The sequence below is a fragment of the Ipomoea nil genome, unplaced genomic scaffold, assembly GCF_001879475.1.
Source record: "Ipomoea nil cultivar Tokyo-kokei standard unplaced genomic scaffold, Asagao_1.1 scaffold1421, whole genome shotgun sequence".
NCBI lineage: Eukaryota > Viridiplantae > Streptophyta > Magnoliopsida > Solanales > Convolvulaceae > Ipomoea > Ipomoea nil.
This window is the reverse complement of record NW_017617849.1, coordinates 3,563,707-3,670,353: the sequence shown is the minus strand read 5'-3', so window position 1 is coordinate 3,670,353 and position 106,647 is coordinate 3,563,707. Positions and strand designations below refer to the sequence as shown.

Here is a 106,647-nt window from a genome sequence, read left to right as displayed (position 1 = left end):
TGATGTGGAGGTTATCACTTTAAAATAATTTTTTTTTTAATTTTATTATAAAATTTAAAATAACAAAAACTAAAAAAAAAAAAAAAAAAAAAAAAAAAAAAAAAAAAAAAAAAAAAAACAGGTTTGCCGCCGGAGACGAAGATTGGATCTTCGTCTCCGGCAGCCTGGTCTTCGTCCCCGGTCGGAGACGAAGAAGGTTCTTCGTCTCCAGGCTGCCGGAGACGAAACTGAAAATCTTTTTTTTTTTTTTTTAATTTTTGATTTAGTTTTGTTATTTTAAATTATTAAAATAAAATTAAAAAATATTATTTTAATATGGTAATCTACTCATTAGGTAAACAAGTCATTTTTGACTTAATTGCAACATTTTGTGTTGTTGAGGGACCCAATTGCACTTTTTTTGAGTTCAATGGCCTGATTGCATTTTCGAGTGTAGTTCGATGGCCTATTTGATCCTTATTCCTAAAAATAATACATGAGACAGTGTCAATTTAGATACACTATAGTGTATGTCATTTTGGACCATGGTCCACAGTATAATTGTTGCAGCTTTAACATTGCAATGTTTTTGTTAAGTAGTTTTCTGGGCTTAATGGGCATGAAAAATGATACATGATATTTTATTATATTACATAATTTAGATATTAATAATTTGCTAAATAGTTATTTAAAAATTAATAAATAGTTATTTAGAAATTACTAAATAGTTAATTAATTTTTTAAAAAGTTAATTACTAAATATAAATTACTTAGTCTTCGAAATTAGTTTAAGTTGATTGATTATTTAGAAACTACTAAATAATTATTCTTAGTTTAGGAACCTTTGTAATCAACCCTATAAATGGGAATGTTATTTGGAATAATAAAAGAAGATAAATTCCAAAAAAGTCTCAAGCAAATCCAGTATTTTCTTCTTTTCCTTTCTTTTTTTCTTTATGTGTTCTTGCCATGATGGGAGCACATAAAAGAACACTTTGAGCTGGTTATGGTTTGAGCCAAAGAAGTTAGAGAAGAGACTCAGACAACAGGGTTTCAATGGAAACTCTTACGGCCCGCCATTCGGGGACCTTAAAGAGGCTGCCATGTTGATTGCAGAAGCCAATTCCAAGCCTAGCTATCAGTTTCACCAATGAAATATTTCCTAGAGTTTTGCCATCCCTTCACAAAACTATCAAGAATTATGGTAAGAACTAACATTTTCCACTCCACTCATGTATGTCTAGTTATGTTGATGTTGAAGAATACTATGTAGTATAGATATGGGGTTTGACTGTTTGAGGATATGATTTTAAGGTAGTTTCTTCTTATTGGCAGGTAAAAATGCTTTTATGTGGAACCAGAGGTCCTCATCATGGACCCTGAACTTATAAGGGAGGTGTTCGCCAAATACACCATCTTTCAAAAGCCTCCAAGAATCCTTTTATGTGGACTGGCAACTTATGAGAAAGATAAATGGGTTAAGCACAGAAGACTTCTTAATCCAGCTTTTCACGCAGAAAAATTGAAGGTGATTTCATATTCTATCAAATTCATGATTAATTGTTCTAAACAGATAATTAATGGTGTGTTGTTGAATTGGTAGCTCTGGTACTGATAATAAAGATTATGTTTTTGCTGCTCACATATATATATATATATATATATATATATATATATATATATATATATATATATATATATATATATATATATAGCATATGGTTCCTGCATTCTATTTGTGCTGTTCAGAGATGCTAAGCAAATGGGAAAAGCTTGTGGACGGAAGGATCAAAGTTGGATGTTTGGCCTTATCTCAAAAGACTAACAGCTGATGGGATTTCAAGAACAGCCGTTGGCAGTAACTATATGAAGAAGGAAGAAAGATGTTTGAACTTCAACAAGAAGAAGCAGAGCTTGCTATTCAAGTAGCACGCTCCTTGTACATTCCAGGTTTGAGGTGCAATGGGCAAAAAGTACATTTTTAATATATTAAATGTACATTATCTGTGTATTAAATATACATTATATAATATAATGTACAATCCGTATAAAAATTAATATATAATTTCTTAATACAATGTACATTATTTTTGTATGATCCACACAACTTATATGGACCATGGTCCATACAATAATGACCAATTTTGAGTTGGACTTTCTTTCTATGAGGTAAATAGTTCAGTTTGGATCAAACTTTTTTTTGTATTCGCTATATATTTTTGTTGAATATCTTATCATCTTGAGTCCTAATTATTATTATTATATAATAATTAGGGAATATATGTTTACGGAGAATAGAAAATCAATTTTCATTTTCTTATCATTAATAATGAAGGTGAGGCGGCAGCAGGAATAAGGAAACAAATTTCCTTCCTATTTGTTTCATTCTCAAATTATATATATGTTGGCGGAGAGGAGAAGCATAAGTGACAAAACCTCTCTTTTCTTTCTTGATTCATTATTTCGCACGGCAGCAGGCAGTGTTCGGCGAAACCAAGTTTTTCGTACGGAAAAGAACTGTCAATTTGCGGCCAGGCCTGTGGAATTGAAATTTTGTTTTCAAGATTTATTATAGTGGAATAATTGTAGGTGGTTGTCTTGGTATTTTTGTGTTGCCTCTTAACGGTCTGTTTTGCCTCAGATCTGACTCAAAACCTTAGATGGTGTATTGGTATCTACTGAGCAATCTGAGTACCGTAACTGAATGTGCTATCTAATCCATAATCATGTATCCCATCAATTCAGGTTTATATTAGGCACAGAGTTTGGTTGACTAACAACTACTAGTTATTAAGTCCAACCAGACCACTTAATAAGCCTAGTCAACTTGCACCACTTAATTAAGGCCCTAATATATAATATATAATATATATTATTAGGGAAAATCTTACATTCTCCCACTTGGTGCAAGTACTAGCACAACCTTCACCAAAGAACAAAACACACGAATCATAGTGACATGTCATCTATTTAATCAGAGTAATATCCATTATGGTCACATGCATTTTAATTCTCAAACTTAGGTCCTTAATAAACAAACCCTATGTTTATTCTCGATACCTTAAGGGATGTTTCTCAAAATACATTATGTGCACAACTGAAGGAGAAAACGCATCCAAATTGTACAAAAGAGTACACTGTATGATCTCTAAAACTTTATAAGCCTGCCTTAAGTAGAGATCTCTTAATATTAGCATAATGCTAACAATATTCTATGACTTCTTTATAAGTTAACTTTAAGTACTATCTCTAACGGCTAAGAGCTTGGAGTTAACACTTCTGTTACTCCCACTCATCAAAAATAGCCAAAAGATAGTCAAGTCATAGAAGCATTCCAATAACTTAGACAATAAGCCAAATATCTAAGTCCATAAATTTGGAATCTTAAACATACACCTAACTTTTCAAATAAATTCAATGTCCATTTTAAATGAACTGAACATAATGAGTCTTACTTATATGTCCCACAAAATTGTCTAGTGCCTTACAAACCAAAATGGCCCAGGATAAATTTTGAAGAAACTAAAGACTCTATTAATTTCTGAAGAATTTATTAAATGACTGTGCACCACAAGTTAAATGCTTTTGTTCTAATAAATTCTTTAATATTGTTGCAACATCTTCATAAATATGTTGCACAACCGAATGTTCAATAATTTGAACTTATGAATTTATATGAACAAATACAAGATTGATACTTGTGGAATCTTTTGGACTTATTGTTTAACATACAACCCAATTTGGAATGTATGAATACAATAATTAAATCCAAAATCTTTAGTGGAGTAACTTAATGATCTTTTTCTAAATGATCACTCCCATTGATTAAGATATTCTTCAGCGACATTAATAAAGTGAACTTAATAATATACATACTCATAATTGATTTATTGACCAACTAACAAATGAAGACATAATTCCCCACCATTAGTTGGACATACTAAATAATCAATTTTTAATTGGTTCCAATTAAAGTCCAACTAAATAATGAGGATATAATTCCCAACCATAGTTGGACATACTAAAAAAAAAAACAAAATACACCTTCCAAAACCAAGTTAAAATTTGGCTCAAAAGATACATTTTATTATTATTGGAATCCAAAAGATGTATGTCAAATCACGTAACTTACTACAGTTAGTCTGAATTACCGAGCAAGACCCGTGGATGAATTAATAAAAGTTGCTAAATTTTGGAAAGTGACTGAAGACATGATTTGACAATGCAAACTATGAAACTTAGAATTATAATTGAGCTAAATATATAAATTCTAAGAAATTGTGATAAAATTATCATTTAATGGGTTGAGGAATTTATTGACATAAAACTTGCATGTGGGCTAAAGTTTTAATTCTATTAAATCCAATTAAGAAACCCTTATGAATATTTTTCACAATTACTAAAGAGCCAGAAGAATCTAGTGACATAAAACTTCCCTGTGGGCTAAAGTTTTACTCAATTAGATCCAACTGAAAAATTTATTTATGATGAAACATTATCAAATGAGTTGAAGAATCAAATGACATAAAACTTGCCTGTAGGCTAAAGTTTTAATCAATAAGATTCATTGCTATCATTATGATAAAAAACATAAGAGATCATGTTCATTTTCTTAATCCCTGTGGGCAAATTAAGAAATATGACCAAAATTTACGTCATAAAATTAAACTTCATGATAGAATTGGAAATTATTTACAAATAACCATAAAGTAAATAAATTGATTTATTTCTATCGTCACTGATAAAACTACTAAACTACATTCAGATACATAATTGCCTGTGGGCTAAATTATGACGTAGTCCAGTATTTCATCCTGATTAATTATACAAATATAACAAAATTACCTGTGGGCTAAATTTCATCATATTACATACAATTAATTACAAATGATATGTCCAAAACTTTATGTGATCAAAATAAACCGCTTAATATATAATTTTAACAGATTAAGGATGTTGTGGCTACTCCAAGCCAAAATAAAAATTATAAGATCACTAGAAAATTATCAATTCATTGCCTAAACTTTATGTGGTTGAAACTTAACAATCTTAGGTAGTTGAATATGCTGTAGCATTTCATTAATCAACCAAGATTGAAAAACTCAAGATATTTCAGTAAAGATGCTTTGGCTATTCTTTAATGAACCGAAATCAAATCACATTGGCAATGAATACTTAAAATTTTGGCAAACAGATTATACCAGATTGTGATGAGAAAATCTAAATATACTCTCAGGAAAGGTGGTTAGAGACAAAGTCTCACTGAAAACCAATTCCTTAAATAGAGTATCAATTTAAGGATACTAGTGGCTCAAGATGTCCTTAACTCATGGCCATTAAAACTAGTATGTCTCCCCGATTCATGTATACTTAATGTATAACTGTTTGGGGGTATGAACCTAAAATTGTAGGGTATACACCAGTAAACTGTATGGTTCACCTATGATTAAAGCTTAAATGGTGAACTAAATTAGCGGGATAAACGTGCTTAACTTCAGGCACTACCGCAACTGAAGTTTATGCATAAGTCCAACTTAAATAGGAACTAATTTAATTCCATCTCAAAGTATGCATTGCTAAAGGCATAATAAAACTGCATAATTTAAAAAACATAATATTATACTTAAGACAAATATGCATAAAATTAAACATTAAACTCATATATTCCAAATAAATTACATAACTTAAAGCAATTTACAATATGAGATTTTAAAGTATAAACTTAATATTCAAACACCGATGGGCCCAAACCAAAAGAGACCCAACATTTTGAATAATAATGTACTAAATAATTTTTTTTTAAACTGTAAGCCCATGGGAAAAAGTTTTAATGCATAAAGATCAAATTTATGAGAAATAACTGAATTTACAAATTCAAACAATATCAAACCAAATGGATATGCTAGCATTTGTAAATTAAAATCTCATAAACCCTAATTACATAATTAAACTTAATATTATGCACTTAATGTGATCGAATGCATAAAACAATCTAAAGAGTATGAACCAACTAAAAAATATGAATTTACACCAAATATTCATTTATTCATACTTAACCAAATATGGGTAATCATATCTAAAATCATAATTCAAAGAGCTAAATGAATTATGAAATTAATGGCAAAAGTCAATTGCCTAGAAAATATGTTTTTCCAAAATTACTAAATTGATTCAAAATCGTTCTCCATAATCCAGTTGATAATATTATTATTATTAATGGCAAAATGCAAATAACCAAAACAACATTAAATAGCCATAATAATATTATCATATTAAGTAGGAGACTAAATATGGAAAAATAAAAGTTAAAATCGCTAACATTTATAAACGTTTTCGGATAAAATTTTGAAAACTTAATAAAATTTGAAATCCGAAAAACATTACAATAGTAATGTCACATAAATTTATTTGAAAACAGTTTAAGGTACATATCTGAATACCATAACAATACGAATGTTATCATTAATTAATTATTAATAGCAATAAGTAACATTATAATCACTATTAACATTAATAATAACGACAAACTAAAGTATGGTAATACACCTTTAAATGTTTCCATTTTTCTAAAGATAAAACATGTGACTAGTCCAAATTAGCGGTTAACTGTAACTGTAGCACTAATTATCAATAATAAGCATAAAAGATAATTAATGGCTAACCTTAATGGTGCAAACCGCATCTCCCCATTGCGCTAACAATGATGACGATCCATAAGAGAAGAAAAGACTCCAGAATTCTCCCAATCTTCACTATCGGTGTCAATAAACTCGATGCAGCGTCCAATGGTACATTTAAAAATTTATTGGTAGGACTTAATTACCAACATTAATAGTCATGTAAAATGAAGTGGTAATCATGCCAATGTACCAAATATAGCATATTACCATGAAATAATTATTATGAATAGGTAATAAACGGGATTAGCCCCTAAACTTAATAACAGTAACTAATGATGCCGAATTTAACTTGATTAATGGCAAAACTGTCATTAAGGGATGTCAAGTACTAATCTCAATTTTACCACATAATAATTAACCATGACTATTATGATACTTAAGGAGACTGAAGTTAAGGTAATAACCAAATTACCACTATACAACCTATATTAATTTTGTCATAAAATTAAAGACTCAATATTATTATTAAAGCTCTGAAAAACTATTGATAGATTAAAAGTTTAATCAACTTAAATAATAGTTTGTAACTCTTAATGGCCAAAATAACAATTAAATCCTTAATGTCTCTAAAAAACTATTGATAGATTAAAAATTTAATCAACTTAAATAATAGTTTGTAACTCTTAATGGCCAAAATAACAATTAAATCCTTAATGTCTCTAAACAGGCCAAGACAATAATTATAGCACTTAATCACTCAAATTAGGCTCATAAACCTCAATAGACCAAGTGAATTATAACATGAATGATAAATGGTCTAGTACTGTAATAGACCCAAAACTTAATATTATTACCAACAATAAATACCAAAATATGGTAGTTAGTAATAATTAGAACTGAATAAACATGTTATAATCAAAAGGAGCTATAATTATTATTTAAAATGTCAATCAAAATGGTGGGATCCATACTTTAATGACCCAAGATAGATCCCAAATAGCTTGTTCAAAATAGATTCTAAAGTCCCAGAGACACATAAAACTAAAATGTGCTCAAAATTAAGGGGAAACCAAAACAATCTACATTAATAGGCCAAATAGGCCCAAAATCAAACAATTAACTAGAAGAAGTCTAAATATGATGGTGGATAAACTAAAGCAAACCCAAAATCACAAACCAAATAGGCCCAAGATGTTTTTTTTAATAGTATTGGACCAGGTCTGTCCCAATGGGCCTGACCCGGCCCAAATATTATCCATCACCATCTTCTTCTTGTTTTAACCCTAGCTGCCGACTGAAGAAACCAGTGAGTCGCCGGAACTACGAGGAGCCGGCGCCGCCTGGAGGAGGAGGGGGAGCAATGATGTCGGCGGAAACCCAGCTTCACCACCGCCGTTTCTCCTCTTCGCCGCGCTAACGTCCGCCGCCCATTCTCACTGCAAAGCCACCGGATCACTCTCGTCGTTGACTGGAGCTTGAGGAACAGCGACAACCCGTCGCCAGCGTCGCCTGAAAGAGGAGGAAACAGGACATCGCCGGGGATCGCAGCCTCGTTGTCGCCGTCTCTCCTGGTCGCAACGTAAGCATCGCCGCCGCTGCCGTCTCCATGTCGCGATGGCACCTCCGCCAACGCTGTCCACTACCGTCAACAGAGGCCGGCGGCGCATCGATGACAGCAAAAAATCACCGGTGAACTCGATCCGGCCGTTACTCCAGCCATCTACAGTGGCCGCCGGCGTGGACAACAACCGGAGTTCCAAGTTTACCGGCGAATCGTAAATAATGACAGAACTGGTTTTTTTTTTTTTTTTTTTTTTTTTTTTTTTTAATCTGCAGCCGTCGTTCTCTCTCATTGCCGGAAAACGCAAATCGGAGACGAAATCACACTCCAACAATCACGATAGATAATTTCATAATTCAAAATAAAATTAAAATCGTGCGTATGCATGTTGTAAAACAAAGCATATACAAAAAAATATATATCAAATTAATTAATGTTGATTCTTAGGCAATAACAATCAACCAGGCAGAGATTATGAAGGCCCTGATACCAAATGTTAGATCTAAATAGTCTAACTATAATAAACCATAGTATACGAGAAACCTGACCTCGTATGATAGCGGAAGCGTAGCCGTATTGATCTCCAGCCATAGTTGATGTTCCTGTTGTGTTGCCTTTTAACGGTAGACCGTTAGCTCTGTTTTGCCTCAGACCTGACTCAGAACCCTAGATGGTGTATTGGTATCTACTGAGCATTCTGAGTACCGTAACTGAATGTGTGCTATCTAATCCATAATCTGTATCCCATCAAATTTATATTAGGCACAGAGTTTGCCTAGTTAACTTGCACCACTTAATTAAAGCCCTAATATATAATATATAATATATAATTTATATTATTTGGGAAAATCTTACACTTTAATCTTGCTAGCTTCGATCTCCTGTGATTAAGCAATAATGGCTTCTTCTTCATCATCATGTACCATAGTTTTTGTAGTAGCTCTCGTCCTAGCTATCCTCTGCCTCTTTGGTTTCCAAATAATCCCACACAGGGGTACGGATATGCAGAATGATTTGTACTTGGATTACCGGCGTCTAGTTTGGTCAGCTAACCGGAAACATCCTGTCACAGTTAATCCAACGGTGGAACTCAGGCGAGATGGAGGGTTGTTTTTTGGAAATTATTATTCAAAAGTGTCCTGTTTATTTCTAAATGAAGTTCTCTCCCGTGTGAGCTTGGAAAATCGGCACAGTCATCCAACGACTCTGAATGTCAAAAAGCTTTTACTGGCGATTATTGGTGCTTCCATGGCTGTGGTTTTAACAATCGCCATTTATTTTATAATGCTTAGAAACAAAACAGTTGAGCCGGAAGAGGAGGATGAAGAACTTTTGGATGGTTTGTTGGGGTTCTCTTTTCAAGACTTGAGTGCTATGACAGAAAATTTCAGTAGGAAGCTAGGGGAAGGAGGCTTTAGTTCTGTATTTGAAGGTGTATTGCCGGATGGCACGAAAATTGCAGTAAAGTGTCTCAGAGGATCAGATGAAATCAATAATTCATTTCTGGCTGAAATGGAGACAATAGGAAGTATCCACCATGTGACGAATCTGGTGAAATTAATTGGATTCTGTGATGAAAAGTCACATAGGCTTCTGGTGTATGAACACATGGCAAATGGTTCTTTAGATAGATGGATTTTTAATGAGAACCAAGAATATGGTCTGACTTGGCATGCCAAAAAGAGAATCATGTTAGACATTGCCAAAGGGTTAGCATATCTTCACGAAGATTGCGACCGCAAGATCATTCACTTGGACATCAAACCTCAGAACATCCTCTTAGATCAAAATTTCAATGCAAAAGTTGCAGACTTTGGATTGTCAAAGCTGGTAGAAAAAGACCAGAGCAAAGTTGTCACAAAAATTAGAGGAACTCCGGGTTACATAGCCCCGGAGTGGGCGAGCTTGGTTATAACAGAGAAAGTAGATGTTTACAGTTTCGGGATCGTGATGTTAGAAATCATTTGCGAGCGAAAGAATTTGGACTGGGATGAGGCCGAGGAAGAAGTGCCCTTGCTGAGTGTGTTCAAGAGAAAAATAGATGAAGATAAAGTTGGTGAGATGTTTGATATGTACTGTAAAGATTTGGAAGTTGAGAAAGAAGAAGCAATTGAAATGATGAGGATTGCTGGTTGGTGCTTACAGAGTGATTTCACAAAAAGGCCATCCATGTCAATGGTGGTTAAGGCATTACAAGGTTTTGCAGCTGTTGAAACCAAGTTAGACTACAACTTCAGTTATATACCCATTCCAAGAAACACCATTATCAGCAGCGCAATATTAATGCCATCAGTTTATATACCCATTCCAAGAAACACCATCATCAGCAGCGCAGTATTATTTCCATCAATTTTATATACCCATTCCAAGAAACACCATATCAGCAGCGTAGTATTATTTCCATCAGTTTTATCCGGGCCGAGATAAAAGCACCAATATACGATGTCTCTGTTAATTTTTATGCTACAATGTAACTTGCACTCTTATCTTGTTTATAAGTGGCAACTTTCATTTTTTTTCTAGGATGGACTAGTCTCAAATTGATACAATTGTATTGAAAATTTTGGTTAAAATAAAGCTACTTTTATCTGATACAATTGTGTTCTAATAATATACTCCATATTTCACATTTTCTAAAAAGTTAACTACACACAAAAATATATTATTAAAATATTACTCAATGTGTCTTCAATTATTTATTTACATACACACAAATTTTAAATACAGGTACATAATATGTCAACTCCAACATATAATCTATAAAGGTTATTTTGGATCAGGATTCACAATGTAATATAGATCATGGTCTATTTTATACTTTGTCATACCTACTCAAAAATTAAGTAATTATGTTTAGATATACTAGGATGCCCAAATATAATAACGAATCAAGTTAATGATGATTTACATAACATTTGGCATGTACAATCCTTTGACTTTTCTGGCAAAGATAACTTTCTTCCCCCCGGCGGCGGAAAACAAGAAAAATCTGATAAGGGAAACAAGAGAGAAACTTCTGCTTTATTGCTTTCTTTTTTATCCATCACCTACAGTCGTACATATACAGTTTGTCTAGTATCCAATGAGCAATTTTAGTATGAATATGGTGAGCAGCTTTAGCATTGCAATGTTTTGTTTAGTAGTTTTCTGGGCTTATTGGGCCTGGAAAACCTTGAGCTGGTTATGGTTTGAGCCAAAGAAGTTGGAGAAGAGACTCAGACAACAGGGTTTCAATGGAAACTCTTACCGCCTGCCGTTCGGGGACCTTAAAGAGACTGCCATGTTGATGGCAGAAGCCAATTCCAAGCCTATGAGTTTCACCAATGAAATTTTTCCTAGAGTTTTGCCATCCCTTGACAAAACTATCAGGAATTATGGTAAGAACTAACATTTTCCTCTCCTCTCATGTTTATGGGGTTTGAGAATTTTGATTAATTTAAGGTAGTTTGTTAATTCTTGGTGTTGTGTTTTTATTGGCAGGCAAGAATGCTTTTACGTGGAAGGGGCCACAACCAGAGGTCCTCATCATGGACCCTGAACTTATAAGGGAGATATTCTCCAAATACACTGTGTTTCAGAGGCCTCCAAGAATCCTTTTGAGTGGACTGGCAACTTATGAGAAAGATAAATGGGTTAAGCATAGAAGACTTCTTAATCCAGGTTTTCACGCAGAAAGATTGAAGGTACGTCATTTCTTATTCTATCAAATTTATGATTAACTGTGCTAAACAGATCGATAATTAATGAATGGTGTGTTGTTGAATTGGTAGCTCTGGTACTGATAATAAAGATTATGTTTTTGCTGCACACATATATATAGCATATGGTACCAGCATTCTATTTGAGCTGTTCAGAGATGCTAAGCAAATGGGAAAAACTTGTGGGCGCAGAAGGATCAGAGTTGGATGTTTGGCCTTTTCTCAGAACACTAACAGCTGATGGGATTTCAAGAACAGCCTTTGGCAGTAACTATGAACAAGGAAGAAAGATATTTGAACTTCAACAAGAACAAGCAGAGCTTGCTATTCAAGTAGCACGGTCCTTGTACAATATTCCAGGTTTGAGGTACAATCACACCATGCAGCATCAATCCCTGCAATTTTCAACAATAATAGATTCTTGCTTGGATTATTGAATCTTGATTTTGTAGTTCTTTCTCTGGATATATAGATATTTGCCAACCAAAAGGAACAGGAGGATGAAGCAAATCTTTAACCAAGTGAGATCATCAATACTAGGAATGATTGATAAAAGAATAAAGGCAATTGAGGCAGGGGAATCTAGAAATTATGACTTATTGGGCATAATGCTGGAATCAAACCTCACCGAAATCCAACAGCTTGGAAGTAAGAGTTATGGAATGAGTATGGATGAAATAATTGAGGAATGCAAGCTATTCTACTTTGCCGGGCAAGAGACAACCTCCACTTTACTTGTCTGGACAATGATCTTACTAGGTAAGCATTTGGAGTGGCAAGAACGAGCTAGAGAAGAGATTTTACAAGTCATTGGCACAACAGAGGAACCAGATTCCGACAAGCTAAACCAACTCAAAATTGTTAGTATTCTTTCTCATCTCCATAAACTTTATCAGAGCCATGACTAACCTTGTTAATTTGTGTACATGCATGCAGGTAACTATGATCTTGAACGAGGTTTTGAGGTTATATCCGCCTGGGGTTCCATTTGGCCGAGTGATTGAACAAGACACCAAACTAGGAAACATAACCTTACCGGCCGGAATTCAGATCCTCATCCCACTCATTCTGCTGCAACAAGACGAAGAAATGTGGGGCAAAGATGCAAAGGAGTTCAACCCAGAGAGGTTCAGGGAAGGGATCAGCAAAGCAACCAAAGGGCAATTCTCCTTCTTCCCGTTCGGCTGGGGACCTCGGATTTGCATCGGACAGAACTTCGCCATGTTAGAGGCCAAGATGGCATTGGCTATAATCCTACGCCGCTATGCTTTCGAGCTGTCCCCTTCTTATGCGCATGCTCCTCAAGCTGGAACAGCTCTTGTACCTCAGTATGGCGTTCAGTTAATTCTGAGAAAAGTAGATTGAGGTTTGTGTGGATACTAAATAATGTTACTCTGAACACATTGTTTAGCTTCTTCAATCTTGAGTGGGTGTTATATCTCAGAGTACCATATACAAACAAAAATAATGTACCCTATACATTGTTCACACAGCTCTACCTAATAAGCATTGCACACATGACACAACAGTGAAAATCTAGGAACATGTAAAAGCTAAAGGAGCAAATTGTGGAATAAAAATTAACAGAAATTCATAAGCATAAAACATATATTGTAATTTGGTTTATGACGCCACAGAATATTGGGTTGATCAGCTAGCTAGCCCTTTACCTCGGCCCAGATAAAATTGATGGAATTAATACTATGCTGCTGGTTGCAACAACTGATATGGTGTTTCTTTGAATGGGTGGATAACTGAAGTTGTAGTCCAAATTGGTTTCAACAGCTGCAGAACCTTGTAATGCCTTAACCAGCATTGACATGGATGGCCTTTTTGTGAAATCACTCTGTAAGCACCAACCAGCAAGCCTCATCATTTCTATTGCTTCTTCTTTCTCAGCTCCCAAATCTTTGCTGTACATATCAAACATCTCACCAACTTTATCTTCTTCTATTTTTCTCTTGAACACACTCAACAAATGCACTTCTTCTTCGTCCTCCTGATTCCAGTCCACATTCTTCCGCCCACACACAATTTCTAGCATCACAATCCCGAAACTGTACACATCTACTTTCTCTGTTATAACCAAGCTCATCCACTCCGGGGCTATGTAACCCGGAGTTCCTTTCATTTTTGTGACAACTTTGCTCTGGTCTTTTTCCACCAGCTTTGACAATCCAAAGTCTGCAATTTTCGCGTTGAAATTTTGATCTAAGAGGATGTTCTGAGGTTTGATGTCCAAGTGAATGATCTTATGGTTGCAATCTTCATGAAGATATGCTAACCCTTTGGCAACGTCTAACATAATTTTCTTTTTGGTATGCCACGAGAGACCATGTTCCTTCCCATAAAAAATCCACCTATCCAAAGAGCCATTCGACATGTGTTCGTAGACCAGAAACCTTTGTGGCTTTGCAGCACAAAATCCTATTAATTTTATGAGATTGGCGTGATCGATGCTTCCTATTGCTGCCACTTCCGTCCAAAATGAACACTTGACTTCTAATCTCCGGAGGCGCTTTACTGCAACTTTAGTTCCATCTGGCAATGCACCTTCAAATACAGAACCAAATCCCCCCTCCCCTAGTTTCAGGCTGAAATTTTGTGTCATGGCAATGAGATTCTGATATGAAAATCGAGTTGGCAATCCAGGCACCCCATCCGGGAACTCCTCCTCCTCATCTTCTACTTGAATTCTCTTAATCATGTGGGCAATCCAGACGAAGAAAAAAGCTGCGATTAAGAGCACCCCTGCAGATCCAGCAATAGGCAGCAATACCAATTTGAGGTTCGTCCTTGGGTTGTTTTCTGGAGAAGAGAGTGATACTGATGATGGAGGAGGACTGTGGAGCCGCTGCATATAAGAATTGGCAATAGTAGTCTTGGTAAGTTGCCCGCTGCATATAACGACAGATTGGTGTGAGCAAAGGATAAGTAAGAGAGCTGCAAGCAAAATTGTGGTACATGATGATGATGATGATGATGGAGTGAAATGAGAAGCCATTATTCTTTAATCAAAGGAGAAGCTCGGTTAACCTCTCAACAACTAAAACCAAGATCAAAATATTGTAACATACTCAATTTTGTTTCTTCTACTATCTCCCCTCTCCACCTCACCAAAAAAAATACCCTGATGGGAACCATTTATTTCAGTTGTTTGGTAGACATGAATTGTATTACAATTCTTTGGTCATTCCAATTACAATGTTTTGTTCGATGGAATTGTAATTCCCTCTTTTGTGAATTGTAATTCGGGGTACATCATGAATTGTGATTGTGAGAAAAAAAAAAAAAATGGGTGCAATAGCACTAGTATCCTTTATTATTATTATTAGGGAAAATGGTCAAATAGCCCTAATGATCTGTGATGGCAGGTCATTAACTTGTTTTTGGGCTTCATTGCACCTAAATGAATTATTGATAGGTGTAATTGCACCTTTAAAAAATTTAGGGGCCTAATTGACTCTTAAGTTAAAGTTCAAGGGCTTATTTAACCTTTTTTCTTATTTTTATATCAATAATTTTTATTTTAATCCCAATAATTCTATTTTAGATACCAAACAACGTAATTAAAATTTCTATTTATTCTTAAATTATTTTTTCCACTAAATTACAATTCTTTTCTATTAAAGGCTCTGTTATTGTTTTCAATTAAAAAAAAAAAAGAAAAAAAACTCTGTTATTTGTCAACGACCGTGTTTTTTGGTTATCATTACGGTCTACGTGTGGGGACGAGTATAGTGTATACCAATTACGTAGTACATTCCAAGATTTATTCCACTCGCAAGGCTAACAGTGGACCCCATCTCTAACGAATTTCAGTAAACTTACCCATGCCTAATTGGTGTATGATAAGTCTACCAACTTGTCTTCGGCCAATTATGGCAAATTATGCTCTGCATCCGTGTATGGTGCACACGAATGTAAAAACAGTGTCATTTTATTTAAATAAGAAAAATTATTTTCGATTGACGTTAGTTACATAAACAGCTATTCATAATTTTATAATTTCATATTCTAGATTTATAATTATGAAATTATGAATGTGTACTTATGCAATTTTGGATTTTTAGTTATGAAGTTATGGATGTGTAATTATGCATGCAATTCTGAATGTATAGTTATGAAGTTATAATTTCACATTCTGAATGTATAGTTATGAAGTTATAGATGTGTAGTTATGGAATTCTGAATGTATAGTTATAAAGTTATGGATGTGTAGTTATATAATTCTGGATGTGTAGTTATGAAGTTATGAATGTGTAGTTATGCAATTTTAATTTTTTTTTTAAGTCGGACATCAAAACGGCATCGTTTTCCGTGTGCACCATGCATGGTGCACACAGTTGCACAGCATAATGCTCCGTCAATTATTGTGTGGACCATGAATATTAGGTACATTTTTAATATATTAAAAGTATATTATTTTTGTATTGAAGACACATTATTTTTGTACTGAAGGCACATTATATAAAATAATGTACCCTTAGTATATTAAAAAAATACTTTAAAAAAATATATCTTACGTATATAAATAATGTACCTTTAATATATTAAAAATATACTTTTTATTTATGATACACACAATTGTGTGGACCATGTTCCATGCAATAATGATTGGTCTTCTTTGGTAGATGTACATTTCTGCACTGATTAGACAACGGGATTGCTTTATCTATTGTTAGAATTGACAAGCAAATTTGTAAATTTGACAACTTGGATTTAACAAAATTGCTAATATAGCAATTAAGTATACATTAGCCTCCACTAAGGTTCAATCTCATGACCTCTCATATGAAAGAGGTCACTACATACCATCTAAGCATGTAATGATGTGTTAGTTCATCTTTATTAAAACGAGACGAGTCATGTATATTGTATAGTAATAGGTATAACATTTTTATACTCTTCTTATTCTAAAATGAATACACGTAATTATATATGGTATGGTTTTTTTAAAAAATAAATACAAAAAATTTAATGTCATTTTTCTATCAAATTAAAATCACTACATAATATTCATCCCTTAATCGGGTATCCCTATTGCTTGTAAAGAGAGATTAAAGACTTGTAGAAAGTGAGTACACATGTGAAGATGTCAAGTAATCCAATTTTTTCCCCTTACTTTCTTATGTATTTTTTGATGTATCTTAAAGGAATAAAGATCAAATAAGCCATCGAACTGCACACAATAATGCAATTAGGCCACTAAACTCAAAAAAGCTACAATTGAGTCCCTAAACTAATCTATTTCAAACAATTTGTCCAATTTGAAAGTTTTTCCCATTTCCAACAGGTCACCCAATTTAAAATATATTTTAAAAATATTTTTTTTTTAAAAATAAATAAAATAAACTAAAATTATAAATAAAAAAATTTAAAAAAAAAAAAAACAGAAAACCTCTCGTCTCCGAGGAGACTCTTCGTCTCCGGCTATGGAGGCGGAGGTATCTTTGTCTCCAGCCAGAGACGAAGATCCCGGATCTTCGTCTCCGGCCATGGAAACGAAGATCCCATCTTCGTCTCCAGCCATGGAGACGAAGGTCCCTTTGTCTCCATGGCCCATGGCCGAAGATGAAGCTTTTTTTGTTTTTTTTTTTTTTTTTGTTTTTTTTAAAAAAATTATAATTTTAGTTTATTTTAATTAATTTTTTTTAAAAAATATTTTAAAAAATATTTTAAATTAGGTGACCTATTAGAAAGGGGGAAAACTTGTAAATTAGACAAATTGTTTGAAATTTGTTAGTTTAGGTACTTAATTGTAATTTTTTTGAGTTCAGTTGCCTAATTGCATCATTGTGTGTGGTTCGATGACCTATTTGACCTTTATTCCTATCTTAAAAATATTGTAGAATACAAGCAATTTTTTCCAACATTATTTAGGGTTAATATATTGTTGCACGCATGTATAGCTTAGTTAGTTTTGGATAAAAATACATAATCGAGTTTTAATAGTCGCAGTGTGATATAATCAAAAACTCGACTATTAGTTTTTTTACAAATCACATTTTTTTTTTTATAAAAACGTTTTAATTTGACTCGACAAGATAATGGAAGAATAAATTAATTAGTGTCGGGTGTATCTATCAAGAGGTCATTTAACCATTGTTTACAAAGAGTCCATCACATTAGATGTAACTATCACATTTTATAATGGCATTTAACCATTGTTTACATTATATACAAAAAAAAAAAAAAAAAAAAAAAAAAAAAAAAAAACTAGATAAGAGTATGGTAGAGTGGTAATGAGTGTATTTTCTATGTAAGATAAGAGGTTGTGGGTTCAAATCTTAATATAAGCATGTATGTGTGTCTTTGTTTTGGACATATTAATGTAATATATTGATGGTAAAAATAATTAATTTTAAATATTTATAAAATAATATATAAATTGACATGTAAGTTTGATGATGTGGCAGAGATAATATCAGCACATTCGCTATTGTCCTTAATTGTTTCAAAATTAAGGTAGGTTGGTGGTAAAAAATTAAATAATTAGCTTTAACTATTATCACTCACTATAGTACATGACCTCATAGGTACCCTTTGACCCCAATTTTTTTTAATAATAATATCATTTTTTCCTAAATTCGCGAATAGTAAAAATTAATTCAAATTTCAAATTTTAGCATGTTCCAAAGAAACATGTTTAGTTATTGGCGAATCCGCCAACTTTGACGTTTTGACCGGTCAAAACGCTGAAGTGCAGTGGACTACTCCAAACCGCTGAAGTTCAACACACTACATTTAGCAGCTTGTTGAGTTGGCATTTTGGGAAAGGAATCTTCCTTCCCCAAAAGACCCTCCAATTATTAAAAATAAAATTAAAAAAATATTTACATCGTTTTAACTTTTAACTTTTAACTTTTAATGAAGCCGGAGGATTCTTTATTTAAAGAAGCCTCAGGCTTCTATACTCTTTTCCTAAAGGGGCGTTGAGCTCCCTTTTATAAGGGAGCCAACACCCTTTTTTTTTTTTTATTAAACTTTCGATTAATCCCACATCTTTTCTGTTTTTTGTTATTATTATTATTATTATTATTATTATTATTATTATTATTATTATTATATCTTTTTGGTCATTTTACATGTTAACCGCTAATTTTACTAAATATCTTTTTTATAAACCGCTGATACAATCTGCTGGTCAAATCCGCTAACACAATACGTTAATTGTTAATCGCTAATACAATCTGCTACCGCTAACTGCTAATTGCCAAATAAGCCCTTACTCATTGACTTGGTGCATGTACGATAGTCAAGTCTACAAAGTCTTTTTCTTCCTTGCTTGCTAGTGTGATGCATAGATTACTTTATTGAATTAAAAAATTCAGTATATCATAGTACACAAGTTTGAATATTATTGTATAATTAACTGCATGTATACAATTAATTAAACAAAGATTGCATTCAATTTCGATTGACAATATTCTCAACACTTATTGTTAGTTGTAAAAAAAAAATGTGATATAACATCAACAAATGATGTGTCAAGACAAATTTTATGTTGTGTCTCCTACTAAAGTATTACTCATTTAATATTTACTTTCGAACATGCAATTATTGTATTAATATTTTTTATTTAATTATTTTGTTTATTAATTTATAGTATGGTCAACTAATTTATTAAGTAGTCAAAAAACAAATAGTTTTAAAAAAAGCCATAGATAATGTGCCATATTGTGACTTGTGAGTAACATTACAGGTGATTTTAATAGGGAAAAATATATTATTTATCAAAAATTATAAATATTTTACTTTGAGAAAAAATTTGACAAGATAAAAACTGTAATTAATTACATGAATATTGAGTTGCATGATTCTTGAAGGCGAGGCATACATTTTATCCCGGAGGGGATGATCGAGTGGGTTAAGCCTTTGATTTGTAATTAATGAGTTTAATTATTGTCATTACTCTCTCAGTCAAACTCAACGCACATGATCTTTCTAGTTCTTTTGTGGTTTGTGGCTATTATATAGAATTGGAAGTTAACCCAATGCCCTAACGTGGTTTACTCATCTTTTGTAGTTTGTGAGCTATTATATAAAAGTGAGTTTTACTCATAGCATACCCTCAAAATAGTGACTACGACTATGTTTTGCAAACTTAGCTGAAAGCTGAAAAGTAGGTGAAACCTGAAAAACTGTTAAACTAGTTGATTATGCTTAAAAGTGTTTGGTAAAATTAGTTTTTTGATAAGTTGATAAATGTAAAAAGGTTAAAAAGGACATCTTCATAAAATTTAAATATTTTTAAATTTAAATAGGTTTGTTTACCTATTAAAATTTAACATTTTTGAAATAAAACTATTAACATAATCATGATCTAGCATCACACTTATTCTTTAAACTTTTATATGCAATTTTTCGTTTTGCAGTAGCTTCAAACTCTTCTTTAATCTCTTTACATTTCATTAACCTATGTTCATGCTTTCGAATATATTTGATACAAATCTCACAAAAAAAAAAACACCACGTATTCGTTGGTCCACTTAAAATTATCTTCATCCATATTATCATTTGTTGGAGCAATAGTAATAGTAATAGTAATAGTATGTTGGAGCCATATTGGGAGGAGGAGGAGGCTAACACATGGGCGTGGAGTGGGTTAAAAAAAATGAAAAGAAAAAGAAAAACCACACCAGAGATCTGAAGACTTGTTTGAAGATTAAGGAGTTACTAGGTGGTGAATGCATACAAATATAAGAGAATGAGAAAAAGTTGGGTTTTAATTGCGATGGTAAATTATGTCATTTATTTAAAATAATAACGATAAAAATGAGAAAAATGTTAGGAAGCTACTAATTTATTTTTGAAATGCAGCATATGCATTAATACATATAACTAGTTTTTTGCAAAATTGCATCAGTTTGAATTAGGTCCATCATACACAATTAAAATTATACAAGCTAAAGCCTAAAGGTGTAAACTGAAACAAAAAGATTAACAGGAAATTGATATGCACTATCTAATTTGCTTTATGTTGTGACAGAACAATGGATTAAGCACGTACCTACTTCACCTTGGCCCAGATAAAATTGATGGAATTAATACTGTATTGCTGGTAGCATCAGGAGCTACTTCCCCCTCCTCATTACTGAAGTTGTAATCCAAGTTTAAGTTATTATCAACACTTGCCAAACCTTGTAATGCCTTCGCCACCTGTGACATGGACGGCCTCTTTGTATAATCACTGTGTAAGCACCAACCAGCAATCCTCATCATTTCTATTCCTTCTTCTTTCTGCACTTCCAAATCCTTGTTGTACATATCAAACATCTCACCAACTTCATCTTCTTCTATTTTTCTCTTGAACACACTCAGCAAATGCACTTCTTCTTCCTCGGCCTGATCCCAGTCCACATTCTTCCGCCCGCAAACAATTTCTAACATCACGATCCCAAAGCTGTACACATCTACTTTCTCCGTTATAATCAAGCTCGTGCATTCTGGGGCTATGTAGCCTGGAGTTCCTCTCATTGTTGTCACCACTTTGCTCTGGTCTTTTGCTACCAGCTTTGACAAACCAAAGTCTGCAACTTTTGCGTTGAAATTTTGGTCCAAGAGGATGTTCTGAGGTTTGATGTCCAAGTGAATGATCTTATGGTTGCAATCTTCGTGAAGATATGCTAACCCTTTGGCAACGTCTAGCATGATTTTCTTTTTGGTTTGCCAATTGAGACCATGTTCCTTCTTCCCATTAAAAATCCATCTGTCCAAAGAGACATTCACCATGTATTCATAGACTAGAAGCCTCTGTGATTTTGTAGCACAAAATCCTAATAATTTTACCAGATTGGCGTGATGAATGCTTCCAATTGTTACAACTTCTGTCATAAATGAATTCTTGATTTGATCAGCTCCCTTGAGGCACTTTACTGCAATCTTAGTGCCTCCGCACAGTGCACCTTCAAAAACAGAACCAAACCCTCCTTCTCCAAGTTTTGTACTGAAATTTTGGGTCATAGCACTCAAGTCTTGATAAGAGAATCGAGTAGGAAACCCTGGCAGACCATCCAAAAACTCTTCCTCATCTTCAGGTTGGACTGTTTTCTTTCTAACCAACAAAAAATAAATGGTGATTATTACAAGCACAGCCATGGAAGCACCAATAGTCCCCAATATAATTTTGGCATGCCTCTGTTGAACCCATGGATGAGTAGTTTTTGGAATTGATAGCTGAGTCGAGGAATTTTGCACCTTCAGATAAATAGATTTGTTGCTTCCCACGTAGTCCATGGTCACAAGGGAGAGAACTTGATTCAGCAATAAACAGTACCCTTTTGAATAACCACCATAAAAATGAAGTGCTTTGCATGAGCAGTCCCTCAAACATCTGTTTTTACAACTTTGTAAATCAGTGTAGTCACCAAATTCGTCTCTCACATTGTGGCCAATGAAACTCGTATTCTTCATCTCCAGAAGAGTGTGGAGTTGGGAATGCTCACACGAAATGGGAGTATTTAAAGAACATCCTTGGGTTGCTTGACTTCGGTTAACTGGCGTGAAAAAGCCCAGTTCATGATCAGGAGGACAATTACAGTTTTGATTATACCCATCACAAACACCGTATTTTCCGCAAGCCAATGGGTATCCACAAAAACCAGTAGGAGGTGTAAAAACATCAGCAGTTTCCGCCCAGTCAGAAGACTCAATTCCATACGTTCTCAAATGTCCATCAGGCTCAAACTTGATGAATGCATTGTTTGGAAAATAATTGGACATATCTTCTATATTAGCATATTGATACCAATACGCATTAGAGGAGCGTATATAAGCATAAGCCGAATAGTCATAATCAATGTAGAGTGAATATAAACCTTCTCCAAAAATTGATTTTGATATACTGGCTTTGAGAATCGTCTGTCCCCTAAGACCGGACGACATTACTTTCCAAGCAGCAGGTAGTATAGTGTCTGTAGGATGATCAAAAGACTGCCAAATGGTTTCATAATTTTTGCCAAAAATGACAAGGTTTCCATTCTCGGTCAAATTCAATCCCAAGACAGGAGTCCCATTAGTGTGTGTGGACCAAACCACTGTTCCATTAGAGTCCATCAAAACCAAGCCTCCATCTCGCCTCAGTTCCACGGTTGCATTAACTGTGACAGGATGGTTCCGGTTAGCAGACCAAACTAGACTCTGGTAATCCAAGTTTAATTCATTGGGTATATCAATATCCTGGAGTAAGAGGACACCGAAGAGGCAGGTAGTGCCGAAGTCATCACAGATTAAGCCACACGTAAACATCCCATCATAATGAATGCTGCCATGACGGAACAGGAGAACTACAGATAATGGAACCCCATCTGAAGAATTTTCCACACAAAAGCTGCTGCTTATCATTAAAGTGTGCGAGTATAATTAAAGTGATTATAGATGTACACAAAAATTAGAAGATCTTTATATATTTATATATTCAAAGATTCCATTGAATTAAGACTTAATTTCATCTTAGCTTTCTTGTCTTTGATAGCAATTTCAAATTTTATTTAGACTATTATTTTTGTCATTTAACAACCTAGACTGTTATATTTTGGTTAGTCTTTTTCATATTTTTAGTAAGGGTATTTTGGTGTCTTCATATTTTCCCAATTTAATTAATTTTGAATTTTAGGTAACCTTTTGATTTTTAATAACCACATTTTCAACTAATTTTTATTTTTTAGTTAAGTTCTAAACTAATTAAACTAGTTGAAACTGAAAAACTAATAAAAAATATGAAAATACAAAAATGTCTTTACTAAAATTAGAAAAAAAAAGTCATGAAAATAACTAAAATTATCTAAAAATAATACGGAGTAATAGTCTAATGTTAAATGATAAAAACAATAATCTGAGATTAAAGTCATGAGGCTTCTAGTGGAATTAACTTTTTGAATCAATTTCAAATAAAAATATATTTATAGTCACAATATAATGAAAAGCTACAAAAAAGAATGAACAGTAGCTAGCTAGCTAACCTTCTCCATAGTTTGAAGTTGATATGCTGCCTCTGATAAGCTCCATTGCCCTACCATTTTTTACTTGCCCTTGACGAGGTTGTATAACGTCCACTGGATAATCAAAAGACTGCCAAATGGTTTCATTATTTTGTCCAAAAATGGCAAGATTTCCCTTATCCGTCAATTTCAAACCGGAGACATTGGTATTGGTGTGCGTGGACCAAACCAGGGATCCGTCAGACTCCATCAGAAACAACCCTCCATCTCGCCTCAGTTCCAAGCTTGCATTTACTGTCACAGTTCGCTTCTGGATAGCAGACCAAATTAGATACTGGTGGTTGTGAGGCGAGTTGTAATAAAAATATTGGGAAACAAGGACACCGAAGAGGCAGGTAGTGCCAAAGTAATCACAGATTAGGCCACATGCGAAGCTGGTAGAAGAATTGATTTGTCTGAACAGGATAACCCTGGATAATCCAACTCCATAATTTGCGTCATAGGAGTAGTTACTATTACTGTCGGTCCAGGAAATAATAGAGGAGGAGTTGCCAATATTATACTCCGCAAGCGGTTGCGGTTGGCCACAGATAAGCAGGCTGGATTGCGAACAAAGGATAACTACTACTAGTACTAGGAGAACTTGCGCTGCTGCAAGGATACGTAATGATGACTGGGTTTGGGTGTAGTAAATGTAATGCCAAGTCGCCATCATTGTGTGTGTGTATGTGTAATCAAAGGATCGGAGGAGCAACAATATAATAATGGGTAGGAAACCAAACCAAACCAAGCTCACAAGTCACACATCATAACGCGTAAGCTATTAATTAAGTCAAGTCTACCAATCTAGTCTTCCTCTGCCCTGCCCTACCGTCAAGTCTACTGCCACACATCTCAACCTTTTTTTTTTGAAAATAAATCTGAACTTTTACTCCTAACGGGGCATTTGGTTGGAAGGAAAAAATTATGAGAAAATGAATTATAATTCGGTGAAAAAAGAATAGGGTGGGAATAAAGTAGGAATTCAAATTACATTGTTTGGTGGAGAGAAATAAAATTATTGAAATTGAAAAAGAAATAAGTGGTATAAAGACTAAAATATCCTTATGTAATAATAATAGTAATATCAACCAATAGTAGTAATGTCATTTCATATGTTTTTCCTTTCTCAAATTCATTGAATTGCAATTCATGAGGATACGGGATACCCCATGAATTACAATTCAACAAAAAGAGGGAATTGCAATTCTGTTCCTCTAACTAAACAATGTAATTGAGACATCAACTGAATTGCAATTCAACTACAGTTAAATTGATCCAAGATGAACTTAATGATGCAACCCATCTACACAAGGCCAATGCTACACTTTTTTTTTTCCTGAATCCGAGGATAATAATAATTAATTTAAATTTCAAACATTAGCATGTTCTAAGGAAACTTGCCCATTAAGTGGTGCACGTACGATAGTCAAGTCTACCAAGTCTTTTTCTGGCTTCCTAGTAGGGCTGACCACTTCGGTTAGGATTATTCGAACTGAGGTTCGGTCCTAAACCATCGGTTTAGGTAACCCGATCGGTTTGGTTCGGGTTTTACTCGAAAATTGAAGAACTGATCGTTTTCTTTTTAATTTTTTTATATAATAAATATATACAATATATTTAAATATCTTAAGTGATATTTGAACCCTTAATTACCAAATTTGAAATCAAGAAACTTACCCATTAAACTATAGGCACATTTGTGTCAATGTTTACATTTGTATGTTAATAAAGGTATACATTTTTTATTAACTGTTGTACACTTCAATTGTAATGGATAAAATTGTCCCTACTACTTTCTTGTTAGATTAAAATACCCTTATACCGTTATAACATTGTTACTATTTAATTCTAAAACTTTCATAATTCTATCATTATTATCATACACCTATATTTAATTATCTATGATATCTTTTTCCTATTCTTTAATTATCATTTTATTAAAATCATTGTATAATTACTTTAATTGTTGATTATATTTTAATTAAATTTTTATGAATAGTAAATCATATATGTGTGTATATATATAGGCACGCATACACACCAATATATGTGACCAGTTACTAGATTAGTAGTATAGATATTTTATTTATTTATTGTAAAAATAAAGTATAAATTATATCAAAATTGTTTACATTATTAATGAACAAAATATCAATTTTGTTCATCTCTATAGTTTCCAAATACGGTGATTAAAATTTACTAAATTAAGGTATTGCGAAATATAATTTGAACTATAATTATTTGTAATTATTTGCATTTATCAATTTTCAATGTTGGGCATAAATTTCGCGCATCACGCGTGCAAAATGCTAGTATTATATATACATATTACAATAATTAATAATAACAACTCTTCAAGTCCTCAGATCTCAACTCTAAGTCATAAGTCCCAACATTTGATATTTTAATAATTCTTATTTTTCAAATTAAATATTAACTATAGATGGATGATTCTTCATATTGTCATCAACAAAACACTTCAAGTGACACTCCAAGTGAGCCAACTGAACAATCGGTCAGGCAAAAAAAGAAATGTTCAAATAGTGGACTTCCACCAAAATTGAACCGAATCGAAACCGAACTTTTCAAACCGAAACTGAATTCTATTTTAAACCGAATGGTTTAATTTTTTTAAAATTGAAACCTGAGTGCCCAGCCCTACTTGCTAGTGTGATGCATAGATTATTGTACTTTATTGTATTTAAAAACTCAATATATCATAATACATATGTTTGAATATTAATGTATAATTAACTACATGTATACAATTAATTAAACAAAGATTGCATTCAATTTTGATTCAACACTTTATTGTTGTAAAAAATAAAAATAAAAATGTATGATATAACATCAACAAATGATGTGTCAATTTGTACCAAAAAAAAAAAGAGGGAAAATTGCACTTTTGGTCCCTCAATTGTTGCTCGATCTGCAATGTGGTCCCCCACTGTCAATTTCATCTAATCGAGTCCCTATTACCTTTAAATCGTAGTCAATTTGACCCTCCGGTCAAATTTTTCTCAAACTAAAGTTGATACATGGACAGAAATGTAATTTCACAATGCCCTCCCTTTACCCCCTAAATTCTTACACGCCATTTTAATCCCAAAGATGTGAAATTTACAAAGATGGTGTACTGTTAGAGTAAGGTAGTATCTCCGGCTTCCATTCAATCATTTGCAGAGGTTTGACCGTCGTCCGTCGTTAAACCCAGTTGACTAGCTGGAAAAAACAGAAGAAAACCGGCACAGAGCTTTGACTACCACAAAAATCCAGTTCACTAGCCGGAAATACCAGATGAAGAAGACGGTGGACTGTTGACCACCGAAGTTCCTTCAATAGAACTGTTACCGGCTGGAAAAACCAGACGAAACAGGAAGACGGTGTACTGTTGACTACCGGAAAAATTCTAAGCAAGCAGCCGGTGAAAACCTCCGTTGACCACCCAAGAAACCATGGATAAACTCGAACACCCAAGGGAGAATACGCCGGAAAACGGAAAAATTACTACTACTACTCTCGTTAAAAAAAAAAACCTAAAATTACAGTTTAAAGGATAAGTCTAACTTATTCAACTCAGCTTGATTGTTATAATCTTGATATGATAAGCACCACCACCTCTGTCGACGCTACCCCATCGGATTCCGCCGTATTAAATATAGCGGCGGCGCTGTTCGACGACGACCCTAAACACTCCCTGGCCAGGCATCCGACGACCGGCTGTTGATCGAGCGGCCTTTTTGGCCACCCATTGTAGCCGTAGATGGGATGCGGCCCAGCGCGGGTGGCCAGAGCACCAAAATAGCTATCGGCGGGCTTGTGGATCATGGAGTGGGCTTGAATGCCGAGGGAGCGATTATACGAGCCATGCAACGGGAGAGAAGCCATGCTGGGGTACCTGTGAATCGGTGCGTCATACCCAAACGCCGCTACCCCTGCCAACATTTTCTGCCCCCAATTCGCCATGGTCCGCTCCCGCTTGTGCGCATTTTGGTGGCTGCCCAACGCCTGGAAACTGTAGAACTTACTCCGGCAATAGTTACACAAGAAAACCCTCGGCTCCGTCGTTTCACTACTCCCCAGACCACGAAACTCCTCTGCCGGCGTATAAGAATTTAGGGTTGAAATGAAATGGCGTGTAAGAATTTAGGGGTAAAGGGAGGGCATTGTGAAATTACATTTCTGTCCATGGTATTAAGTATAGTTTAAGAGAAATATGACCGGAGGGCCAAATTGACTACGATTTAAAGATAATAGGGACTCAATTGGATGAAATTGACAGTGGGAGACCACATTGCAGATCGAGCAACAATTGACTAATTGAGGGACCAAAAGTGCAATTTTCCAAAAAAAAAAACAAATGATGTGTCAAGACAAATTTTATGTTGTGTCTCCTACTAAAGTATTACTCATTTAATATTTACTTTCAAACATGCTATTATTGTATTACATTAAATTTTGGTACTTAATTATTTTGTTTATTAATTTATAGTATGGTAAACTAATTTATAAGTAATCAAAAAATAAATAGTTTTTTAAAAAATGCTATGGATAATGTGCCATGTTGTGAGTAACATTACAGGTGATTTTAATAGGGGAAATATATTATTTATCAAAAATTTTAAATATTTTACTTTGAGAAAAAATTTGACAAGATAAAAAGTGTAACTAATTACATTCTTCCCAAAGTGTAATTAATTTACATAAATATTGACGTACATGATTCTTGAAGGCGAGAGGCATAAATTTTATCCCGAAGGGAATCATCGAGTGGGTTAAGCCCTTGATTTGTAATTAATGAGTTTGATTATTCCCATTACTCTCTCAGTCAAGCTTAATGTACATGGTCTTTCACGTTCTTGTGTGGTTTGTGATGTTAACCCGACCAATGCCCTAATGTAGTAACGTGATTTATTCATCTTGTGTGGTTTGTGAGCTATTATATAACGGGGCGTTTGATTGGAATGAGGGAATTACATGGGAAAGGAATTCCAATTCCATGGGAGATGAATTACTGGGAATAAAGTGGGAATTTAAATTCCAGTGTTTGGTTTACAGGAATAAAATTACGGGGAATTTCAATTCCAATGTTTGGTATACATGGGAATAAGTAGGAGGAAATTTCAATTTTGGTCATATGACTATAAGGGTCTTGTTCATTTCAGTCCTTGACTTTTAAAAAAGTGTCAATTTAGTACCTTAACTATGCAATTTTTGTCAATTTTAGTCACTTTGGCCAAATTGCGCCGGAAAAATTTTAATAGTTAAAATAATGAGGGTATTTTGATCGTTTCACGCCTCTTTTCTTCTTCTCCAACGAGTCCATCTCTTTCTCTCCCGTTTCCGGCGTTCTTTCTCCCTCTAAACTCTATCTTTAATATCATCAAGTCTCCTTTCCCCATCATCTTAGTTCATTGCATTCACCGGAAACGGGAGAGGAAGTGATGGACTCGTTTGAGAAGAAGAAAAGAGACGTGAAATGATCAAAATACCCTCATTATTTTAACAATTAAAATTTTCCCGCGAAATTTGGCCGGAGTGACCAAAATTGACAAAAATTGCATAGTTAAGGTAATAAATTGACACTTTTAAAAGTCAAGGACTGAAATTAACAAGACCCCTATAGTCATATGACCAAAATTGAAATTTCCTCGAATAAGTACTATAAAGTCCAAAATGGTCATTGTTGTTGTTAGACATCAATTTAGGTTAAAAATGGATGGTAAATTTGTCTCATTATTATTTTCTTTTCTTCCCAAGATCCATGGAATTAAAATCCCAAGGGGGCATGAGATTTTAATTCCATTAAAACGAGGGAATTGCAATTCCATTGAATTGCAATTCGTTCCGACCAAACTAATGAATTTAGTGGCCTTTGGAATTAGGTGGAAATTAAGTAAGAATGTAATTTAAATTCTCTCCAACCAAACGCCATGTAAAAGTGAATTTTACTCAGTGCATACCCTAAGAATAGTGACTACGAGTTCCTTTCATCAACCTTCTAACTTAATTTTGTTGACATTTTTGCTAAATTTTGTGTGCCTCCTAAAACGTACCATGAACTGATACACATCAGTATACGCAATACATAACTAGTTTCCTGCAAAATTGCATCAGTTTGAATTAGGTCCATCATACACACAAGTAGAATTATACAAAGTAAAAGTGTAAATTGTAGCAAATTAAAAACATTAACAGGAAATTGATACCCAGCATCTAATTTGCTTTATTATGTTGTGACAGGATAATGGATTAAGCAGGCAGTTCACCTTGGCCCAGATAAAATTGATGGAATTAATACTGTATTGCTGGTAGCATCAGAAGCTGCTCCCCCCTCCTCATTACTGAAGTTGTAATCCAAGTTTAAGTTATTATTATCAACAGTTGCCAAACCTTGTAATGCCTTCACTCCACTGACATGGATGGCCTCTTGCTAAAATCACTCTGTAAGCACCAAGCAGCAACCCTCATCATTTCTATTGCTTCTTCTCTCTGCACTTCCAAATCTCTGTTGTACATATCCAACATGTCTCCCAGTTTATCTTCTTCTATTTTTCTCTTGAGCACACTCAGCAAATGCACTTCTTCTTCCTCGGCCTGATCCCAGTCCACATTCTTCCGCCCGCAAACAGTTTCTAACATCACGATCCCAAAGCTGTACACATCTACTTTCTCTGTTATAATCAAGCTCATGCATTCTGGGGCTATGTAGCCTGGAGTTCCTCTCATTGTTGTCACAACTTTGCTCTGGTCTTTTGCTACCAGCTTTGACAAACCAAAGTCTGCAACTTTTGCGTTGAAATTTTGGTCCAAGAGGATGTTCTGAGGTTTGATGTCCAAGTGAATGATCTTATGGTTGCAATCTTCGTGAAGATATGCTAACCCTTTGGCAACGTCTAACATGATTTTCTTTTTGGTTTGCCAATTCAGACCATGTTCCTTGTTCCCATTAAAAATCCATCTGTCCAAAGAGACATTCACCATGTATTCATAGACCAAAAGCCTCTGTGATTTTGTAGCACAAAATCCTAATAATTTTACCAGATTGGCATGATCAATGATTCCAATTGTTGCCACTTCCGCCATAAATGAATTCTTGATTTGATCAATTCCCTTGAGGCACTTTACTGCAATCTTAGTGCCTCCACACAATGCACCTTCGAAAACAGAACCAAACCCTCCTTCCCCAAGTTTTGTACTGAAATTTTGGGTCATAGCACTCAAGTCTTGATAAGAGAATCGAGTAGGGAGCCCTGGCAGACCATCCAAAAACTCTTCCTCATCTTCGGGTTGGACTGTTTTCCTAACCAAGACAAAATAAATGGTGATCATTACAAGCACAGCCATGGAAGCACCAATAGTCCCCAATATCATTTTGGCATGCCTCTGTTGAACCCATGGATGACTAATTTTTGGAATTGATATTATCGGCTGAGTCGAGGAATTTTGCACCTTCAGATAAATAGATTTGATGTTTCCCACGTCCATTGTCACAAGGGAGAGAACTTCATTCAGCAATAAACAGTACCCTTTTGAATAACCACCATAAAAATGAAGTGCTTTGCATGAGCAGTTCCTCAAACATCTGTTTTTACAACTTTGTAAATCAGTGTAGTCACCAAATCCGTCTCTCAAATTTTGGCCAATGAAAGTCGTATCCTTCATCTCCAGAAGAGAATGGAGTTGGGAATGCTCACACGAAATGGGAGTATTTAAAGAACATCCTTGGGTTGCTCGACTTCGGTTAACTGGCGTGAAAAAGCCCAGTTCATTATCAGGAGGAGGACAACTACAGTATTGATTATTGCGATCACAAACACCATATCTCCCGCAAGCCAATGGGTATCCACAAAGACCAGTAGAAGGTGTGAACACATCAGCAGTTTCCACCCACTCAGAAGATTCAATTCCATGCGTTCTCAAATGTCCATCAGGCTCAAACTTGATGAATGCATTATTTGGAAAATAATTGGACATATTATTTTCTATATTAGCATATTGATAACAATACGCATTAGAGGAGCATATATAAGCATAAGCCAAATCATTATCAATGTAGAGTGAATAGAAACCTTCTCCAAAATTTGATTTTGATATACTGGCTTTGAGCATCCTCTGTCCGCTAAGCCTAGAAGACATTGCTTTCCAAGCAGCAGGTAGTATAGTGTCTGTAGGATGATCAAAAGACTGCCAAATGGTTTCATAATTTTGGCCAAAAATTACAAGGTTTCCATCCTCCGTCAAATTCAAACTCAAGGCAGGATTCCCATTAGTGGGTGTGGACCAAACCAGTGTTCCATTAGAGTCCATCAACAACAACCCTCCATCTGGCCTCAGTTCCACGCTTGCATTTACTGTGACAGGATGGTTCCGGTTAGCAGACCAAACTAGACTCTGGTAATCCAAGTATAACCCATTTCGTCTTTCCATATCATCCAGAAAGTTAAGGATGTTATTACGGAATAAGAGGACACCGAAGAGGCAGGTAGTGCCAGCAAAGTCTTCACAGATTAAGCCACACGCAAAGATGGTATCAGTGCTTCTCTGGCGCAACAGGATAGATAATAATGGAACCCCATCTGAAGAATTTACCACAGAAGAGCTGATGGTTGGTTATCATTCAAGTATAACCACATTAGTAGATTTTAAGTGGTTTTTTGTAAGGCCAAATGTGTGGTAGAAGAGGAAGAAAGAGGAGAAAGAAAGTTTGAGGTGCGTTTACTAATTGGAATTTTTTTTCAATTTTTTAGAAAACTGGAGAATGTTTACTAGCACATACATACAGTTTTTCATTTTAAAACTGAAAATAATTTTCTAGTGGAACACTTTTAAAAAATTATTTTTTTAAATGGAAAACAAAATCATCTATCTTCTATTTGGTTATATGTGGTTATAATCATATTATTATGATTAATTATATTCATAATTTAGTCCCTCCGGCCGTCTTTCGTCGATGGCCGGAGGAACTAAATTAACTAAAAATAATTATTTTCTGTGACTAAATCGATGATTAAGCAATTAGGGGACTATATGGACAGTTTGGTAATAATTGAAGGACCAAATCTTTTATTAACTCTTATTAATTTGTATTTTGGAATTAGATAAAAATAATTGCTCCGAGGGAGCTGGTCTAACGCTTAAGGGCGGTATATATGTTGGCATCAATGGTTAGGGAGTCATCGCTTGGGCCTTTGGGCCGTTGAAGCCCTCTGTGATAAAATGCAGAGCTCTGTACGTACGAGGGTGGCCTGGGTTCCAAGGGTGGGTGGAGGTGAGAACCATTGCTCATGTGGCGGACTATTCACGGTCCCCCCGGATAAAAATGCAGAGATCTGTACCGGAGGGGATCTGTCCAACGCATGAGGGGCAAATTATGCCCTGGAAACGTGTTCACCTTGAATGGTGAACACAAGGCCAAACGACGTCGTTTTTAGGCAAAAAAAAAAAAAAAAAAAAATCACGGATGTGGAGTTAACGGCGCGCGTTGATCAAATTATGAATTTTCTGTTATGAGATTATGAATTTTCATAAAATTCATATTCTCATAACAGAAAATTCATAATCGCATAACAGAAAATTCATAATCTCATAACAGAAAATTCATAATCGCATAACAGAAAATTCATAATCTCATAACAGAAAATTCATAATCTCATAACAGAAAATTCATAATCTTATAACAGAAAATTCATAATCTCATGGTTCCAAAGTGAATGTGTAGGCATGGTTCCAAAGTGAATGTGCAGGCATGGATTCATAATTTATGAATGTCCGTGATTTCGGACGAGAATGTGTAGGCATGGTTCCAAAGTGAATGTGCAGGCATGAATTCATAATTTATGAATGTCCGAAATCATTGTTCACCTCAAATTAAAGTGAAACCGCAAAATGTGAAAATGAAGAAAAAAGTCACGCAATTAATTAAGAAAAGAAAAAAAAAAAAAAAAAGATAACGGTGTACTAACACCGTTGGAACTGTGTTCACCATTCATGGTGAACACGGTTCCATGGCATAACGCTCCCGAATGAGGGTGGTAGGGTTTTGGGAGGCTGGTTTCATTGCTTCTGTGGATGGTCACATAGGTCCCCTCGGATAAAAATGTAGAGCTCTGTACTGCGGGGGATCGACCTGACGCTTGAGGGTGAAACTAGTCCTTCTTTGGCTTCGGAGCACCGTTCCCACCCTTTCTGTAGGGCTTGACGCCCAGGAATTGTCCAGTTTTGCATGTGATACAGGTGGTTTGTAGAATGGGTGTTGGGCCCACTTGGTGGTTTAGAATTTATTTCATTTATTAGTTAGCATTAGGCCTCTTTGCTTTATTCTTTTATCTCTTTGTAGCCTTGGTCACTTTTTGGGCCTTGACAAGACGTTGTTTTGGTTTTTAATAAGAGTTCCTTCTTTAAAAAAAAATATGTAAAAACAAAAAAATATGTAGAAACAGATTGAATAGTAGCTTATTCTAACCTTGTCCAATGTTTGGTGTGGATATGCTTCTGAGCTCCTCTGAACTGCGTATTACTTGCGGAGGTAGTATAGGGTGTGCATGATTATGAAAAGACTGCCAAATGGTTTCATTTTTTTGGCCAAAAATGACAAGGTTTCCATCCTCCCTCAAATTCAAACCATAGACGATGAGAGGATTATTAGAATTAGTTTGATGGGTGGACCAAACCAGGGATCCATTAGCGTCCATCAACGACAACCCTCTTCCATCTCGATTGAGTTCCACTGTTGCATTTGCTGTGACTGGATGGTTCCAGTTACCCGACCAAACTAAAACCAAGAAATCCGAGGGATAATAGCGTATGCAGACACCGAAGAAGCAGGTAGTGCCCAAGTCATCACAGATTACGCCACATGCAACGTCCCATTCACTGCTTTGTCTGTACAGGATAACCGTCGGTATTTGAACTCCATTTCTAAAATTGAAGGCATCGTTATTAGTCCAGGAAACAGTAGAAGAGTTGGCAATATAATACTCGTCATCCGGCAGCGGCGGCGGTTGCCCCAAGATAAGGCCGGGTTGCGAACAAAGGAATAGCATGCTACATAATAATAATAATAATAATAATAATAATAATAATAATAATAAAGATGATTGGGTGTCATGCGAAGCCATTATTGTGTTTATGTTTGTGTTTGTGTGTAATCAAATTAAAGGATCGATGAGCAACGTAACAATGGGTAGGAAAGCAAACCAAACGAAGGTCACAAGTGAAGTCAAGATAACAACACATCATATCGATCAACGCGTAATTAGTAATTAAGTCAAGTCTTCTTCTGCCCTGCTAACCATACATTTTCTGCACTCATTCAATTTCGAATAGACAGACAACAACAATCCTTGCTTCTTTAATTTGGAAAAGACTCAACTACATCTACTTCTAAATTCTATTCCCTTATGTGACAAATAATGAGATGATATTTTCATTATGTGGGTCACAAGGAAAAGTGTCTACATCAAAGATTTATGAGAGAAAGTAGAAGTTAGGAGCAAGAAGAGGGACTACATGCATGTAGAAAAAGAAAAATACTACTTTGCAATCTCAAATTCTACTCACAAATTTAAATTCTACTACATGGCTCCCAAATTTTACTCCTTGAAGTGGCGGCCATTGATAAGCTACTTTTTTCATGGGTGTCCCGATACAAGTGTCTACATCAAGATTTGATGTATTAAAGTAAAAATTGAGAATAAAAAATATACAGTACATATATTATATTCGTTTTTGGAATGAACATGGACTCTAAAATCCTATTCCAAATTTTTACTCACACTTGTATTCAAATTTAATGGGAGAAAGAAAAAGAATGAATAAAAATTATGATCCTTATTAAATTAAGCAATCAAACCATGTAACATTATAGGCGGTAAAAAATGAAAGTATACATAAAATTACTCTTGGAATTAACAAGCTAAACAATTAAAAAGTTCTCTTTCCAAACAACTCTACTATAATGCACCAATTCAATTCATGTAAGCATGAATGTCAAGTCTGTCTCTGTGTGGTGATTTATTTATTATTTTAAATATTATACCATTCCTCCATTTGCTGCATCTACTCTGCTCTTCTCTTGGAAGAGGGAAAACAAATTGATGAGAAATTTCATTTAGGTGTGTTTAAAAACCCAGAAAATAATTTCACTTTCTATGTTTGAAAAAAAAAAATGAAAATTTGAAATCAACTAAAAATGAGACATTAGTCAATAGAAAATGAGCCTATTTTTTTGAAAAACAACTTCCCTTTTTTTAAAGGGAAGTCATTTTCTCTTTTTTTTTTTTTTTTTTTTTTAAAGGAGAAATCATTTTCCGGATGTTGACTTCTCCATTTCTTCACGACAAGAGAAGGTAACTTTCTTCATCTTCATTGGCTTCTTTATCTTCACGAAAATCAGTGCTCAGGTTTCCGATGCGGAAACCAATGAATATTCTTTAAAAAAATTTGCTTATTCTAAATTGAAAAGTATTTTATTATTATTATTATTATTATAAATAAATATTTTTATATTTTAAATAAAATTATTAAAATATTTATTTATATAATTCTACTCATTTTTCAGAAAATGAACAAAACACACCAGTACAGTTTTTCAAAATTTATCAAACACCGGAAAGAAAAATATTTTTCAAAAAATGACTCATTTTCTAAAAAACATTTTTCAGAAATCATTTTTTTACTTTCCAAACAATCTTTTATTTAACAACTCCGCCCTTACATTGATCCAAGATGAACTTATGATGCAACCCAATCTAGACAAGCCCAATGCAACACTTATTTTTGCTTATTTCTTTATAAATTCAGGGGTACAAAGTAATATCCTCCATCCAACATCAACAGTATAACAAAGTTATGTGTTTTTCCTTCCTATAAGCATCATCAATTTTAGCAAGAATTTGTATATGAATCAGAAAAGAGGTAAAATTGTGAGTGAGGGTAATTTGATTCAGAATGCAGATAGATATACAGCCAATTGAATATGTATATGTAGTGTATGTGATGATATGTCACACAAAAATGGACTATTCACTTCATACACATAAAACTATCCTCCACTTTCAAAGGCAAGCAGATCATGAGAACTATCTATGCAAGCAGCGGACGAGAATTTAGCTTCCCTCCCACTCCCAGGTAGGATTGTCCCGGAATATGCATGCACCAATCTATCTACTAATACATCAAGCAGAGACTGGTCAGTTTTGTTAGTCACCAACACTGCACTAAAAAGACAAAGGATCAAATAACAAAAATAATGACATTTAAACAATCAAACAAGATAAGAACTCACTCGAGTTCACCAATCAAAATGGTTTTTACTTCATCAACAAGGAGGAAAGAATAACAAGTTCACAGCTAGCTTCCTCTAATATCAATGTCTTGTTACTTGTACCAGTTAAACAAGCTGACACCAACCCTTTCAACCAGGTAAATTCATCATGAAAGTAAAATACAGCAACCTGGAGATGCCAGAGAGTTAATTGTTGGTCAGTTTCATACAAAAAGTCAGTAAGTATGAAGGCATTGGATGTTGATGTCTCTGATGTAAACAAAAAGAGGATAAAAAGATGTTGATGTCCCTTACCATAGATTTCTTTCATTTTACGCCAGTTTTACATCAGCATACACCAGTGGATGGACAATACATGTAATTTTACATTATTAACATTCATGCACCTAGATGCAACTACTTATAACTATCCGTGCGTCTAGTTATAACGTTATGTGCACTTAATTTTGATGCTTAGTGTAAATTTTACTTGCACCTGTATTACATGTTACCTGCACTTGTAATACATTTTACATGCACTGAGATGTGCACTATATGAAATTGTTACTTTACACTTGTAATACATTTTACTTATAACTATCAACACAATATAGTTATAACAATCAACACAATGTAGTTATAACTAAAAAACTAATTCAGATCACATATCAATTCCTATTATTATGAAGTATTGAGTAACAAAGAAAGTTGTCATTTTGCAGGAGATACAAGGTGAGCATTCCCATTGGTCATTGCCTTCTTTGAAGTGTAGAAGAACTGAAGCAGCCCCCAAGAAGGCAGATTAACATGGCACTTTGAAAATCAATTGATGCTTATGAACTGAAATATTACCATATAAATTCATTAAAGCCAGTGCAGTTCGAAATAGCATTATATATTACTCGATTCCCTTTAAACAAAAGCACATCTCATACTCTAAGAACTACAAGTCATTAAGAGCTAAAGGGTTGCATAGTAACTAATTTGTATATCTTGTTTAACACTGCAAATATTCAATGTGAAATCACATAATTCACTTCCCATGAAAAGAAATTAACTCTTCTGGCAAGCAATGGAGTTAAATGGCAGTTCTCCTTCTTCCTGTTCGGCTGGGGACCTCGGATTTGCATCGGACAGAACTTCGCCATGTTAGAGGCTGAGATGGCATTGACTATGATCCTACGCCGCTATGCTTTCGAGTTGTCCCTGTCTTATGCGCATGCTCCTTAAGCTGGAACAGCTCTCGTACCTCAGTATGGCGCTCAGTTAATTTTGAGAAAAGTATAGCACAATTAGATACTAAATAATGTTACTTTGAACACATTGTTTAGCTTCTTGAATCTTGAGTGCGTGTTATATCTCAGAGTACTTGCCTATCAGTTTATGTATCGACTGGTCTCTTGTAAAACCGTCTCATGGGTCTCCATCCCATCTTTGAAATGAGTTAGATCTTATAAAAATGAATCATAATAGAATTGCAGAGAATTGAAAATATAATCAATACTTTAAATATACTCTGTAATACTTTATATTATAAATGTAATTTATGTATTTTATAACAAAAGTGTAATAGATAATTTTGTAAAATTGCATCAGTCGGAATTAGGTACATCATACACAAATAGAATTATACAAAGCTAAAGGTGTAAATTGTAGCAAATTAAAAAGATTAACAGGAAATTGATACCCAGGCCACTATCTAATAATTTGCTTTATTATGTTGTGACAGAATAATGGATTAAGCAGGCAGTTCACCTTGGCCCAGATAAAATTGATGGAATTAATACTGTATTGCTGGTAGCATCAAGAGCTGCTTCCCCCTCCTCATTACTGAAGTTGTAATCCAAGTTTAAGTTATTATCAACCGTTGCCAAACCTTGTAATGCCTTCACCACCACTGACATGGATGGCCTCTTGCTAAAATCATTCTGTAAACACCAAGCAGCAACCCTCATCATCTCTATTGCTTCTTCTTTCGGCACTTCCAAATCTCTGTTGTACATATCCAACATGTCTCCCAGTTGATCTTCTTCTATTTTTCTCTTGAACACACTCAGCAAATGCACTTCTTCTTCCTCAGCCTGATCCCAGTCCACATTCTTCCGCCCGCAAACAATTTCTAACATCACGATCCCAAAGCTGTACACATCTACTTTCTCCGTTATAATCAAGCTCGAGCATTCTGGGGCTATGTAGCCTGGAGTTCCTCTCATTGTTGTGACCACTTTGCTCTGGTCTTTTGCTACCAGCTTTGACAAACCAAAGTCTGCAACTTTTGCGTTGAAATTTTGGTCCAAGAGGATGTTCTGAGGTTTGATGTCCAAGTGAATGATCTTATGGTTGCAATCTTCGTGAAGATATGCTAACCCTTTGGCAATGTCTAACATGATTTTCTTTTTGGTTTGCCAAGTGAGACCATGTTCCAGCTGCTGCTTCCAATTAAAAATCCATTTATCCAAAGAGCCATTGGCCATGTGTTCATACACCAGAAGTCTCTGTGATTTTGCAGCACAAAACCCTATTAGTTTCACTAGATTGGCGTGATCCATGCTTCCTATTGATGCAACTTCCGCCAGAAATGAACTCTTTATTTGATCAACTTCCTTGAGGCACTTAACTGCAATTTTAGTGTCTTGGCGCAGTGCACCTTCAAAGACAGAACCAAATCCTCCTTCCCCTAGTTTCCTAGAGAAATTTTGGGTCATAGCACTCAAGTCTTGATAAGAAAATCGCATGGGCAAACCCGGCACACCATCCAAAAACGCCTCCTCATCATCTTCTTCGAGCTGAACTTTTTTCTTTCTAGCCAAGGATAAATAAATGGCGATGATTATTGTTAATACAACAGCGATGGAAGCACCAATAGTCCCCAAAATCTTTTTGGCATGCCTCTGCAGAATCCATGGATTACGACTCTGTAGGGTTGTGACGGTTGTAGACGAATTTTGCACCTTTAGATAAACAGCCATGGCGCTTCCGTTCATGGTCACAAGGGAGAAAACTTCATTCAGCAATAAACAGTATCCTTTTGAATAACCATTAAAATGAGCTGCTTTGCAGGAGCAGTTCCTTAAGCATGCCTGTTTACAACTTTCTAAATCCGTGTAGTCACCTAACTCGTCACTCAACAAATAGTCACCAATATAAGTAGTATCCTTCATCTCCAGAAGAATATGAAGTTGGGAATGTTCACACGAAATGGGAGTACTTAAAGAACATCCTTGGTTTGGATGACCAGTGTTTATTTGCGTGAAAAAGTTGTGTTCAGGAGGACAATTACAGTATTGATCACCCTCACAAACACTGTATCTTCCGCAAGCCAATGGGTATCCACAAAAACCAATTGAAGGTGCAAAAACATCATCAGCATTATTCCACGATTCAGTAGCATCATTCCACGAATGAGTATACGCTCTCAAATGCCCATCAGGCTCAAACTTGAGGGATGTATTGGTTTGCAAATAATATTCTGAAAGATTTACTCTTATACCATACCCATACCAGTAGGCATTAGAGGAGCGTAAATAAGCACGAGTCAAATAGTCATCACCAATGTTGAGCGAATACAAACCTTCTTCAAAGTTTGATGTAGATAAGCTGGCTTTGAGCGTCTGTCCCCTGCGTACTTGCCCAGGTAGTAGGGTGTCTGTAGGATGATCAAAAGACTGCCAAATGGTTTCATTACTTTTGCCAAAAATGACAAGGTTTCCATTCTCCGTCAAATTCAAACCCAAGGCCTCAGGACTCCCAATCCCATTAGTGTGTGTGTGTGTGGACCAAACCACTGTTCCATTAGAGTCCATCAAAACCAAGCCTCCATCTGGCCTGAGTTCCACGGTTGCATTAACTGTAACAGGATGGTTCCGGTTAGCAGACCAAACTAGACTCTGGTAATCCAAGTTTAATTCATCGGGTATATACGTTTGATGGAATAAGAGGACACCGAAGAGGCAGGTAGTGCCTAAGTCATCACAGATTAAGCCACACGCATACATTGTCGCACCATCATAATGAATGCTGCCATGACGGAACAGGAGAACTACAGATAATGGAACCCCATCTGAAGAATTTACCACACAAAAGCTACCGCTTATCATTAAAGTATTCGAGTATAATTAAAGTGATGATAGATGTACACATAAAAATTAGAAGATCATTTCCTTACTTTTACCGGAAGTCTTACCGAGGACAAATCTTGGTATCATTAATTGGATAGTCAAATCAAGAAATATTACTCGAAAATTAATTTTGGTATTAGGCAATATTTGAAAGCCGGTTAATTTCCGGTATTAACTTTTTATATTATTATATAATTATTAATGGTGAATAAAATTCAAATATTTATACTTACATATGTATGTTTAGAACGTAGCATTAAATTTTGGTACTTTGTAACCTAACTTTGCTAAATTGGCAGACAAATTAATTTTAAAAATTAAACTATAAAATCTTTTTTCAAAATATACATTAATTGAAGTGTAATTTTCATGATAATGTTTAATTTGTGTGATATACTGATATGGTATCCTCACACTGGATAGCAATATTAATTGTTCCTAAATGAAAATAGCTAGAGCCTTATTAATGAGTGAACCAAAAGAGATGTTAAATAGAGTGCAAGTTAATTAAGCACACCACATACCAAGCAATTGTAAATTAGTTATTACAATTTGGCATAGGAAAATCATAATGGAAACAATCAAACAGAGAGTAAGCAAATAATAATGAAAATAACAATCAAAAGTAAATGGGGCACTTGCATAGATGCTATAAGATGTCTATACTTGCATATTTGTTCTTTTGCCAATGGAATTGCACATGTCAGCCTAAAAATGTTTTGGTATCATATTTAAAGCAGAATTAATTTCACTTTTGGTCCCACGACTTTAGAGGATCTATCACTTTTGGTGCACAACTTTAAAAATTTTCAATTGGTGCCTAACTTTGTTGTTTTTATCAATTTTGGTCCTTTCAACCAAATTGACGACGAAATATTGCCGGATTTTATATTTTTAGGGGTAAAATCGTCATCCCAAGGAAACATCTTCAATATCTAAACAAAATCACTCTAAAATCATATCTATAGGTGTTTGATCGATGAGAATAATTGGGAAGATGGACAGAAACTAGATACAGATCTATGAGATTTATAGCATCGACGATTGCCAAACTCTTATATTTCTCTTAACATGATTTTTCTTTTGTTTAGATATTGAATATCTTTCCTTGGGATGACGATTTTGCCACTAAAATGTAAAATCCGGCAATATTTCGCAGTCAATTTGGTCGAAAGGACCAAAATTGATAAAAATAACAAAGTTAGACACCAAAATTGAAAAAATTTAAAATTGTGCACCAAAAATGATAGAACCTCTAAAATCGTAGGACCAAAAGTGAAATTAGTTCTTTAAAGTATATAAACATACATTTATATAAGTTCATATACTACCAGGACTATGTGGTCTAATGGTATCCGGGTTGGACTTCCATTTGGAAGGTTATAAGTTCGAGCCTCAGTGGAGGCGTTATTAGCTCTCTGTGTTTCAGTAGGTTGAGAAAGTATATGAACAGATACTACAATGTAATAGAGCTAGTAGCATTCAAAAAAAAAAATATAAGTTCATGTACTACAATACAAGTCGGAGAGAATATATATATATATTTTCAAAGATTAGATTGAATTAATTTTTACTTTCTATCCTTGAATTATAAATAAAAATATATTTGTAGTCAGAATATAATGAAAAGCTACAAAAAAGAATGAACACTAGCTAGCTAGCTAACCTTGTCCATAGTTTGAAGTTGATATGCTGCCGTAGATAAGCTCCATTGCCCTGCGATTTTTTACTTGCCCAGCTCGCTGAGGTGGTATAACGTCCACTGGATAATCAAAAGACTGCCAAATGGTTTCATTATTTTGTCCAAAAATGACAAGATTTCCTTCCTCCGTCAAATTCAAACCGGAGACGACACGACTCCCATTGGTATTGGTGTGCGTGGACCAAACTAGGGATCCATCAGAGTCCATGAGAAACAACCCTCCATCTCGCCTCAGTTCCACGCTTGCATTTACTGTCACAATTCGCTTCTGGATAGCAGACCAAATTGGATACTGGTACTGTTCAGTCGAGTTGTAAAAAAAGACACCGAAGAGGCATGAAGTGCCCACGTCATCACAGATTAGGCCACATGTGAGGCTGGTAGAAGAAGTGATTTGTCTGAACAGGATAAGCCTGGATAATCCAACTCCATCCGAATGATTTGCGACATAGGAGTAGTTACTATTACTGTTGGTCCAGGAAATAGAGGAGGAGGAGTTGCCGATGTTATACTCCGCAAGCGGTTGCCCCCGGGTGGATTGCGAACAAAGGATAAGTAGTAGTAGTAGTAGGAGAGCTTGAGCTGCTGCAAGGATACCAAGTAATGATGATTGGGTTTGGGAAGCCATTATTGTGTGTGTGTATGTGTAATCAAAGGATAAGTAGTAGGAGAGCTTGCGCTGCTGCAAGGATACCAAGTAATGATGATTGGGTTTGGGAAGCCATTATTGTGTGTGTGTATGTGTAATCAAAGGATCGGAGTGAGGAGCAACAATATAATAATGGGTAGGAAACCAAACCAGCTCACAAGTCACAAGTCAACGCGTAAGCTACTAATTATGTCAAGTCTACCAACCCAGTCTTCTTCTGCCCTACTGTCATAAATTTTCTGCACATTCAATTTTGGAATCAAATAAAAAATATTACTTTTTTTTTTTTTGGAAAGGAATCAAAAATATTACTTGGACTGAAAAAATCTAATCTCAACTTTGATTCCTACTAAGAGCATCCACAATAGTGAAGTTATTTCATGTAAGCAAGATTGTCTGCCTGTGTGGTGTTTTATTTATTATTTTAAATATTATATCATTCCTCCATCTGCTCTGCTCTTCTCTTCTCTTGATAAGGAGAAATTCCATTTATTAACAGAATAGTAGTAACTAGTAAGCTGCTTTCTAAAAAAAAAAAAAAAAAAAAAGGAATAGTAAGCTCCGCCCTTACATTGATCCAAGATGAAATTAATGATGCACCCCAATCTATGCAAGCCCAATGCTATACATTAATTTATTATTATAAATGTCATTTTCCCGCCTAAATGAAATGGCATCATTCCATGGTATAATCTTAATTGCTAGATTAATTGTAGATTAATTATGGACAACTGAATTATTAATCACAATGAGTTTTAAATGTCTTGGGAAAAAATAAAGAATCATTTATTTACTATATATAGTTCAATTTATTAATTTTAAATTATATATATATATATATATATATATATATATATATATATATATATATATATATATATATATATATTTATTTATTTATTTATTTATTTAAAAATGTAAAATTTTAAAATATCATGTGATATCTAATAACACAATGCCTAATAATATATGTTAATAGTATGTTGTGATGTTTTAATATAACAACCAATTTAGTATTATTAAAAAAAAAAATAACATTTCATAATTAATTTTAATGATTGATGTTTGAATTTTATCAACAATAAAAAATATTTAAATTTTATACCGTGCATCAACAAATACTAGTATTATATATAGTAGTAAAACAATCAGAAACTAAAGTTATAATGGTAGAAGTGTAGAACAAACTTATGTTTTTTCTCTTCCTATAAGCATCATCAATTTTAGCAAGAATTTGTATATGAATCAGAAAAAAGGTAAATTCGTGAGCGAGGGTGATTTGATTCAGAATGCAGATAGATATACAGCCAATTGAATATGTATAGTATATGTGATGATATGTCACACAAAAATGGGCTATTCACTTCATACACATAAAACTATCCTCCACTTTCAAAGGCAGGCAAACCATGAGAACTATCTATGCAGAGCAGCAGACGAGAATTTAGCTTCCCTCCCAGGTAGGATTGTCCCGGAATATGCATGCACCAATCTATCTACTAATACATCAAGCAGAGCAGAATGGTCAGTTTTGTCTGTCACCAACACTGCACTAAAAAGACAAAAGGATCAAATAACAAAAATAATGACATTAAAACAATCAAACAAGGTAAGAACTCACTTGAGTTCACCAATCAAAATAGTTTTTACTTCATCAATGAGGGAAGAATAACAAGTTCAAAGCTTCCTCTAATATCAATGTCTTGTTACTTACTTGTACCAGTTAAACAAGCTGACACCAACCATAATTTGTTGAGATTAACAATAACAAGAAACAATAATAATGACAGAAAGTAAATAAGACAAGATTTACGTGGTTCGGCAATATGCCTACATCCACAGGAGTGAAACAATTCTTATATTCATAGTGATGGTAATGGTGGTGACACGACCCCTTAGAGATACAACCAATATATTTATAAGTATCTAATCCCTGTACAAAGGGTCTACCCGTTTCACTCCTACTCCTAGTATGAGACAAACTCATATTCCTAATCCGAGACAAACTCAACATAATTGTTCCAAGACCAACCCCCCTTTCAACCAAGTAAATTCATCATGGAAGTAAATACAGCAACCTGAAGATGCCAGAGAGTTAATTGCTGGTCAGTTTCATACAAAAAGCAATGAACTTCAACAAAGGAGAAAATTACTGTTTATAATCAGTATCTCAGTTCATACCAAAATAGTAACAGCCTCCTCCCACTATTGTCACCTTAACTGCACTTGTGACAGATACAAGAATAAATTCTGTCAACACCTGCAACAAATCTGTTCATATAAGGAAAAAAGAAATGCATATATGGAAAAAAAAAAAAAAATTGTAAGAGTTGATTGTTGTGCTCTGCATAACATCTGTTTGGGAAGACTTTAGTAACAAATGAATAATATTACATTAAGGGGGCGTTTGGTTCAGGTTATATAACATAACCAAAGGAATGTAACATTCCAAAGTTCACATAACAGTGTTTGGTTCATATTATCTTAGGGAATGTGACATTCCCAAAGAATGTCACATTCCTTCCACATAGGATTTTGAAGGGAATGTGATTCCCTTCAAAATCTTAGGTAATGTAAGATAACCTTGGTTATGTTAGTTTATTATATATATATATATATATATATATATATATATATATATATATATATATATATATATGTAATTATATATTTTTTAATTTTTATTATGTTATGTTAGCATATAAAATAATTTTGTTTCTCAAGTTCAAAATTTTAGAGTTAATATTTTAAAATCATGTAATTATATATGATACCGTTATCTTATTTATTTATTTTAATTTTAAAATTTATTAAAATATATGAAAATATGTTAAGGATATTATAGTGTGTATAAAAGATAACCCTAAACCAAACATGATTATATTACATACCCCAATTTTAACCAAACACAGGAATCTAACATTCCCAGTAATCTAACATTCCCAGCAATCTAACATTCCCTAAGGTAATCTGACATTCCGTGAACCAAACGGCCCCTAAATATTTTATTTTGACAGGTCCTATCTTCTTTTAGATATAAAAGGAGGCCACCATTAAAATATTGGAACTTTAGAGGATCATCAACAAACTAAATTCAAATATCCAAGTCCAGAATTCATACCATAAAGAAAGCCAGAACTCCACTAAAAAGCATCAGTAAACAACTTCTGGCGATATGCCATGGGCTATTGAAGTGATTGCTCTTACTGAAGTCATGCCATGGATCCAAAAAAAGCAAGAGCAGTGCCGTTGAAAGAGCCATCACTGGAGTAACGTAGCTCATTAGGGTAAGCGGATTTTTCAGACCTGGAATTAATCAATGTAAACAGTTCAGCTTTTCTTCAATTAATGGTGAATAACTAACTCCTAATCCGGTAAATAACATGAAGTAAAACTATATACAACTGTACAAATAAATACGGAATAAATAACTGGATTAGACCAAGAAATAACAATCTGTATCTGCATAGACATGCTCACATGCACAAAAAGTCAGTAAGTATGAAGTCATTGGATGTTGATGTCTCTGATGTAAACAAAAAGATGATAAAAAGATGTTGATGTCCCTTACCATAGGTTTCTTTCTTTTTACGCCAGTTTTACATCAGCATACACCAGTGGGATGGACAATACAAGTGCGTGTAATTTTACATTGTTAACATTCATGCACCTAGGTGCAACTACTTATAACTATAGATGCATCTAGTTATAACGTTATGTGCACTTAAATTAGTTTTGATGCTCACTGTAAATTTTACTTGCACCTGTATTACATGTTATCTGCACTTGCAATACATTTTACATGCACTATATGAAATTGTTACTTACACTTGTAATACATTTTACTTATAACTATCAACACAATATACTTATAACAATCAACACAATATAGTTATAACTAAAAAACTAATTCAGATCACATATCAATTCCTATTATTATGAAGTATTGAGTAACAAAGAAAGTTGTCATTTTTCAGGAGATGCAAGGTGAGCATTCCCATTGCCTTCTTTGAAGGCACCAGTAGTCCCCAAAATGGTCTTGGCATGCCTCTGCTGAATCCATGGATGAGTATGTAGGGTGGACGAATTTTGCACCTTTAGATAAACAACGTTGTTGCTTGTCCCGGTCACAAGGGAGAGAACTTCATTCAGCAATAAACAGTATCCTTCTGAAGAACCATTAAAATGAGCTGCTTTGCAGGAGCAGTTCCTTAAGCATGCCTCTTCACAACTTTCTAAATCCGTGTAGTCATCAAACTGGCCACTCAACCACTGTTCCATTAGAGTCCATCAACAACAACCCTCCATCTGGCCTCAGTTCCACGCTTGCATTTACTGTGACAGGATGGTTCCGGTTAGCAGACCAAACTAGACTCTGGTAATCCAAGTTTAATTCATTGGGTATATCCGGATCCATATTATCCTGGAGATCAAGGCGTTGATGGAGTAAGAGGACACCGAAGAGGCAGGTAGTGCCTAAGTTATAACAGATTAAGCCACACGCATACATCCCACCATAATCATTAATGTTGATTTCACGGAACAGGAGAACTACAGATAATGGAACCCAATCTGAAGAATTTACCACACAAAAACTGCTGCTTATCATTAAAGTATGCGAGTATAATTAAAGTGATGATAGATGTACACATAAAAATTAGAATTAAAATTCAAACAAAATTTCTAATTCCCAACTCTTAAACAACAATAGGATATAATTAGAAATTTAGGATTCCTAAACAACAATACAACAATTAATCCAATTTATTTTAATATATACTAACTATTATATATATATATATATATATATATATATATATATATATATATATATATATATATCTTATGGCTTATGGGTCTCCTCTAGAGGCGGGCCCTGAGCAGGTGCCCAGCCTGCCTACTCCTCTAGGACGGCTCTATATATATAGAATTATGTTCAAATGCGGTTGGTGCACTCATGTACAGTTGTGCGATTAAATCTGAGCCATTGATCTTGCTTAAATCAACGTTTAGAATTATTATAAAAAAAATCGGTGGCAATTTGGTAATTTTGCATCTAGGTCAAAATTAAGGTGCGTGAGTTTTGTGTTTAAGATACGCGGGTTGTGTGCTTAATGTGAGTAGTTGTTGAAACTTAAGGTGCGTGAATTTGTGCTTAATATGAGTAGTTGTTGAAATTTAAAGTGCGTTATTTGTATGTTTAAGATGCGTCAGTTGTATGAAACTTAAGGTGAGCCATTTTAAAATCTTAGGTGCATGATTTGTATTTTAAGATGCTTTGTTTGTATGCTTAAGGTACGTGGTTTGTGTACTTAAAGTGCGTCATTTTAATGTTCAATATGCGTCAATCGCACAACAGCACGGAAAGCCTATATATATATATATATGGTAGGGTCCAGTGAGAACATGTACTTAGGTGAGAATATGAGAACACATCATGTGCATCAATCTAATATTTTTTTAATGAAATAGATTAGATTAAGTGTGTGCGAACGCGCATTAAATGTGTGCAAGCACACTTAATCGCGTTTGCACACATTTAATGCGCATTCGCACACACTTAATCTAATTAGACCATTAAAAAATATTAAATGGATACTTCTCACCTAAGCAGGTGTTCTCATATGATCTTTTATATATATATATATTCAAAGATTAGATTGAATTCATTTTGACTTTCAGTCCTTCAAAAGCTACAAAAAAGAATGAACACTAGCTAACTAGCTAACCTTGTCCATAGTTTGAAGTTGATATGCTGCCTCTGATAAGCTCCATTGGCCTCAGATTTTTTATTTGCCCTTGCCAAGGTGGTATAATGTCCAGTGGATAATCAAAAGACTGCCAAATGGTTTGATTATTATTTTGTCCAAAAATGACAAGATTTCCATTCTCCGTCAATTTCAAACCGGAGACATTGGTATTGGTGTGCGTGGACCAAACCAGGGATCCATCAGACTCCATCAGAAACAACCCTCCATCTCGCCTCAGTTCCACGCTTGCATTTACTGTCACAGTTCGCTTCTGGATAGCAGACCAAATTAGATACTCGTACTGTTCAGTCGAGTTGTAAAAAAGGACACCGAAGAGGCATGTAGTGTCCAAGTCATCACAGATTAGGCCACATGCGAGGCTCGTAGAAGAAGTGATTTGTCTGAACAGGATAACCCTGGATAATCTAACTCCATCTAAATAATTTGCGACATAGGAGTAGTTACTATTACTGTTGGTCCAGGAAATAATAGAGGACGAGTTGCCAATATTATACTCCGCAAGCGGTTGCCCCCGGGTAGATTGCGAACAAAGGATAAGTACTACTGTACTAGTAGTAGTAGGAGAGCTTGCGCTGCTGCAAGGATACGTAGTAATGATGATTGGGTTGGGGAAACCATTATTGTGTGTGTGTATGTGTAATCAAAGGATTGGAGGAGCAACAATATAATAAATAATACTCCGTAATGGGTAGGAAACCAAACCAAGCTCACAAGTCTCACATGTCTTCCTCTGCGGCTAGTTATTAAGTCAAGTCTACCAATCTAGTCTTCCTTTGCGGCTCATTCAATTTTGGAATCAAATCAAAAATATTACTTAGCATGAGTAAAAGTTGGGATTGAGACTAGATTTTGTAATCTAGTCTCAAGTGTTTAAATTTTATTAGAAGAAAATAAATAAATAAAAATCATGACCCCTATTATATTAAACAATCAAAGGTACATATAAAATTACTTTTTTCGAATACACAACAGGAGACTGGATTGCTTGTTTAGTTTTTGGAATTAACATGCAATTCATTCTCTAATTAAAAGCGTAACTTCTCTTTTCAAACAAACCTGCGATAATGCACCAAATCATGTAACCAAGATTGTCTGTCTGTGTGGTGTTTTATTTATTATTTTAAATATTATATCATTCCTCCATCTGCTCTGCTCTTCTCTTGATAAGGAGAAATTCCATTTATTTAACAACAGAATAGTAGTAAGCTCCGCCCTTACATTCATCCAACATGAATTAATGATGCAACCTAATCTATGCAAGCCCAATGCTATACATTAATTATTTTAGTGTTTTTTTTTTTTTTGGTAATATCACCCATTCGTATATAGTAGTAAAACAATGAGAAACTCAAGTTATAATGGTAGAACAAACTTATGTTTTTTCCTTCCTATACGCATCATCCATTTTAGCAAGAATTTGTATATGAATCAGAAAAGAGGTAAAATTGTGAGGGTGATTTGATTCAGAATGCAGAGATATACAGCCAATTGAATATATGTAGTATATGTGATGATATGTCACACAAAACTGGGGCTATTCACTTCATACACATAAAACTATCCTCCACTTTCAAAGGCAGGCAGAGATCACGAGAACTATCTATGCAGAGCAGCGGCCCACTCCCAGGTAGGATTGTCCCGGAATATGCATGCACCAATCTATCTACTAATACATCAAGCAGAGCAGACTGGTCAGTTTTGTCAGTCACCAACACTGCACTAAAAAGACAAAGGATCAATCAAATAACAAAAATAATGACATTAAAACAATCAAACAAGGTAAGAACTCACTCGAGTTCACCAATCAAAATAAAAGTGGTACAGAGAAGTCAAGGCCCATCATCTTCTTGATCATCCATTTCTTCAAGAATGACATACTTGGTGGCATTTTTAGTAACCGACCCTTCTATTTCATCTTCTTCACTCGAGTGACCCTTTTGTAATTTCTTGTACCTGATAAATACAAGCCATCCAGCAATTCATAATCATCTCAATCGTGACTTGAGAAGCCATAAGAACAATCAAGAATGACAAAGTGAAGACTAGACTTCCTCTACAAATGAAACCAATAAGGTTTCCTTTGCAAACAGTGAATCTATATCTTCTACTAAATAGATAAGAAACAAATGGTTTTTACTTCATCAACAAGGAGGGAAGAATAACAAGTTCACAGCTTCCTCTAATATCAATGTCTTGTTACTTACTTGTACCAGTTAAACAAGCTGACACCAACCATAATTGTTCCAAGACCAAGCCCTTTCAACCAGGTAAATTCATCATGAAAGTAAAATACAGCAACCTGAAGATGCCAGAGAGTTAATTGCTGGTCAGTTTCATACAAAAAGCAATGAACTTCAACAAAGGAGAATATTACTGTATATAATCAGTATCTCAGTTCATACCAAAATAGTAACAGCCTCCTTGACAACTCCCGCTATTGTCACCGTAACTGCACTTGTAACAGATACAAGAATAAATTCTGTCAACACCTGCAACAAATCTGTTCATATAAGGAAAAAAGAAATACATATATGAAAAAATAAAAATAAAAAATTCTAAGAGTTGATTGTTGAGCTCTGCATAATATCATAATATCTGTTTGGGAAGACTTTAGTAACAAATGAATAATATTACATTAAATATTTTATTTTGACAGGCCCTATCTTTTTTTAGATATAAAAGGAGGCCACCATTAAAATATTGGAACTTTGGAGGATCAACAAACTAAATTCAAATCTCCGAATCCAGAATTCATACCATAAAGAAAGCCAGAGTTCCACCAAAAAGCATCAGTAAACAACTTCTGGTGATATGCCATGAGCTATTGAAGTGATGGCTCTTACTGAATTCATGCCATGGATCCAAAAAAAGCGAGAGCAGTGCAGTTGAAAGAGCCATCACTGGAGTAACATAGCTCATTAGGGTAAGCGGATTTTTCAGACCTGGAATAAATCAATGTAAGCAGTTCAGCTTTTCTTCAAAAAATGGTGAATAACTAACTCCTAATCCGGTAAATAACATGAAGTAAAACTATATACAACTGTACAAATAAATACAGAGTAAATAACTGGGTGAACCCAAGAAATAACAATCTCTATCCTCATAGACATGCTCACATGCACAAAAAATCAGTAAGTATGAAGGGGCATTGGATGCTGATGTCTCTGATGTAAACAAAAGGAGGATAAAAAGATGTTGATGTCCCTTACCATAGGTTTCTTTCTTTTTACGCCAGTTTTACATCAGCATACACCAGTGGGATGGAAAATAGGAGCCAGGAAAACAAATAGACAATGTAAGTCACCTATTTGTTTTGGATATTAAATAAATTCTCCAGACCTGCAAATAAGATTAGAAGTACCATACCTGCAGAAGTATCTGCGTCATTGTCCATCGAAACCCAGACATAAAAGCAGCAAGCATAACTAAGATGAAACCCCAAAACTGAAACTCCGTTTCCTTTGCAACTGCAAGAATGAAGGATACAAGTTAGAGATAACCATAAACCACAAACAGAAAGAGGCAGCAAAATTGTTAAGTGCTAAACTAAATTATCTCATTACTTACTGAAATATAAGACATGTATCAAATGTGTAAAGAATTGGTTATATTTCAATGCACCTTTTAGCATTTGATAGTTAAGTCTCTGGGAATTTCATAGCCTATAAATACTAGACTTTTGCCAGATTTCAATCAAGTTAATCTAGTAATTACGTAATGTATCTTGTCCCATGCAAAAGTGTGTGTATCTTCCCCCATTATTCTACTAGCTTAACAGATGTAGCTTCCACCTTACCAACAGGTGGTGGTCCACTGGTCCATTGCCACCCAAGAGACCTTCCAACTTAGTATTCTTAACAACATTGATATTACAAGATGGACACAAAATATAGATAGTTCAAAGTGTACTAATGTACTATGCCATGGAAAAGGAAGAGAGAAAAGAAGCATGGATTTTTTATACAAAACTATGCCAGATGTGTCAGAATGTTAGATGGGCATGGGATATTTGAAATAACACATACAGAAATCAATACAATCTATAATTGATACACGGGTTGCATAGAAGAAAGGCCATATACGCATCAAAAGATTAGAAGTCACAAGATAATCATGAAATGAGAAAAAAGAAAGATGATCCAACCTTCACTTTTTAAAGAAGTTAGCATAAGCTCAGCATTGTTTCTACACCCAATGCAATAAGGGTGTCATTCATAAAACAGTAATAAACCATCAAGAGAACTTCACTCATCCTATAGGTGAGCAGCTTAACTGCTTAAGCTTGTCCACTTCTTGAAAACTGGAGTGTTAATTATTTTAAATGCTTAAGAGTAACTTGTTACTTATTTAAGCCCCCCACAAGGCCACAATCCACACACACACAGAGAAGGAAAAAAAGGAAGAACAAAACAAAGAAAACCTGTGGAAGTTAAAGTAGATTGTAATTACTTTATTATCCATTTAACTTGATCAAAAAAAAAATTGAATTGATTAAGATTAATAGATAAAAATACATAATAACTTCCGGATGACCATGACATTAATCAGATAGCATTGGAAATTTGGAAGTAATAATTGGAACTTATTTTGTTGGCAATACATAAGGAAACAAATGTTCAGTAATAAGAATGTCAAATCCTAATAAAATATGCTTATAATAAATTGATGAAGGAGAAGCTGCATACCCGTCAACAATATTCCAACTGAGATAATTAAGATGATTCCGAACAGTTTAAAACTTGGAGACTCCAACCTTCCATAGAGAGTTTTAGGTTAGGTAGACTATCATAGGAAATATAAAATGCAAACTTAAGAAAAAGTTCATTCTAATCATATTACAATCGCATGCTTTCAATCAGTGTGGACTGAATCACAAGGTCATTTGAAAAATATATTTAAAAATGAGGAAAGAATCAGCATCACTTGTCATATAAAATATGAGAGTGATATGTGTGGATTTGGTGACATTTATTAGATACATACTCTCTCAGTGGTGCACTAATTGGACTTGCTTCAGAGAGAATATAATAATCATATATATATATATATATATATATATATATATATATATATATATATATATATATATATATATATATATATATATAAATCCTTTGTATATAAGCAACGCCTCTTCTTTCACAAAACAAATGCTCTTCCATGGGAAGGGAGGGAGGGGGGTAAATCTTGCTAAACTTACAACATAAAATGCAGAAAGAGTAACTTTTAGATTAACATACTGTTTCGCATATTTTATGACAAATATAAAATCAGTTACTTACACTAGTATAATGACAAATGAAGTTTAAATATACATAGTTCTTTAATAACATGGGTAAGAAATTACCTGAAAGCAAAGGCAAAAAACAGCAGGAATATTGGTGCTGCTGATTTACACTGCAACAGAAGCATAACAGATTTCCATTAATGAGTTTAATCATTTATAGATGACTAAGATCATATAATAAAGACCCAAATAAAATGCAGAAATACAATTTTATCATAATGTTATTGTTTTTATAGTTATGCTGCCACCCTGATCCATTTTTTACTTCCATCCACTGTACTTTCAGCATCCTTTTACCAGGCTAGAGAGAGAAACATCACTCTAGTCAAATCCACAATCTCTTTTCTACCCCTCTATAACCAATAAGGGAAATAAACAACTAAAGTAATGTTTGGTTGAAGTTATATCATATAAGCCCTGTAATGTTTGCCTTTTTGGTTCAACGGAATAAGATTTCAAACTTGGTTTTTAGTTTTTTTTTTTTTTTTTTTTTCTGTCACATTCATAGGAATCTCATTCCCAATATAAATGTTTAGATTATGTGAGATTTCTAGGAATGTTATATTACCTGAAAAACTCTTTCAAATATACGCCCCCTAAACAATAGAAAAACAGAAGTTTTAAATTTTTTTCTTTCAAGGGGTTGTATATGGATGTCAATAAGTCTCTTCACTATTCCTCTCTATTTGCTATTAAATGGAATGTCCAATGAAGAGTTCAAATGTAGCAGAAATGCTTGCTTCAGATAAACTCCTTTTTACATCTTCAGTACATTTGCTATAAATTGGAATGTCCAAAGAACATTGCACATAAAGATAGTTACTCGCATGTCCTTGATGGGAAAAGGTGCAGTCAAAATTTAGTACATAATTGCAGTATGACAATTCCAAGTAAATACCATCAGTAAATATATATAAAGAGGAAATAATGACCAACCATGGTGGCAAATGTAACCGTGATGAAAACAAGAGATTCATTGCTCAAGTTAACATCTAATGCAGTGGCAAGAGCTGTTGGTACAACTGTGAAAAGAGATGTCCGTGTGTAGCATTAGTTATTAGAAAATTATTAAAATAATTATCAGAAGTGGAAAAAAAAAATGCAAGGGAAATGGAAGGTCAAGATTCAGAGGAGAATAAATCCTGAGCACAGTATTAGCAAAAACAAATAAAGGAGAAAAGTTACCTCTCAAGAAATAGTCTCTCCATGACATTGGTATAGTTGGCTTATATCTTTCAGACCAAATCCAAGTTATTGCATTAGCCAAAATAGCTTGCATTGTAAAATGGACAGTATTCATAAGTAGGGGAGCAGGGAACTTCCCTAAATGATCCCCTAGAAGTGTTTTATTATACCTGTCCCATGCAAAGAGAGAATAAGACGAAAAATAAATGATTTTCAGAGTTTCAATACACCAGGCAAGAAGAAACACTTAAAACGTTGTCATTATCCAGGCAAGGGAGAAACTTACAATGTCAAAATTGTACTGAAAGTATACCAAACAAGTATAAAGAACAGTGTCTTCAGCACATCAGCAACCGAAATAGGACTTCTGGAAAACGGCCTTGATGTGTTGTGATAGTTTACAAATTTCTCGTCCGGTGATGAATCCGAACTCCGACCATCTTTAGAACCATGCTCTACATCAAATGGCACATAACTCTCTTTCCCATGTCTTGCAGACACATCACCAAAGTCAACACCACGTGTCATTCTTTCCCAAAATGTACCTCTTACCTGGTGTCTCTCTGCCTCTAAAGATCCATTTCCTATCTCACTTTCACTATGATGAAGGTGAGGCAATTCAAAATCCGAATCCTCAGCACCACTATTCACATCCCCCAGTTGAGGTGAATGGAACGCTCCATTCTCATCGAACCAGCCGGAGAAGGAAGGATCCCTACGGAAAACCGACACGGGATGCTCACTAAAGCTGCCCTCACTCTGACCAACCTCAAGCTTCTGTAAAGGAAGCTCACTTTCTACCATCTCAGAGCCATATATCCATCGGCTCGATCAACATTCCCAGTCCCCAATCAACCCCTCGCAGCTCGAATCTCACTGAAATAAAACCCCACGAGCAGCCCTAAATAGTAATCCAAACTATCCGGGATCTGGCAACTCAGAAATTCCTCACCTCTCCACCTAATTCAATAAAGTCAAGTTCATTTCCGAAGAACCAAATGAAACAATATCCAAAAAACTAAAAATAAAAAACATAAAAAGGGATCTTGCGATTCCAATACATCACATGATTAGGAGAATGCGAAGCATAAGAATTGAACTCACCAGAGTCTGGGTGGAGCCAAAGAGCTGAAGAAGAAGATGAAGGAATTATATGACAGATTCGAGGGTTTTTTCCTGGTGGGAGATCAGGTTTGGGAATTCAGATCTGTTATGGGGAAGAATACGGAGGGAAGGAATTGGTTTGACGTCGGGGGTGAAGTCGCTGTCTTCTGTTACGAGTTCGGAAGCCGGAAGCTTTCCGAGCTAAAGTATTTGTTGACTTGTCTAATGTTTTTGATTAAATTCCAAGATTTCAGCTGCCACGCACCAAATAATAATAACACCTCAAAACTTATGCACCCAAAAATGGGTAAAGAAATTCAATGTGAAATTGTGAAGCATGTTTCCTGAAAAAAAAATAAAAATAAAAAAGAAGGTTCTCGTTCAAAAAATATTGGAACCATTTCTTTCCTTTTTCTATGACGTCAAAAATCTATATCTATATCCATGTTGCAAAAATCGGCCTAGGCAGTCGTCTATGCATTAGGTGCCCCTAGACTGTGGCGATTTCTTCTCTAGACGAACGTCTAGGCGTTCGGCTCTAACTCGCCGAGTTGACAGCGAACTGGACCGAGTTAACTCGTTCAATTCGGCCGAGTTGACATACAATCACACATGTGCACTGTTTTTTCTTGCTTTTAGTTAGTCGCCTAGGCGCTAGGCTCTATCGCTTTATTAGCACTTAGCGCCTACTGCAACCATGTCTATATCTAATAACATTTAAAAAAAAAAAAACTTAATCGTTAAGTTCATTAATTAACCATATACTTTTTTTTTTTTATCATTTTTCATGTCTCCATTAGAGCATCTACATATGTCCAAGACTTTTTGTGATTTTTTATGTGCCACTAGAAGAGAGAACAAGGGAAAAAAAAAATACAAAAGTCTGTAAAACTTTAAAAAAAAAAAAAATCAAAAGACCTTTCTTCTTCAGAGTGGCCGCCAGCTGGCAAGCGTGAAAAACACGCGCCCGCAGGAGCGACAATGGTTTTTTTTTTTTTTTAATTGCTGACAAAATCTTGTGTTTTGCCTAAAAATCATCTTCCACATCAATAAACAAACCAAACCCTAGTTTTTTGGGCCGACAAAAACCAATAAGAATGCATTAGTATGGATACTCTTATGTTATCTTTATCCATGCAATACTCTCTCACTCTAAAAAATGAGTCTCAATTCCACATCATCAAATTTGCAATTCTTTTACTATTTACTCTACATCCCTACAATAGTGTTTCACTTCCCAGAGCGAGCTCACTTTCATATTATATTATAAATGTACTAATAATAAAATAATATTAAAAAATAGTCAAAAAGTTGCCCTGCGTGGTCCCATTTTCATGTGAAAAGTGCAACGCCAATAATAACTTAGGAATGAAAAGTGAGCATGACCAAACTCATAAATGAATTCCACGATTACCCAATAACTTATGAACGAAAAGGTGCAATTTTCCCTTAAAATGAAAAGTAATTAATATGATTATTAACCTTCTTTGTTTTGTGTAATTGTTTACTATAATATTGTTCTATAATTTTTATTTTTGAAAACGAGTAAGAATGTTTAAATCATTGCACAAAATTGAAACTAAAACCTTATTACATAGAAGTGTGGAAAAGATTTTGGTACCTCCCATTTCAATGTTGATATTTGAATAATTTATAAATAATTCATATTTTTCTTATTTTTCTTCAACGACTTCATATAATCCTATGAGTAAAATATTATGTAACTTTTTATTTTTGGCATGACAAATTGAGGTGGGAGGTTAACAAAATTTTCAATAGAAGTATAGAACTAAGGACATTCCTATTATAGTAAGTTTTTGAAAGAGAAAAAAATCGCTAATTTTGATTCGTGCATGATGTTTGAAGAAATTCTTTTAGAACCACTACACGTTGCACTTGGTGCACAAACAATACCCAATGAACACGTGACAACTGTTGCACAATTGTTTTTTATTTTTCTTTATCTTATTAGCCCGACAAAAAACTCATTTTTACATTTTACTCATGTAGTTGCTTTAAAAGCTTGAAATGAGCATATGTTTTAAAAAGAATTGAATTAATCTAAACCAACTTAAGACAAGACCAAAACCAATGACTTGGACTTTACAATTGTGGAAAATAATAAGTATATTTTCTCATCACATGTCTGTTTTATTTTCAAATAAATAAAAACTATGATGTAGATCAATCACATATTACACTATCATGTCAACATGTACATACACTATAAAAACATAGAAGGTTAGTGTATCGATCAAGAATTTGAAGATTTGAAGGAAATACTCAAATAGCCGCCGCATCGATCAGTTTCCAGTTGCTGGAGTGAAATGCCCCATTTGTTCTGCAAAAACAATCATACATTCTCTACCATTTCTGATCCCAATCTCTCTTCTCTCCGACTCAACTTCCTCCGTCAGGAACTGTTGCCAGAACACATCGTTCCCTCCGACGACGGGCACAGCCGCCGTAGAGCTCCTTCCCTCTAACCGATCTTTCAATCTATCAACATCTACGGCGGCACAATTCCAAGCAGCTTTAGCGTTTCCATCGGCGCCGGGATGCTTGGTATGCAAAGACGAAATTTCAGGGGTATCAGTTTGAGTGGAAGGTGATGAGAAACGGGAATCTCCGGAGGGGGCTTGTGGAAGCGTCTCGAAATTTCCATAAGCTTCTTCTCCGTTAGAAATTCCGTTGAGGATTTTCTGGCAAACAGTTATGGAGGAATCCAGGTTGTTAACCAGCTCCAAATGGCCATTAGAAACGGAGGGTTTCCGCTTCTTGTTATGAACTTCAAGGTGGTGCAGAAGATCAGGTTTCAGAGATAGCTGCGCTACGAGGGCCAGAACTTGGCGCTGCCGCTCATCAATGCTCTGTAATCTCGAATCCAATGACTGAAACTCAAATCTGCATTCGCGATTCTCCTGCTCGCGCCGGTCTAACTCCACCCGGAGCGAGCTGTTCTCCTGCTTCAACCTCTCTATCTCCTCTTCGAATTCCCGTCTCTCCGGTTCACTCAACGGAACGCCGGAATTTGGTTGAGCAGAGTGGCTGTGGATTGGCTTGCGGCGATGAATGTTCTTCAGGAGATGCGTCTGCCCCCTTATAAACTCATCGTTCGCGAACTCCCACTGCTCAGCATCAATCTTTCTGAAGCCCTGCCATAGCCCACACAAAATTCTAAGATTATCATTAATTTTTACAGGTTACAATAAAATCACAAGTCAATACAAACTAATCAACACTAAGTCTCAAGGAGGTAGAAGAAAAAGTGAAGAGTGAGTGCATGCTTACATAAGTATTAAGCTGTCGGATGAAGCTGGAAAAATTGTTGTGCTTAAAGTACTTGGGCAGCAAGTCCCGGGCAAATTCCGGCGGATTCCAAACCACAAAACTCCGGCCGCCGCGGCTCCATGAAACAACGGCGCTGTTTGCACGGTCATCCACCAGCTCATATGTCTTTGCCAGAAACGGCGCAGGTGAAGCAGAACCCCCCTGAGTTCCATCCATTTCACACCAAATCTACTTTATATATGTACCTTTCTGTTTTCATCCAATTCAGGGAAAAAACAAGCACTGACAAAATACCCCTTTATTATGAGATTGCTGTTTAAAGATTGAAAGTTGAAACTTTTTCAAATTTAAACCGAAACCCAGATGATAAAACTGAAATTGGCCAAACCCCAGTAGATTCTTTGACAGAAAATCCTAGAGTACTAGTACTAGAGATTCATAAACTGGAACTAGAAAATGAGATTGTTGAGTGGAAGAAAGCACAAGAGAGTGTGTATATATAAACTAATAAAAGCGAGAGGAGGAAGGGGAGTTTGATTGACGGCCTCACAGTTCACCTTGACCGAGAAAAAAAAAAAAGGAAGAAAGAGTAAGGATTTGAGTATTTGACTTGGAACAGGATGAACGTTTGTTCGTTGTATTTGACCCACTTTTTGCTATGTTGTCGGCGGTCCAAGTTTGAAGAGAAGTTGCAAGTGGACGTATAATTTTGCCTCTAGTGACTGGAACTAGTGGGGATAGCCGCCTAATAAATTTCCAGGAATTTTAATAAGTTATTATAAGTTGTAAAAAATAAAAAAAAATTAAACATTTACTATAGCATGCATATATGTTTTTTTTTTTTTGTTTTTAAATTAATACTCTGTACAATCTAACTTATCTATAGTATAACCTCTAACCTTTCATTTGGAAAGGTAATAGTAGGCTACAAAGTACTTGGCTCTAGTACAGATATATTAAAAAGAAAAGAAAAAAAAAGCAAATAAATTAGGCTCTTCATATTTACAAGGAAATAGCATGGAAGTGGTTTACTTTAGCAAAGTAAGACAAATTGTCGGGTAATGGTTGAGAGAGTCGAGTCAAGCATTTTTCTATCAAAACGTGACACTAACTACTACGTAAGTATATATATGAAAATAAAGTTAGACCTTCACTACTAACTATAGCTTTTAACATAATGATAAATACTCGATCCTGACACAAATATTTCATAGGCAATTCCGCTTATTAAAAACTTTTCAACTACTTTGCCTAGTTAATCCCTTAAAAGTACATTTTTAATCACAAAACAGATTTAGCATTTTAGTAACATCCATTTGCTAATTTGGTAAATAATTTGGCTTTTATGCATTTAAACATCATATTTGAGAATTCATGTATCACCGTGACGGTAAATATGTTACCGAAAATAGAATATTATAAGAGTAACGAATGATGTGACAAGGTAACAATAGATGTAACAATAGTTGTATTACTTCTTGTCTCAGTATAGAAAGTACAGTGTCCCCTGCTCAGCTGAGGGAAGTTCTATTTATGCTAGGTCCTAACGGTAACAACATGAAGAGTCATCATTGGGGAGCTGAGCTAACGGCAAGAATATGAAGAGTCATGAATGAGGCGTTGAGGCTTTAACTCTCTCTCATCAAAGGTGGCATCAATGGTGGCTTCAAAGACAATAAAGGTGACACCTGTTGGAATTCCTAACCGTTGGAGTTCTGCCCGTTGGGTTCCCATGTGATGCTGAGTCAATGCCCATTTGTGATCCGGGTCGGGTGCCAGCCCTATTATCCTGTCACACCGATTGGCCAAACACATTGTGCTCGGATGGCATGTAGTGATCTCTCTCATGTGGAAGGTCATGAGATCAAGTCTGATATTACAATCATAGACGGAGCCAAAGGGGGGCAGGAAGGTCAGCTGCCCCCCCCCCCCCCTCACCCCCACCCCCACCCCATATATAATCTTTGAATGTATATATGTATATATAGTACATGTTTGAGTATTAGTATATAAAAACTGTTAATTATTAATAGGAAATGAGTTAGTCTAGTTGGTAGAGTATGTGTTTGGTATAATAATGAAGGTTAGGGGTTCAAATTCTTTGGTTGTCAATATAGTTTTACAGTTTTTTTGGGCTCCTTCCCTATGACTTCGCCCATATCCAATAATATTTACACCTATATTTCTTAGGTAATTTATTTATTTATTTTTTAAAATCTCTTTTATTTTAATGTTTCGTCTTTACTAGAACAAATTTCTGAATCCATCCGTATTTCGGCCCCCCTCAACATAATTTCTGGCTCCGTCCCTGATTATAATGTAATAGAGTCACTAGCATTATATATATATATATATATATATATATATATATATATATATATATATATATATATATATATATATATATCACCGAGTGAAAAATAGCATAAAATGACACTATGGGGTTCACTTCTCATTTGAAAATTTATTCATAATTTGGCCGCCTACATTAAATGATTGGTTGGCCTCCGTAGTGCAGATCAGAATGGGATACGATATGATGTTGATGTTGAGTGAGTGCTGCCATGTAACTTCCGTGATCTAAGCTCTCTTTCCTTGACGGATTTAATTTGTTTGTAACAGGATGGAGGACTTAGCTTGCTATATTCGATCGTGACTTTGCGAAGAGAGACGTGGAAGAAATTAAAGAACAATTTCGAAATGCATGCATGGAGTATTTTTTTTTACAAAAAATTTGCAATACTATACATGAAATCGAGTGTAGTTGGTATATATTTTAGATTTAGACTTCTGCAGTTTAGAAAGTGAAGAGATTGTTATTGTAGATTTGTAGTGTTATAATAAGGTAATGTTGAGTTTGAAGCAGAGTTTTTAATCACTCCTAGTCTCCTACTATTTCTTCGACTACCGTTTATTTAAATGGCATTTCGAAGAGTGATTATAGTAGTCTCAAATGGAGCTAATAAAATTAATTGTACACACTATTTTTTTTTTTTTTTATTATAGCAAAATATACACCACAACATCTTGGTGCTTAATTTGGAACTTTGTAAAGCAACTAACCCAACTTAGCTTAGTAGAATTATATGTTAACCAGCTGAGTCAAATGATTACTAACTGAGGTAATCTAGCATTGAGCTTATTGTATCAGCTTGATCAACTAAGCTAGTATATCAACTTATTTACTCATCAACTTGATGAGCTAGTATATTAGCACATTTCATTAACCACCGAGCTAATTTTTTGTACATCAGCTCATCTAACTGAGCTAAATTTTAGTACGTAAGCTCATCTTAAGTTTTAACGTAATCGAGCTAAATTTTAGTACGTTAGCTCATCTTAAGTCTTAATTAACCGAGCTGAATTTTAGTCCATCAGCATATCTAATCGAACTGATTTTTCTTATGCATTAGCAGATCAACTTCAAACTTTTTCTTTCCCAATCAAATAACTTCTTACCAAACTTTAAATAATATTTATAACACTACAACACCCAAATATTATTTATGCTTTTTCTGGTAGAACATTTGAAATTTAATCACCATTACTATATAAATTTTTAACATTATTAAGTAGGAAAGCAATAATTGATGTAAGAATAAACTATTCTTGACTTCTTGCCACTCAAAATAATGGTCGAGAACAGTGTTATGTTTCACTAAATGCAACCTAAATGATGGAGGTTACATTTATACCAATTTGCATTGTAAGATAAACTAGAGCTAATTGATGTAATAGAAATACTTCAAGTGTACAAATTAAAATAATTAATTTGTTAGGAAAGTATTTACTAGTTTCTTTTGTCATTTTAAAAAAAATAAAAAAGTCTCATAATTATCTCATTTGTCTTTTAGTAAGTTTCATAATCGGAACATCTTAGTGACCCTAAAATTATTATTTTTTAAAAAAATATTTAAATTTAAACTAGAAGTATTTATTTTGTAATAAATTAATAATCCTTGAATTAAATAGATTAGGATGAGATAGATGTGCATTATTGAGAAGTGATTGAGTGGGGGTGGGGCATTGATGAAGCTTGCGCAGCCAAAACCTACCCTACCAACCACAACATGTTTGCAGTTAAATAGCCAAAATTTTCAAAGATGGATTGCGGAGAAAATAAGCACACTTCATGCATGCATCATCAATAACAGTCTAACCCCAGATATTTTTAGATTACAGGGATACACACTACTTCACTAAAACATCCTCATAGAATTTAAAAAAAAATAAAAATAGATTACATTAATATTAAGGTGGCAACCTACCTTATCTCTTAAAGCATCCTCAATAGTATGTAAATAATGTGAGTTTGACCTTTTTCTTTTTTCTTTTTTCTTTTACATACTGAAGCTCAACGAGTCAATACCGCATCCACTGATGAGGCTCAAACCCATGACCTCCCACTTGGTGACAGATTATTGTGTGGATGGTCCAAAATAATGTATTTTATGAGTTAGAATAATGTACTTTATATGTTAAAATGATTTTTTTTTTGGATAAAATAATGTACTTTATGAGTTAAAATAATGTAATTTATATGTTAGAATAATATATTTTATGAGTTAGAATAATATGTTTTATGTGTTTTTGGACCGTGGTCCATACAATAATGTTTGGTAGCTGGTGCCCTAGTTTCAAATAACCCATCCTAATTCATTTTTGAATTTGTGTGCAGATTAACCTAATAAATCTTTAATAATAACTTCAACAAATATAATCACATATTTAATATTTTGTTTGAAACAACCAGCATATATAAACATGTGTACGTTTATAAGTATAAAATTCAACATATTTGAAAAGATCATGCTACAGTTTTTACTAAAATTATTTTTTTTTAATAATTACTGATTCGTGTGTCATCATTTTATTAATTATTTTTATATCTAATTATGATGTTGACTCTTTATTATACAAACCAAAATGAGGGAAAAAAAAGAAGCAATCTAATCCAATTCAATAAAAGAAAAAGGTACAAAATAAAAAGAAAAGGTAGTTTAAAAAAGACAAGGAAGAAAGCTCCAACCATAGCCAACATCTTCTGACTTCGGCAACTAAAATAGATTGGACATTTTGTTTTTGGATGAAAGATTATGCACCTTTTATTAATATAAATAAATGCGAGAAAGCGACACATACTTCCCTACCCCCGCCCTTAACTCATCAAAATTTCACATTTAACCCCTGCATTCCATTTTTTTTAATACTTAACCCCTTAGCTTCTTCCGCTCTTATTTGTATTCTAGACTTCTAGAGTTGTCAAAAAGGACCAACGAACCCCAATGAGTTAGACCTATTTAAATCAGCTTTAAACTAATTGAGTCGGAGATTTTTTCAATAGACCCGTTTATCCCACCAATCCAATATGTGACATGCCGAGTTGTAAAATATAACATGGATAAAAACGGGCCGAGTTAATTTGTTTTGACATATCTCTACTACCCTCCTCCTCATTATATCACTGTAATGCCAAAAATACCCCCCAGTGGCTAGATAGGCTCCCATTCAGTCCAACCATTTTCTTGACTTTTTTTTTTTTTTTTTTTTTTTCAAATATCCAAAAACAAAAAAATAAAAATAGCAATTCTTTTCCATAACATTCATTGAGTTTAGAATTTGTGTAGATTTGGATATATTATTTTTACTGATTCCCTCATTGGGCAGAAGTAAAACCAAACCATATTCAATCCCTATTGAAATCATCACAACATCATTTGATAACCAGAAAACAATATACGACCACTAAATATCAAAATTCTGTTGCTTCGATCTGCAGCTCGATCTATTTATCACTTCATGCGCTAAATATATATATATATATAGGGTGTAGTAAGGTGCCAGAGCAATGCAAAGCTCAACCAATAAATATAACCTAAAGCTTGTCAAGATCAAGACCCAAAAAGGGTCATTAGATCCTAGGTCGGCTCCTGAAGAGATGGTGGGTAGTGGTACTAAAGATGGTAGAGGATGGAAGCTAAGGGGGTTAAGTATAAGAAAACTGAGATGATGGGCGTTAAGTGTAAACATTTGGTGAATTAAGGGGCGCAAAGTGTTGTTAATCTATAAAAAAAAAAAAAAAAAATGAAGCAGGACACGGCAGCCGGCAGGGATGCACATTATATTATTGGCAGATTTATATATATTTATTTTCTGAATTTCTGTGTGTGTAAGTGTAAAGAGCAGACTTTTGGCCGGTTGACCAACTGCTGCAGATTGAGAAATGGCGATTCCTCCAGCTGGCCGGCGTGTCCAAGAGATCTCCGCCGAGGCGGCGGAGCCACCGCCGCGTTTCTTCGTCAAGGATAACGGATTTGGAGGTGGTGTTTCTTCCGCCCAGCTAGGTGATATCCCGGTCATCGATCTCAATCTGCTACTTGGCACTGACCCAGATGCTAAAGAAGCTGAATTTACCAGATTCAAATCAGCTCTCAACTTCTGGGGTTGCTTCCAGGTCTTCTTTATTCCATCTAACACTTCATTATTTTAGATATATAATTGCCAAGTTCATTTTCTATAGGGTAATGAGTAAATTGCATCTTATGACCCTAATTACAAAGGAATAGATTGTTTATAGCTGATATAATTAAAGTTCTTTTTATTGTACTATTTTGATTAAATTTTAATTTTGGTTCTGTGACTATTGAGGTCTTGTTAATTATGTTGCCGTCTACAACCTTCACAGGTGTTAATTTAGTATATTGACTATGTAATTTTTTTCATCAATTTTGATCAATCTGACTAAATTTGTAAAATACCCTCATTATTTGATCAATTAAAATTTTTCAGCGAAATTTGACCGAAGAGGTCAAAATTGATAAAAATTGCATAGTCAAGATACTAAATTAACACTTTTGAAAGTCGTAGACCGCAATTGATAGGACCCTTATAGTCACAAGACCAAAATTGAAATTTACTCTCCTATATATTTCTTTTCCTTGTAGTTGATTGGCCATGGAATGTCAAATTCATTTCTTGAGAGAGTACGATGTGTGGGTAAGGAGTTCTTTTCCCTACCAATGAAAGAAAAAGAAAAGTACGTTCGATCCACCCAAGGTCTTGAAGGGTATGGGAATGATTCCATATTTTCAGAGAACCAAATATTGGATTGGTGTGATCGACTGTTTCTCAAAATTCACCCTCAAAATCAAAGAAATCTTCACCTTTGGCCTCAAACTCTTCCTGACTTCAGGTATAGTTGAAAATGTTTCATATGTACGTCGAATAATTTTGTATATGTACAACTGTAATCTTCACCTCATGTTATAGATCAATGCATGTGTCAATTTATGATTTTTTTTGTGATTTTCAGGGAAATAATGCATGAATATAGCACAAAGATGAAGGGTTTGGTAGATGAGCTGTTAAAGATCATGGCAAAATCATTAAATATAGAAGAAGATGGTTTCTTGAATCTGATTGGGGATGAACCGACCTTGGAAGCAAGGTTCAATTTCTACCCAAAGTGCCCAAAACCAGATTGGATTTTAGGGGTTAAAGCTCATGCAGATTCATCGGCACTCACCATTCTCCTGCAAGACAAAGAAGTTGAAGGACTTCAAGTTCTCAGGGATGGCAACTGGTACAGTGTCCCCGTATTGCCTCATGCCTTAGTGGTCAACATCGGAGATCAAATGCAGGTATATATGCTTTAGTCTATGATATATCATGGAATTTCAGACTACTTGAAAGTGATCATCAAGTCGAAAGTAAAAAGTGGTCGGAAATAGCAACAAAGGTTTTTCCGAATACTAAAAGTGGTCGGAACAAGACTTTCAACTTGATTTAAGGTCTGAAATTCCATAATTTTCAGCCCTGATATACCCATAGCTAGAGATAATGTAAAGTTAATTATGTGTCTAAAATGGAGTTGCAGCTAATGAGTAATGGGGTGCTGAAGAGCCTGGTTCATAGAGCAGTGGTGAGTTCAACACAAGAAAGGATTAGCTTGGCCGTGTTTTTCACGCCGGACGGCGACAAAGAGATCGAACCGGCTGAGGGTTTGGTAAATGCGGAGAGGCCAAGATTGTATAGGGGTGTGAAGAACTACAGGGTGATCAATATGAAGTGTTTTCAGAGTGGGGAAATCGCCATTGATACGCTCAAAATTTGACTTCAATAAACTTTCCCCCAGGGCCCAAGCACACATATATAAGTTGCTTAATTGAATTGAATGAACAATGTCATATGTGGTCTAATAATGAGTTTCATTATAGTAACATTAGTTGTACACGTAACTGGCATTGACCCAGATGCCAAAGAAGCTGAATTTACCAGATTCAAATCACCTCTCAACTTATGGAGTTGTTTCCCGGTCTTCTTTATTCCATCAAACACTGCACTCCCCTGTTGTACATATTTCGGTATTTCATGTGATGGTTTTGTTGGGACCATGATTACTGAAAAATAGTAGTATTATTGCTCGGGGCGCTAGGTCCAAAAGAGTAGATTCCAAGCCTGAGATATTGGGATGGCCCAAATGATAAATAATAAATAACACAAATTATAGCCTAATGTTCAGCTTAGGAGTTAGGACCCCAAGTCAGGGGGATTGAGTGAACTAAGGGACGATGATCTTTTAAGAGGAGAGAATAATGGTTAACAAATGTACAAGTGTACAACATCGGCTTCTTCAATATTAGCCATACCCTTGTCCCCTCACTATCGGGATGTCAACGATTTTCACACGGATAAATAGAGTATTATACCTTCTTATACGTGATATCTTGAGTGGCTTGGATGGTTGGTGTTTGGGTTGTTATATTGAAGGTTATGCGTTTAATACCCCCGGCAGCGGCACCAGGGGGTTCCATGTCATAAAAAATTATGGATTCTAATTTTAAAAGGTATTGATGTACTAAATACGGGGTGTATCATCTACAATCCCATAACGGTTCCGGGTTCGGATCTTATGTATGGTCCGATTCGTTACCTTTTAATAGAAAAGTGTTTAAATTAGTCATCAAACTAAATACGATAATGCAATGAAATCATTCAATTTATCTAAAAAATACTTGTAATTAGGTCTTTTGACTATTTAAAATTAAGCAATTCGTTCAAAATTGACATGTTCCCCCGGTTATCGTTGATGTGACGGTCATCCTATTAAAAATTTATATTTACATTTATTTTAAATTTTTTAAATAAAATAATAAAAAAAATTCACCCCCTCCCCGTCTTTGTCTCTGTCGGTCTGTCCTAGAGACGAAAAGCTTTCTTCGTATCCGACTTGGAGATGAAGAAGTTTCTTTGTTTCCGACATGGAGACGAAGATAGGGAGGGGATACTTTTAAAATTTTAAATTATTAAAATAATTTTTTTAATATGGTAGCTGCCATGTTAGCAATAACACGAGAACATGTCAATTTTGGGCTAATTACATAATTTTAGACAGTTCAAAGATCCGATTGTAATTAATTGAGTTGAATGACCTAATTGCATTTTCGCGTATAGTTCAGTGCTAATTCGAAACTTTTTTCTTTTCCAATTATATCCTAATGATTTTAGATTAGATATATGTGAAGTTGATGTGTCTTACCGAAATGGAGCAGCGAATTAATGAGTAATGGGATGTTGAAGAGGCTATACTTGTTGATAGAGTAGAGGTGGGTTCAAGACTTCAAGTAAAGAAAGGATGGGCTTGGCCATGTTTTTTCACACTGGACGGAACATATGGAGATCGAACTAACTAGCCGAGGGGTTGGTATACGTAGATGGAGAGAGGCCACTATTATTGTATATAGGAGTGTGGAAAACTATAGTGAGATCAACATGAAGTGTTCTCGGAATGGGACAAATATAATAGCCATTGATAGATGATACTACATATCTTACAAAAAGCAATTTTTGGAAACAAGATTTGTATTAACATTTTAAAAACTATTTTCTCCCATTTAATAGCAATTTTTGTTATGGATCAATGACAATTCAACTCAATCAGGACATGAAAAATCGATTTCCACCTTGATCGGAACAGAGAACTTTTCCGGGGATGGGGAGAGCTTTCTCATCCCTGCCGGGGACAACCGGACAACATCAAGACCCCGATCCCATATATATATATATATATATATATATATATATATATATATATATATATATATTAAAAAGTAAATTGAATGAAAAAAATTGTTTTATTATGTTTGGAGCTTGGAATAATTTGAAGATTTGGACCTTTGGTAAATGGTATTTGGTCTAAGGAATTAATATTTGACTCATGTGGGGGGTCATGAGATCGAGGCTCAATAGAGGTATTATTGACTCTGTGCTTTATTAGGTTGAGAAATGTAGCATTCAAAAAAAAAGGAGAAATCTTTGTTCCCAAAAATCTCCCCAAGGATGGAGATGGGTGACCATTCAATCCCTACTATTTGCTTATGCGTGTAGGTTGGGTTATGGATAGTAATTTTTAAAATGAGAATACATAAATATGTTTCCATAAACTAAAGTTGAAAACAATTCTTGCCAACATCATTTCAGTTGAACCTGTCGCATAAAATTTTTTAATGTAATTTATCTCTAATGTGTGATTTATGAGTTATTACAAATGAATGAAGTTTATTCAATGTACTTACACGCTTGATAATGACTAAGTGTTTTTTTTTTTTTTCTGTCACCTAAAGAAAAACAAAAAAGTTACATTTTACTCTAATTCTCCAATTGCTTGTTTTTAAAATTTTCATACTATATATTTTATTTTTCAAATGAAAGCTGAGAAAAGTACACGTAAAAACTAATAGGTTTTCTGATCCTTTCATCAATTTTTCACAATTGTTATATCATCGGTCCATCTTACATTGTGAACCCTAATAAAAAGATTATGTGTCTGTAGTTAACAAATTATGTACTTACAATTAACAATTTATGTACCTGTAAACAAATTGAAGACACATAACATGATAACTACAGACACATAAATTATTAACTGCAGGTACAAAATATGTTAATCGTAAACACATGAGATGTTGATTAACTTGTTATGTGTCTGCAGTTAACATATTATGTACATGTAGTTAACAACTTATATGTCATATTATGTGTCTATAATTATCATGTGGTGTGCCTTTGATCAATATGTTTACAGGTATATAAACAGTTAACGGTAACTCGGTAAGTACAAAATATGTTACTTGGGATGCAAAATTAAAGTTATTTTTAAAACATGGTCTACAATTTCAGGTAGACCATGGTCAATAATATGACAAATTATATCGTGCACCGCAGTGCATAATCGATTATGCACCGCGCATCAAAACGACGTCGTTTTGTTTAATGAAAAGAAACGGCATCCGTTTTCCGCCGTTTCGCACCCTTCCGCAAAAAGTAACTCTGTTATTCAATTTCATTTTGTATACACTGCAGTGTCAGTTCAACAAAACTGCAGTTTCATTTGATATTTATAGACTCAAATATGTGAAAATATTATTTAATTTTATTTTATATACACTATAGTTTTATTAAAACACAACTACATGATCATTTTGATATAATTACAGCTTCATTGTACAATATACACTCAAATATGTGAAATGTTATTCAGTTTCAATTTATATACACTGCAGTTTCATTTCACCATAACTACAGTATGATTTTGACATAACTACAGTTTCATTTGATAATATAAAAATAATACGTGAGGCAGTGTCGGTTTAAATATACTGTAGTGTCAGTTGGTAATTAACATACAAAAAAAAAAAATGCGTTCCGTTAACACTAGCAGTGCACCATTTTGACCGCGGTGCATGTGTACTGCGGTCCACGATATAACCACTGCAATAATATAATTTGTCCCTTCTCCATTCAATAAACAAACACCCTAATTTTTAGAAATTGCTAATCAAATGAATTCTTGAAAATTTAAAGATGTATTTTAAAGTTTTATAACCCATTTTGAAAAAAAAAAAAGTTTGTTTGAAATAAAATTTCACAAATTAGTTCAGATTTAATTTAAAAATTAAAAAGATGCACATATTAGTTTAACCCACCCACACCAAAAATAATTTTAAAGCACTTTTTAAAATACAAAGGATGGTGACAAATATAATCTTATTTAATTCCTTATTGGTCCACTGTCGTAATCAATTACCCAATCTCATAACTATTGATGTTACTGTTTTTTTTTCCCTGCTAAATATGAAATCCAGTAAAATAAGATTAAAATCTACTAATATCCAATCTCATTGGCAAAATTTCCTATGAAAGGGTGGAGGTTTTTTTTTTTTTTTTTTTTTTTTTTTTTTAAGTACTACACCCCTTTTCATAAACATTACAATTTTTTTTCATAAGTAACTTCTTTAACTCCTAATATTACATTTTGATTTAAAAATATTACATTTTATCATTAAAAGTATGATATTTTTTATAAATATTATAATTTCTCTCATAGATAACAATTAATCAATTTATTACTAACTAATATTATATATTTTTAATAAGTAACTGTTCAATCTAAATATTACATTTTGATTTAAAAATATTATATTTTTATAACAAATATTACATTTTTTATAACAAATATTATACTTTCCATAACAAATACTCAATAATTTTTTTTCTAATTAATATTACATTTTTCGTACGGCATAAAAGAGTCTTACCTATGTTTTGGTAATGTAGTCTGCATCTCCTAAAATGGAAAGGCAATAATTTTCGAACACTTTCCTTGTAATCATATTAATTAACCTTAAAAAGTTAAAACCAAACCTTATAAAAGAAAACCCACGCCCTAATACTTTATTCATTTGATCAAAATCACATCATATATTATTATTACAACGAATTGAAGTTTCTCTCTGTCTGTCTGTCTGGCTGGCCCTCTTTCTAATGGACAGGTTTTTGGGAGTTGCAGCTCTTATCTGTATGCTGAGCCAATCAGTGATCAGCGCGGAGGAGCAGTGTGATATCTCCCAAGGAAGTTGGGTTTACGATGATTATTACCCCTCCTATAATTCATCAAAGTGTCCCTTCATACAGAAGCAATTTAATTGTGTGGCCAATGGAAGACCAGACAGAGATTACTTCCAATTTAGGTGGCAACCCTTTGACTGCAGAATACAAAGGTAGAATGATCGATTCGATGCTTCAATTTTTAATTATTAGTTGATGTTTTATTGAGGAATCTGTGTTTGATTTGGGGAGTAGTGGAAATTAATTCTCTGCAGATTTTTTGAGAGAGATTTTCTGACGTTATTGAGGGGGAAGAGGGTGATGTTCGTAGGGGATTCATTGAGTAACAATCAATGGCAGTCTCTCACATGTATGCTTAGCGAAGCAGAATATAAACCAGGTTCTGACTATGCTTTAACCAGAGTCGGAGAAGTTTCTAATTTCACAATCCCAGTAAGATATATGATTTTGTTAAACTCCTCCTCGTATTATATATATATGCATCTATTATATTGCGGTCTGATATTTGATGAAGATTATTGCGAATTGAATTAAACGCAGAGTTTCAACCTTTCCATCTTTTACCACCGGCGCATGTTTATTGTTGATCTTGATAAGGAAAACGGCGAGAGAATATTGAAGCTTGACTCCATTAGTGAAGGTTCCCGGTGGAAGGAGATGGACCTGCTCATCTTCGACACTTGGCACTGGTGGCTTCACAGCGGCCGGAAACAAGCGTAAGTTTTTTTTTTTTTTTTTTTTTTTTTTTTTGGGTTTGAGAATTAAACTTATAACCTTATTATTATCAAATAAATATGATGAATTGACTGAGGTTGTCTTGTTTTTTTTCCTAGATGGGATTTGGTCAAAGAGGGAAACGTGACATACAAAGATGGGGATCGAATAGTTTTATATACAAAAGCACTTAAAACTTGGGCAAAATGGGTCGACTCAGACGTAAACACCACAAAGACCAAAGTGTTCTTCCAAGGAGTTTCGCCTGACCATTGGGAAGAGTAAGTTCATTTTCCTATGTAAATTAAAATTAATTAATTGTACACAGAAAAATTCAAGCTAATCCCAAAAACCTATCATGGGACGTGTCTCAACGGTTTGGCGGTATAAATATTAGAGGTGTCCAAGGATCGAAACCGAAGACCTGCGAAGGAGCAAAAAAACCAAACTATGATGCAGAAACCAAACCCACATCCCCAGCAGAAGTGGTGCTGGAGGCGGTTCTAAAAAACATGACCAAACCGGTGTACTTGCTGGACATTACTAGGTTGTCACGGTACAGACCAGACGGGCACCCGTCGGTTTACGGCGTGGGAGGCCACAGCAGCCCCGACTGCACTCACTGGTGCCTGCCCGGAGTCCCTGATACATGGAATCAACTCTTGTACGTTGCTTTAACTGAAATTCTCTCCAATAATGCCATTATTTCCAGTGGCACATTCCCTGCATTATTCTTGACTATTTTATATACATTATTGTTTTCGTTGTGGTGTTGAGAATCAGATTCTCTGAACCCAACGAGGTACAGGAATCAAAAGCCCACTAAGAATGTATACTGATTTCTAGGCTATAATTGCATAGTTTCATCTAACTTTTTAGTATTAAATTTAGGAATAAGTGGTGCGTTCTTCACTTTATTAAAATTTATTAGTTTGGTTTTGTTTTCGGTTTATAGCTAAACGTTTTAAGCAGTTTTTACTGTAGATGATAAAATGTCCATTTTTAATATATTGAAAGTTTATTTTTAAATAATATATTAAATAATTAATCTTCAATACACAAAAAAAAAAATACAGTAATTATTAAAAATAAACATTTAATATACTAAACATGAATCTTTAATATAATAAAAATTAATAAGGTGTATCATGATCCATAGTATAATGGAAAAAATAAAAATAAAAATTAGATGGTGTGGGTTCTGCTAGGCAATATAGTTTTCAAAAGCGTAGCAACATGACATTAACCCTATCCGTTAGGCTAAAAGTGAGGCCCATGGGGTTAACGACCCACCGGCACTACACTATATTTTAATTTATTCCCATAGGCCCATTCACATGTAAGACCGCTACGTGATATTTTTGTTCTGTCAATGGCCACAAAATAAATAAATAAATAAATAAAAGAAAAATTAATGGAAATAATAATGTTTTATTTGAGGGACGATTGATGAGGTAAATTCGTAGTCATTATTTGATAGTGTATATTAAGTGATATTTTTAAAATATATATAATTTTTTCTATAGTGTGTATTCTTAAATAGACATCTTTTTTTTTTTTTTTTTTTTTTTTTTGAACAAGTGTTTGTGTATTAATCTATTACTTAATGAGCAATATCAAGATATACTCACTCCAATTCAATCGATTAATTTATTGCCCAAATACAATGCAACTATATAAATACCATTGACCAACAATCTACAAACTTGACATATACATATGATAATAAGTTGAGTTACACTTAAGTCACTAAAGTCGACTCATAACAAATCAGGGCTTAGTATCTCATGCAACGTGAAGTATAGTGATCCAAGTTAAATGGCAATAATTGTTACTAATGAAAAATTGGGATGAATCAAGGGGCGATAATTATGATTTTTGATCTACATAATATTTTTATTTCATGGAGAAGTTTGTACCTGTTATCCAAATGGACCTAATCCTATTGCAGGGCGTTTGGTTGAGATAAGGAACTTAGAGAGAAAAAGAATTGTAATTCGATGGGAAAAGAATAAAGTGAAAATTTAAATTACATTATTATTATTTTTTGAAAACCAAAACAAATTTCAATTAAACTGAAGGAGATAGTAGCAAATGAATACAGTCAGGGATGGATGATTTTTTCAATTCCAAATTATTTAAAAAATTTAATATGGTGACTGTCACGTTAGCAATAACAGGAACACCATGTCAATTTTGGACTAATTACATAATTTTAGACAGTTCAAAGATTCTATTGTAATTTGTTTAGTTGAATTACCTAATTGCATTTCGCGTATAGCTCGATACGTGGCTAATTTGAAACTTTTTTCTTTTCCAATTATATCCTAATAATTTTAGATTAGATATATGTGCACTTGACGTGTCTTGCCGAGATGGAGTTAATGAGTAATGGGATGTTGAAGAGCCTCCTAGTTCATGTCTTCAAAAAAAAAAAAAAAAAAAAAAAAAAAAAGGAAGGATGGGCTTCGCCATGTTTTTCACACTAAACGCAGAGGTTCAATGTTTCCATCTTTTACCACCGGCGCATGTTTATTGTTGATCTTGACAAGGATCGGGACCGAAGACTATTTTATATACAGTATTTTCGTTGTGGTGTTGAGAATCAGATTGTTTGAACCCAACGAGGTACACGAATTAAAAGCCCACAAAGAATGTATTTGATTTCTAGGATGTAATTGCATAGTTTCGACTATTTTCGGAATATTAAATTTTGGATTAAGTGGTGCGTTCTTCACTTTATTAAAATTTATTAGTTTGTGTTTGTTTTCGGTTTATAGCCGAACATTTTAGGTAATTTTTACTGTATACGATAATGGTTCAGTTTTAATATACTTTAAAAAGTTTATTTTTAAATAATATACTGAATAATTAATCTTCGATATATAAAATAATACAGAAATTATAAAAAATCAACATTCAATATACTAAACACGAATCTTTAATCTTTAATATAATAAAAATAAAATTTATATCAATAGTCCATCTAATAAAGTGTATCATAGCCAAGCACCTTGTGCTCAGATGGCATGTAGTGACATCTCCCATGTGGGAGGTCATGAAATCAAGCCTCAGTGAAGACGTTACAATGTAATTGAGCTAGTAGCATTAAAAAAAAAAAATGTATCATGATCCCTAATATATATTAACAAAAGAAAAGAAAAAAGTGTATCATGATCTATCCCTAATATAATGATTGCCATTTCATGTAGCCATCAATCACTTGGTTACAAAAACTAAAAGAAAAACTCCAAATTAAAAACAATAATAATTTAATTTGAATATGTAGATAATGTGGGTTCTGGTAGGCAATCAAAATAAAGTAAATAGTTTGGTTGGTCTAACTAACCCGCCAAATTATGTTGTGCACCGCATGGTACACACGGTTGCAAAACAACATCGTTTTACTATAATGGAGTAACGGTGTCATTAGTGGCACCGTTTAACTCCACCGATTAAATATTTTTTTTTTATTTTTTTACAAAAATTTCAATCGACGTGTAATTATAAATATATAGTTATGAAGTTATAGATATATTGTTATGAAGTTATGGATATATAGAGTTATGAAGTTATGGATGTGTAGTTATGTAATTATGGATATAGTTCTCTATGAACAAGCACTTTAAGAATTCTGAATATGGAGTTATGTAATTATAAATGTCTAGTTGTGAAATTATGAATATATGGTTATGAAATTATGAATGTATAGTTATTATTTTTGAATGTACTGTTGTCAAATTATGAATATATAGTTATGTAATTCTGAATATATAGTTATGTAATTCTGGATATATCATATTATTTGAATACGAAAGGAAACCGCCTAACATCGTTAACGACAATCTGAACGGAATTTATTTTTTTTATAAATAAAACAGCGTCATTTTACAACTGTGCACACGGTTGCACAACATAACGATTGTAAATAATCGTACACCCTATTTTTTTAAAGAGGAATTAAGAATTCAAAGTCTTCTTATATGAAAAAACCAATCTACAATCGCTATAGTGTAATCTAGTAAAAATTAAAAAAAAACCCATATTACTTGGCAATGTAGTTTTCAAAAGCGTACCAACATGACATCAACTCTATCCGTTATGCTAGAAGTGAGGCCCATGGTGTTAACGCGCTACACTATATTTTAATAATTTAGTTTATCCCCACACACATGCATGTAAGACACTACGTCTACGTGATATTTTTGTCCAGTTAATGACCACAGAATAAATAAATAAATAAATAAATAAACTAAAAAGAGTACCAGTAGATAACTCCTATAATAATTCAAACAAAGAATTTTATAATTATCAAATCAATTATCTTTTGAATAATATTACATGTAATAAAACTAATAGTACTCAAAAAAAATAATAATAATTATCTGATGAACTTGAGTAAAAGTTTGCAAAAAAAAAAAAAAAAAAAAAAAAAAGTTTCTGATTAGTAGGGACATAATTCCTGGATTTAGACTTTTTAACCTCCGTAGGTTTAGAAATTTTTGGAAATAAAAATTATACTTTCATCCCTTGGTTATAATACTATAATAAATTAGTCATTCAATTATCAATATATATACCTCTATTCGTAGTTATTAGATTGGCACTAAACGTTAAATATAAAGACATTTCGATCTATTCAATTCTAAAAGTTAATTTCTTTTTTTTTTTTTTTTTTTTTTTTTTTTTTTTTTTGGTTCTAGATTTATATGTGACATTCCACTTATAGTTATTTTTAAAAAATAAAAATAAAAATTCATTCCTATTGGTCTTAACATTATTGTGGTATGATCATTTTTAGTCATATCAATAAATATGTTTAAATGACATTAAAAATGACGTTATTAACTACTCAAAATTCTCATTTTTTCTTCTTGGTATAGAACATTACAAAACTTTTACATCTTCAAAACATTATATACAGTGATCATAAATTCATTGAGATGAGGAAAGCTAATTAAATTCAATTGAACAATCATAATCTGAATACAATACAATAGGAAAAGCTAACGTAGAGATCCCTATCTATCAGGATAGTCAAAGTAGACTAACTCTCTACCACACAAATAATACCTATAGAATACAATAATAATGTGACAAATAATAACTCTACTAATACACCCCCTCAAGCACAAGGGTGATGTAAAACAACGTTGAGCTTGTCACGTAGCAAATCAAATCGCGGCCCTGGCAGAGGTTTGGTGAAGATGTCCGCTATCTGGTCTTTCGTTGACACAAAGCTGACGACGAAGTCCCCTGAAGCTACCTTGTCCCGAACAAAATGAAAGTCTATTTCGACGTGCTTCGTCCTCGCGTGAAAGACGGGGTTGGCGCAGAGATATGTAGCGCCCAGATTATCGCACCATAGAGTTGCCGGTTCACCACTATGCAACCCCAGCTCACGTAGTAAGGATACCACCCAGGTTACCTCCGCCGAGACATCGGCTAGGGCCTTGTACTCTGTTTCAGTCGACGAACGCGCAACAGTGCGTTGCTTCCTGGATAACCAAGAGATAAGATTGGACCCCAAATAAACAGCGTACCCACTGGTACTCTTCCTATCAGTCGGACAGCCTGCCCAGTCTGAGTCTGAATAGGCATGTATCGAAGTAGACGACGACGGTGAAAGACGTAAACCATAGTCGAGTGTGCCTTTAATATAGCGCAGCACCCGCTTCAATAAGACCCAGTGATCATCAGTCGGGGAGTGCATGTACTGACATAAGCGATTCACTGAGAAAGAAAGATCCGGACGGGTGATGGTGAGATACTGCAAAGCACCGACTAGGCGTCGATATTGCGTCGGGTTCTCATACGGTTGTGGTGATGGTGTAACGGCTTGCGTGACTGCAGCTGGAGTGGCCAAAGCTTTGCAGTCGGTCATACCTGCCCTGTGTAAAATATCTCCCATATAACGACGCTGCGATAGTATAATTCCACCATTTTCCTGCACCGTTTCAATCCCAAGGAAAAAACTAGGTGTGCCAAGATCCCGGATTTTAAAAGTTGCTGCTAGTCGGTGTAGTAAGGCATCAATGAGGGCTGCATCACTGCCCATCATGATGATGTCGTCGACATAAACAAGGAGAAAAACCCGGGATGAGCCCGCTGTGTAGTGAAAAAGGGACACATCTGTCTTGGAAGGTGAAAAACCTGCAGAAACCAGGTAATCATGTAGGCGCTTGAACCAGGCGCGGGGTGCTTGCTTCAGACCATACAACGACCGTTGCAAATGACATACATGCCCTGGATGAGCAGGGTCTTCGTAACCCGGTGGCTGTTTCATATAAACAGTCTCCACTAAGTGCCCATTTAGGAAGGCATTATGGACATCCAGCTGACGGAGTGTCCAGCCTTGTGAGACGGCCACGGAAAAGAGCAAACGAACCGTGGTAGGTTTGACGACAGGGCTATAAGTTTCAAAGAAATCTTCGCCCTCCACCTGGTTAAACCCTTTGGCTACTAACCGGGCTTTATAGCGCTCTACCTTACCGTCTGCAGTGCGCTTGGTACGGTAGACCCATTTGCACCCGATAATATTCATATGTGGTTCAGCGGGAATAAGCCGCCACGTGTTGTTATGTATAAGAGCATTGAACTCTTGATCCATGGCATCACGCCACTGTGAGTGCCCTACAGCCTGCGAATAACATGTCGGGTCAGTAGATGTAGTTAGGGCCTGAAAGGGTTCATTCGTGCCACGGGTCTGATGACGCAGACGCATGACATGATCCCGCTCCTGCGGTTGCGCTCGGGCGCGACCCCGTCCCCGGCCCCGCCGAGCAACCGGGGCCTCTAATGCAAGAGGCTGCGGTTCCTGTGCCAATGTAGTGGGCTCACGAACAACTGGGCCAGGACCCGGAGTTGGGCCTGGCGGTAAAACATGGGGCACAATGGGCCCTGCTGCCCATGGTAAAGGTGCAGACTCGGATAAAATCCGTGATTGTTGTTCTGCAAAGGGAAACACACTTTCGTCAAATCTGACATGGCGGCAGATATAGATTTTCTCAGTTGTTAGGTCCATGCACCTATATCCCCTAAAGGACGGGGGGTAACCTAGGAATACACATGGGGCCGAGCGGTACTCTATCTTGTGGCGATTATAAGGCCGTAGATGAGGGTAACACCGGCACCCAAAGACACGAAGAAATGTGTATGGGGGCGGCTTTTTGTGTAACATAGTATATGGGTTTTGGAATTGTAGCACAGATGACGGTAAATAGTTAATTAGAGTTGTGGCAGTTTCGAAGGCATAGTCCCAGTATTCTTGAGGTACTGAGGCCTCGGCTAGTAGAGCTAACCCGGTTTCAACAATATGCCGATTACGGCGCTCTACCTTGCCGTTTTGTTCATGCGTGTAAGCGCATGACTGCCTGTGGACAATTCCCAAGGAGTTGAATGTTTTATGTAATTTTAGATATTCTGCTCCTAAATCTGATTGAATCGACTTGATAGAACGCGAAAATTGGCGTTCTACCATGACTCGGAAAGACTCGAAAATTTTATAGATGTCTGATTTTACCCGTAAGGGATAAAACCAGCTGAACCGCGAGTAATCGTCTACAAATAAAATAAAATAACGATAACCGCAAGACGAAATAACGGGCGCCGGGCCCCAAATATCTGTATACAGCAGGTCTAATACATTTTGGCTAGAAGAAACTACTCTATCTAGAGGAAAACGCGCAGATTTCCCAAGATGACAAGCTGTGCACGATTTTGACTGAGATGATTTATTATCAACGACCGGACAGTCCCGTAGGACACGAATTTGAACTTGACGATGCGGGTGACCCAACCTGCGGTGCCACACCCCGGGAGTGGCCCGGGAACTTATGAATGCAAAAAATGGTTGTGACATTGGGAGTTTGTACAGACCACCCGTGACTGGTCCCCTAAGCAGAGTCTCCTTGGTTATGGAATCCTTCACAATAAAGAAATTTTTGTAAAATTCAAAGAAAACATCGTTTTCATTAGTAAATCGATGTACCGATAACAAAGGAACTGACAATTTAGGGACGTGTAGAATATTAGATAATGACAGTGTTTTAAACTTAGATGGTATAGATGCATGGCCAACATTAGAGATCACCAAACCTGCCCCATTACCAACTCTTAGCACATCATTGCCGCTGTACTCCTCGGCTTGTTGAAGCATAGATGCGTCCGGCGTAGCATGAGCGGTTGCACCGGTGTCCGGGAACAAAGAACCACCGGAGTTTGCCGCCGTCTCTCCACTGCCAACAACAATATTGGCCTGAGCTGGAGGTTGAGTTGTGTATCTTTTAAAACAGAACACTGCAGTGTGCCCGTGGCTGCGACAAATTTGACACCGCGGCTGTCCGCGACCACGTCCAGAATTGCCACGGCCACGCCCTTGTCGTCCGCGACCACCACCAGAATTGCCACGGCCGGAATTTCCACCAGAATTGCCGTCTGCCTGCCCCTGTCTATTCTGCCCCCGCGAGACATACAAGGCCGCCGGTGAACCTGGATCATTACCTGCCGGGTAGTCATCGGAGAAGATGAACTCCTGCGTCTGCAGGTAATCGGCGAGCTCCGGAATTGAGACCAGCGTACCAGTCACAGTGAGCGATGCTGCCACCGCACGGAACTCTGGACGGAGACCTCTGAACACGTACATGTTCTGCTCATCAAGGGATAGAGGCCGGCCGGCCAACGCCAGAGCTTCGACAATGAGTTGTGCACGCTCAAGGTATTCCGCCGGAGACTGGTTTCCTTGCCGCAATGAATGAAATTGGCCGATGAGGTTTAAGCACCGAGCGCGCGTCGACGAGCCAAGAGCAGCAGTAATGGAGTCCCATACTGCCTTCGAAGTTGTCCGACCAACAGCTAGGTACATCACTTCGTCCGATAGCGAAGAGATGAGGAGCGACAGGATTGATTGATCCTGTTGCATCCAAGCTTGGTGCGCCGGATTGGGACCGGAAGTCGCGGGCGTGACTGCTGTGTCACCGGAGGTTGGAGCCGTGTCAATGGTGGCCGGTGGGCACGGTGTTCCGCCATCAACATAGCCTAAAAGCCCTTGGCCTCGGAGAAAAGGAACCAATTGGGTTCGCCAGAAAAGAAAGTTGCGTGCGTTTAGCTTAATGGAAACGAAGTGGTGGGCACTCGACAGGGTGTTTTGGGTGGCCGGAGCGGAGACGGGAGATGCAGTTACCGTCCGCTCGGAGGAGTTGGTAGACATGTCGATCGGAGGTGAGAGGCGATCGGAAGTTGTTTGAGGGAAAATAGGAAGAGTGGATCGCTGGCTAACTGATACCAGATGAGGAAAGCTAATTCAATTCAATTGAACAATCATAATCTGAATACAATACAATAGGAAAAGCTAACGTAGAGATCCCTATCTATCAGGATTGTCAAAGTAGACTAACTCTCTACCACACAAATAATACCTATAGAATACAATAATAATGTGACAAATAATAACTCTACTAATAATTGATAGCATAAATTAAATAATTCATAATTCATCCATAGTATAATGGAGCAAAAAATGTTACCAACACATAAGTTTACTGCAGTTTTTTTTTTTAAAAAAAAAAAAAAAAGAAAAAAGAAGGAAAACTGAAAAAGTCACAAAGCTACTTCATGACAAATCTTAAGTCTAGTGCATAAGTAGTAGAATTAACTACTCTCCATCAATGAATACATGCATGGTTAGTGTATATGTTTTTTGAAGATGTAGTAGAACATTTGTATTATTCTATTATCAAAGAAGAAAAAATAGGATTTTGAGTTGTTAATAATGTCATTTAAAATATTTTTTGACGTAGGACCACAAATTGTCATACTACAATAATGCTAGGACCAACGGGGATGTTCTGAAAAAAAAAAAAAAAAAGAACTAAAAGTGGGATGACACATCTAAAATTAGGACCAAAAAAGGAAAAGAAATTATCACTTAGAACTAAACAAACCAAAATGTACTTGTATTTAATGCAATTTAAACTATTTTGTTGATGGAGGACCAAAAATGGTCATGCCACAATATTTTTTTTATTTTTATTTTATTTTATTTTATTTTTTTTGGTGTGAAAGGGAGGAACCGAAATGCCCTGATTGTCATGCTACAATAATATTATGACCAAAAGAAATATTATCTTTTAAAAGGACTAGAAATAAAATGACACATATAAATCTATGACAAAAAATATAATTAACTCAAATGAAAATATGGCAAAATTAAGATATTAAATTCACCATATATTTGTAGTTGAAGTACCAAAATGCATTATTGTTTTCCCCTGTATGGGAAAGACAAAGAGGAAAACTGAATATGAAAATTCATAAATGCATGCATATTTTAGGGTAATTGACTGAAACATGCCATTTTGTTGAAGAACGAGACATTGTTTAAAATTATTGTACAAAATATGAAAAAACTCATTTGGGACTTAAATTTATTGTCAAAAACACGGTCAAAGTACATATGAAGTCCATGTACTATATTCTTTTGTTCAATTTAGTCCTTCTACCTTAATTTTGTTTAATTTAATCCCTGTACTTTAAAAAGTTAAACAATTAAGGACAATAGCTGATATGGCATTGCCATCTTATCTGTCACGTCATCATACTTACACACCAACTCATATATTATTTTATAAATATTTAAAATTACTTATTTTTACCACTAATATATTACATAATATGTGCAAAATAAATACATAAATATCAATTATTGTCCTTAATTGTTTCACTTTTTAAAGTACAAGGACTAAATTGAACAAAATTAAAGTAGAAGGACTAAATTGAACAAAACGCTATAGTACAGGGATCTCATAGATACTTTGACCTCAAAAACACAAATCGTAAATGAGTTTCTCAAAATTTCAAAATGTTTTTTTTTTCCGATAAAATATGACAAACGCATGTGGGATATTGAAAAAAAGAAAAACATTTTGAAAAATGAGTTTACTGTCTAACATGCGTTTGTCGTATTTTATTGAAAAAACATATTAAAATTTTGATAAACTCATTTACAACTTGTGTTTCTGACAATAAACTCAAGTCCCAAAATGAATTTTTCCTTATTTTATACAGTTTTGAAAAGTGACACATTCTTATCACTTATTCAACAAAATGGCATATTTAAGTCAATTACCCCATATTTTATTAAAAATACTACATAGACTCTTATTTCTTACTCCCAACTTTTACTCCATCTCACAAATCATTGATAACACTTTTTCTGGACCTACATGATGAATATATCCTATCATTGTTTGTCACATCATAAAGTAAAAGTTAAAAGAGTAAAACTTGAGAGTATAGGTAAGAGAACTCATATTTTATACCCATAAAGGGGATGTTTGGTTGGATAGAAAAATGGAGGAAAATATTGTTTTTTAGTGTTTGGTACTTTGGTTCATGGAATTCATTTTTCATTGAAAAATGTATTCCTTACATTTAAGGAAAACAAAATCCTTGGTAGGACATGTGATTTTGTTTTCCATGTAAGTTGGGAAGAAAAATGAAATGACTTTTATGATTTTGTAAGGGTATATAAGTCTTTATACTCATTATTCGTTACAATTTCAAATCTAACCAAAAACAATGGAATCGAAATTTTCAGTTATTTTTTTTTCTCCAATCAAACAATGAAATTCATCTTCCTAGTAATTGCTTTTTCATGAAATTTCAATTTCATTTCTCTTAAAATATTTTCTGCGAACCAAACGGGCCCTAAACGAGGACGAGAGTGTGGTGAGATGGCAGATAGATAATGGCGGTCAACGTCAATAAAAAGCATACGACTTCCAGCTAATAAATCTGACTCAATAATCATACTGTTATATATATATATATATATATATATATATATATATATATATATATATATGTATGTATGTATATAATTTCATCTTTTTAATTACAATAATTAATTAATTAATAAAAGAATAACAGTCAAATTAATTCATAAACTACATGTTTTCAAAAAAAATTCATAAACTACACATGAAACCATGTCCACCGCTAACATGGCTGTTAAGATTTTAAAAATAATTTTAAAATATTTTAATAATTTTAAATGAAATAAAAATTAACAAACCCTATTATTTTTTTAATTAAAATTGTTAAAAGAATGATTTTTAATTCTTAATCGCATGGAGTACTGGTTCTTTTTAGCGTAATTCTATTAATTTGGTTTGTTTATAGAGTCAATTGAATGCACTCCAAAAAAAAAAAAAAAGAAGAGTCAATTGAATTTTTTTTTTTGAGTTAGATGGTCAAATTATATTTTTGTGTATGATATAATACTTAATTTGACCTTTATTCTATTTAATAAATAAAAAATAATCCACCTTGCGGAATAAATGGCAAGGTAGGACGTAAATTTTATTGCCAAAAGTAACAAATATGTTAGAATGAAAGATTGCAACAAATACAAGCTTTCATTCCACCTCATATTAAATAAATAAAAAAACATTTGTCAAGTCATATTACATCTCTCACATTATTACAAGAAATACAAACATTACAATTTTTTTTAAAAAATAAATATGATTAATACTAGAAATACCCATATTTGTTTACCACTATAAATACCCATTTTAATCGTTTTTATACAAATTTTAATATTTTAAACATAAAATTCACCACATTAATGTACGGCGGATGGATGTATTAAACGCGTTCCGCAATTATTTGTTGGAACCCAAAACTTTTCTTACCCCAGTCCAAAACTTTTCTGAGTAGTACAATGACATACCCATTATAAAAGTAATAAAACGACTATTCACATTTTCCTTTATTTTTTTATACTTTTTATTAATATGATATGCTTTATTTATTTTTTTTTATTTTTTTTTATTTTTTATTTTTTACTTTTGGTTCCTTCACTATAAATTTGATCTTTGACAATTAATATTTTCAATTAGATGCATGATTACGTCCAATTAGAGTATATTATTTTAACTACAACATGTCGATGAAAAATATAAAAGTTGATTAATTTATGATGCTTTTGAGTGATGAGAGAAATCTTCATTCATTACAATGTGTACTGCGTAAATTTCACTTTGTGACTTTTGCCAGTAAAATATTAAAAAGAAGTAAATCAACCTAGGTTATCCATAATTGAGTAGCTCAAACCAAGAAGCTGGCAATAGAATGCTCACACTTAATATATTTGTAATTACATATTTGGGATAAGGATAAAATAAACTCTTAAATTATTACTAAAACAATAAATAAGTCTTCAAATTTATATTTAGAAAAAAAAAAAAAACAAATGCACACATAAACTTGAAAAAGTTCCAATTAGAATTTTTAGCTAGTTATATACCATTTAAAACTAATAAATATATACTTATGTGGTGTTTATGTGATGTTGATTTGGTGATTACATGGTTTTGAAATGATTATTCTTTATCGAGTATATAATATATAAATATAAAAGTGTAATCTAATTATAAGTTTAAACTTTTAATTAAGATGGAACACATGCTTCAATTTGATATCAGAGTAAACTCCATGTAAAAAAATCATCTATGAAACACCCTCCAAAGGCCAAGGGGCATCACAATTTTATTTATTTGTTGTTTTTGTTTTTGTTTTTTTGTTTTTCGTTTTTGTTTTGTTTTGCTTCTTTTTTTTTTTTTTTTTTTTTTTTTTTTGGGATAATGAGGGAAACCTGCATCCCACAAATGTACTTTTGACTAATATAGTTGGTGTTGTTAGGCCTAGATTTCCATAATTCGTTGTGTTTGGTTACTTCAATTCTCTCCCTTGTATTTTTTTTTTTTTTTTTAAAGTGGCTCCTCTCCTTTTTGTTTATGCTTTTTGTTTCTTCTTCTTCTTAAAAAAAAAAAAAAAACCAAAAAAAAAAAACCAAAAAAAAAACAAAACACCTTTTCAAGAGGATTCAACATTTAATTTGGCCTTTGTAAAAAAATTGTTGATTTTTCGTTAATGTTGGGGAATTTTTTTCTTTTATCAAACAAAAAATCTAGTAGACCTTATTAAGTATACGAAATTAACGTTTCAAAATTGAAATCAAGAAAAAAAAAAAAACAAATTTTGACTTAGTTATTGGTTTGCTGTCTTAGTTCAATCCTACCATTTTGTCCTCTATATATAGAGGAAGGAATTGAAGCTTGAATCTTCCTCATCTCTAGATAATGAAGATTGATAAATAAAAACAAATATATACGTTAAATTAAATGTATCTTTCAGTGTATTAAAAATATAGACATAAAATATGGTACGATAAATAATTTTGCATGGAAGTAGTATATTATGAGGGAAAATGACAAGATTGAGAATGAATAGATAGATTTTTTTAATAGTGGAGAATGGAGGATGATGGTCCAATTCTGCAATCCATGCATTATTTGGAAAACGCGTAAACTAAGTAAACAACGAAAGCTGATTGGCTTAGAAGCTCATTCAATTCTCTATATATGACCCTATTGCTATTGCATACACTCCCGTCAACTAAAATAAATTAAACAAATCTTATTTTACAATATAATTAGATCCTGTCCTTTCATGGCAGCTCATTGGCGGCCATTAATATACTGTTGAAAGAGAGCATATAAGACGACACAAGTCTTATAAATATTTATTAGGTTCTCACTTAATGTCTATAATATTATATATTAATCAATATATACTTATGAGGCTATGATTTCAACGATCCTTGGGGAGAGACCGTACGAATCTTTAAAATCTAGCTAGTCATCCTTTATATAATAAAGTTATATGGCTTGGGAAATAATTAATGTTACAATTAATGCCACAACATCCTTTATTATAAAAAAAAAAAGAAGCACAACACTTAAAAAATAAAATAGCTATATATTATATAATCATATAAAAAATGTGTTCAATTAGAGTTTAAATTTACACATACAAAATTTGAAATTTGTTTTCCAAATGTAATTATCTTAGTTATTATTCGTATTGTGAAAAAAAAAAAGCACAACATTTAAAAAATAAAATAGCTATATATATTATATAATCATATAAAAAATATACTTTTGAAAAATAAAATAGCTATATATTATATAATCATATAAAAAATGTGTTCAATTAGAGTAAATTTACACATACAAATTTGAAATTTTCTTTCAAAATGTAATTATTTTAGTTATTATTCGTATTGTGAAAATTATAATATAGATGAAATACAATTAAAAATAAATCAATGTAATTATGTAAATTCTCTAAGTTTATTTGAATATGCACATAATTAGAGATTATATTAACCATACAAAATTTTAATTTTAATTTTAATTTTAATTGTAATTTTGTATTCTATAAAAATAATAAATATTTGACCAATGGAAGCTCAAAAATATTATTATATTAAATAATTTAAAATATTTTAGTTTTTCTATTTTTTATTTATATTTATAATAACATAATTTTTTTCCGTGCATCGCGCGGGTGAATTACTAGTTTATAATAATAATAATAATAATTTTTTATATTCAATTTAATGATGAACAAGTGGTCTTGTGTTAATTAATACATTATTTCAAGTGAGACAGATTGTAAATATATAATACTTTTTAATAAAAATGTACTCTGTAGTTATGATTTAATTTGACTATTTTACATGTTTATTGATATGTATTATATATGCATTACGTAATATTTTTTGATAAAAATGTAATACGTACTTTTTAATCCATTAAAAAGTATTAGCAGTGGTCTCTCTGGGTTACCCCTCCTCTTTTGATAAAAAAAAAGTATTATACTTTTTATTATTATTATTATTATTATTATTATTATTATTATTATTATTATTTTACACATTTGAGATTTATTTAACGTGAAATAGTCTCACACAAATTTTATGAACGACAAAAATTATTTTTAAATCATGTTCTCCTTTTTCTTTCTATCATCTGATCTCCCTTTTTTTTTTTCCTATTAGTTTCATAGTTGTTATATTTTTCTTATAAATTTAAATTTATTGTATTAAGAAAAGGGATCAAATTAGCTATTGAACTACATAAGAAAATATAATTAAATCATTAAATTTGAATAAAATTTTACAGTTAAGTCATTAAACAAGTCAAATTTATGTAAACAAACCAAATGTTTGATTGTTCCTAGTAAAAATGCTAACATGCTATTAAAACATTAACTAGGTTGCATTGTTAGTATAATGAAAGATGTAATCATTCTAAAACATTAGCCTGGTTTCACTGAGATTGATGTAAACAATACTTAAGTTACATTAAGTAGGTTGTTAGTATAAACAATTTTAATTTGTCACGGGAAGTGTCTCACATCCCAAACATATAGCAAAAACGAATATTTTAATCCTTACGTGCCAAGTGCGCGTTGACTGGTCCAAGGGGCATGCAGCGTTGTTTTCATGCCAATAGATTAAAACAGCCTTTCTCTGTTTAATTAACTTTTTTTTTTTCTCCTTGTTTGAACACTCTAGAAAATAATAATAATAATAATAATAATAATAATAATAATTCCAAAGTGTTAGAGAATGATATTGTCCGCCATTAGAAAGCTATTACCCTGTTTGTAAAATCAACTTTATGGAATACCAAAATGAATAAATGATGACCTTAATTTGGAGATAATATAAATTTTAAAATCAGTATATAAAGATAAACTAGTAAGTTTTTGAGTGATGAGAGAAATTTATCGTTACTGTCAAATTGTGCATATTGCATAAACATTACTTTTACATAATAGTTTTTAAACCGGCAAAAGAGGGATATTTATATTAGTAATTTAGAACATCTAAAAATATTTTGCCCATTGATTAAAACCCACCATTTATTAGTACCATGATTTGGTTAATACTCATTGTAACCAACAATGCCTCAATGTCATTATTATTAACAAGAGCACTCTAACGTAATGATAAGATTTTTATCTGTTGGCACGATCTCTAATTAATCAAATTAACCATATAATTGACTTTACTAATAACTAGTTATTATTTTATGGGTTTGATGAAAAACTATAATATCATGCAGTATGTAATAATGTGCTGTATAGGGCTACATGGGTCTTCTTGACCAGCTAATAAAGTCAATAGTGAATAGTTATAAAACTACATTTTGCATGGGCGGTCATATAAAGCGGACGTAAAAAGATTCATGCATCTTTACTGCTCGATCTCGCAAATTAAACATCTCTAGTATTCATTGAGAGAGAGCGCAAATTACGCAATCCTACATGGTGCACACGGTTGCAAAAACGACGCTGTTTTGATTAAAAATGCGCGTTAATTAAAAAAAAAATTCCAGCTTCAATTTTCGGCAATAACATTTTTTTTGTGCATAATTTGAATTATATATCCACAAATTCATAACTATATATCCACAACAAATTCACAAAATTCAAAATGAATGAACTAAATATCCACAATGAATGAACTAAACATCCACATTGAATGAACTAAATATCCACAATGAATGAACTAAATATCCATAAATTCATAACTATATATCCACAAATTCATAACTATATATCCACAATAATTCATAACTATATATCCACAATAATTCATAACTATATACATCCACAATAATGTTGTTGAGGGGAATCGAAACTGATTTTTTTTTTTTTAAAATGGGATGCGCGTTTTTAGTCAAAACGACGTCGTTTTGTAACCGTGTGCACTATGCATGGTGCACACGGTTGCACAACATTACTATTGGAGAGAGAGGCTGGATCTGAAAATACTAGGTCTTAAGATCCAATACAACATAATAATGAAAGAATAACTTGGGGCCTGGTTGGAGTAGAATGGATTCATCAATTCTTAACTAAATATTAAGGGTACATTTTTATTGGTATGTAGCAGTCTTAAATCTCTAGATTAATATATTTTTAAAATTCAAAATGACATTGTTTTGATAGTTTTATATGTATACATTTTTTTTTTATTTAAAGAAATTCTTCTTGTCACTTTGTGAGACTAAGATTCAATCGATCCGAGTCTAATAGACAAAAAAAAAAAAAAAAAAAAACATCTTTTAGATAGTTTTATATGTATACTTTTTTTTTTTTTTTTCAAAAGAAGTTCTTCTTATGACATCTTTTAGATAGTTTTATATGTATACTTTTTTGTTTTGTTTTGTTTTTGTTTTTTGTTTTGTTTGTTTGTTTGTTTGTGTCTTTTTTTTTTTTTTTCATTTTTTTTAAAAGAAGTTTTTCTTGTCACTTTGTGAGACTATAAATGAACTGAGTCTACGAGACAAAAGAGAAATTAACTTAAACCCTAGACCTGCTTCTTGGCTAAGAGATGAAAGCGAAAGGTTTGACACCGAGAGTCTAAAGTCGAGGTATCAGCGGCCAACCAAAATCTCTATTTAATTATTTGAGTGATTGAGCTATTTGTCCATCTACTATAAAACATTTTCATATGCTGAATAGTATAGAGATCGACAACAACAATGTGAAGGATTGCAATTTGCAAATGTACTTCTTATTAAGGTACATTGGAATTTGAAAATGTACCTCTTATTTAGGTATTAAAGTGTAGGATCACAATAATTACTTTGAGAACGTTACAATTGGAAGAGAAAAATAGTCACTTTAACAACTAATTAAAGAACACATTTACAACAAAAACATATCAATTAGGAATTAACGCCACACTTATTTTAGAAAAATACTCCGTAATAGATTTACTCTAATGGAGTATAACTCATGCCACATATACAAATTTTATCGGATAAAGAAAACTGAATAAATAAAACAGTAACTCATTTTATTTTTTAAATTAATCGGAGCATAACACCTCATCAATAATATAAAACTGAAATAAAGAGTTAATTCTATGTTTGGTCATAGATTTATTGGTGTCATTTTTTTTAATTTTTTTTCAAAATGTCATTCTTTTGTCCTAATATTATTGTGGCATGACTATTTTTTGTCATTTGTCAACAAAATCGTTTAAATGACGTTAAATATAATAACATTTTGGTCTATTCAGTTTTAAGTAGAAAGTTGAAAGTATATGTAATATTATTTTTGTATTTTATAGCTTAGGAATAAAAAATAAAAAATTTCATTTTAAAAAGTTTGTTGTAATCACTTTATCTTGTCATATTAGGGGTGGGTAAAACACTAAACGTACTATAGTTGATGTGACAGAAGGATTAATTCCTTTTAAATCCAAACAAAGAGAAAACAAGATCACGTTTAATTTTCTATTATGCATTTGTAGTCATTCAACCACACTAATGCTTAATTATTATAAAAAGAGTTTGCTTAAGTGGGTTGATTTGATAACTATAAATAGTTATATAGAGTATAAATTTAATTCTTAATAAGAGTAAATTACTAACTTATTAGCATTTTTGATTGAGTTGTTTACTTATGAACTGATTAAAATTTTTATGATCATTTGCTACAAGAATTACAAGTCGGGATTTACATAAAGCACACCAACTATATAATGAATCCCATAAATTTATTCTTATACCCATGAAAATATAAATCAACTCAGACTCAACACTCGAATCTTAATATGCTGTCGGAAACAAATCTTATTAATATTAGTAGGTAGTATTTGAGAAAAAAGACTAATGTTCAAACATCGGTGATAATGTAAAAATTATGTTCGGACTGACATTTGGCCCACCATTAAAGAAGTATTAGTGTACCAATTTTTTAAATGTTTTAATTAACCTTAACCATTGGGGTGCGGTCCATTTCACTCCTATCTGCCCGAGTTAAGATTCCCATCCCCCATAAATGAATATGTTAGCAGTTAGCCTCCATTCCGCGTTTATATAATCACAAAGCTGAGGCAAAGGCAAAGGCAAAGGCAAAGACAAAGTGGGCAACGACTGAGCTCACTCACCTCCCTTCCCGAATTGCAGTAATGGAAACCCAACTCAACCCACCTTTTCTCCCCAGAAACCTTCCATTTCTCTGCATCCTCTGTTCTCTTGAGCTTCTTCTTCTTCTTCTCTCACCCTCTCTTTTAGCTGCCACCCCCAAGCTCCATCAAGAAGAAGGTGCTGCAAATTCCCCCATTTTCTTCCCTTTTCACGTGTTTTGTTTTCTTGGAAATTAAAAGCTAGTCGCATATGACAAGAATTCTCGCAGATGGATTGATTGCTAGCTTATTCTTTTTCTTTATGTGGTTTAATTTCGGTGTTTGGTTGCAGTGATAGCACTTAAACAGATCGCTAAAAAGCTTGGGAAAACGGACTGGGATTTCGGGAAGGATCCTTGCAGTGGAGGAGAGAGCTGGAGCCCCAAAATTCAAAGAAAAAGCTTCGAGACCACTGTTACCTGCGATTGCTCTTTTGATAACAACGCCACCTGTCACATCACTGCCATGTATGCGCACTATCTCTTCCTCTTTACGTGCATTATCTGATTTTGCGTATATTCCTGTCATCAGATGTTTATCATATGTGGTACAACATACCCAACAAGGTTGTGTCTTTCCCTGTTCAGAAAACCAAATTCCCATTCTTTGTCGGTCTAATGAGCATGCTGGGTAATGGGTATGCTTAATTTTGGCTGTCTGGTTCGAGGTTGAGAGAATTTGGAGTTTGCTTGCGTCTAAGCTTTCATTCTTGTGTCGTAGAGAGAATTTGTATGTATTTTTTTGACATTTTTTATTAGATTCCACACGGCTAGCTCATAGTAGAACTTTAATTGTCTGAGGAGTTCTCATTCCACTCCATCAAGTGTAGAGTTTACAGATTCTAGAAGAAGGCTTACTGCTACAGTTTGGTTGACTCAATAGTAAGTCAACATTTTGCAGCCGGCATCCAGCTGTATAATGGATGGGAACTCAGTTATCCCTTCCCAGTATTTTATTATTTGTTGTCACATTTTTAATGTTACTTAAATTATAATAATTCCGGCATTGATTCCCTGTTGGTGATTCAGATTTCAGGAAAGCAGATGCATGATTAAGCTAATGATGAATAAAAAACTTGACTGTCCTATACTAGTTTGATTTTCTGCTTAAGCTTAAGAACTTTGCTGGTTTACATTCTTGAATGGTTCTAATGATGGTGTGGTGGTAAACAATCACTGCAGAGCTCTGAAGTCGCAAAATTTTTCAGCTGGTCTTCCACCCGAGTTTGCAAAGTTCCATCACCTCAAGATCTTGTAAGTCTATTCCAATGCAGTAGAGTTTAGCATGCTTGTTGAACATATAACCATAACCATTAATGTGCAATCCAACTATCAGCTTAAGCTTTTAGTTGAGATGGAGCACATGCTTCAATTTGGTATCAGAGCCAGACCAAAGGTGTGAGGGGAGGGGGCGTGTTGAACATATAACCATTAATGTGCAATCCAACTATCAGCTTAAGCCCATTAATGTGCAATCCAACTATCAGCTTAAGCTTTTAGTTGAGATGGAGCACATGCTTCAATTATGCTAACTTCTTTGTGCTGGCTATACTTATATTGCATTGTTTTATGCAGGGATCTCAGCCGCAATTATCTGAATGGCTCGATACCACAACAGTGGGCGTCAATGCGCTTGCTTGAACTGTAATATTATTTCCTGCCCTGATACTATGTTCTTTGCTCTATATAATCTACAGCACTGTTTATAATATGGTTGTATTTTGTACGTGCAGCTCCTTTATGGGGAACCGATTATCGGGACCATTTCCTAAAGTCCTCACCAGAATCACTACTCTCAGGAACCTGTATGTGAATCTTTTTTTTGATGTTCGGGAAATTTCATTTCTTTATTAAGTCAATACATAAATAATGTTTGTTTCTGCCTTGCTTTGTGTTATGGTCGTTTTATATTTGCACCAAATGATTGTAGTAATAGAGCTCAAGTTCCGCACTAGCTTTATCCAGTTTTTATATTCTGAATTTTTTTATTCGCAGGAGCATAGAAGGAAATAACTTTTCAGGAACCATTCCCCCAGAAATTGGAAACTTGATTCATCTTGAGAAACTGTACTTTTTCTTCACCTTACCATGGACATTCCTTCTTCAAACTTACCTTAAAAAGTCTTCTTTCTTGTTCGTTTCTACTAATGTTATTTCTTTATTTCTTTTTAGCACCCTATCATCAAATGCATTTACAGGAAATCTGCCATCCACATTTGGCAAGCTGAAGAACTTAACTGATCTGTGAGCATTCAATATTTGATTTTTTATTTTGGCTGTCTGATCATGACAGGAATGCCATTTTAATGTCATAACTATGTTCTTTCTATATATTTTTAGGAGGATAAGTGACAATAACTTCACCGGAAAGATACCCGATTTCATTGGCAACTGGACAAACATTGAGAAACTGTAAGCTTTCTTGTATTATTTTGTGATATTCATAGAACTTTCACCTCTGTAAATGCGTTTAAGTTCAATTGAGGATTCTGAACCTTAAAAGTTCTGACCTTTACAGCATATTCCCCTCATCTTCTTCTGATCTGGTCAAATCTTAAATGGTAATCTCATGTTACAGGCACATTCAAGGATGTTCATTTGAGGCCCCTCTACCTTCTTCAATATCTTCCTTAACAGCCTTGACTGATTTGTATGATGATTTATCTTTCACCTTTTTATATTTTAATTTTCCAATGAATTAGGTAAAAATAAAGTGAAATCACTGTGTTGAATTTTTCATGCGTTTCAGGAGGATCAGTGACTTGAAAGGCGGGAAGTCCAGTTTCCCTCAACTAGAAGAAATGGAATCCATGAAAACACTGTGAGTTCATTTTCTTGTCTCCCCTCAGAAGCCTTTTTGAGACTCAACATCTTTATTTATTTATTTATTTATTTATTTTCCCTTCAAAATTCAGGATATTGAGGAACTGTATGATAGATGGAGAGCTCCCAGAATACCTCGGGCACATGAAAAAATTGAAAGCTCTGTAAGTAATTTTCACATGTTTTATAGATGCTTGCTTACTTCGAGACCTATTATTTAATGCAATGATAGAGAATATCATAACTCATTTTCTGTAATTACTAACTGTCATTTTTTTCTGGTGACTCTAGGGACCTTAGTTTTAACAATTTGACTGGTGAGATTCCAGCTTCTTTTGTTCGTCTAGCCAAAGTGGACTTCATGTAAGGGGTTGGCAAATGCAAATACTTCCTTTTGTGTTTTCAACTGTATGGTTGACTAAAACTGACATTTACTTTTGGGTACTTTGAAGCTATTTGACAGGAAACAGGCTTACTGGAGATATCCCGAAGTGGATTTTATCAACAAACAAGAACATGTATGTTTATTTCTCAATTCCTGCATAGTTCATCTTGTTTTGACTTGAGAGTAATCTACATTCAAGATTAGTGACTAATAAAGATTATATCAGTGAATAATAGGATATTATTTGGAGGATACATGAATTCTATTATGGAATTGACTTAAGCTCCAGAAATTTTTAATCATGATAATTGCTTTTCTGGTACAGAGATATTTCGGATAACATGTTTTCATGGCAAGGCTCAGGACCAGTGGAATGCCCGAGTGGGAGTGTGTAAGTCCTTAGTTAAAATGAAATTTTCAGTCTTTCTACTTTCTTTTCCAAGTCAAATGGATTAACAAACTTCATTATTTCTATAATGTCTCTAGTAACTTGGTCGAGAGCTATTCCTCATCAGGAGACCTGTAAGCTTCTTGTGCCCACCATTCCTTTCTTCGGTTCTTTGAATTGAGCTGTTCCAAAAAGGAAAAAAAAAAAAAAAAGCATCATTTATTTTACATTCAGATTGTAGCTTCTTTGAAGCACGCTAATTGGGCTGTTGAAATTTTTATTATTTCAGAAGTGGAGTTCATCCATGCCTCACACAGAACTTTCCTTGCTCTAACTCAAGATCCCGGAGTGAGTTTTTGGATAAAAAATGGAAATTTAAAAGAAACCCAGATTAACAAAATAATATAAATTTACATCAATATTTCATTTGGCTTAACTATTATTCTCTGAATGGTAGGCAGAAGTTATTCCTTGCACATTAACTGTGGAGGCAAAGAAACAATTATCAGCAATGGAACTAAGTATGAGGGTGACTTAGAAGCCCGAGGTGCTTCAATGTTCTATTCAAGACCAGACTGGGCATTTAGCAGCACGGGAAACTTCATGGACAATGATATTGATTCTGATTCCTATATTTATTCCAGTACCTCTGCTTTGTATAATGTCAATGGTCCAGATTCTGAGCTCTATAAGACTGCCCGTGCATCGCCCCTGTCTCTCACTTACTATGGACTGTGTATGATGAACGGAAACTACACTGTCAAGCTCCATTTTGCGGAGATTTTATTTACAAATGGCACTTCTTTCAATAGCTTGGGGAAGCGTATCTTTGATGTCTACTTACAGGTAAATTTAAAACGAGTTTTTCTTTACTAATTTTGTATTAACGAGTTAAAATTTGTGTTCATCTTCTATACTTTATTTAGGAAAACCTGGTGCTGAAGGAATTTAATATTGTGAAAGAAGCGGGGGGACCTGAGAAAGCCCTTGTAAAGACTTTTACTGTTGCTGTTACCAGCAACACACTGAAGATCCATTTTTACTGGGCCGGGAAAGGAACAACAGGCATACCAGAAAGAGGAGTTTATGGCCCGCTAATTGCAGCGATATCAGTGGACCCCAGTATGCTACTTGTGCACATTTCTTGTTCTTCTTCTTGATGCCATGCGAGTTCTTTACATATCATATGGATCAGAGTTCTAGCTTTTTCCTTTTTGAAATTTTTTCGTAAACATTCTTAGAGTGAGAATATGGATTATTTGCTGCAGATTTTACACCTCCTAAAATAGATGATGAGAAAAACATTAGTGTTGGCGAGTTAGTTGGAATTGTAGCTGGAGCTGTCACTTTGGGCGTTCTGATCCTAGGCGTCTTTTTCGTGATATTCTTAAGGGGAAGAAAAGTATCTGAAGATCGAGGTGAAGAAATTATTACCAATTTCTTAGCATTGCATTTGCGTTTCTTTTGCTCATATTTTGGCATCTCCGAGTCACTTTAGCATCATTCTGTATTCTATCAAGTTTTAAAGTAATCTTGTAGATATTTCAAGATTGTCCACTGAAGCGTGTAGCTTATCTTTGTTTTGCAGACCTTAAAGGCCTGGATTTACAAGCGGGCATTTTTACCTTAAGACAGATCAAAGCTGCAACGAAGAACTTTGATGCTGATAACAAGGTTGGGGAAGGCGGTTTTGGTTCAGTTTACAAGGTAATTTATTTATGAATCTAACAAATTAAAACCAACCATCTTACACAAGAGATATGTGTGGTTTGCTTCTTTTTTAATATATGATATGAAATTTCCCTTGATGTTGCAGGGACAATTATCAGATGGAACAACAATTGCAGTGAAGCAATTATCATCAAAGTCGAAGCAAGGAACTCGTGAATTTCTGAATGAAATAGGGATGATCTCTGCACTGAAACATCCAAATCTTGTAAAGTTATACGGGTGTTGCGTTGAAGGCAATCACTTAATGGTGATCTATGAGTACATGGAGAATAACTGTGTATCCCGGGCTCTATTCGGTAAGATTGATACATCCATCCCTTGGCACCAGTGGGAAATTTTGTTGGCACTTGGAAGCTTAATATGTTTTTTTCTTTGGTTTTGTCCTGACAGGAAAGGATACAACAAACAAACTTAAATTAGACTGGCCGACAAGGAGCAAAATTTGCCTGGGAATTGCGAGAGGTTTGGCCTACCTTCATGAAGAGTCAAGCTTGAAGATCGTCCATCGAGATATCAAGACCAGCAATGTTCTGCTCGACAAGGACCTGAATGCTAAAATATCCGATTTTGGCCTAGCTAAACTTCACGAGGATGATAATACCCACATTAGTACCCGGATTGCAGGGACAGTGTAAGTTCATATACCATCCAGTTTCTTCTTCTTGCATATATGTTGTTAATTTCACGCTGAAATCCGAGCATTTAATTATGCAGAGGTTATATGGCTCCTGAGTATGCAATGCGTGGCTATCTAACCAACAAAGCAGACGTCTACAGCTTTGGGGTTGTTGCCCTTGAAATCGTCAGTGGCAAAAGCAACACCAACTATAGGCCAAAGGAAGAATTTGTTTATCTTCTGGACTGGGTAACTATAATTTCTCATTTTCTTTCATTCCTTAAAGTTCCATAACAACTGATTCGCGGGATAAGCATATATAGCCTCCGTTCTTGAAAACTTAATCTGTCAGCACATGAACTGATTTCTTGATCTGGTACTTAATTTCACCAGGCATATGTTTTGCAAGAGAGGGGCAATATACTGGAGCTAGTGGATCCCGACTTGGGGTCTAACTATTCATCAGAAGAGGCGATGGTGGTGCTAAACGTAGCGCTGTTATGCACAAATGCATCCCCAACTCTGAGACCAACAATGTCTCAGGTGGTGAGCATGCTACAAGGACAAACACTTGTTCAAGACATGCTTTCAGATCCTGGTTTCTCCTCCACTGATCTGCAGTTTAGGTCAATGAGGAGTACTCACTTTTGGCAGAACCCAAACCAGACACAAAGCATGTCCTCAAATGGCCCCACCACTGGTTCTGATGTCTCTTATGTGGATAAGGAAGAAACAGCTGCTCTTGTAAGGAATAAGACAACTTCATCAAACAACTAGACCTCATCCTGGACTAGGTAGAGTTCAACCTAGGCCGATTTACTTAGCTCTTTGTGGTTCTTTGTTAGTTAGGGTCACAAGGCAGGGTTTACCCGTGCACAAGCATTCAAGTAGCAGCTGTGGGGTTTCCCTAAAAAAAGAATAAATAAAAGAAATCCAATTGTATATAGTGTGATAAACTATCATATTTTATGAACCCTAAAAATCTTTGCACCTACCCTACATCTTCCTCTCATCTCTTTAATTTATGTACACATCCATATAATTATTGTTATTAAGAGCTCAAATTATTTGAAAAATATAATAGATCTTCATATTAAAATATATTTTATACAAAAATTGTTAACGGTTGGTACATAATTTTTCTATCAGGGTTTAGAATACAATATGAACTCTTATCCATGGTATAACAATTGAGTAATGAGTACATGGGCCAAACAAAACATATCCCAACATGGTTAATATTCTTCGACGTTATATCGTGCACTAGGATGCACAATGCATTGTGCTTCCCGCCCTGCCCAAAACGATGTCGTTTTGTTAAGTTGTGTGGGAGTTGACGCGACGGAGTTTATGTGTATTCTGTTATACAATTATGTGCATTCTATTATACAATTATGTACATTCGAAACAAGGGATTTTTAAGAGTTAAGAGTTTATGTATATCATGTTAAGAGTTTATGTGTATTATGTTAAGAGTTTATGTGTATTATGTATTATGTTAGATTATGTGTATTATTCTTTCAAAAAAATATTGCGTATTCTGTTATACAATTATGTACATTCGAAACATGAGATTTTTTTTAAGAAGTTAACAACAGACACGGAAAACAGAATTTTCAAAAAAAAGAAGATACAAACGACGTTGTTTTGGCCAGGCGAACAATAAATGTGGCACAGATTGTGCGCCCTGGTGCACGGTATAAATATTTGTGACATAAATTTTTATTGGGTCAAAACTTTTTTTAAGAAGCCCAATAATGAATCCAATTGCAATTAAAATATTATTTTTGCATCTTTTGACAAATTGCACATGTTTCCTCACTTTGATCATATTTCTCTCATACAAAGTTAGATTGAAGTGATTCAAGATTTTGTACAAATTTAAGAGAAAAATCTACAACTTTTGTCTTTTAAGGAAAAACATATTCATTTTGAAGAATGGTTTTTTTTTTTTTTTTTTTTTTTTTTTTTTTTTTTTTTTTAACTCAAATTTATTGTTCATGCATGATGAGTTTCCTAGACGAAAAATTATGCATTTTATACTCAAATTGTGGAGTTTCCGTAATCCTTTAAAAACAAATGGAGTTTCAGTAACAAGAGGAGGTCTTACATGAAATTATCTTGTATTTTAAAAACTATTTTATTATTTTCTAGATTTTATTTAGGTCACAATCTCATATCAGACCGTACGTCTCATGAAACCTCATTTGTGAGACGAGGCAAATTTTTAATAAATATTACACTTTTCATCATAAGTATTAAAATAATTTTCTTCAAAAGTATTACACTTTATCTTATAAGTAGTAAATAATTTATTCATGATTAGTTTTACATTTTTTTAGTATACGTATGTATTATATTTTCATTTTGACCCAATCAGTCTCATGAATAAGGATATTGAGATGATGTTATAGGAGACTTACCTTTTATTTAGTTTTAATCTTTAATTTAGTTTCTAAATAACTTAGAATTTAGTATTTTTCCTATTAATTTAAAGTTGGAAATAGGGTTATTACATTCCAATTCCCTGCCTATGAATACATACTCTTTGTAATACTGAGTATATTTTTTAGTAGACGACGACCGTACTTTTCTCTTTATTAATAATACTAGTTTTTACGCGCATTGCGCGATTGGGATAATGCCCAATGTTTTTTTTTTTTTAAATAAGTACTTTAAAATATATTAATGCAGGATTATATTGAAATTGTTCATGCATAGATAATTGAAGGTTGAATTTGCGTATTTAAATAGATAATTCTTCTCCAAAAGGTTGAGTCCCCACTCCGACCCGACAGAGCATTGTGAGAAGTTGTAAATCACGGTGACTCAATGGTTCAGCAGATAGGGCCAAATGCTGATACGCACAAGGAATCTGCCCACTTTGGACATAATTCCCGCACTGCCGCCGCCGAGGTTTAAACCTTGGTCTCTTCTCCCAAATACTACCCACTAAACCATTGAGCTAAGCCCGTGCGGGTTAAATAGGTAATTCTAAGTTTACAAATGCAAGATAATATAGTCAAGATTGATTATAATTGTCAATAAAATAATTGTATAGGTATGGTTGAAACCAAATATGGGACATAAGGGAGAACAAATAAAAATTATGGCATAAAATATTAAATATATACTAATATTGTTTGAGGAGATTCCGACATTAGGATTTGTGGTTAAGTTCTATTAAGACTTTAATATTAGAATTAGATTAATGGTGTAGTTATAATTCTATATTAGACTTTAATATTAGAATTAGACTAACGGTGAATTAACGGAAAAGTTAAATGGATAATCATATAATTAAGGATAAATTAGAAAATCTTAAAAGAAAAAAATTAAAACCTGAACAATATGAACCATTCATTGATTTAATAATTTGGCGGTCATTTTTTCTACCCAATGTTAATAATTAAATAAATTCGCTGGTCAAATCCATTAGTATAATCCGCTAACGCTAACCGCTAACTACTGATTGTCAAACAAGGACATTGCGAGGTAGTTCTCACTTCAATTTGTTGTGTGATTTGAATACTCTCTTTGTCACAAAATCTCTCAAGTAGTTAATATGGTTGGCTTTATTAATTATATTTTTTTAATTTTTTCATGGTATTAATAAAATACTTGGTAAATAAATATATAGCATTATTTTGTATTATAACTTTGATATTTAATTAGAAAAATAGTGCACAAAAAAGATAATAGATAATGTACTGAATATAATCAATTGATGAAATTGAATGTAAAAATTTTTACATTTGAGAAAAATAAAGACAATATAACTAATGAAAATATTTCTTTTAATTAATTTATTGATAATTAATAATTTTTTTTCACTGAATAAAGACATTGTAAGGATAATGTAGTGAATATAATCAATTAATAAATTTGAATATAAAGAATTTTTATATTGAAAAAAAAATAAAGACAATATAACTAATAAAATTATTTCTCTTATTTAATTTATTGATAATGAATAATTTTTTGTTTTGAATAAAGGCATTGTGGACACATAATTCTAAATTAAAGAAATGCATATGTATTATTTTTTGTTGTAACTACTAAATTATTATTTATATAATTTAATAAGAGTAAAATAGAGTACTAATTATGCCAACTTTGATTAGGATGAGGTTCGAACCTAAGACCTTTTTTTTTTTTTTTTTTTTTTTTTATTGAAATCAATGAGTAAGTTAACGGTGAACTAACGGCAATTCTTAAAATTTTAACGGAATTAGTTTGGGTATTTTAGAAAATTTTAGTGTAAAATTTAAATCTGATCAATCTTTTAATCAATCTGAGTCATTCATTTGATTAAAATCTGTGACCGCCATTTTTTCTACCCATTATAGGACTAACTCTCTTGGGCTCTTATTAGTATATAGTAGATTATTAAGACTTATTTTGATTCTTTAAATTTCTACCTCTCATTCTAACTTGTAAAACTATAGAAGCCAATTCGGTTGCCAGCCAATTTTAATTTATTTGACTACTATTGGTTATTTGACTTGGTTAAACAGTCAGGGGACTAACCAAATGGTTTGCTCCATTCACAGAGATGAGGTGCTGAACACCACACCGACCATGTTAAACTCACTAACCTAATCAGCTAACAACTATTTACCAAATACTCCCTTATTTCGTATATTTGTTGTAAGTTTCAGGGAAAGAGGCTACAACGAGCACCTTGTATCAATTTTCTGCCATTTCGGAGACATCCATATATTTCTGCTGCTTTTGGAAAATAAGGAGTAAAGAAGACACCGCCCGCTTGCTTTTAGTGGATCGTAGATGGCGAAAACCAGAATACATACATAATTGCTGTAATCTAAAAGCGTTTTGACAAAATTAAAGGATTAATAAATTGGTGGGAGAGTTGTTAAAACAGAACAGGCAGCCGCAATCGCTCCATGCATCCACACTTGAGTCTCAGGATGTCAACCTTAGTTGTATATTCCACCAAATTCTTTTGTCGGAATTCTAAGGATTTACTATAATATATAATTATAATAAACACTCAAATAAAAATATAAATAAATATAATTTCTTTTTCACTTTTAGTCACTATATCATTTTTCATTTTAGTGCCAACTATCAATAAAATTGACCAAATCTAATCTCACTTTTTGGTCAATAGTGAAATTTTTATGATGCTTACAGACACTAACTATATATATATATATATATATATATATATATATATATATATATATATATATATATATATATATATGGGTTGAAGGCCTTATAGTTAAATGGTATAAGCATACAACCCAAAAAAAGATACTATATGTAAGAGTTATATTACATCTACTTCCATTTTCACTTTTTGTTAGACAACTAAAACTTCCAATTACTAATTTTGTTGTATACATAATAATAATCTATATATATATAAAAGTAAAATCCTCCTAACAAATTTCCCCCCCAAAACTTTAGTAGTAAAACTTATTTGGTAAGTAAATGTCAAATGGAAATTAAATAAAATCTCTTAATTGGTAATATTATATATGGTATTATATTCTATAATATAATATAATTGATAATATTATTGTTCAAGTATAAAATAAAATTAAAATAACAACAACAACAATAATATATAATAATAATAATAATAATAATAATAATAATAATCCAAACCAAACTATATACAAAATAAAATTAAAATTAATTTAAAAAAAAAAAAAAAAAAAAGAATACAAAGGTGGCTCCCATCCCATTAGTAAATGATGTGGGATCATTTTGATCCCACATTGAAAATGTTTAGAAAGAGGAGCTCTAGATCTCCTCTATATAAGAGAAGCAATGCTCTTCTTACAACCACACAATTGCTTGCCCATCAATGTGGGCAAGTATTGAGAAGTCCAAAGGCTTTTTATAGTACTATTATTGACTCGACAAATTATGTTGTGGAAATGTGTTCACCTTGCAAGGTAGATATGGTTCAAAAATAGTTCATAATTATGAATATAATAATCAATATATAGTTCAAAAATTATGAACATATAGTTCTATAATTATGAACATAGTGTTGTGAACATAATTATGAACACATAGTTATCTAATTATGAATATAGAGATTCAATAATTATGAATATATATTTTTATAATTATGAACATATAATTCAATAATTATGAACATAGAGTTCTATAATTATGAATATAGAGTTCAATAATTTTGAATATGAAGTTCAAAGATTATGAATATATAACTTTAAAATAATGAACTTATAGTTTAGTATTTATGAACATAGAAATGCAAGGTGGACACGGTTCCACAATCTATTAAAACTCAACGTGTCAAATGGCTCTTATATAAAAAAACTTATCTTAATGGATTCTTATTTTTTTTAATTTTTTTTTTAATTTATTAGGGTGTTTGGGAAAGATTAACCAAAAATGTATATGAGTTGTTTTAGTTTTTAGCCGTTTCAAGCAAATTGTTAAGTTATTAAATAATATTTTTGGTGTTTTGATAAATATAAAATGTTAAACAGACGAATTTCTTAAAATTCTAACGAATTTGCCAAAAAATCAAATAACAATAACAACAACAACAACAACAATAATAATAATCCAAACAAAAATATATACAAAATAAAATTAAAATTAAAAAGAAAAAAGAAAAAAAAAATAGACAAAGGGGAGTCACGGGCTCCCTTTGTAAATGATTTTGAGATCATTTTTATCCCACATTGAATGATTGAAAAGAGAGAGCTCCTCTATATAACAGGAGCAATGATCCCCTTACAAACATAATTTCTTGCCCATCAATGTGGGCAAGTATTGAGATGTCAAAAGCTTCTTATTTAAGAAGCCTCAACTTTGTCTTCTTATTTTAGTTTGTATTTATTTGTTATTAATGGGGGTTGTGAAAGATTAACACAAAATGTATGTGTTGTATTAGTTTTTAGCTATTTGGAGCAAATTAGTGAGTTACTATATATTTTTTGGGGGTTTTGATTAAAGTTAAAATGTTAAAATGACAAATTTGTTAAAATTTTGACGAATTATCAATAATCAAATTAAAAAAAA

The 106,647-nt window shown here is 33.8% G+C and overlaps 12 protein-coding genes and 1 pseudogene across 25 annotated transcripts; 5 read left to right on the top strand and 8 right to left on the bottom strand.

The window, feature by feature from the left end:
* Nucleotides 1-9,057: 9,057 nt before the first annotated feature.
* On the top strand, nucleotides 9,058-10,587 carry LOC109187398 (G-type lectin S-receptor-like serine/threonine-protein kinase SD2-5). The gene has a single exon (XM_019337582.1). It carries the CDS (start codon nucleotides 9,058-9,060, stop codon nucleotides 10,585-10,587), a length of 1,530 nt encoding a protein of 509 aa, XP_019193127.1.
* Nucleotides 10,588-11,154: 567 nt separating this feature from the next.
* On the top strand, nucleotides 11,155-13,356 carry LOC109187638 (cytochrome P450 CYP72A219-like). Of its 3 annotated transcripts, XM_019337882.1 has the most exons (6): nucleotides 11,157-11,537; nucleotides 11,641-11,843; nucleotides 11,981-12,225; nucleotides 12,331-12,465; nucleotides 12,520-12,718; nucleotides 12,795-13,356. In XM_019337882.1, exons 1-6 carry the CDS (start codon nucleotides 11,243-11,245, stop codon nucleotides 13,221-13,223), a joined length of 1,506 nt encoding a protein of 501 aa, XP_019193427.1. In that variant the 5' UTR covers nucleotides 11,157-11,242; the 3' UTR covers nucleotides 13,224-13,356. The 3 variants fall into 3 exon arrangements, with proteins under 3 accessions (XP_019193426.1, XP_019193425.1, XP_019193427.1); XM_019337881.1 differs by having other exon boundaries at nucleotides 11,155-11,537; nucleotides 11,981-12,229; nucleotides 12,335-12,718; XM_019337880.1 differs by having other exon boundaries at nucleotides 11,156-11,537; nucleotides 12,331-12,718.
* Nucleotides 12,650-21,676, bottom strand: LOC109187644 (probable receptor-like protein kinase At5g20050). Its single transcript, XM_019337894.1, has 2 exons — nucleotides 21,147-21,676; nucleotides 12,650-12,736 (listed from the first exon to the last, which is right to left on the bottom strand). Exons 1-2 carry the CDS (start codon nucleotides 21,591-21,593, stop codon nucleotides 12,701-12,703), a joined length of 483 nt encoding a protein of 160 aa, XP_019193439.1. The 5' UTR covers nucleotides 21,594-21,676; the 3' UTR covers nucleotides 12,650-12,700.
* Nucleotides 21,605-24,657, bottom strand: LOC109187397 (G-type lectin S-receptor-like serine/threonine-protein kinase SD2-5). The gene is made up of 3 exons (XM_019337581.1): nucleotides 23,822-24,657; nucleotides 21,684-23,167; nucleotides 21,605-21,637 (listed from the first exon to the last, which is right to left on the bottom strand). The coding sequence occupies exons 1-3, from the start codon at nucleotides 24,513-24,515 to the stop codon at nucleotides 21,605-21,607; spliced, it is 2,211 nt and encodes a 736-aa protein (XP_019193126.1). The 5' UTR covers nucleotides 24,516-24,657.
* A 2,773-nt stretch (nucleotides 24,658-27,430) lies between these two features.
* LOC109187396 (zinc finger protein 3-like) lies at nucleotides 27,431-27,808 on the bottom strand. The gene has a single exon (XM_019337580.1). It carries the CDS (start codon nucleotides 27,806-27,808, stop codon nucleotides 27,431-27,433), a length of 378 nt encoding a protein of 125 aa, XP_019193125.1.
* A 2,138-nt stretch (nucleotides 27,809-29,946) lies between these two features.
* On the bottom strand, nucleotides 29,947-34,900 carry LOC109187395 (annotated as a pseudogene).
* Nucleotides 34,901-38,274: 3,374 nt separating this feature from the next.
* Nucleotides 38,275-43,732, bottom strand: LOC109187632 (G-type lectin S-receptor-like serine/threonine-protein kinase SD2-5). 4 transcript variants are annotated; one of them, XM_019337872.1, is made up of 3 exons: nucleotides 42,894-43,732; nucleotides 38,837-41,169; nucleotides 38,275-38,408 (listed from the first exon to the last, which is right to left on the bottom strand). In XM_019337872.1, exons 1-2 carry the CDS (start codon nucleotides 43,555-43,557, stop codon nucleotides 38,861-38,863), a joined length of 2,973 nt encoding a protein of 990 aa, XP_019193417.1. In that variant the 5' UTR covers nucleotides 43,558-43,732; the 3' UTR covers nucleotides 38,275-38,408; nucleotides 38,837-38,860. The 4 variants fall into 4 exon arrangements, with proteins under 4 accessions (XP_019193417.1, XP_019193416.1, XP_019193418.1 ...); XM_019337871.1 differs by lacking the exon at nucleotides 38,275-38,408 and having other exon boundaries at nucleotides 38,702-41,169; XM_019337873.1 differs by lacking the exon at nucleotides 38,275-38,408 and having other exon boundaries at nucleotides 38,702-40,956.
* A 1,124-nt stretch (nucleotides 43,733-44,856) lies between these two features.
* LOC109187639 (probable sugar phosphate/phosphate translocator At1g06470) lies at nucleotides 44,857-57,188 on the bottom strand. Of its 8 annotated transcripts, none has more exons than XM_019337887.1 (13): nucleotides 56,926-57,188; nucleotides 56,108-56,781; nucleotides 55,822-55,991; nucleotides 55,573-55,658; nucleotides 54,697-54,746; nucleotides 54,035-54,102; nucleotides 52,716-52,816; nucleotides 52,559-52,571; nucleotides 52,107-52,291; nucleotides 51,752-51,838; nucleotides 51,554-51,648; nucleotides 51,141-51,302; nucleotides 44,857-45,077 (listed from the first exon to the last, which is right to left on the bottom strand). In XM_019337887.1, exons 2-12 carry the CDS (start codon nucleotides 56,623-56,625, stop codon nucleotides 51,179-51,181), a joined length of 1,497 nt encoding a protein of 498 aa, XP_019193432.1. In that variant the 5' UTR covers nucleotides 56,626-56,781; nucleotides 56,926-57,188; the 3' UTR covers nucleotides 44,857-45,077; nucleotides 51,141-51,178. The 8 variants fall into 8 exon arrangements, 7 of the variants coding, with proteins under 7 accessions (XP_019193432.1, XP_019193433.1, XP_019193428.1 ...); XM_019337888.1 differs by having other exon boundaries at nucleotides 44,857-45,074; XR_002055291.1 differs by lacking the exon at nucleotides 44,857-45,077 and adding an exon at nucleotides 50,754-51,063 and having other exon boundaries at nucleotides 51,752-51,849.
* LOC109187394 lies at nucleotides 47,831-49,927 on the bottom strand. The gene is made up of 2 exons (XM_019337579.1): nucleotides 49,308-49,927; nucleotides 47,831-48,150 (listed from the first exon to the last, which is right to left on the bottom strand). The coding sequence occupies exons 1-2, from the start codon at nucleotides 49,537-49,539 to the stop codon at nucleotides 47,831-47,833; spliced, it is 552 nt and encodes a 183-aa protein (XP_019193124.1). The 5' UTR covers nucleotides 49,540-49,927.
* Nucleotides 57,189-59,105: 1,917 nt separating the features above from the next.
* On the bottom strand, nucleotides 59,106-60,750 carry LOC109187642 (heat stress transcription factor A-4c-like). The gene is made up of 2 exons (XM_019337892.1): nucleotides 60,217-60,750; nucleotides 59,106-60,080 (listed from the first exon to the last, which is right to left on the bottom strand). Exons 1-2 carry the CDS (start codon nucleotides 60,430-60,432, stop codon nucleotides 59,229-59,231), a joined length of 1,068 nt encoding a protein of 355 aa, XP_019193437.1. The 5' UTR covers nucleotides 60,433-60,750; the 3' UTR covers nucleotides 59,106-59,228.
* A 5,427-nt stretch (nucleotides 60,751-66,177) lies between these two features.
* LOC109187643 (codeine O-demethylase-like) lies at nucleotides 66,178-68,572 on the top strand. Its single transcript, XM_019337893.1, has 4 exons — nucleotides 66,178-66,670; nucleotides 67,161-67,408; nucleotides 67,529-67,856; nucleotides 68,093-68,572. The coding sequence occupies exons 1-4, from the start codon at nucleotides 66,440-66,442 to the stop codon at nucleotides 68,327-68,329; spliced, it is 1,044 nt and encodes a 347-aa protein (XP_019193438.1). The 5' UTR covers nucleotides 66,178-66,439; the 3' UTR covers nucleotides 68,330-68,572.
* Nucleotides 68,573-72,971: 4,399 nt separating this feature from the next.
* Nucleotides 72,972-74,733, top strand: LOC109187641 (protein trichome birefringence-like 41). Its single transcript, XM_019337891.1, has 5 exons — nucleotides 72,972-73,274; nucleotides 73,377-73,554; nucleotides 73,663-73,838; nucleotides 73,956-74,117; nucleotides 74,234-74,733. The coding sequence occupies exons 1-5, from the start codon at nucleotides 73,039-73,041 to the stop codon at nucleotides 74,610-74,612; spliced, it is 1,131 nt and encodes a 376-aa protein (XP_019193436.1). The 5' UTR covers nucleotides 72,972-73,038; the 3' UTR covers nucleotides 74,613-74,733.
* Nucleotides 74,734-93,567: 18,834 nt separating this feature from the next.
* Nucleotides 93,568-100,616, top strand: LOC109188338 (probable LRR receptor-like serine/threonine-protein kinase At1g07650). Of its 2 annotated transcripts, none has more exons than XM_019338972.1 (24): nucleotides 93,568-93,812; nucleotides 93,966-94,140; nucleotides 94,855-94,926; nucleotides 95,248-95,316; nucleotides 95,406-95,477; nucleotides 95,668-95,739; nucleotides 95,845-95,916; nucleotides 96,013-96,084; nucleotides 96,251-96,322; nucleotides 96,422-96,493; nucleotides 96,588-96,659; nucleotides 96,787-96,858; nucleotides 96,948-97,013; nucleotides 97,206-97,271; nucleotides 97,367-97,402; nucleotides 97,558-97,616; nucleotides 97,726-98,114; nucleotides 98,195-98,390; nucleotides 98,537-98,686; nucleotides 98,857-98,975; nucleotides 99,085-99,295; nucleotides 99,390-99,630; nucleotides 99,714-99,864; nucleotides 100,009-100,616. In XM_019338972.1, exons 1-24 carry the CDS (start codon nucleotides 93,677-93,679, stop codon nucleotides 100,390-100,392), a joined length of 3,096 nt encoding a protein of 1,031 aa, XP_019194517.1. In that variant the 5' UTR covers nucleotides 93,568-93,676; the 3' UTR covers nucleotides 100,393-100,616. The 2 variants fall into 2 exon arrangements, with proteins under 2 accessions (XP_019194517.1, XP_019194516.1); XM_019338971.1 differs by having other exon boundaries at nucleotides 97,558-97,620; nucleotides 97,730-98,114.
* The last annotated feature ends 6,031 nt before the right edge of the window (nucleotides 100,617-106,647 follow it).

Excerpts from the sequence above, each read along its gene's own strand:
- LOC109187398 (XM_019337582.1), top strand. The coding sequence starts at position 9,058 with ATGGCTTCTTCTTCATCATCATGTACCATAGTTTTTGTAGTAGCTCTC.
- LOC109187638 (XM_019337881.1), top strand. The coding sequence starts at position 11,243 with ATGAGCAATTTTAGTATGAATATGGTGAGCAGCTTTAGCATTGCAATG. Across the intron at positions 12,230-12,334 it reads ATATTCCAGGTTTGAGGTAC|TTGCCAACCAAAAGGAACAG; the intron begins AATCACACCATG and ends ATATATAGATAT. Across the intron at positions 12,719-12,794 it reads AGCTAAACCAACTCAAAATT|GTAACTATGATCTTGAACGA; the intron begins GTTAGTATTCTT and ends ACATGCATGCAG.
- LOC109187644 (XM_019337894.1), bottom strand. The coding sequence starts at position 21,593 with ATGGTGAATGTCTCTTTGGACAGATGGATTTTTAATGGGAAGAAGGAA. Across the intron at positions 12,737-21,146 it reads GAAAAATAGAAGAAGATGAA|ATGAGAAAGAATACTAACAA; the intron begins GTTGGTGAGATG and ends AAGTTTATGGAG.
- LOC109187397 (XM_019337581.1), bottom strand. The coding sequence starts at position 24,515 with ATGATGGCGACTTGGCATTACATTTACTACACCCAAACCCAGTCATCA. Across the intron at positions 23,168-23,821 it reads AACTTCAAACTATGGAGAAG|ATGGGGTTCCATTATCTGTA; the intron begins GTTAGCTAGCTA and ends AAAATTCTTCAG. Across the intron at positions 21,638-21,683 it reads ATTCATTTATGACAGAAGTT|GATTTTGTGCTACAAAATCA; the intron begins GTAACAATTGGA and ends TAAAATTATTAG.
- LOC109187396 (XM_019337580.1), bottom strand. The coding sequence starts at position 27,808 with ATGGCGAATTGGGGGCAGAAAATGTTGGCAGGGGTAGCGGCGTTTGGG.
- LOC109187632 (XM_019337872.1), bottom strand. The coding sequence starts at position 43,557 with ATGGCTTCCCAAACCCAATCATCATTACTTGGTATCCTTGCAGCAGCT. Across the intron at positions 41,170-42,893 it reads AACTTCAAACTATGGACAAG|ATGGGGTTCCATTATCTGTA; the intron begins GTTAGCTAGCTA and ends TAAATTCTTCAG.
- LOC109187394 (XM_019337579.1), bottom strand. The coding sequence starts at position 49,539 with ATGGAGTCTGATGGATCCCTGGTTTGGTCCACGCACACCAATACCAAT. Across the intron at positions 48,151-49,307 it reads AACTTCAAACTATGGACAAG|ATTGGGTTCCATTATCTGTA; the intron begins GTTAGCTAGTTA and ends TAAATTCTTCAG.
- LOC109187639 (XM_019337887.1), bottom strand. The coding sequence starts at position 56,625 with ATGGTAGAAAGTGAGCTTCCTTTACAGAAGCTTGAGGTTGGTCAGAGT. Across the intron at positions 54,103-54,696 it reads TTTTTTGCCTTTGCTTTCAG|GTTGGAGTCTCCAAGTTTTA; the intron begins GTAATTTCTTAC and ends TCTCTATGGAAG. Across the intron at positions 51,839-52,106 it reads GAACTCTGGCTTTCTTTATG|GTGTTGACAGAATTTATTCT; the intron begins GTATGAATTCTG and ends GATTTGTTGCAG.
- LOC109187642 (XM_019337892.1), bottom strand. The coding sequence starts at position 60,432 with ATGGATGGAACTCAGGGGGGTTCTGCTTCACCTGCGCCGTTTCTGGCA. Across the intron at positions 60,081-60,216 it reads TCCGACAGCTTAATACTTAT|GGCTTCAGAAAGATTGATGC; the intron begins GTAAGCATGCAC and ends GGGCTATGGCAG.
- LOC109187643 (XM_019337893.1), top strand. The coding sequence starts at position 66,440 with ATGGCGATTCCTCCAGCTGGCCGGCGTGTCCAAGAGATCTCCGCCGAG. Across the intron at positions 66,671-67,160 it reads ACTTCTGGGGTTGCTTCCAG|TTGATTGGCCATGGAATGTC; the intron begins GTCTTCTTTATT and ends TTTTCCTTGTAG. Across the intron at positions 67,857-68,092 it reads ACATCGGAGATCAAATGCAG|CTAATGAGTAATGGGGTGCT; the intron begins GTATATATGCTT and ends ATGGAGTTGCAG.
- LOC109187641 (XM_019337891.1), top strand. The coding sequence starts at position 73,039 with ATGGACAGGTTTTTGGGAGTTGCAGCTCTTATCTGTATGCTGAGCCAA. Across the intron at positions 73,555-73,662 it reads TTTCTAATTTCACAATCCCA|AGTTTCAACCTTTCCATCTT; the intron begins GTAAGATATATG and ends AATTAAACGCAG. Across the intron at positions 73,839-73,955 it reads CACAGCGGCCGGAAACAAGC|ATGGGATTTGGTCAAAGAGG; the intron begins GTAAGTTTTTTT and ends TTTTTTTCCTAG.
- LOC109188338 (XM_019338972.1), top strand. The coding sequence starts at position 93,677 with ATGGAAACCCAACTCAACCCACCTTTTCTCCCCAGAAACCTTCCATTT. Across the intron at positions 95,317-95,405 it reads TCAATGCGCTTGCTTGAACT|CTCCTTTATGGGGAACCGAT; the intron begins GTAATATTATTT and ends TTGTACGTGCAG. Across the intron at positions 96,085-96,250 it reads TGGACAAACATTGAGAAACT|GCACATTCAAGGATGTTCAT; the intron begins GTAAGCTTTCTT and ends CTCATGTTACAG.